Source organism: Mytilus edulis, chromosome 9 (assembly GCF_963676685.1).
Source record: "Mytilus edulis chromosome 9, xbMytEdul2.2, whole genome shotgun sequence".
Classification (NCBI taxonomy): Eukaryota; Metazoa; Mollusca; class Bivalvia; order Mytilida; family Mytilidae; genus Mytilus; species Mytilus edulis.
Genome location: NC_092352.1, coordinates 8036624 through 8155880, shown reverse-complemented (window position 1 = coordinate 8155880; position 119257 = coordinate 8036624). Strand labels below are relative to the sequence as shown.

The 119257-nt window shown below is 33.5% G+C and overlaps 2 protein-coding genes across 9 annotated transcripts; one reads left to right on the top strand and one right to left on the bottom strand.

Moving 5' to 3' along the window:
* The first annotated feature begins 5526 nt into the window (after positions 1-5526).
* LOC139487577 (scavenger receptor cysteine-rich type 1 protein M130-like) lies at positions 5527-75141 on the top strand. Of its 8 annotated transcripts, none has more exons than XM_071272469.1 (37): positions 5561-5738; positions 6528-6583; positions 18494-18634; positions 18890-19085; positions 19150-19177; positions 20282-20479; positions 21126-21281; positions 21824-22051; positions 22710-22828; positions 30966-31101; positions 31499-31559; positions 32025-32107; positions 32600-32688; positions 33191-33347; positions 34243-34353; positions 34825-34978; positions 35388-35566; positions 36191-36298; positions 36740-36878; positions 37944-38149; positions 39470-39617; positions 43374-43552; positions 44697-44835; positions 46230-46453; positions 47014-47158; positions 50303-50496; positions 51324-51465; positions 54141-54322; positions 54877-55021; positions 56190-56431; positions 57125-57275; positions 57597-57814; positions 59238-59505; positions 67326-67438; positions 70610-70777; positions 71369-71542; positions 74399-75141. In XM_071272469.1, the coding sequence occupies exons 1-37, from the start codon at positions 5646-5648 to the stop codon at positions 74527-74529; spliced, it is 5601 nt and encodes a 1866-aa protein (XP_071128570.1). In that variant the 5' UTR covers positions 5561-5645; the 3' UTR covers positions 74530-75141. The 8 variants fall into 8 exon arrangements, with proteins under 8 accessions (XP_071128571.1, XP_071128569.1, XP_071128567.1 ...); XM_071272465.1 differs by having other exon boundaries at positions 5562-5738; positions 34819-34978; XM_071272467.1 differs by having other exon boundaries at positions 5563-5738; positions 34819-34978; positions 74815-75141.
* Positions 75142-76541: 1400 nt separating this feature from the next.
* Positions 76542-104423, bottom strand: LOC139487579 (L-xylulose reductase-like). Its single transcript, XM_071272473.1, has 7 exons — positions 104334-104423; positions 102027-102124; positions 101543-101697; positions 98656-98698; positions 96055-96225; positions 94835-94961; positions 76542-76839 (listed from the first exon to the last, which is right to left on the bottom strand). Exons 1-7 carry the CDS (start codon positions 104407-104409, stop codon positions 76736-76738), a joined length of 774 nt encoding a protein of 257 aa, XP_071128574.1. The 5' UTR covers positions 104410-104423; the 3' UTR covers positions 76542-76735.
* Positions 104424-119257: the final 14834 nt, after the last annotated feature.

The window sequence follows — 119257 nt, the reverse complement described above, 5'->3', positions numbered from 1 at the left end:
TCCTACAATGAACTGTTAGCCACCTGGAATATTATTTTCTCCCAGTCAATTTATCTGTATTGACCTTGATTTGATACGGCAGTTGATGAACTGTTTTGAATATCGGGTTAAATTTTGGACTCTTGAGACTGTTGAACTACTGATAACTTGGACTGGTTCACTAAAAATAAGTAGACGACTTCTGCATTACTCTTTCTGGGTCTGTATTTAATCTTGGTGTGAAAACTGCCAACCAACAGTGCCCCGTTACATTAAGCTTTGCAATAGTCAGTACGTAGGTAACAGGGTTTTTGGGGAAAGACAGCTTCAAGCCGTCTATCCCGTCAATCCCCTATGGGGTTGACCAGAGTGACATTCCCTCACATCATTCATTTTGTTATATAGTGTGGAAACCCCCCAACAAATCTTACTGAGATTGATGAGAAGGAAACACACAAATGAATAGATTGACTTTAAACACTTTTCTACACATTTCCCTTCTGTTTCTAGCAAAAATTATCGTATTTTGCACTCTCTTTTACGCTATTTACGTTTCTTTTACAATCCGGAAAAATCAGTATGACGAGATATTCTAAATATATCCAACCTACATTATATTTTATAATGACGTCATTGTTGGAATGCCACACTATGCAGAAGCAGGGATATCCTTCACTGGTTATTTAAATTATTCTCAGAGTTCGTGCACTAATTATAAATTGTTATTTGTTAAATTTAAACATAATTATGTTTGCTATATTTGATTTAAACTTCAAAATGCAATACTTTAATTTGTAGGTCAACAACTTTCAAAGTAGACAAAGTTCGTGGAGATTCATGAGATTGGGGGATTTTTTTCATTTTTTCTGTAAAATTCTGTTTTGTGAATCTTCCTCCAAATCAGGAGCACCTCAATTGATGAGTAATTATCAAAATTTATTAAAAATAAAAACTTGAAAATGTGACATTTAGTATATGATTAGTAGTCTTCCATTAAAACTAAATGGTTTGCACCAACAAACAAATCATTGTAATGGTAAAAAATTTTTTTTTAAAAGTTGCATTTTATAGTTTAAACCTATTTATTCATAAAATTTACAATTATTTCAAAATGTAGGATCTGGAAACAAGCTTCACACAGTTTACATCAATCATATTATTTTTTTATTATTACCTGTATCCCTGTGATGAGAGTTGTAACTGGGAACTTTATCAATGGAAATTTAAAATTAAATGGATTTCTCAGTCCTAACTTTCTTAAGCTAAAAATTAAAAATCTTAAGAGTACTGTCACAAAAAATGGAAAATGGCCTAGCCTGCAGTTCAGTGGTATATAATTAAGATTTCAGAAAACATTGTAGTTGTTGTTAAATGACAGAAATCAGTTGAATTTTACATAATTAACTATCAACTTTAATCGAATGTTTAGATTTAGAAGATGCAGATCTCTTGGTCCAAATTGAATCCTAAACTAAGGAAACAGAATTAGATTAAACAACAATTGACCTCAATATTGTCAACTTTTCTACATGTTCTAGCTGTTCTTTTTTTCATTCTTTATATGAAGGCCTATCAAAAGATACCCCCCCCCCCAAAAAAAAAAAAGAAAGAGACAAATGAAGGGCCGTCTTTCACCTCAGAGCTATTCAGCTCTTTGATTGTTTAAAGTTGTCATATTTGTGTGTAAGAAAATTCTTCTTGTCTATTAGATAATTCTTCACTGATTATTTGTGACACCTTTTGGCACAGCCAATTACTCTTTTTCCCCTTGCCTAACTAAGGAATGCTTAAAAGGCATCTGTGTGGAGCTCATACGGTAAGTACTGTCGTTGGCATATGCCAATAAGTGTGCAGTGATGAAATGGTGCATCAAAGTCTCAAAAGCCTTGTCATGCTTGTCATGATGTTGAAATTAAGACAGTCAAAAGCCTTCTGACTAAAATTCTGGCTGAAACACAAAGCAAAGAAATCTATGACAGCCTCATAAGTTGATGGTTTAGGCAAAATGAATACTCGATCTACTTTTCCTTGTAAAATTTTAGTCCAGCCTCAAATACAATATGGCCCAACCACTTCACTACGCATTTGAAAAATTGCACTTCTGAGTTGTCAGTTTGCGATTGACATCTCTTATCTTTTTAGTTGTAGATTTTTCATATTTGACAATATTATCAATGCAGACACTGCAGATCTTAAAAGCTGCATTCGGCTAGTCAATTCTCCGTCAGATGCTAGTTTGTTACTGTGGAGTTCGAAGTCCAGATGGCATACAATTATTCTTGTACTTCCTCGAGGCCAATGGAGAATGCTGCTCGTTCTTTGTGCTCTTCAAATATCTCCACCTAATGTTATTTCGACCTCGTTCAAGAATTTGCTTCCTCAGTAAGAATCCAGTAGTCCTCTGCGAGGTAATGGGTAACTGTCTTTTTAATTCATCCTGTTTAGCTGACGATAGTCTACACACATTCAACTTTCGTTTGTCTTTTTTAACAATACAGCATTGAAGCATATGAGGAGTTTAATAGCAATACAGTCCAACCTGTTTTATAAGACCACTTAATGGAGAGCAAAACCCAGATATAGGACTAAAATGTAATGTTGGATCACAAGGATATAAACACAAAAAAAAAATGTCACACAATATTTGTAGATAACGTTTTTATTAGAAATGTATAGGATTTGGATATAAATAGATATCCTCGTATACAGTATAATAAAACAATGCCTCGTATAGTACTGTACATAATGATGAGTAGGAAAGATTGCATTTACATGGAGATTATTAATCCAAGAAGGATAAAAGGATAGTCGTCCGTATACTTGAACAACAAGTAGGGATCTTTGTAATCATAAGTGTCCTTGTGTCTTAAAATGAGCTTGTTAAGTATAATCATTGATTATTCAACAGATGACCTGTATCTTAAATCGAACTCTCTTTCATCTTGCAATAGTATTAAAACATTTGACTTTTCTACACTTTACACAAGTATTCCTCATTTGAAACTAAAATACAAATTGAAGGAATTGGTATTGCTTTCAGTGTTTCATATAAAAGAATGGCCAATGTAGATACAAGTATCTTGTCTTAGGGGGGAGGGGGTAAATCCTACTTTGTAAAGGATCACTTTGATTCAAACAAACAATTCTCTGAAACTGACATTATCAAGATGCTTGATTTCTTGATTGCCAACATATTTGTTATGTTCGGAGGATGTGGTTTTAACAGACTTTCGGCATTCCAATGGGAACTAATTGTGCCCCTTTTCTTGTCGATTTGTTTCTTTATTATTATGAGGCTGACTTCATACAGGAACTTCTTTGGAAGAAAGATAAGAAGTTAGGAATATTCTTTAACTCTACTTTCCGCTATATAGATGATGTTCTTTCACTAAATAATTCAAAATTTGGTGACTATGTTGAACACATCTATCCCATCCAACTAGGGATAAAGGATACAACAGATACAGTTAAGTCGGCCTCATATCTTGACTTACATCTAGAAATTGACAATGAGAGTTGGTTGAAAACAAAACTTTACAACAAAAGAGATAATTTCACCTTTCCAATTGTGAACTTACCATTTCTAAGTAGAAACATTCCAGCAGCACCTGCATACGGGGTATGTATCTCTCAATTGATACGATATTCCCGTGCTTGCATTTCCTATCATGATTTTCTTGATAGAGGGTTGCTGCTCACAAGGAAAGCTATTAAACCAAGAGTTCCAAATGGTAAAGTTGAAATTGATTTGGTTGAGCGTTATGGAATAACCTTTTCACAAATGATATCGGATATGTATAACTAAAATCCCCTTCCCTTTCATGAATGTGACCTTCCGAATTAGACTATTTACCGGATTTGTGATAACATGGGCAACACGACGGATGCCACATGTGGATCAGGATTTGCTTACCCTTCCGGAGCACCTGAGATCACCCCTAGTTTTTGGTGGGGTTCGTGTTGCTTATTCTTTAGTTTTCTATGTTGTGTCATGTGTACTATTGTTTGTCTGTTTGTGTTTTTCTTTTTTAGCCATGGCGTTGTCAGTTTATTTTCGATTTATGAGTTTGACTGTCCCTTTGGTATCTTTCGTCCCTCTTTTAAACGTTCCTTGTTTTCAGGCGCACTTGACAAGGATGCACTGAAATCTATCCTTAAACACAAAAAAGATGAGCTTGAACTTCGACTCTGCTGCGTTTTTATACGACCGCAAAAAAATAAAATAAATTTAGTCGTATATTGGTTGCACATCGGCATTGGCGGCGACGGCTGCGTATTCGTCGTCGTCAGTGTCGTCCGAAGACAGATGGTTATTGGATAATAACTTTAGTATAAGTAAATAGAAATTGATAAAATTTTAACACAATGTTATAACCACAGAAGGAAGGTTGGGATTGATTGTTTTGGGTTATGGTCCCAAAGGATTATGAATTAGGGGCCCAAAAGAGCCCAAAACAAGCATATATGTAGTTTCAGGACAATAAGTTGCTCTGAAATTGTACCACAATGTTTAATATCATAAGTAGAAGCTTGGGATTTATTTTAAGGGTTATGGGGCATACAGTCTAGGAATTGAGGGCCAAAAAGGTGCTTTTTCTTCTTTTAGGACAATAACTTGTGTGTAACTGTATGGATCTCTCTGACATTGTACAACAACGTTCCATATAACAAAGGGGATGCTCGGATTGAGTTTGGGGTTCATTTCCATGAACTTGTAGGAATAAGGGGCTAAAAAATAGCAAAAAAAGAAGCATTTTTCTAGTTTACAGACAAAGTGAAAAAAAAATGGGGGGGGGGGGGGTACAATTTTTCTCATTTCAGATTTCAGAAATTAAAAAGAAGTTTCTTCAAATATTTTGTTTTGGACGGGATTAATATTCAACAGCATAGTGAATTGCTCAAAAGCAACAACAAAAAATAAGTTCATTAGACCATATTCATTCTGTGTCAAAAACCTATGCTGTGTCAACTATTTAATCACAATCCAAATCCAGATCTGGATCAAGCTTGAACGTTGTGTCCATACTTGCCCCAACTGTTCAGGGTTCGACCTCTGCGGTCGTATAAAGCTGTGCGCTGCGGAACATCTGGTTGTCTTAGTTCCTGATACTTATTATTGCTGCTACTGTCTCTCTTACCCGACATGGAACGTTGAATGAGTTGCGGTCGGGTAGTCACAAGTGAAATTGTGGCAAAACAGACAGTTCATCCTTGTGTTTTATCTGTATAATCAGAACAAAAAATTATTTATTGTTTATTGAGTTAAAATGGGTTTGTGAAACACATTAAATCATGAATAGAGTAAACCAATTCAAGCCGATGTAATCGTCCTCATAATTCAGGAAATATTTGCCACGGGATGATAGAAAATACCAGTTAACAAATCTAATGATTGTTTGTCTAAGTCATAATATTGACCAATATTAAAGTATCATTAACTTTCGATTTTCCCTTGATCAAAAATTAAATTCCAATGGCCGTGGACTGACAAAGTGATAACAATAAGGTTGAGTGTTTTTGAATGGTCTCATCCTGTTTGCCACTTACCAAGAATGTAATTGAAGATTAATTCAAACTAGAACGTACTTATATATAACATTATATTAGTAGATTATTCACATCGGTACAAGTTCTCTGATGAAGTTATGTTTATATAAGAATCACAGATGGATGTTCAGGGTTATCTTTTGACATTGTTTGTTTTGACATTGATGGTCAGCTATGTACAATTAAAGGAAAAGAACAGGAACAAGAGAAAGGTATTCTTTAGATTTATTTTCTGTTTGTACTCTGATATATATAACTACTTGTTGAATGTGACTCTACTAGGTCTCACTTAGTGAGTGGATTGTCTCGCACGAAATATTAGTTTACTTTCAACAGTTGTAAGAATTGTTATTTTGAGTGTGTATTAAATGTGCTTGTTGAAACTTTCTCCGTTTGTTGTAAATTACTACATGTATAGGGTTTGTTTGACTATTAAACAATTGTTACACATTTCAATATGTAGTTACAATACTGAATAGGATTGATTGCATGGTCTTCATTATGAATAATATAATAAGAATAATTTCTTTGTCTCTGCCTCACATTCAAATAGATATGCTGTAAGGCAATACATAAAGTTCTTGTGATTAATAAGGCATTTGAATTTGACTGTCATATAGATATATTCGACTACTTCATATAATTACAAATTTGATTCATGATGAGGGGTGAGGTAGGATAATCATTCAAGACATTTTATATAGAGGGACGCATTAACAAAAATTTTCGAGTTCAAATTGAAGGAAAATAAGCGTTTCTCCTCATACGAATGAAGAAATTATATGTTTCTTAGAGTATTTCAAGTTAACATGTACAGATAATGTTTTGGGTTTTTAGAGTAAGACAAATTAAGTGTGTTTGTATCAGACACTGGACTTCTGGTCCGATCGAGTCGACTCATACTGAATTCGCAACTGTGAATTTATCATGATATGTTCTGATAAGCAAAAAACGACCATTAATCTATTCTACCGATGTTTTGCTTTGTTTTGTTCTTTCAGAAAGCGAAATCAAGCCACGAAGTACTGATAGAACCATTTAGTGGCCAACGAATAAGGTAATCTGCATGTGGTTTTTCTAATGTGTATCTGCATCAGTCCGAGTTGGACTTATTTGCCATTAAGTTTCAATTATCAAAATGAGTGACATATAAAACAAGTATATTCGGACAAAATGTCAAAATACTAAAGCTGAATGAATGTAGGCATGAGCAACCTTACCTTACCTCTGTATCTTTAACCTCCTATATAGGAGAACCACACCCGTGTCTTCATATGCATAAGTATGTCTAACAGTAATATCCTCCACCTGCGTGCTTTATATATATAGTGCAGTAAAAGTCCAATACCATTGAATTTTTGTTTTATATACAAGTTATTTACACATTGTTCATTTTCCACATCACAGTTGTTGGGTTATTACACCTTTATGTTTTTCTTGTCCTTTTTCCATCCTTTTGACAGGAAACTATATCTGGTGGTGTTTAACAAAAAGAGAAGTCGGCGGCTACAGTATTCGATTTTGGCCCTTAATTTTGTGTTTAGTTTAGATTTTCCCGCAGCATTGTAATGTCCAGAAGAATTTGCATCTTTACTTTTGATTTTTGCTCATGAAAGTCTACATTTATTGAACCCTTCAGAATGGCACTAACTTCATCCATAATTGAATTCCTGGTATCGGATAACCCTTCACATTCTAGGATGAAATGTTCCAGCGTTTCGTCCCCGTGGTGACATATACGACACATCGGGTCTGTTTCATTTTCATACATTTTGATTCTGTACAGAATGTATGTGCCGGTTACCATTTTTAGCTTTGGAGGAATTCTTCCTATGTCTCTAGCTGATTGACATTTGATTTTTAGTAGTGGATGTAGCTTCCCTTGGTGAAATTCCGTGTAATTTAAGTGTTGTAGGCCTTTGTAGTAAGGAACCATTCTTGTTATTGAGTCACTCCAGTGTTTTTGGATAATTCGGTTTATTAATGTAATATTTATTTCTTCATAGGTATATCAAGGTAGGTGTTGATTTTATCCATGTTATATTTTGTTAGAATCTTTTTGATTTGTATAAACCAGTTATTACTGTCCAGCGACTTAACACTGATTTGTCTCCGCGCCAGTTGTTTTTCCGTGCTGCTCTCATCTTGGTTACAGATGTTATTAAATAATCCAAGTGCTCTTTTGTCAATTTGCGCTTCGACGGGTAGTATTCCTGATAGTATGTACACCGCCGAGTCTGGTGTTGATGTAGGAAGTGAAAGCAGCTGTTCCAGGAACCTTTTCTGGATTTTTTCTAGTTGAAGTAACATGGCTGTTTTGGGTAGTAATAGTTCCATTCCGTAGAGTAGCACAGGGCTAATGTATGTTTTAAACAGGTGTACCAATGTTTCTGGATCTAGTCCATTATGTCCATGGAAACCACCACCAAATAGGCCGTATATGCTTCTTCTAGCTTTCTTGATATTTTCCTCCACATTCATAGCAACGTTTTCCTTCATTGATGTTGTTCGAATTTTTCCAAGATGTAGTGCCTGTTTGACATTTGGCATAACGTTATTTCCAATGTTGAATATGCACTCGTTGGTGTTGTTCTTTTTATGAGTTTTTGACAGCAGGTTTAAAGCCACACTTTTTTTTAGCTGTAGCTAATAGCCTTCATGCATGTACGCAAAATCGTGCGCAGAGGATTTACGTACAGTTTGTATAGGTCTGTGCTGAGTATTCCACCTTGACGGTCGAACACCCAATGAGACTGGGAAGCACTCAGAGATAATTCCTCCCCATTTGATGGTACTGGCAGCATTTTGGTTATCTTCGATACCTGCTTGGTACACTGTTCTCATCATATGGGTATTTATACTGCACTCGTTCTATTTGAGCAGTCAAAATGCGTTGACCGTATATTTCTATGTCATATACAGTCACTGACCTGATATCACTGACCTGATATCACTTTTCCTCATGAATATTTAAATAGAAATTGTCGAAATTATGTTATAGTTATTGACCAAGCAAGTCGGTATATTTATAATTTCATTCGTTTAAACGGGCAGTGCATTAGAGTGAAATTAATTTCTCCTGGGTGTTTCATCATATGTAGCATAGAGGGCGTAATGTTTTCCCGCTTCAAAATTATTTTCGCGGTATTTTATTGCCTATGTAATCATTCAGCACGACATCGTCAATCTGAGCAGTCGAATTTTCTTGGTACGCTGCCTATCTTGAATTTGACAATGGACCCAGATTCTCCATCATTACTCGAGGAATCGCCTGCATGGTGTTTCACAACAGGACATTTTCAGCACATGTAAACAACATTTTAAAATTTCAACAGCAGCCCTTTCGAGAACCTCATCCCGGTTGGTATGCCGTTTTCCCGTTAAATTGCAACATGTCCAGCACGAGCGGAAGTCAGTCTGAGTTTCAGGAGCCTGCTATGGTTGTGGATAACCAATATTGAGGAATAGATGCCTATTCAACCCGAAAGCAGTCGATAGGCAAAATACGGAATTATTTATATAAGATGAGTATTTAAATATTTCTATTGGTAGTCAATCGAGTGCACACTTACTCACACCCGACTAGTTTCATTTTGAATATGAACAAGGTCAGTCTAAAATTATCGCCAGAGATAGAGTATAGAGACATATTGATTTTTGGTATAACATTGGTTGTCATGATTTCATTACCGATACCATTTTACACGCTTATAAAAATACATTTTTATACTACACGGCTGTCCGTTTGTTTACAAAACAATTGTGCTGCCATTACATACAGTGATTTGGTTTTAGAAGCTATTGAAGATTTTTTGTTTAGAGGACTTATTATTGAATGTACTGATGCTAAACCATTGGTTTGCAAATTCACTTGCTACCTCTGTTCAAAACAATGGTAATGAAAGTTTAATTTTAGATATAGGTCAATAGGTCATAACAATTTACATCTATGGAAAACACCTTTGTGAAATTTGAAGATATCTTGGTAGCTATGCAATCTAATTAAACAGATTTGATATATATAGGCATATACGATCTGCATTCTGATGATCTTGGTTTTTACTGGACATATTACAAGGTATAATAGTTGAGACTACAAATCCTTGGATGAAAGTTCATATATATTTTTATTCTCGTTCCCCCTTTTTTGGATAAAGTTCTGCTTATTTTATATTTACTAAAGTTACTTGACCACTAATTAAATTGAGGTGGATGAAAAGAAATTTTCATGTATATAGATTATGGATTTGACACCGATTCTGATATTAGCGTGTGTACAGATATTGCCACCTGAGTTAAACAAGACCTTGTTGACCAAAGTGGTTGTGTCCATATGGTCTCCCAGTTATACATTAATATATTTGGCTATTTCATTGATACAGGCAAAGCTATCATAAGCATACCAGTTGAGACTGTCATAACTGTTTGATACCATAAAACAAGTAATACTATCTTCAGAATATTTAGGTTGATTTTATGGGAGAACTGTAGCTTCCGTTGGTCAGATTATATCCATGTCGTTTATACATGTATGTCATAGGAATGTGGCTTATATTATGATTGAATCATTAGTATTGATGTTAAGTCAGCATATTCTTCGAATGTAATATTGGACTTTCAGTTCAATGTAAAGAGCAGCTTATACTCTGCCTGGAAAATCTTAAATGTGTTAATCTTAACATTTTGTATCCAATTTTTCGTGTCACGACTATGTTTAAAGTGATACCAGTGGAACTGGATATGGTAGATGTTCAGTAGAAAATCCTAAGGATATTGCTCATGGCATGTGTCATGAATACGATGTACGCCATAGTTCTACTTGGAAAGAACTTACGGCTGTTAAATGTATATTGCTTCCTTGACAGATTTTATGAGAGATAAACGCATTAATGGTTTATGGATAAATAACCAAAACGTCGTTTACATTGTTCATATATATATATACATAAGGGCATTATGAAGCCTTATTTGCAAGATTTTGCATATATGCTATTTTTTTTGTGACTTGTTTGAAGCACACTTGTTCTAAGAGGTTGAATGGATACCTAGGGCAAAGAATGAAATTGCAGACTATACAAGTCGTATCATAAATACTGATGACTGCCGTTATGCAGTACATATTTTTGTATATTTGGATTCCCTGTTTGGGTCCTCATGAAATTAATTGGTTTGTTAGTGATTATAACCATCGTTTACCTGTATTTTACTCCAGGTATTGGAATGTACATTCAATGTGTATTGATGCGTTCACTGTCAATTGGCAAGGTTTAAATGGGTGGTATGTTCCCCCAGTTTGCCTATTATTGAAAGTCCTTATGTATACATGCAGCAATGTAAGGCATGTTTTTACTATTATTTTACATTTGTGGAGATCGGCGTATTACTAGCCGTTTTTATATATCAAAGGAGATAGATTAATTGATCAGAAGGTATAAATGGGTGGTATGTTCCCCCAGTTTGCCTATTATTGAAAGTCCTTATGTATACATGTACAAGGCATATGGTACTATTATTATAGTACCTTTTGTGGAGATCGGCGTTTTACTGGCCGTTTTATTTTATTGATCAGGTGTTGGGTTTACATTACCTACCTACTAACAAAGCTAACTTTTTACCTGGTAGAGGGAATAAATCGGCTTTTGGTATATTGATTTACTATTTAGGGTGTTGGCTATTAGAATGGAGTTTAGGGTGACATTAAATTAACTAATATTAACTTGGTGATCGTTTTCATGTATTGGGGACATTTTTATTGCATGTACTATATTGTATTTATTCATTTTATTGGTATATTATGTATTGAATTGATGAACTATGTCAAAACTTGGAAGGAACCACATATCAATTTAAAATAATGTTATTAAATATGTTTTTTCCAGATGTCCAATAACGATATTGCTTTGTCTAGTCCTGTGTGTGATGCATACTATAGTATAAAGGGGCGCACTCGATTATTGGTGAAGATTCTCCAACAGATTCCCAATTAGTGAAATATGTTTTAAGGATGTTAAAAAGAAATTAGGCTACCAAATCTGGAAGGAAGAGCCGATGAGTTATTACAGGATGCGTTTAATAAGTTATTTTGTGCATATAATCGTTTTACACAACGTACCATGTGTGCGTGTCCGGATATTTACCATGTTTACAGAGATGGAAACTGGTTTATTATAGTGAATTCGAAGAACGTCACAACTTTGCGTCTTGTCCTAATTTGGAATTATATATGCCTGGAGTGGCCTTTAATCTGATTATAATTTGTATTTATTCAGGAATTTGTCACAAGTGTAAGAAAATTTTGTTTTTCGTTCAACAAATAAGCCTTTAAGCTATACAAGCCTTTAAGCTATACAAGGATGAGGGAAATATCTTTGATGCAATTTCTCCATTTGTTCCCGATATAAAAGCATATATAGTTTACGAACTTGTGGTGCTATTACCGCTGCAAGGTTTGGTTTTTCAGATAGACTTTTTTAAACGTCATGGACGTTGGAAGTCGAACACTTAAAAGGATGGCTTTGTGAAAGACAATTTATCAGAACGTAGGATTGTTTCTCAGAATTTGGGAAATGAATATCTTTTTTGTTTTATTTACATTTTGAACTATATAATTTTCCATACATAGTAATTAATAGCTTCCCGTTCTTTGGGTTCAGCATCGGCGTTGTCGTGCGACTATCCACTTTACTAAGTCTTTGGTATTTATTATAGCCTTTTATGGGGTGCATATTCAGAGTATTTATGTATACTTGGATATTTGGAACAAGTATTGGTTATACTTGGATATTTGGTACAAGTATTGATTATACTTGGTTATTTGGTGCAAGTATTTGTTTTATGTCTACATTGATGGGTGGTTTATACCAGGAGAATTATAATTTCATTCGTTTAAACGGGCAGTGCATTAGAGTGAAATTAATTTCTCCTGGGTGTTTCATCATATGTAGCATAGAGGGCGTAATGTTTTCCCGCTTCAAAATTATTTTCGCGGTATTTTATTGCCTATGTAATCATTCAGCACGACATCGTCAATCTGAGCAGTCGAATTTTCTTGGTAAATTTTATTCTGGTTAAAGTTTATTAAGCTTTTTATTTGGAGAGTTTTTTGTTTGATACTGATGTTTGAATTATATATGATATGTGTAGATATATATGTATGAATTGTGCTTATTTCTTATTAAATATAGAGCATCGGCGTTGTCGTGCGACTATCCACTTTACTAAGTCTTTGGTATTTATTATAGCCTTTTATGGGGTGCATATTCAGAGTATTTATGTATACTTGGATATTTGGAACAAGTATTGGTTATACTTGGATATTTGGTACAAGTATTGATTATACTTGGTTATTTGGTGCAAGTATTTGTTTTATGTCTACATTGATGGGTGGTTTATACCAGGAGAAAGAATTTAATCTGCACAGCTCAGGTGACCCTTATTAACCCGAACGACGTAGGAGTTCGGGTTAAAGGGTCATCCTGAGCGCGTGCAGATTAAATTCTATATACCGATTTGATTGGCCAATAGCTGTTTTAACACATGACGTAATTAATTTACGTGAACGTTTTATATGTGGACGATATTCCGCAATCCACGGATCCTAGGAAAGTTTATTGTAGGGTAAAGAAAGGGGAAAATACGACTTTCATTGGTAAGTTTTAAATTGATAACTTTTTTTTTAGGTTTAGACTTATTGTAAAATTGCAATTTAATGGTAGATTTTTTGTTTAATGTTTCTATTAAATCTATTCCCATTTTTTTTAATAGAGAAAGATAAACAGAGGAAGAATTAGATGTTATATTTTAAATTTTAAATGTTTAATAAACAGAAAATACTTTTCTCTTTCCAATCTTTTACTCCCCCTCAGAAAATACTTTTCTCTTTCCAATCTTTTACTCCCCCTCCCCCAAATTCTTTGTATCTACTGACAAGTCCATCTAAATGAAGTCTGATTGATCTCTAGCTAATCTCCCTGTTTTAAAACAATTTTAAATATGACCCCCTTCAAATTCGATCCAAAAATATGGGGAATAGATATTCAAGAATCGTTATAAATTCCATTGAATCTAAAACTAGTCCAAATCAGATTTCTTTTATTCGGATATTCTTGGATACATTTCTTTTTTGGCGGAAGTTACCAAAAATTGTTTTAACTTTCTTTCTGACTTTAAAACACTGATTTAAGTTTTATGTTGTACGCAAAATATAATACTGAAACATTTTATGTTCAAGCTAGTAAGATGAAAAAAAGGAATGAGAAACCTTTCTTTTTTCCTATTCTGAAACTACGATGTTTGTACAAAGTTCAGTTTTGTCGTAATTTCAAGGCAGATGGTGGATTCGGGGGTGGGGACGAACATGTCGTTCACCCAAGGATTGGACAAATTATCGTGTAATGCCTTAAAATCGTCAATATTGTTTTTAGTCTCGCTACGCTCGGTGATATATATTTTTTAATTTGATAGAATAACGCCCCTTTTAAAATCTAGGAACCGCCCCTAAAGGTAAAAATCCAGATTATAGCACAGTAAGAACAAAGAAATTTTACCCATACCATGTGTTAAGTTTAATTATTCAGACGACCTCTTCAACCTGTTCTTGTTTTCAATGTTAACAACGATGCGTTTAACGACTCAAACTTGTTTCTTTTGCAATTTTCGGGAAAACATATTTCACTTTTTAATATTTTTTTGTTTGCAACCTATAAATCATTTTATCCTGCAATTGGGTGTTCTACTATACAGATACAGCCCTACAGATATCGCTATGCTGTATCTGTATACTATACAGATATCGCTTTAAAGCTCCGCCCACTGCCGGACTGAGTATTGTTTGAACCTGTGTGACCTCAGAATGTGTATTCCAGTTGCATTCCTATGACGATGACAATTGTCGATTTCAAAACTTGAATGTGTATGATTGTGTTACAAAATCAACCATGTCAATTTCAGCATGCATGTTTAGTGACTTTAGTGAATGTCAAGTCTGAAGCGTAGGACAACTCGTGCACTTCTGTTTCAAATTTGACAATGTTCTGTTATTTGTTTTTACTGTTGAAATTAGTTGTTATGTTAAAAAAGATAATTATTCACCTTGAGCGATGTATTATTGTTGACCATTCGAGATTCTTTTTTGCGAACCCGTCTTCAGCGTAATGTGTGATTTTGATATTACTACGCGGGCCTCAAGGGATTACAAATCGAAAATAAATGCTAAATATGTTAGTTTTTGTGTCTTTCAAAACACAAACAATGTACAGAATTAATTGCAGGATAAAGACAATAACTGTTTAGTGTCTTTAAATATCAGCTGTATTTGTACTCGGCTCGAAACAGGTGTAGTAGCTCGCTAAAAGCTCGCATACTACCTTGTTTCCTAGCCTCGTACAAATACAGCTGATATTTAAAGACACTAAACAGTTATTGTCTATATGTTTTATGTTTTATGTTTATTGTTGATATTTTAGTCTGCAACGAATTCGTTCACCATTGATTGCGGTAATGATGTACATTTCATCGTGTTTTATATTTCTCCCGGTCTATGTAATATGAGGCCTTTTTAAAGGGGAATTTTCCCAATATTTAAAAAAAAAATTACATTAACACAATAAACAACAATTGAAAATGTTTTTTTTAGATTGCAGTATAAAGACAATAATAGTGCGCTGATTTGGCATCTAGCAGTATTATTTGTGCTTCTGTTTCACCGTCATGAACTTCACGGTACACTTCTCCAACTGGTAGTGGCAGTGCTGAGTTCATTGGTCCTGAACCACTTGTGAATCCACGTTGATATTTATGTTGCACGGATTTTACTGATAGTTGTGTTCTATTTTTCAGCACTGTGTCTATTATTTTGCTCACTACTGGCAGCACTGTTATTCCTCTGTAATTTCCTGCATCATTCTTACTTCCTTTGTTTTTGAAAATTGGTGTGAGAAGTCCGATTTTTAGGAGATCGGGCACATATCCTTGTTGGAATATTTCATGTATGATGCTTTGGAGAAGGATGATCATGATTTCTCCCGCATTAACGATATATGTTCAATTGTGATGCCATAGTAGTCAGCAGATTTACCTTTGTTGATATTTTTGATTGCGTTTGAAATTTATTCACTTGATGCATCAGGAATGTTCTTGCCTTTGACCAATTGATTTATTAAATGAATTTCATGTTCCACATTTTGATGATAGTCGTTGTCAATGTTAATGTTTTCATCGTATGTTGCTAGTGTGCGGAAATATTGAAATATTGAAACCAGCTAGTATGTTTTCATCTCCAGTATAGCAGTGTCCATTCACATTCAAGTCCATTATACTTTCTCCGCCTTTTTTACGTGTATTTCTGACTAGCTATGGAATAGTTTCATACTATTTCTGGTACCAGAGACATATAATATATTATATGTCTCTGCTGGTACTAGTTTCCATGATCAGCTCTTTTTCGTCCTCTCTTCTTTTTGAAATTTCTACACGGACTGTTTTTCGTAATTGTTGTTTTGTACGTCGTTTCTCCAGGAAAAGGACATTATCTAGATCTTCATGTTTTCCAGAATAAACCCACGCATTGTAGCTATTTCGCATCTCATTAAGAGCGACCTGTATTGCAGGTGTTCATACTTTGTTTCGGTTTTGCATTGATTATACGAGGGTTTGATGTTAGAAGATTTAATGGCTGAGTTGGCCATTACCTCACATGTCGTCTGAACCTTTTTCAACTGATTCAAGTTTTATAGTTCTTTCTTATGTTGTACTGTTACACCACTGTCTTGCTTTGAAAGGCTTCGACATTTCGACATGACAAATGTGTAACAATTGAACTTGAAAAAAAACCGGCTAACAGGGTCTGATTAATGACAAACCAATAAACGTAAAACAAAAATTGACAGGCACGGCAACCATTAATCAGTCACCAAATGACTGCTAAATATATATAAAAAAAAATACAGGGGAAATGCATAGAAAACATTAAATCCATTTCGTGATATGCGGAAATGTTTGGTTTTAACCGTAGTTGTTCTGTAGATTAGTTTAAAGGTTTCCGGTATTCCTAAGCTGGTTCTCTACTAGTCTGTTTCCCGGCCGTTATTGAAATTCTTGTATAATATTTGTATATTCCGAAGGCATACTGAATGTTTTACGGAGGGGACCAACCTAGTTCTCTACTGACTACTACACTTTGTTTAAGTGAAGCGTAATACAAGCGGATTCCAGTTTACGGTATTCCCTAATTTCGTCTCCACTATAGTAAGTTTTGAGGTTTAATACTGTTGAGTTTGATAATTAAATATGACAAATATAGAAGAAACTTAGAGTTTTATATCACTAAACTTCACACAGAGCTGGATTCCAAAGAACTAACCAACTGTCATATATAGATATAGGAAGATGTGGTATGAGTGCCTATGAGACAACTCTCCATCAAAGTAACAATTTATAAAAGTAAACCGTTATAGGTCATTCAACACGGAGCCTATGCTCACACCGAACAGCAAGCTATAAAGAACCCCAAAAATTATTAGTGTAAAACCATTCAAACGGGAAAACCAACAGTCTAATCTACATATAAAAACGAGAAACATGTATGAACTACATAAACAGAAGACAACCACTGTACATAATTTCACATTTATATGAAATATTGCAAGGGCTGCACCAAAACCTGTTCAGACATCCTAGTCCATAAACCAATATTCAGACATTTTTCTTATGTGTCTTAACAAAGTTTTTCAAAAACTTACTAGTCTTGGGAATCAAATTAGAAGCTAACATTGCAGATTGAGGCTATTTTTTATTTTTTTTTTGCTTTGATGCCTTCCTGCGAAAGAAAAGCATCAGTGCCTAAAAATTATAGTGTAAGGTATATAGGAAATTTTGTCTTAGACAAGTGCCTGTAGTTGTGTCCAGTCTATCTGATTCCTCCCACTTGAAATGACCTCCACAATATCGCTAAAGTGCTGAAAGTTGCTGTTTAAAACCAATCAATTTCTTCCTAAGAGTTGGAGTTTTCCATTATTTTATCATGACTATGTATTAGCAATTGGATCCTTTTAGACAGAAATGAATAAATTTGGTGTATTTACTGTCTTCTGATTGGTTAAAATTATTAGTTTTATTTTCAATGTTATCAATTTTTATGACGACACGCCCACTCTGACGGTGTGTATGCATACGCCAACATGTATTGTTATTGGTAATATAAATGATATAAAAAGTTCTTTGAGCTTTATTTTTGATGGAAATTTATTTATAATGAATGGCAATAATTTATTTTGAATTTATTGAACCATAAAATGAATTTTTGACTCTTCACATTTTACATAATCCGCTTCGCGTATTATTCAATGTGAAGAGTTAAAAATTAATTTTATGGTTCAATAAATTCAAAATAAATAATAGCCATTCATTAAATAACTAAAATTACTGCACAAACTTAACTGAGGGGGGGGGGGGGGTCTTTACTTTCTCATCTTTTTTTACATGTTTTTTGGAATCGAAGAATAACTGAATTTTTGTTAATAAATATATGTATTTACTATTTTCACAAGTTCAGCTTTCAACTCAACTTTCAACTCAATACACAATTTTAGTAGATGTATAAATTGTTATTTGAACAAGTTCTACCTTCTCTTCAATAGAAGACTTTCAAATTTGTGCACTTTCTGGTAAATTTCCTACGTCACAATGCTTTTCATATAATGTCAACAGTCAGAACTGATTGTTTTTGGTGGCTTTGTTTACACAGATTGACCCTTCAAATTATCTCATTCTTGAACAGCTTGAGATTGGTGTATAGGAAATATGTATTTCCTGTGATTTACCATGTTCTATGAAATCCAGGAAAATGTTATTAATTGGTATCCCAAGAATGATAGGGAATTCATAGATTTAAAATACAATGATTATTCTTATGGATATTTTTCCTTTTAGATATTCTTGAGCTATTAAAACTCTTTCATTAAATTAACAGATTAGGTGTCAACAAGAACCTTAGAGGCTACAATGAGGGATTATTGGAAGTATATAGAGGTGGTAAATGGGGACTTGTTTGTGATGATGATTGGGATGACCAAGATGCTGATGTAGCCTGCAGACAATTAGGATTTACTTCGTAAGTATGTCAAACACTCTCACCAAATTTGTTAATTTTATTTCTTCTACATGTGGAGGATAGTTGTGTTCCTATGGTAATCACTGGTGTTAGAAAATACCTGGTATAATAAGTTGTTTTTTGGGGTATAAAGTATATAATGAAAGAAATATACAATTGATTGGAGTAACTATTGAGTGTCATGTAGAAAATCTTACTTCAATTTTTATTTGCGATATAAGATTGATATAATTTTATATTACTGTTTTTCCTCAGAGGAGCAAAAAGACCCTTGTACAGGGATACAGCTGACCAATTTCAGCAGGACAACTCATCATTTATACCGAGCAATGTACAGTGGGACAGCTCATCATTTGTACTGAACAATGTACAGTGCCTTGGTAACGAGAGATCACTTCTCAGTTGTCCATACAGTACCAGTACAGAATGTCAGATCTCAGAGGCTGTATCTGTCACCTGTGTCATGCAGAATACAACAGGTAGGTTACCTGTGTCATGCAGAACACAACAGGTAGGTTACCTGTGTCATGCAGAATACAACAGGTACATCTAATGAATACAATACTATTTCTGGATAATAACAGCTCACTGCTTAATTATCCGTACAGTACCAGTACGGACTACTATAAATCTCAGACCTCAGGATTCTACTGGTGAATTCCTGTGTCATGGAATCAGTTAATCTAGTGAGTGAATAGGTAATGAGAACTTACTGCTCCCTTGTCCATTCTGTATGGGTTATTATGTCTTTTCATGTTTGAATGGTTTTACAGTAGTAATTTTTGGGGCCCTTTATAGCTTGCTGTTCTGTGTTAGCAAAAGCTCTGTGTTGAAGGCCATACCTTGACCTATAATGGTTTACTTTTATACATGGAGAGTTGTCTCATTGGCACTCATACCACATCTTCCTATATCTATTTAGATATCTATCACAGTAAAGTTCGGGTAGAATGCAGCAGGTATGTTACCTGTGTCATGCTAGATACAGCAGGTAAGCCAGGCAAAATTAATGATCGAGTGCCTCAATAAAAAAAGACCACTGTTCACCTGGCCATACAGTTTAAAAATAAGAAGATATGGTATGATTGTTAAGAGTCAGCTATCCACCAACAAAAAGGCATAAAATCATCGAAGAGGTCACCTGAAAATGTATAGTGTCCATGACATTTTGAAACAATATACACAGTAAGAAGTTCTGACTCCTATCAACAACAAATTTAGTATCATTACATAAATAACATAAATAAACTGTTAATTTAGAAATTATTGTGTGCATTTATTATTGCAATTTTGTCATTTTAGACTAAAATGCAATTTCAATATTTGCGAAACTGAGAAAAATCCTGGTTAATTCATATAAAATATTTCAAAATGGGAGTTTAAATTATTGCAATTACAATCCTGTTGCATTTTTCGCAATAACTAAAACATCGCAATAAATTCTGCATTTACTGTAGTATCTATTAAAACCTTTATATAGCAAGACAATTAGATAGTCTCCTTTTCATGGCACCATGTCTTAAAACCTTTATATAGCAAGACAATTAGATAGTCTCCTTTTCATGGCACCATGTCTTAAAACCTTTAAATAGCAAGACAATTAGATAGTCTCCTTTTCATGGCACCATGTCTTTTTTTCCATTACAGATTGTGGTGAATCGAGTTCAGGAGAATGGATAGCTGGAGAGAATTCATGTTATATGATCAAACCAATCCACAAGGGAGATAACTTAAAGAAGATTTTAAAGGAATGTGCTGGACAGAATGGCGAGTCACATCTTGCTCTGATAGAGACTGAAGCAGAGCATTATTTTGTATCTAACATCCTGTCCAGACATCAAAAAGGTAATTGACCAGTGATCATAGTTTAAATCCAGTAAAATTGTGTTCGAATATTTTATCATGTAACCTTCAAAGCTATACTAGACCATCTTGTTTGGTTGATTTCCAGACATCAAGAAGTTAATTGACCTCGTAATTTGAATCCAGTAGAATTATGTTTTTGTTTCAACCACAACTGAAAACCCTTTGGTTTTGTATTTCATATTACCAGGGTAGGTCTGGTTCCTGCCGGACTGTATGATTGGTAAAAAAAATAAAGTTTGATTGCATCAAGAATATGCCCATTTGACAAGTTTCATTTGCCCTTTAACTTATAATCTCATTACATTGATTAATTAATTGAAATAGATTATATGTTCATAAGTTAAAAGTCCACGAGACATTTTACAACCTAACATCCTAAGTTGCCCAAATCAGACATTAAGAGGTCAACATACAACCTCCAAATATAGATACATGTACCTGTCCTCATGCCTGTTTTGTCAGAATGTTACTTTGAAGTTACAAATTCATATTTCATTGCCTAAATTGAAAATTAAATTATGATATATATTAGATATTAAAATTAAGTTGGCTGCAGTAAAAATCATAATGGTTACTACAAATATTTTGGTTGAAGTTATGTATAGCAGTATAATTTATTCTTCAGATATTGACAGAGTTATTCTGAGTTCTAAATTGAGCAAGAAGAAGGGTTCTGTATGGAAATGGCAGAAGTACACAAGGAAACAAGATGGAAAGAAAAAATGGAAAGGAAAAATGGAGAAAAAATTAGTGAAGATGAGCTACAAAAAATGGTTCCCTGGTTTGTGTATTTTAGTTCCTTAGAAAAAAAGCAAACTGTCATGGAAAGTACTGCAGTCGGTTGGTGACTCACCTATTGCTGATAAAAATCGTTTTCAAATGACAAAAAGCAAATTTTAAATACATTAAAGTTAGCTCAATTATTGGTATTGGTATTCATGTTATATGATCAAACCAATCCACAAGGGAGATAATTTAAAGAAGATTTTAAAGGAATGTGCTGGACAGAATGGCGAGTCACATCTTGCTGAATGAAAAAATAGTTTTGCCCTTAATTCTATTATACATAAGATTTTCTTTTCTTTTTTTAAATAAAAATGAAAGAGAACACTTTAATTAATATAATGTGTTTAAAAGTATAAAAGTTATGTCCACTAGAAATCAGTTTGGAGTTCTTATAAGTTAGTATTTTTTCAGTAATGATATTCTTTTAACTAAATCATTTAAAACTTTACTTCATGCTTATAAATTTTATAAATACATATAAGTGTACAAAACAAAGTTCGTGGTTTATTCTAATACAAAAAAATATTTTTCATTAAGGTTGGAATCCAACTCAGTTTGGTGCTGAGCCCTCTAAGAGTAACGGGAAGTACCAGTGTATGACTCTCAGTAACAAGTATAAACAGCCAGGACAAAGACCTTCACCTGTAGGTTTCTACTACTTTGATAGTGCTCCCTGTAAACCAGACAGGAGGGAGAAATCTTACTTTATATGTGAGACCCCACGCCAACACAAGTATAGTCAGTCCATCAGAGCAGGAGAAGAGGGTTAGTATATATACATCACTCTTGTAACTTGAAAATATGAAAATAAAAAGATGTGGTAAGATTGCCAATGACAAAACTACTGTTATCCATCAACGAACAAATGCAATGAATGTTAGCAATTATAGGCAACTGTGTAGCCGCCAACAAATTTAGCTACTGTGGATTCATTTATTTTCGTGGGTACTAATTTTCATGCATAAAGGAAAGCTTCCATGTTTGTGGATATTTCATTTCGTGGTTTTGCTGATGTCTGCATACAAGCCTTGAGAAAATTTGACATTGAACATTTAATTTCATGGTTCAACTGTACTATCAAAATCCACTAAAATTGGTTTTCAACGAATAATAATGAATCAACAGTATATAAGGCCTTGACATTGAAAAATAGGAGACAGTTCAATTAAGTACATGTCATTGTATCAAGAAGCAGTCTTACTTTATATTTGTTAATCTTCATAGCATCCAAATACATCCAGTTTAGCATGTGTCAGAGTATTAGCAAACTTTATGATTTACTTGTTTAAAAATCAAGCTTAAAAATTTTGTTTTATTCTTCTCATATGTTTTATAATACCTTTTGTACTTGTTATCTAGTTGTATAGACATATTTGCCAAAAGTTGTAAAGAAAAACTGTTAAAAGAGGTATGTTTTTTTTAGAATGTTACACCGATAATGGTGAGTCCTATAGAGGAACAACTGCAGTCACCAAAGATGGTACACCATGTACTAGATGGACTTTATCTAATTATGCCAATCCATGGACCCACCCTGAAAAGGTAAGACTATTTATATATATTGCTGAGTCTAACTTGGTTTAGCTGAGGATAGGAACTAATTGTTAAAAGTATTAGAGGAAAACACAAATTAAATTGAATATTCCATTTGAAATTTTATAAAAAATAATAAAGTTTAATTTCAAAGTGACATTTTATTGATGGTGCATCTTTGATTTAAAAAAATGGTTTTCCCAATGAATAAGATTATAATCTTTGCTATTCTTCTCCTGTCAATAAACCCTAAGACAGAAAATGGTGGAAATTAAAATAATGTATTTTTAAATTTGGACCTGAAGTTTGCATTTTCCTTTGATGTTAGAAGCTTTAGGAGATGGAAATTGGTTTGATATGTAAAGGTTTATATTTGACTTGTGAATTTCTATTTAAATGAATTATTAGCTAGATTATTTGTTTACAAAGATGGGTTTTCTGAATCTAAAGTCAACATTTTTTGTGTAAAAAATAATAATAGTACACTATACCCCTTGGTCTTTGGTGGACAGTTGTATTCATAATATTTACACAAAATTTTATTTTTATACATTTAAAGGATTATCACATAAGAAGAGAATGTTTTCATTTCAGGTTTTTATAAATATTTAATTCCAACAATATATTTTATCCTCTTTAATTATTTTTTTGATACTTTCATATCTCCATTATTTCCTCAGAGTCATTGGTTAGATTATTATAAATATTATAATAAAAACAACCAACAATTTTATATTATTTTTTAAGATCTTTTTCTAACCTATGCTTTTAGAAATAAATCATTGAAATTAATTTATTCTAATTATTGACACAAGATAATTTCATGAATAATTTGTTATTTTGAAGAACGTGATATATTGTTTTAAAATTACTTAATTTCATTTGATGTGACTTATAGGTCCATTGGACCGGGTGTATTAATATTTATAATCTGCACATATTTACACATGTCACTATAATAAATAATTTACTTACTTACTTACATAATTGTTTTCCACAATTAGCTTTACTAACCAATCAAGCAATTAACTGAATTGATAAAATACCTTGATGACCCCAAGCCAAAGACAAGCCAACAACTCAGTGGAACTGTAATTGACAGAAATGTCTCCATGTCTAAATTTTTATGCCATTTAATGCTACTTGTCAAAAATAATTTACAAACTCTATTAGATGTATTAAGTTATTGGTGTGTTACCAATTGTATGAATGTGAACTTAGATAAAACTAAAGTTGTCCATTTTAGGAACCCTTCGGTTCAACAAACATCTAAATGTTTTTTGTTAAATAATAATACAGTACAAATAGTATCTTGTTACCAATATTTGGGTCTACTGTTGACAGAATATCTCGATTATAACGAGATGGCTAAAGCTGTAGCAAGGTCTGCAAGTCGAGCTCTAAGTTTATTGATTGTTAAATGTAAAGCACATGGTGGTTTCCAGCACAGTACCTTTACAACATTATTTGATACTCTGGTCTGGCCAGTAATAAGCTACGGTGCATCCATTTGGGGCACTCGTTCTTTTTCTTGTGTCAACGCTGTCCAGAACAGAGCTATCAGGTTTTTTATGGGTGTTGGCAAGTATACGCCAAATGATGCAATTAACGGGGACATGGGCTGGAGACCTCCTAGTGTAAAACAATGGACATGTGTCTTCAGGCATTGGGCAAGGTGTAGTTCTATGACTAATGATAGAATGAATTATAAAGTTTTCAAATGGTCACATAAAAATGCTGTAAATAATAAGAAAAACTGGTGTAATAGAGTCATGAAAAAATTTAAAGATTGTAACTTTGATTTGTATACTACAATTGATTATGTGCTGCATAAGAATATTGTTCTTCAAATTGAAAATGTTTTATTTAATAAATATATTGTAGAATGGCAAACGAAAATTTTGTCACAGAGTAATGGTAACAAGCTTCGTACTTATAAGCTATATAAGTCACAATATTGTACAGAGTTATATTTAAAACAAAAAATGTCTATTAAATTTAGAAGTGCTTATGCAAAATTTAGATGTGGCGTTGCGCCACTTAAAATAGAAACAGGACGATATGAGAAAAAGCCAATAAATGAAAGATGTTGTTTTATGTGTAATAACGAAATTGAAGATGAGAAACATGTAATTACGTTATGTCCTTTATATGCAGACCTTCGAAATATATTGTATAATGAAGCAGTGAAACATAACGATCAATTTTATAACTGGTCTTTTGACGAAAAATTTATATTTTTATTCAGTAATGAAGAACTATGTCAGGTAGTTGCTAAAACCTGCTTTAATATTTTATGTAGAAGAACAAATTTTTTATTTGTATATAGCTAATGATGTATTTTAAATCTTAGATATATATAGTTTTAAAATTGTGTGAAATATTGTATATAATTAATCCTTTAATATTAGTCTCTCATAATTCTTAATAGAATGGCACTTGTATATGTTTTAGTACATGTATTTGAAGCTAATAATATTTTACTGTTAGTTTTAATATACAATATGTTTTATATATGTTATCCAATATTTCATGTTATACGCAATGTTTTATATGTATATTGGAATGTATAATGTTATTCAAGTGGTGAGACTTTAATAAACTATTGAATCTGAATCTGTCTAAATTTTAATGCCATTTTATGCTACTTGTCAAAAAGGAGCAATTCATTTCATAAAAAGTAATTTATATAAATATATAGTAATATGACTGTACAAATCATCTCAAACTATATCTCTGTCTTAACACAAATACAACAATTACAAAATGGATAGATGTACATCCACTCTGGCTTTAGTGGACTTTGAACAAGTGGAACAGGATGGCTATTCCTCTGGATATGAATCCACACCCTCAGATTCAGAGTCATCTACATCAACCCAGAAACTACAGAGTAACAGACTGATACCTATTAGCCACAACAGGGACCCAGTCAAGATAAAAGAAAAGATGAGCTACAGAAATACACAAGCTCTGACAGAACAGTTGAAGGTCATCTCATCCATACCAGAACTTTGTGATGTCACATTTGAAGTGGGTTCAGAAAAGGTCAAAGTTCATGGGGTCAAGGCCATCTTAGGAACAAGAAGCAGAGTGCTATATAATCTTATCTTAAAGAAACAGAAGGAAGCTGAATTTCAGAGAAAAGCTGACAAAAAAGACAAGAAGAACAAAGCCTCAGTTCAATCAGGCAAAGTGATCATTGTTGTGAAGAAATATGAACCAGAGGACTTCAGAAAGATCATCCAGTTCATACACAGTGGTTCTGTGGACATCAACAGTTCATGTGTAGCTGGGCTTTTATGTGGTGCATCACAATTTGGTCTGGATGACCTTGAAAGAGCATGCTGGGACTTTGTCAATCATTCTGTTAAATCAGGGACCATCTCAAAGATCATACCGTCTGCCAAGAGATACAGTCATCTTAAAACTGGGCAAAGACTACTGGAGAAGATATTTAGTGAAACACAGCAAAGTGTTGAACTGTAAATGACTGTTGAGTTGCTTGATATTGTTTTACCATTAGTGCTATATTTATGTTATTGATTTATAGATAAATAAATAAATATATATATAAAAAAAGCTGTCTTTATTTGTGATCTATAGTGTTTGCAAGCTTACTCATTAAATAGGGGTTCAAGAAGCAGAACCAGTTTGCCCTATTATGATTCCTTAGAGTGCTTGGAGTGTATTTTTAAAATGGTTATATAGTAAACAAAGGCTTGAAAGCATGCTAATCTGAACTGGGTCATAGTCTACTTCAAATTTACATTCAATATCATAATCAGAACCTGGATCAATATAATGTGCAGAAAGTCTTATGATGGTTCTTCTTATAGTTATTTCAATATATGCTTTATCTGTTAATTCTACATTAAAATAAGTGTTAGAAAAGATGTATCAATTAACATCACAAACTACCTTAAAAGTGTGATGAACTGTTTTTTGCTTTTTGGATGGGTTGATATCTCTTTGACATATTACTATGATTCTTAATTTTATTTGTGTTAATATTACCTGCATTCAAGGCACTGTGGAAATTCATGAGATATAAAATGTAGCTAATGAAGCTTTACATACTTGTTAGTCTTCAATGTTTTCCAAAATCTTGGTAAATTGAGATGTGATTTGGTGTAATTTCTCAGGTCTTGGGTAATATAACTTTCAAGTGCCAGTCTTTGTAAGAATTGGTCAATTTAGAAAAATTACAAAACATAGCTGGAAAAGACCCCACCGACTTAACCATCCTATTTTGTTGGAAAAGACCCCACCGACTTAACTATTCTATTTTGTTGGAAAAGACCCCACTGACTTAACCATCCTATTTTGTTGGAAAAGACCCCACCGACTTAACCATCATATTTTGAAGGTACCATCATTCTGAGTTAAGACTATTGGAGGTCTTTTGTTACTCTTTGTTTGGTAATTTGAGAAATCTCAAGATAACTTTTAGAACGATAGTGAATTACAGAGTTATGGAACTTATCTCCCCTTAATTGTTAATGTCAAGTACATTTCACACAAATGATATCTTGAATTACCAGAGTAGGAAAAGGAAACAAATGTTGTATTCATGAACCATTATACAATTTGATCATAAATTAGTATCAACTTATGTGGGTTTTGCTCATCATGTTTTCATCTTCTTTTTTATGTGAAGTATAAAAGAAAACCACTTTTCAAAATATTCAGCCCTTTCAAATTCAATACAAGATATTGGAATCTTATGAGCATTCTTTTCTCAAATTTTAATATCTTTTAATTATGAATAAAGAAACACAATTTGATATATATAGATAAGAAGATATCGAATGAAATTTTTTAAGGTCTGCTTAATATTTCACGTCAGAGATTAATAATTTAATTTTGAATGTGTCTTCTGATTGGCTGACATTGTTTTGTTTATCAGCTTGTAGACATTTAATTTAGTCATGTGACCGAGACATCATCAACGTTTTTTCATGGTTTACTTCGGTTTAGAATTGAATTTAGAATTAAGTTATAAGAAATAACTGTAATATTTTATCTGTTTATTCGAAATAACATAAGAAATGTGGTGCACACTTTAAGATAACCCGCTATGTGGGTTATTCAGTGTGCACCACATTTTTTATGTTATTTCTTCATAGATAGAAAAAAATATTACAGTTATTCATTAAAAAAAAAATTGTAAATCATCATTTCAACTCATATTTTTTATTTGTTTGTCAAATTTGTCATCAAAATGGTTCATCCTTGGTTTAGTTCATAATATTGACCTTTTTTTTCCTTTTAATAACCAAACATACATAGCACATGCACAACCTATCTCAAATTAAGGGTCAAAAGAGATATATAAATAAACAAGTTAAAAAACAAAAAGATATAGGCTGTGTATAGTACTTGTCCAGATTTATTTTAGCTATGGCTTGTACTGGTTATTCTAATGCAATTATTTTTTTATCAATGGTTCTGATTGGATGACAGTTAGCATAAAATTCTCTATGTCCTTGTCTGTAACTAAGGAAGGTGACATTTTGAAATGCAGAATGTATTGACATGTACAACAATAATCTACAATAATAAGCCAAAAAACTCACATATTGCACCTAAAAATCGTCTTTTTATCAAATTTTATTACATTCTGAAGTGGCACAGAAGCCAGAAAACGCCAGGTCTTTATGTTTGAAGCCAGAAGTATACCTATGACATCAAAAAGTGTAGGAACCAAAGAAGATAACATCTTTTCGCGGAATTTTCTTCAACGAAGATTTTACCCTGAAATAATGATTGAAATTTAATTATGAACTTGTTTTGCATTAGAATAGAGATAACTGTATTATATTTGAAGTTTTGTGGACGTCCATCGGTAGTTTTACTGTCGCAAATACCCCTTTACCTTTCTCCTACTATTTACTATGCGTCGCCAGGTAAACTAAATTTGCAACAGTAAAACTACCCATGGACGTCCTTAAAGCTTCAAATACAATACAGTTATCTCTTAAGTTGCATGCAGTTCTTGCTAAATAATTGTGTTTTGACAATATATATATTAAGTTTTACTGATTGATGTATATATAATATTTTTTGGGGAACAGTGTGCAGAATTATATTTTTTAAACCATGTACAGAACTAAAAATAGATATGACTTATCTTACTAATAATTTTTTAAATTAGAAAATGAGTTAATTGCTACATGTATCCCCAGTTGACTAAGTTAAGAATTTTATTTAAAAAAAAACATTTTACCTAAATTGTAAAGATAACATCATGGCATACATGATCATTTATATGATGCATAAAATATAGGATATATCCCCTTCTATCTTATCATGAAACACATACAATTTATTTATTTTTCAAATAATGTTAATGATGCATTAAAATATTCATGAACAATTTCTTTCTCTTTCCTGTTGTTTAAGATTGTTTTTGGTAAAATTAGATAATTTTGAATGTCAGCTTTTATAAATAGTTTCAAGATAATATTGCTTTGATTACAAAACAACCAATTAGGCATGATTATATTTCCCCCTTGTGATTAAGTTATAATATAATTAATCAAATTAGTTTTACTAACCAATCAACCAATCAACTGAATGAATTAAATACCTTGATGACCCCAAGCCAAAGACAAGCCAACAACTCAGTGGAACTGTAATTGACAGAAATGTCTCCATGTCTAAATTTTTATGCCATTTAATGCTACTTGTCAAAAAGGAGCAATTCATTTCATAAAATGATATGTATATAAATATAGTGATGTGAAATTAGAAATCATTTCAAATCAAATCTCTGTCTTTACACACAAATATACAACAATTAATTCCATAATGGATAGATGTGAATCCACTCTGGCTTTAGTGGACTTTGAACAAGTAGAACAGGATGGCTATTCCTCTGGATATGAATCCACACCATCAGACTCAGAGTCATCCACATCAACTCAGAAACCACATAGTAATAGACTGATACCTATCAGCCACAACAGGGATCCAGTTAAGATCAAAGAAAAGATGAGCTACAGAAATACACAAGCTCTAACAGAACAATTGAAGGTCATTTCTTCCATACCAGAACTTTGTGATGTCACATTTGAAGTGGGTTCAGACAAGGTCAAAGTTCATGGGGTCAAGGCCATCTTAGGAACAAGAAGCAGAGTGCTGTACAATCTGATCTTAAAGAAACAGAAGGAAGCTGAATTTCAGAGAAAAGCTGATAAAAAAGACAAGAAAAAGAAAACCTCCATTCAATCAGGCAAAGTGACCATTGTTGTGAAGAAGTATGAACCAGAGGACTTCAAAAAGATCATACAGTTCATACACAGTGGTTCTGTGGACATCAACAGTTCATGTGTAGCTGGACTTTTAGGTGGTGCATCACAGTTTGGTCTGGATGACCTTGAAAGAGCATGCTGGGACTTTGTCAACCATTCCGTTAAATCAGGGACCATCTCAAAGGTTATACCATCTGCCAAGAGATACAGCCATCATAAAACTGGACAAAGACTCCTGGAGAAAATATTTAGTGAAACACAGCAAAGTGTTGAATTGTAAATGAACCACCGAACACTATAAATGTGCTATTTGTCATCACTAACAGTGCTTTTTGTCAAAACTAATAGTGCTATTGTTTTTGTAATGAAATTTGAATAAATATTTGAATGATCCTGAAAATTCTTTATTCTTTAATATTATATAAAATTAAGGAGACATGGTTTTATTGCCAAAGAGACAATAATTCACTGCATTTCAAAGGAAGTAGATGTAAACAACAATAGGAAACAATACCGCCTTCATCTTTGAGAAAACCCACATCCCATAGTCAGCTATAAACAACAATAGGCAACCATACCCCCTTCAACATTGAGAAAACCAATACCCCATAGTCAGCTATGAAAGGCCTTGACATGCCAATTGTGAAACAATTCAAACATGAAAACTAACAGCTTATATATAATTGAACAGTAAAGCAAAATGATATGACAGACATGAACCAATGACAACCACCAAACTAGCATCATGGTATTAATGGGAGAAAATTAGTGTTTCAAACATTAAAACACTAGTTCCTTTGTTGTCTTACTATAATGCAAGTTTTCTTTAATATTTTATATGTTGATTTAATTAACCAGCTGTGTAAATGTAAGTATGTTTGTGTTTGTAGGGATTGGGAGACCACAAATTCTGTCGTAATCCTGACGGTGACAAAGAACCTTGGTGTTGGGTTAAAGTTGGTACAAATGACTTTGGGTTCTGTGATATAACACAATGTGATGAAGCACCTGTAACTACAACAACAGGTAGGGAATATTTTTGTCATGAGTAGAACATCATTCCTAATTAAGTGAGAGATCTGAGAGACCTGTAAGTGGGCTAGGGGCTTCACTTATGTGGAGCAGACAGTCAGACCTCTCAGTGGAATAAGTAGATTATGAATTTGATAATCTTTCCATGATTATTTGCATATCTTGTAATTTATGATATAAAGAGTGTTTCATTGGAATTTTATGGATCTGTTGTTTGGTACTATGGTATGTTAATGTCTTCCTCGTACTGGTCTCTTGAGTTAAGCCATATGCAACTGATTTTTACAGTATTCTCTTTAATAGGCATGGTTAGAAACATGTAAATACCAACGTATTAAGATATACTTCATTATAAACAGACAAGGAGACTAATTGATGTTTATATTTACAGAAGCACCAAAGGACTGCCCAGATGAGGAATTTTATTGTTACAACCATGTTAAAAGTAGAGAGTAAGTTTCTATTGTCAGTTTGTACTTTTATGTTATTCCATTATTTCAGATGTAGAAAGCGTCTAACAATAGGGCAACAGCATCCTGTATAAAAAAACCTAGCTGACCCTGTCTTTGGTAAAAAGCTGTAGTCATTTTTGGTGATTTGTAACTTGAAAAACTCTAATGTTACAATTGTCATAAATTTGTATTGCTGGATTCACTTAATTAAGATAGGATATACATGTTTTTAAATAGCTTGCAATATACCCATTACAATCAAACTTCTCTGCAGAAGATATGATAGATTGTCTTCAAATATTTATGTTTTCCATGTTTCAAATTACTTAACACCGTTTTGCATATGGTTTTTAATATGAGATTTTTCCAAGGACAAGAATTTTGTACAAATTTGTATCATGTTTTTTTTAAACCATTTGAAGCAAAAACATTTCCTACAACTCAATTTTTTATTTTATGAATCAGGTACACCACGGAATGTATATCAGAAAGTTTTAAATGTGACAATGAAATGGATTGTGATGAAGAAGAGGATGAACTGAATTGTGGTAAAGTTATCTCCCCTTCTCACACATAGCATTACATATTTTAAAATCTGCAAAAAATCAATCTTTAAAAAATATACACGTCTTTTCATAAACATTCTTTGAAAAAGGGGTAACCACTAATTATCAATTCCAATGTATGACTTATAAATCTTTATAGGTATGCATGTTATAATTGTAACAATCAATCATCACTTCATTACTGACACAATTTGCAACATTTATATTTTTGTAGAATTCTTTGTTGAGAAGTTCAAAGGTTCCATGCCCCTCAGTCAAATAGCTTTAATGAATTAGGTTATTCTTTTAGATAACCTTTTAGTCATAAAGGGTGTTTCTTTCAAATATTTTGTTGTGAGGGATTCCTGATGAAGGTGAAGGTGATATTTTCATGAGATGGATTTGAAGAACTATTGATGATTTTATACATGTATCCTGATTATAATATTTATATAAAGAAATTCTGATGTATTAAGATTGCTTTTTGTCTTACAGATTACAAACTTCCACTGTTTAAGAAGACAAAATATAGAGTTCTTAAGACTAATGTGAAAGAGAGATATGTAAAGATTGCATTAGAATATGTAAGTACTGTTGCAGTTTAAATAGATATAAAGAGACATATTAAAAAGGGGGGACAGAGGGCCTGGGTACCCCTTATGTTGGAAAAATGTGGTTGATTATTTAGGGAATCACTGAAGTTTGACTGGAGTGTGCCCTCTCTTAGGCTGTCAGTGGGCCCCCTAATGAAAGTTTCTGGATTCATCACTGATATTTAAAACAAATACAAGTTTTTTTTTATGCATGATCAATTTCAGTAATCACATAAACATTATATGTGACTTAGATTAGGATATAAACCAACAGTGGTTGAAATCTATCTAGTATATGAAAGCAGAAGAAATATATAATTCTACAAATTTCATTAGACAAATCTTCTAATTCTAATAGATCTAATGGATTGAACAATTTTTTTCTCTTGGTGGTATTTTGAATTACATCTATGTTTTACTTTATCATTTTGGAAACAGAACATAGAATACAATGTAACATAATTATATACAATGTATACATATTATGTTTCAGTGTGCCAGACTGTGTATAGAGAGTACCAGTTTTGTGTGTAGATCTATATCGTATATAGGTATACAGAGAGAATGTCTCCTCTCAGACAAGAACAGCAACACAGCTAGTCCATCATTCTCTTATACCTATGATTTCTATGACTTGAATTCTCAACTAGGTATGGATTTATAAAAAGAAATGAATTTTCTGTTCTTGGCTTAGACCTTTAGTGGTTGTATTTCAATATGTATTTGTATCATTCGATTTTGTATCATTCTTTCCACCTAAATGTGTATTAAAAAAAAATCCATTGTATGAGTTTCTTTAAATGTTTTGCATTAGAAAACAAACTTATAACAACAGAAATTGCTTGAGCATCAAATAGTTATTTCCTAGAAAATTTCATCATATTCTTAATTCAGCATGGTTAAGGGCACACGATACAGTTTTTATCCCATATTGAAATTTTGCTGACAGTTTGCATGTAGGCTTTTTTTTGACTGATTAAATCAAATATGTAATAAAAAATGTACCTTCATGTGCTACTTTTTTTTTTTAGTAAAATGAGGTCCAAATTTTATATATTCGCTTGTGGAATTTGTGGATGTATTTTTCCTTCTGACAGATTTACATAACATTTTTGTTTCTAAAGATGAACACCAGCTGTTTTTGTTAAATTATTTGTATATTCTGTTTAATTTGTTCAATTGTTTTTCAAATAACTCATATTTATCAAATGTACGTGAATGTAGTAAAAAAAAAGTCATTTTTTGCTACATATTTATCAAATTTAAAAATAATGCACTATTTACGTTTTCATAAAAATTGGCAAACTTAATCTTCTTACGTAACCAAAACAAATGGCATTTTAAAACAGAGGGGTCCATGAACTCGTTTTCAAGTTAGATAAGTTTGAATGATAAAAATCAGTCGAAAACTGAAACTTTTCCCGATAAGTCAGTATGACGTCGAGAAAATAACAATTTACTTTAGCAACATCATTACCTCCCCTGTAACTGTATCGGTTGCCCTTAAATCACTTGATGTTCTTAAGGTCTTATTTTACTTGATAGATGTTGATTGTGTTGGAGGATATAAATGTAAGAATGGTCGCTGTGTGACCTCTGATTCAGTATGTAATGGTAAAGACGAGTGCCTGGATTTATCTGATGAAGATGATTGTGGTAATGTATCTTGTTATTACAGATATGGTCTCATAAGATATCTATCAATATTTGGATATCTTTCCTACAAACTTAATTCTGAATTTAAGCACAATGATGAAATATATATAAACATATTTTCCAGTACTGTAAATTCTATATTTATGAAAGGATTGGAGGAACTAAAAGAAATTGAAAACTGTATGAGCTTCATTATTAATATTAATGCTTTTGATCTTTGAAAATCTAAGATTGACACCTGAAAGTATTGAAGAGCATTATGTTTCTTCCTGATTCAATTGCTATATTGCATCTGGTAAATAAATGTTAATGTGAGAGGGGACACCTTCCTCTGCGTTGGCTGGCAGTTAAACTGAGGATTTCTTCCCTTAAAATATATGACAAGGATTTGATTAACATATGGACCCCATATTGCTTTCATCAATGAGTTAAACTCCTTATGTTGCATGTTAATTGGCTTTGTAGATCAAGACCAAGAAGACACAATAGAAGTAAGACTGGTTGGTGGAGAAGATAAACACTCAGGCAGAGTTGAAGTAAATTACCGTGGGGAATGGGGTGTGATTTGTGATGACCAATGGGACATTAAGGATGCTATTGTTGTTTGTAGAATGCTTGGTTATGTGTAAGTTTACATATATTGAGTTGGCATATATTTTCATCAATTAAGAATGGTGGATATGATTGTCACGTACACAATTCTGAGTTTTCATAATTATAAAGCTATTTTAAAAAATCTTTCTTACAAAAAAAAAGTCATGTGAAATATTTTCTTCAAACAATTTGACAATCACAAAAGTTCCATTGCAACATAAGCAAAGAATGAACTTGTTTTTAAATTAAAAAAAGAAATATAATTAATTGGTTATCGTACACAGTGAAACTGGATTAATCACATGGTGATTGCATATTTTTTACGGTAAAAAAGTATTTCAATCATACATCAAATTTTGTAAAGTTTGCTTTAAATTATACTTAGAACTTTTGTAGAATTGTAGATATATATACAAATAAAAAAATATACCTGATTTCAGCCATGCATTGTCAGCATTTACAAGAAGCAAATTTGGAAGTGGAAATGGCAAATTTTTGTTAGATGAAGTCAATTGTTTTGGTAATGAGACATCTTTATTGTCATGTGACTCTAATCCATGGAAAGATCATGATTGTAAAGACTATGAAGTAGCAGGAGTTCAATGTCAACAATCAAAAGGTTAGTAACCATGGTTACAGTTCTAGTGTATGATATTCAGACATCTTTATTGTCATATGATGCTACTTAGCCATGAAAAAATTACGATTTTAAAGACTAATATAATGAAGTAGCAGGAACCAAACAAAATATAGGTATGCATGGTAACAGTACTAGTTGTCATGATCAACCTCAGACATCTTTATTGTCATGTAGTTATTAATTAGCAAAGGTTCAGAAACATGAGAGTTAATTTAAGAGTAGTAATTGAATCTCTTACAAGGTCAATGACATGACAGGTGTTGTTTTAACTATTCTGTTATATTTAAAAGTCTTTATAGTGTTATGACTTTAAAACTTGTGAACATTTCAGAAAATTGATACTCTGCACATGACCTGATTTAATTTGTTTACACTAGTAATCATTTTTTGTTTCTATGATGCAAACGAATGCAACCAGGCCCTTATAATTACTGACGTATCAGTTTACTATTCCTTACAAACTTGTAATTCTGATTTCACATGCAGCAAATCAGAATTGCTTATCAACCAAATAGTTTTTAATTGTTTTAGAGTGTATTCCTGGCTAATTCATATGTGATAAGTCTGAATTGGTTACTATGAAGGTGATATTTTATGTTTTAGGGTGCAATCCTGATGAATTCACATGTAGTAATGGCAACTGTGTACCACACCGACTTGTATGTGATTCAGAAGATGATTGCATTGATAACAGCGATGAAATAGATTGTGGTATGTTTATTTTTATTTCTTTGGAGTTATTTCATTTTTATTACCTCACAAGTACTTTTTTAAGACCACCTTTTTGGTTTGGTGATATCATGCTCACCTTGACTGCATCATGATTTTGATTCATGACCTTGTTGAACCAAAGACTTTGAAATTGTTGTTCTGATTTCATACATTATGTTAACAAGGGGTTCTAGAGACTTTGTAGATACAATGGTTTGAATATATGAAGTGTTTTTCTATTTACCTTAAATGATGATCTAAAAATTGAAAAAAAATTCTTTGCCGTCCAGGGAAGTTGACTTTATTAGTGTTATTTAAGAAAACAACCCATAAAACACAAAAAACATGGTTATTGATGATAAGATAAAAAGTATATGAACCTATGTGTTGCAAGGAAGTCCTTTCTTTGAAAATCAATTTAATTACTTCAATTTTGAATAGAACTGAAGATAGAGTTAGTGAATGGAAGTTCCAGTGAAGGTCGTGTAGAGATCATAAGAAATGGTGTCCGTGGTACCATATGTGATGATAAGTGGGATGATAACGCAGCGACAGTTGTGTGCCAGATGTTAGGATACAAGTAATATATTATTGTTAACATTTTATATGTGGTGGCCATTGAATGTTTAAAACAAAAGATAAAGTTTGTAACAATACCTTAGAAATATCCATATTTTCACATTATATCTGTTGAATTGACCTATATAGTAACTCTAAGTGTTATAACTTAATTTAAGACCTTCAAATCACAAATTGATGCTGTAAGAGCTTTAAATATATTATAATACAGTTATAGTGCATATCTACAGGAAAGTATGATTCAATATTTTTCTAGGAGTTGACAAATGTTTACCATCACAACTCCTCTTAAAGTCATATGAAACGAGTGACCAGTGAAAAGTAATGTTGATCCAATTCTTGAACCAATGCATACATATATCATAAACTTAGTATTCTGTGCACAATTTTATCATTTTTTTCGCATAAATTTCGTATAATCATCAATTATTTTTTCAATCAATCAGTGTAGTTGTGAAAATATGGCAGGTAATTAAAGTTCATGTTTTGAAGCTGAAGTTTAACGATTGTCACCCGTTTGTCAACAATCAACAAAGAAGCATGGATATTGAGCACATGTTTAACATGTACAATCAGATAATAGTTTATTTCAGTGACAGAACCATGCGTATTGCGATCACTGGATTTATACGAGAAAGGTCATGTTTAGTCACTTTGCATACAGAAAATATGTTGGTGAATTGCTTCCTGGAAGCAAACAATTAAAAATAAGTAAACTTCTTCTGAATGTGCACAAATTAAAGAATTTTCTTCAGAAAAAAGTATATGTAAATAAGTTTAATAATGAAAACTATCCATTTTGTTATAAAAAAACATGTTTCATTTATTTAAATTTGAGGTTTCATATGACTTTAAACCACACAACAGAATTTCATGAAAATTTGTAGATGATAAGGACATACTATATAAATGTGCATTACATTCAGAAGGTTTTATCAGTTGACATTTATAGGAATATGGGTTTTTGAACTGAGTAATCTGGTGAGATTTTGTTTGCCTAGCCTAGTGACAATGTTGGGTCCTGGGGTATGTGAGGATGTTTACAAAGGTTCTTTGATTTTAACAGTACTGGTGTAGCTAAGGTTGACAGTATTTACGGTCCAGGAACAGGTATGATCTGGTTGGATGGGATGGTTTGTGACGGAACAGAGACAAGTTTAGATGACTGCCACATTCCAGGATGGGGTAAACATGACTGTGATCATTCTGAAGATGCTGGGGTCATATGTACTAATGTTTCCATTGCCTCTACTACAACGACAGAAAAACCATGTAAGTTGTTATAAATCACTCTAACAATGTTTGATATAGGAATTTCAGAATAAGGAGACAGGGTATATAAAAAAAGAAGATGTGGTATGATGGCCAATGAGACAACTCTCCACAAGAAACTATTTTACACAGAAATACTAGTCACCAAAGACCCAAGTAAAAGTGTGTATATGTTAGCAGGTCGACACATGACTTTAAACAATGAGCAAATCTAATAAAATTATAAAAGGCAATTTCGGTAACTAATATGTTTCTAGGTGCTGAACCCTTTTGGAACTTTATCTTATGTGTTGTAACATATTAAAACAAACTTAAAATCACCCAATATGGTTCAAAACCCACTAGATGGGTCAAGGTGCACAATTGTTTCTACATAGGTGGTAATGGTAACGTCCATATCGTTAACTTGGATATGTATGATAGCTCGTTTCGAAGCTGAGACATTTTCACATATGTGGTTAAATTTTCGGGGTACAAAGTGAGATTACTTTTTCCGTAAATTAGCAAACCCGAACATCCTTTTGTGATGCTGGTCCTTGTGGTAAAAAATCCCATTTTTAATACAATATGTTCTTTGAAAATTTAATACTTTGAACACATTTAATTGCACCATAGTTTTTACATATTTATTCTATGTTCCCTTACTTTCTTAATCAACACAAATAGTTAAGCTCAGTCACTTGCTTATCATAGAAACATGTCAAATATCACTACACAGAGTTTTTTTGTTTACAAACAACTTTTGAGTTCCTAATTTCCAGGCGCATTAGGGATATTGTCCCAGATCTGCACCAATCACAAGCAATAAACAATTAACAATAAACAATGTCATCACAAGGTAGTGAAAGTTGTCTTTCCTTCCCTCGAAAATCATGTCAACATTGCCAATATGTTTAGTTCACACCTTAATTAGAGGTTTGGCCCGTAAGTAATAATGATACCTATGTTCTACCATTTGAAAATCAAAATATAGTCTATAGAATGCAACAGTAAAGATGGAAAAAATTATCAGCCACACAAGATAAATAAGAAAGTGTCAATAGTTTCAGTGGACCGTAAAATTGAGGTAAAAAGTTTTATTTCAATAGCATTTAGATTAGAAAATCATATCATAGGGAACATATGGACTAAGTTTTAAGTTGATTGGACTCCAACTTTATCAAATACTACCTTTACCAAAAACTTTAACCTGAAGTGGGACAGACAGCCAGACAGACAGAGGAATGGACACACCGGCTGAAAAAACATAATGCCCCTAGGTGGGACATAATAAAAAGAGAATTTAGTCTTTATTATATGTTGTCCCAACTCTGTTTTCAGTTTTACAGATGACATTAAACCTAACAGGAAACAGCAGTTCTGTTGGAAGGATTGTACTGTATGTTGGTGGAATAGAGGGATCCATCTGTGATGATCAATTTGATGATAAGGATGCTACTGTTATCTGCAGAATGATTGGATATCACAGGTATTTTTCATGTAACCTAGATAATGATTAGATATCACTGGTATCTTTCATGTAACCTAGATAATGATTGGATATCACTGGTATCTTTCATGTAACCTAGATAATGATTGGATATCACAGGTATCTTTCATGTAACCTAGATAATGATTGGATATCACAGGTATCTTTCATGTAACCTAGATAATGATTGGATATCACAGGTATCTTTCATGTAACCAAGATTATGATTGGATATCACTGGTATCTTTCATGTAACCTAGATAATGATTGGATATCACTGGTATCTTTCATGTAACCAAGATTATGATTGGATATCACTGGTATCTTTCATGTAACCAAGATTATGATTGGAGATCACTGGTATCTTTCATGTAACCAAGATTATGATTGGATATCACTGGTATCTTTCATGTAACCTAGATAATGATTGGATATCACTGGTATCTTTCATGTAACCTTGATAATGATTGGATATCACAGGTATCTTTCATGTAACCTAGATAATGATTGGATATCACAGGTATCTTTCATATAACCTAGATAATGATTGGATATCACTGGTATCTTTTATGTAACCTGTATAATGATTGGATATCACTGGTATTTTTCATGTAACCAAGATAATGATTGGATATCACAGGTATCTTTCATGTAAAAGAAAAGAGGGACGAAAGATACCAAAGGGACAGTCAAACTCATAAATCTAAAACAAACTGACAACGCCATGGCTAAAAATGAAAAAGACAAACAAACAACAGCACACACGACACAACATGGAAAACTAAAGAATAAACAACACGAACCCCACCAAAAAACAAGGGGTGATCTCAGGTGCTCCGGAAGGATAAGCAGATCCTGCTCCACATGCGGCACCCGTCGTGTTGCTTATGTGATAACAAATCCGGGAAATAGTCTAATTCGGTAGGTCACATTCAGGAAAGGGAAGGGGATTGTAGTTACGACGTAAGGAACATATCCGATATCATTTGTGATACGGTTATTCCATAACGGTCAACCAACTCGTGATGGCGTCCGTAAAATTTACGAAGGGATGATTTCAACTTCACCATTTGGAACTCTTGGTTTAGTAGCTTCCTTGTGAGCAGCAACCCTCTATCAAGAAAATCATGATAGGAAATGCAAGCACGGGAATATCGTATCAATTGGGAGATATATACCTCGTATGCAGGTGCTGCTGGAATGTTGCTACTTAGAAATGGAAAGTTCACAATTGGAAAGCTGAAATCATCTCTTTTGTCGTAAAGTTTTGTTTTCAAACGACCCTCATTGTCAATTTCTAGATGTAAGTCAAGATATGAGGCTGACTTAACTGTATCTGTAGTATCCTTTATCTCTAGCTCGATTGGATAGATGCGTTCCACATAGTCACCAAATTTTGAATTATTTAGTGAAAGAACATCATCTATATAGAACCTAGATAATGATTGGATATCACTGGTATCTTTCATGTAACCTAGATAATGATTGGATATCACAGGTATCTTTCATGTTATCAAGATAATGATTGAATATCACTGGTATCTTTCATGTAACCTAGATAATGATTGGATATCACTGGTATCTTTCATGTAACCTAGATAATGATTGGATATCACTGATATCTTTCATGTAACCAAGATAATGATTGGATATCACATGTATCTTTCATGTAACCTAGATAATGATTGGATATCACAGGTATCTTTCATGTAACCTAGATAATGATTGGATATCACTAGTATCTTTCATGTAACCTGTATAATGATTGGATATCACAGGTATCTTTCATGTAACCAAGATAATGATTGGATATCACAGGTATCTTTCATGTAACCTAGATAATGATTGGATATCACTGGTATCTTTCATGTAACCTAGATAATGATTGGATATCACAGGTATCTTTCATGTAACCTAGATAATGATTGGATATCACTGGTATCTTTCATGTAACCAAGATAATGATTGGATATCACAGGTATCTTTCATGTAACCTAGATAATGATTGGATATCACTGGTATCTTTCATGTAACCTAGATAATGATTGGATATCACAGGTATCTTTCATGTAACCAAGATAATGATTGGATATCACAGGTATCTTTCATGTAACCAAGATAATGATTGGATATCACAGGTATCTTTCATGTTACCTGTATAATGATTGGATATCACAGGTATCTTTCATGTAACCAAAATAATGATTGGATATCACAGGTATCTTTCATGTAACCTAGATAATGATTGGATATCACTGGTATCTTTCATGTAACCTGTATAATGATTGGATATCACAGGTATCTTTCATGTAACCAAGATAATGATTGGATATCACAGGTATCTTTCATGTAACCTTTATAATGATTGGATATCACTGGTATTTTTCATGTAACCCAGATAATGATTGGATATCACAGGTATCTTTCATGTAACCAAGATAATGATTGGATATCACAGGTATCTTTCATGTAACCTAGATATTGATTGGATATCACAGGTATCTTTCATGTAACCAAGATAATGATTGGATATCACTGGTATCTTTCATGTAACCTAGATAATGATTGGATATCACTGGTATCTTTCATGTAACCAAGATAATGATTGGATATCACTGGTATCTTTCATGTAATCAAGATAATGATTGGATATCACAGGTATCTTTCATGTAACCAAGATAATGATTGGATATCACTGGTATCTTTCATGTAACCTAGATAATGATTGGATATCACTGGTATCTTTCATGTAACCTAGATAATGATTGGAGATCACTGGTATCTTTCATGTAACCTAGATAATGATTGGATATCACTGGTATCTTTCATCTAACCAAGATAATGATTGGATATCACTGGTATTTTTCATGTAACCAAGATAATGATTGGATATCACTGGTATTTTTCATGTAACCAAGATAATGTAACCGGTTACCTTCTGATTGAATTTCACAGTAACGTTCTGCTGCACCTTAGACTTTTGGTTGGATATAAAACAATTGATCACTTGAAACGTAACTGCAAAATGAATGAATATCACTGCATAATTGAATAGCATATTCGTTATTCATGTTCATACCAAATGATTTGATATGTCATATTGTGTATTCACTATTATTCGTGGAATACCAATTTTCATGCTTTTCATTGGTACAGGTGACCCAAGAATCACATATATATGTTATTGGGTTGTATACAGTCTTTGACAAAACCAGGAAAATCAAATAATAATGAAATATCCACGAAAATGGAAGATTTCATCAATCCACTAAAATCGATACTCATGTAAATAAATGAATCCACAGTCAGTACATTTCATGTAACCAGGAGAAAAACTGGATATCAGTTGAATGACATCATAGGTAAACAGTATATGGGATATCATTGGTATCTATCATGCTATCAGCTGATTGGTTTGATATCACAGATGTCTTTAAAGTAAAATGCCAAATATTTGGATATCACACGTGTCTTTCATATTACCTGCAAAATGATTGGATATTACATATATGCCATAATACCTACATATGATTGAATATTACCATATAGATTATTGGTATCAAGCCTGCACCCTGCAGAAAGAGTGGAAAAACACTGGTATTGTGAAGGTACTGTAAAGATTTTGATAGAATAAGCATACTGTAATTTGTGTTTCAGTGGTAGTGCATTAAACAATACGTGGGTAGGTGGGGTTTGTTCGGTGAAGTTACTGGGCAGATTTTGATTGACTAAGCATTACTATAATTCGTGTTTCAGTGGTAGGGCATTAAACAATACCGTGGGAATTTTTGGTGAAGGCACAGGACAGATTTGGATTGATGAATTACAATGCTCTGGTACAGAAACATCTATACTACACTGTGGCTATACTACTATACATGACTGTATTCATTCAGAAGATGCTGGGGTTATATGTGAAGAAGCACCACCTGCAGGTATACTGTAAAAACAGAAATTTTGTGGAGGATTTAATTTTGTTTATTTCGCGGAAAGAATATATCCACAAAATTATAACCCCAACAAAACATTTAACCCCGGTATAATACCACTTACATTTAAGGAAACCACGAAATTAAATCCCCATGAAATCTTATAGAGACAAAACCATGAAATTTTAACCACACCAAAATTAATGTTTCTACAGTATTTGTTTTCTACCTTTATGTAGCCATTGGAGTTTGCTAAAATTTTATTATTTCTATGGTTGTCTTTTGAAATTGCATTTGATTCTCCTGGCCATTTGGCTCACATTGATTGTCCTTGTAGTGTTATTACACCACAGGTTACCAAGTTGTGTGGGTATATTGTTTTGATCTGTCTGTCTGTCCATGCTTCACTCATCTTGGTTTCCAAATGATAATGTTAAAAATATTTTTATTCAGATTGCAACTTTCTCAGATATGTGGTTACAAATAACAAGAAGATCCCTATTGATTTTTAAGTTACTACGTCTAAGGTCAAGGCTGATAAAATAAACAAAATAAGTACAGGATAGTTTCCTGATTTTATATTTAGAACTTTTAACAGTGGTGGATCCAAGGGGGGGGTTCTGGGGGTTGGACCCCCCCTTATTTTTGGCTGATCAATGCATTTGAATGGGAGAATATAGTTGGAAACCCCCCCCTTTTAAAATGGCTGGATCCGCCACTGCTTTATATATATGTATATGCCTTGATTTGAACCAAGCTTAAATATTTGGTTGAATAGAGTGAGTGAATACTCCCCCGTGATTCATATTTTGTTATTCCTTTGTCCAAGTTCAAGATCATATTTATTAAAAAGTGACTGTAAAAAGTGCAGAAAAAGGATAATTTTATGCATGATAGCCTCAAATCCTACATGGAATTGCAGGCAAACATGCATATATGGTCACATTATGATAAGAGGAAAGTCCATATAAATTTTCAGATTATTGCCTCCAAAGTGCAGGTCATACTAATTAATTTAAAAAAGAAGATGTATGATTGCCAATGAAAAATGACTCTCAACAAGAGACTATATGACACAGAAATTCTTAACCTAAACAGTTGATAAAGTCCAATGAATTAACAAATTTGACAGATATTTTTTTTTTAACAGATATTCAAATTGAACTTGTGGGTAGGGAACCCAATGAAGGTCGTGTAGAGGTGACAGTGAATGGAACAGTAGGAGGTATATGTAGAGATGACATAGGAACATCAGAGGCCAGAACTATATGTCTTTCCTTAGGATACAGGTGTGTTATCGTACAACCTTCGCAACATATGCATAAAAAGGATTTTGTAATTTGTCCTAAGCAGAATAATTTTCCTTTTAGTAAATGCAATTCTAATACTGGGTAATAAAATTAACACTTTAAGAAAATGAAACATCCATAGTACTTTTCTGTGACAAAAAACAGCTAGAAAGGGAACAAATTTTTGTAAAAATTTCTACCTAAATGGAATACATGAAAAAGTTATAGAACATTACAAACAATGATACATTATGTGGATGATCTTAAACAGTCCTATTTGGAAAGATGACAGTGCTAGAACTATAGAACTCATTTTTATGCCCCACCTACGATAGTAGAGGGGCATTATGTTTTCTGGTCTGTGTGTCTGTTCGTTCGTAGTAGAGGGGCATTATGTTTTCTGGTCTGTGTGTCCATTCGTTCGTTCTTCCGTCTGTCCTTCTGTCCGTTTGTCCCGCTTCAAGGTTTAAGTTTTTGGTCAAGGTAGTTTTTGATGAAGTTGAAGTCCAATCAACTTGAAACTCAGTACACATGTGCCCTATGATATGATCTTTCTAATTTTAATACCAAATTAGTGTTTTGACCCCAATTTCACAGTTCACTGAACATAGAAAATGATAGTGCAAATTTCAGGTTTAAGTTTTTGGTCAAGGTAGTTTTTGATGAAGTTGAAATCCAATCAACTTGAAACTTAGTATACATGCTCCCTGTAATATGATCTTTCTAATTTAAATGCTAAATTAGAGTTTTTACCCCAATTTCACGGTCCACTAAACACAGAAAATGATAGTGCAAGTGGGGCATCCGTGTACTATGGACACATTCTTGTTATTTGTAGGATAACAATTTTCAATGATTTGGTAGGTATAAGTTAACCACAACTTAAAACATATAATGAAGAACAGATTTCCTAAAGCTTGCATACTGGTTTTGGTAAAACCACGAAATCAAATATGCAAGAAAATACAATGTTTCCTAAATCCATAAAAATTGGTATCCACATTAATCCACAAAAATAAAAGAATCCACAGTACGTGTATAACTAACTTTCATGAGGGTTGTAATGGGGGTACCTTCATGACGAATAACGGTAAAAGTTCTTGCCAAATGACATTAACAGTAAGTTTTGGTGTATGACGATAAAATGTACACTTTCTTTTAGACAATAAAAACATTGACTGATTTTGACGAATAACGTTTATTTTTTTCCAAAATTGACAGAAGATTATTATTTGAAACCTCTGATGAATCACGATAAGGATATTTTGACGAATCACGGTAAAATTTTAACCAATTTGATGCTAACGGTAGTCAAAATAACTGTTTGACGCCTGACATTGAAGGGCATTACTACCCTCTTTCATATCTTCAAATAAAATCGTTTTATTTTTCAGTGAAGTAGACATTTTAACAACAACATATAGTAGAAACAGTAAGTGGTTAGGAGGAATTCACTGTTTACAGAACGAGACTTCATTAGCCCAGTGTTACAGCAATCTAGGACAACAGCCATACTGGCATGAGACATGTGACAAGTTTGGGGCAGCTTTACTCAGCTGTACTGTTTCAGATACTACTACCAGTACTACAGTCTCGACAACAGTTCAATCTATGCCAGGTAGGAATCATAATTATAATTTTTCAGAAGTAGGGGACATATTATTTTCCTGTCTATATGTCTGTTCAACAATAAATCAGTTCATCTGCTAGCCTTTTTGTTCATTCATCACTTGAGTATCAGGTTAAAGTTTTGGATTTAAGGTAGTCTGCACTGAAGTTATATTTACTTACAATAGTACAATACAACAACACTAAAAAAGTTTGGATAAAATTGTCAGGATTTTGTTTGAATGAAATCTCAGTTTTGTACATTAATTACGGTAAGCAATATCTATGGTGTTAATTGCTAGGGACAAAAAAGTTTACAGACTGATTTTGATAATATTTTAAAATTTTGATAAATGGGATTCGTTTGATTTTTTTATGAACTTTTTGGCCAAAGTTATACTTTTATACTTCTACAGGCTTTATGTTAATAATCATGATCAGAAGCCAAATGCTGAAATACTACACAATTATCAAACTGTAATTTCTTATTTCTAGAATATTTTATCATTAAAAGAATGACGTTACAAATGCTTCATCCTTAAACATCTCATTGGTTGGTTGTTGTTTCAGAATCTGTAACAGTGCAGCTGATTGGTGGAGATTCTGACAAGGAAGGGAATGTTTTATTGACCTATGGAGATCAGACTGGTACCATATGTGATGACTTGTGGGACAATGATGATGCTACAGTTATCTGTAGAATGATGGGATACAGGTAAATAATATTTTATAGCGCAAGGGACCATGGTGTGTTGCATTATGGGGTATACTCAGTATGTCTATTGTTTGCTTCCACATCATTGATTCTTTACTTACTTATGTATTTGTATAATATATAGTTTCATTCAGTATGAGTTTAAATGGGTCTCACTAATTAGCGACAACAAGCGTCAAGAAGCGACAACAAGCGTCAACAAGCGACAAGAAGCGACAACAAGAATTATTTTAGCGACAACAAGCGACAAGAAGACTATTTAGCGACAAGAAAACATTTTTTTTTTATTAGATATAAAGAAATTTGTATTTAATGTTTTTTTTTTAAATATACGAGCAGATATGTCTAATTAAAATGTTTTATTATATAGATAGACGAAGAAATGAAACATTTGTGAGGAAGAAAGAGATTGTGTATATTGGTATAGATGGAGAAATTTAACATTTGTGATGAAGAAAGAGATTGAGCTTCTTTTTTTTTAATTTTTAAATATGAAGAATATGTATAAGATAATGTATGTATCTGTTTTCATCAAAGTCAAAGTATGAATAAACGAATGGAGATATATATGGAGCGGGCATAATGGAATATAAAATTGAAACCCTGTACCAAAGGGTTCGTTTGATACCGCGCAGTATCAAAGACGTACAAAGTAACTGATTTATTAATCAAAGGTAAACCGAGTTGCGTTTTAGATTCTAGCATTGCACAGAGCACGTACTTTTGCGAGAATAATACTGAAATGCTGACAATTTACTTTATACTAAACATAAAAGTTGAATGGCTTCAGTCAGTTTGGTAGAGCAAAGGAAATGCACACGCTATAAAATTGAAACAAAAACAAAAAAATGTCAACTTTCCTTTGAAGGATTTATTGAAACAAAAACATGAAATATTATTTCCTTTCATACAGTATAATTCATTGTTCTTGATAGGAACAACATTAGATGTGGCTTCACCCTAAGGTAATAACAGTACACACAAATGAGATTAACGAGTCGCGTGTCCCCTGTTTTATTGCTATAATAACATCCAATTAACACCTTCAACTTTGTACACGCGTCGATCAGACTATACAATTACACGAGCCAGAATATACAATCATTGTAAATAGTGAACACCTGTTGAAAACTCAAGATTGTCATTAATTTCCTTTCATCTTCAATCCATATGCATAAACATGATAAATATCGTTTAATGAGGCAATAAACAAATAAAAAGACGAAAACATTCACATTTCAATTTTCTTTTCCTCCTGTTTGATTTCAGTTCTTTGTATTTCACAATTTGTGTCAATACTTGCAGGACAATGATGCACAAATAATTCATTTTGCGAGCTTAATATATATTGCACGAAAAGAGTTTTAAAAAACAAATTATAAGATAAATAATATGTTCTAAAACACAAGGAAAAGTAATCTCATAATACAATAATTAAACGTAATACTGGCTGTTATTCATAATAGATGATAAAATATTATGTAAATAATGTTTCATTTTTTTCTATCAATTTTAACTTTCTTGTCGCTAAAATTATTTTCTTTTGCATATTCTTTTAATATTTATTACAATAATTAATTTTAATTAAAAAATAATGTTTTCTTGTCGCTAAATAGTTTCTTGTCGCTTGTTGTCGCTAAAATAATTCTTGTTGTCGCTTCTTGTCGCTTGTTGACGCTTGTTGTCGCTAAAATTCTTGTTGTCGCTAATTAGTGAGACCGGTTTAAATGAATAACAGGTAAATAGTGTTTTATCGAAAGCAGTTTAGCATGAAGCAATACCATGCTTTTTTTTCTTCCAAAAAATTTGACACCATATGCCCTTTTGTGTTATCTGGATCAAGATCTGGTAATGGTATTAGGTTTTTGACTGATCAAAGTGTAACAACCTCAAGGAAGCATTGACTTAGTTGGTTGTATGTTATTTCAAGAACACAGTTTTTATCACTTCTGCCAGACTCACTGAGAGTGTACATCAAATCACTTCTGCCAGACTCACTGAGAGTGTACATCAAATCACTTCTGCCAGACTCACTGAGAGTGTACATCAAATCACTTCTGCCAGACTCACTGAGATTGTACATCAAATCACTTCTGCCAGACTCACTGAGAGTGTACATCAAATCACTTCTGCCAGACTCACTGAGATTGTACATCAAATCACTTCTGCCAGACTCACTGAGAGTGTACATCAAATCACTTCTGCCAGACTCACTGAGAGTGTACATCAAATCACTTCTGCCAGACTCACTGAGAGTGTACATCAAATCACTTCTGCCAGACTCACTGAGAGTGTACATCAAATCACTTCTGCCAGACTCACTGAGATTGTACATCAAATCACTTCTGCCAGACTCACTGAGAGTGTACACCAAATCACTTCTGCCAGACTCACTGAGAGTGTACACCAAATCACTTCTGCCAGACTCACTGAGAGTGTACATCAAATCACTTCTGCCAGACTCACTGAGATTGTACATCAAATCACTTCTGCCAGACTCACTGAGAGTGTACATCAAATCACTTCTGCCAGACTCACTGAGAGTGTACACCAAATCACTTCTGCCAGACTCACTGAGAGTGTACATCAAATCACTTCTGCCAGACTCACTGAGAGTGTACATCAAATCACTTCTGCCAGACTCACTGAGAGTGTACACCAAATCACTTCTGCCAGACTCACTGAGAGTGTACATCAAATCACTTCTGCCAGACTCACTGAGAGTGTACATCAAATCAATACACTGTTGGCAAAATAAGTTCATTACTTCATTAGAGCATGATGAAAGTTATGCCTGAAGTAAAAAGAAATATCCATTTTTTGCATAAAAAATGTCATATACCCTTATTTTTTGGATATCATTTTCTTTCTTTCGAAAAATTATACATTGGTGCAGAATTGACAATATTTTGAGCTTTATAATTGATTATTTATCAACAATATTTATCACAGGATGTAAAAGAATTTTTTACAAACGTTTTTTCCAAGCTTATGTTAAGGGGATTGTATGAGAGTTCCATGCATTTGTGTGTTCTTTTGTATGTCAGATTGGCAGTATTAGTTCATTATATCATATTACATATATGGTAATGCAACCATTTAGAGCTTCTGAAGTTTTGATATAGGTCATAATATATTTTTCAGCTATGGGATTGCGACCAATAAGAGCCACTTTGGTATTGGAACAGAAGAGATATTGTTAGATGATGTAGAGTGTTCAGGGGAGGAAGATTCAATCCTGAAATGTCCTAATGAAGGATGGAAGAATAATGATTGTGGAAGAGTTAGAGAAATAGCTGGTGTTAAATGTAGTGATGAGGTCACCCATGTCACTTTGAGTATGTTAATATAACGATTGTAATCTTGTAAGCTAGAAATAACAATTCAGGGGGAAATTGGAGTTGGTAATTATTTAGGCTATTAATGGTGACCAATGGGGGTACCTTAATGACAAATAATGGTAAAGTATATTGCCAAATGACATTAAAGGTAATTTTTGTTGCATGACAATAGCATGTACATTTACTTTACTTTTAAGAAGATATAAAAATTGACTGATTTTTCCAAAAATAACGGGACCGATGATTATTTGAGACCTCTGACAAATTACTGTAAAATTTTAACCAATTTGACGCTGACAGTCACTGAAAATTACTGTTTGAGGACTGCCAGTAAAGGGCATTCTGCAACTACCAAGTGTTTTGATAGTCAAAAGTTGATGCTTAAGTTCAATGATGGGCTGAAATAGTTATTTTTGCTGTAACTAGAAACTTTCTGACACAAAAAAATCATACGAGGAGAAAATTGGTATGATATGCCCTGATTTGTATTATGATTCTTCAGGTGAAATTCTAGAAAAAACAAATATATATGAAATAGGGTAATGCCTATTGCTTTAAGTAGTCTGAAAAACGCATAAATTAACAATCTTTATTGTGTCTTTCCTAAATTTTAAAACAGCTTAATCATATCATAATATGCAACTTAGTTATTAGTATTTTAACATTTTTTCATACAAAATATTTTTTAAAGGGTTGTGTTTGCTCTTTCTATCACTATAGAACAATAGAACAAGGTGACTATATTTACATCATTACATAGTAATTGATGTGTGATTGTTTAAGATAAAATTACACAAACAAGGACATCTCTTAAATTTTTGTAGACGTTACAGTGAGTTTACATGATGGCAGTTTTGAAGGTGAAGGTCGGGTAGAGGTTACCAGAGGTGATGAGACAGGATCAGTATGTGATGATTACTGGGATTATAAAGATGCCAATGTTGTGTGTAAAATGCTGGGCTACAGGTAAGCAGAGGCCAATGGAATTAAAAGGATAAACTTAAAAATCTGGTACTGTTTATTAATGAGAGCTTTTAAATTTATGTTGTATGGAAGGAAACACAACCTATTGACATTGAATCAATCTATGAATGAGAGCTTTTTAATTAAGGTGTAATACCACCAAATCATGGTACGTCACATCCGGTTGTATACGAAAGTAGGTCGAAAAAAATATTCTCTTGAATTTGACAGTTGTAGGTAATTAATCCTACGTTTTATTGCAGTAAAACCATTTCTGTGTCATGAACATATGTCTTGGGTATTTCAAAACACCATTATTTTTTATTTGGGATTTCTATAGAAAATTTTGTAATCTTGAGGTTACATGGTTACTAAACCTTGTACACAGATAAAATAAGGAGAGAAATTTGATTGGTTAACTTCCAATGATGGTTATTTTCTTATATGCAATGAAATGTTATGTGAATTTTTTTCTATAGAACTGCACAGGATAAAACTTTACTCATGCCAAGTTTTTCTTTATTTGAAACAAGGATAAATTCTGCACATTTTTTTGAAAAGTGCAAATTTAACAAAGACTAATAGGGGAAAATCAATGGTGGTATTACACCTATTATTGGAAGCTGTACATGCACCTTTGACCTTGTGAGTAATCTCATGTGTTAAAATGTCTTGCTATTTAAGTGAAATAGTTCAAAAAATGAAATATTCTGAGTGGATTGAGTCTTCAAAACAAATTTTATGAGTAAATTGTCTTGAAATAGGACTCTACCATTAATATTCAGTTGACAGAACAAGCCATACTAAAGGAGGGGGGGGGCTTTTTCTCCTTATTTCTTCTATTCTGCTATGATATAACATTTTCCTAGAAAATATTTAAATAAATATATAGTTACCAAGAGATTAAATTATTTTTAATGACGTAACGACAAATTATTTACTTAAAGAGAAGCCTTTTATGTCCCTCTTTGGAACGCAGCGTTAATTTAATTTTTACGTAAGGACTTATTGAAACCTCCTTGGAGACAGTAAACTTTTATATGGATTGTTCATTCTGCTAAAATGCTTCAATTACTCATTTCTTATAACATTTCTACCATAACTGAGTGAAAGTTACCCCATTATTTTTATTTTTTGGCCTGAAAAGTTGAAATTTTGAGGAAAGGAGAGGAATAAATTGACCAAAAGAGACCTTATAAGGAAAACAAAAAGGTCCATTAGTGGTATTTATCTTCCTTAAATCATCCTGTGTATCATATTCAACTGTTTGTAGGCAGATAAGATAGATATTTGATCATTTATTGGTCCACACTCTATTCTATCTTGATGCGGCTTGGTTTGGATTTGTCGAAGAAATTTTGCTCGAATCGCTGTAGATGTCGTCTTTCATTATACTAGATTTTTCTCAAACTATTGAACTGATTATGACAAAACTTAAGAGAAATGCTTGAAATAACCAGTATTACTATAGTATTAATGAATGGGTGTTTTTATAATGGCCCTGTTATATATGTTCAAGGTCTGTAATAATGGTCGAGGAAGTCTGTAATGGCCCGAGGCAACGCCGAGGGCTATTACAGACATCCGAGGCCATTATCACTGACTGAGGACATATAACAGGGCTATTATAAAAACACCCATTTCTTAATACCTTTATTAACCAACTGAACAAAAGTGTATGTGTTGCTGCTAACTTGATGTACTGTCTTACTCTTTTAATGACAGTTTAGTTTGAACAAAATGATTTGTACTTCACCATTATAAAGCTTTAAATATACCAAATATCCAAGGTATTAAGTTGAAAGAGATATGTGTTAAAAAACAGGATGAACAGTGATCCCTTTAATATATGGTTCTTTAATGTTGGTTGCTGGTTACTAAATTAAATAAAATACAAAAAGGTATTATACTCTTTACAACTTACTTTTATTAACTTTATTAAAAACCCTTAAAGGGCTTAATACAGACAAACTGGGCATTAATACAGGGCCATTACAGAAAAAACTGGGCCATTACAGAAAAAACAGGGCCATTACAGAAAAACAGGGCCATTACAGAAAAAAACAGGGCCATTACAGAAAAACAGGGCCATTACAGAAAATATGCAATTTTTAATAAACAGTCATTTTTGGCAATAATGCACTTAGTTGGTTAATAAAAAGGGAAAAAGTTACATTCAGTTTATTGAACAAAAATGTCTTCTTTTAATGTTGTATGGAAGGAAACACAACCTATTGACATTAAATCAATCTAATGATGTAAGTCTGCACAACAGAATAGAGAATCAACACCCAGGTTAAGGAGAGGTTTGGACACATATTAACATTTAATAAACCCTATCACATATTGTATGTGCATGTCTCAAGACTGTGCTTGTTGTCAGGTGCTGTATATTATATTTGTTTGTTGCTTGTTGTTTTGTACATAAATCAAGCATTTGGATTTTCTCATTCAAATTGTTTTCCTTTTTTTGATATGTCAGGGTCTTTTACGGCATATTATATGGAATATGTTTTGTTAATTATTTAAGGCTGTACAGCGACCTATAGTTGATAACATGTACCGTACATTATTTTGTCTCTGGTGTAAAGTTGTCTCATTGGCTATCTCTTTGTTTTACAAAATAATAGAGCCATAAATATAAGTACTTTGTAATGTGCTAACATTTTATATTTTAGTGTTGGAATATCAGTTAAGAATGCAGGCTATGGTTCCAGTACTGGTCCTATATTATTAGATAATGTGCAGTGCCAAGGCTCGGAGAGTAACATTTATGACTGTGTTCATGAGGGATGGGGTAATAGTAACTGTGGCCATGCAGAAGATGCTGGTGTTATCTGTGGAACAGAAAGGGTTACAAGTTAGTACAATTATTATCTAAATCGTTTTTCATTTCCTCATCACTGTTTAAAATCCAGTAGCCTCTTTTTCAAAATTCTTATGTGAAAAAGATGCTTTTTAAATGATAGCCACGAACAGTTTGAGTTTGTGGTTGTGTGGGTTGTTGTATTGTCCAATATATTTTGATAATTCTGCCATTCCCTTTATGTACTATTTGAATTTAAAATCAATGTTTGTGATAAGAAGTCTTTGAAAAGTATTATATTTTGACCTGGATACATGACAAAAGATTTGACCTGACAGTAATATGTTGAAATTGAGTTATTAATGATATATTATAACAGGTTTAAAGTTGGCTGTAATCAACACAATGATTCTAGAAAAACATTTTGTTTGTTGCAGTCATAGGATTTTGTCAAGTACATGAAGTAGACACCTTCATATTGTGAAAAAAAACCCACTGTTATATTGAAAAGGAAAGCATTATTATAAATAGAAAAATTGGTAAAATTATTCAAGCCATTCAAAATTATGTATTTCTAAATTATAGAAAATAACGTTGTTTATTTTAAGGACAGGCAAAAATTGAACTTGTAGGAGGGAAGTCTCAAAAAGAGGGTCGAGTTGAAATGATTTATGGTGGCGTCAGAGGAACTCTCTGTAGTCAACAGTTTGATGATACCAAGGCAACCATTATCTGTAAAATGTTGAAATTTAGGTAGGTATTGATATTTAGACAGGAATATCTTTGGAAAAAGACTTGGAAAACTCAGGAATCTTATTTACAGTCTTCATTTACATATACGTCTTTATTGAATTTGTTTCTAGTTTTAGGTTTATATCATATACTTTGTTTTTTAAAAATGAGAACATTAGAAGGAAACTGAATTAACAAATCAAAGATAATTACCCTTGCTTAAAACATTTTATAGTATTATCCAATTAATATTTGAGAAATTTACTCTAGATTTTTACTTATTCTTGTGTCAAATAAGAAGAGGTGATAACTATATAACTGTTCAACCCAGAGATAGATAAATTACATAGCTGTAACAGGTTTGTTGTAATATTTCTCCACTAGAGACAGTTAAATTTTGATTTTTTTTTTTAAAATGAATGAAATTTTAGTGTTGAAAGTGAAGAAATATCATAATAAACAAGTTGTAGTGGTGAAATCTGTGTCTTTAAAGATTTTTATCCTTCCCTTTCAAATCTTTGCAGAAAGTTGTGTACTTTATATGTGAAGTCATCAGGCATAGTCGCCTTTTTTATAAGACATCACAAGAGGAAATTCAGAAGATTTAATCATGAAAATTAAAGAGTGGAGAAATACCGCAATACACGAGTTATAGTGTTGGAATCTGTTTCAAAGATTTTCAGAAATTTGTGTTCTTTATATTTGATGTCATCAGGCATGGTTGCCTTTTTTCATGAAGTCACTATAAGAAAATTCAGAAGAAAATAAAACATTTTGACGTCATAATCAAATCTTGACTGATCATTTGCCGAGAACAGATATTTCACTAGTGAGGAGAAATATTTTTCTCACACCGATCAAGAAATGGGAAAATAGCACAAAAATTAGAGAAATAGTTTTCTCACACTGCTCAGAAAATGTGAAAATAGCATAAAACTTAGAGAAAGATTGATAATCAATCAGTATATTACAACAAATCAATCAATTCCAGAAAGATATATCAAAGAATGTTTACCAAAATTTTAAATTTTATTTTCTCAAAGCATGTCATTGAAATAATTCCTCCATAATTGTAATTAATTCCTACAGAAAAGATAAATCTAAAAGATATTTATCCTAATGTTTTTTTTAAACATGATAGTGTCAAAACAGATCCCTTTTATTAATTTCAACTTATTGAACATTACAGTGCTGGGAAAGTTTTGCCTACTGGTAAATTCAGTGCTGGAAAAGGAATGATTTGGGCTGCCGAGAATTGGGAGTGTCTAGGTACTGAGGATAGAGTAGATGAGTGTAGTAATTTCCCCGGTATACAATCCAGCTGTGACCATACACAAGATGTTGGTGTGTACTGTGATAATGAACCTGTGACCACAACCACAACCACTACTACCACAGAGAAACCAACTACTACAGAGGATACTAAACCAGGTTTGGTGGGATTACTTTAATACTTTTAAAGTATCTAAAATATTTTATAGGACTGATTTTAAAGGGAGATAATTTTACAGCAAAATGAATGATTTAATTATCATAACTCTAATACTTCATTGTAATGAAATGCTAAACAAATTAGTGACTTTTGACTTAATTTTAGACATAATTAAATGCATTCATATCTGGAATAGGGATATTGAATATGTTTTCTTTATTGATAACTGTTCTTTGTGCTTATTTCAAAGGGAGATAATTTCACAACAAACACTGCTGACACATGCTTTCTTCCATACTATGTTTTCAGAAGAAAAAAAATTATCTTACAAATTAATTTTAGTTTTTCTTTTGAGAACTCATACCAATAGCTAAACAACCATGTTTAAAACAAAATATTTATAAACTGTTTTTAAGATAGACATTTTAATATCCAAGTCATACATTTTTAATAAAATCAAACTTTTCACAAGTTGATCAGTTTGAAAGGATGATTTCATCTGCAACTTGAAGATACATTTTTAAATATGAACAACAAAAGTGGTCACTTAATACTTAAAAGAAATTTTCCTGTTGGATTTGATTGAACATATTGTTGTTGTCATCGCCATCCTTGAGTCTCTTTTGGTTAGTTGAATAAGAATCAAATTGTAAATCATGTCACATCTCCTTATTCTTAAATAAACCATTCAGTTTCAGGCATAAGGGTAGAGTTAGTAAATGGAAATGCACCAAACAGAGGCAGAGTAGAAATTATTCGTAATGGTGTAAGGGGCACTGTTTGTGATGATAGATGGGATGACAATGATGCTACTGTTATCTGCCGAATGCTTGGATATAAAAGGTAAATCCTGCCTTTGATATATTATGAATGGTTTTATTTGTTTACCTTCACCTCTTCAGTTAACTTTAAAACAGAATCTTAATCAAACTTGCACAGACTTGACAGCAGTAATTTGTCATATTAATCTTCATTCACTTATGGATTACTTAACGATCATATCAGCAGCAATTCTTAATTCTGATTGTATCTTTGAAAAATATAACAATGAAAACATTTAAAATTATATTGCAAACAATCTTGATATAGGTTCTTTAGTTAATTTCTCTAGAGGGAGATCCACGACTTTGGAAGTTTATAAAAGTTATAATTAATGATTTACAGAGGAGGTACAGCTGTATCAGAGGCTATATATGGAGAAGGATCTGGTAAAATTATACTGGATGATGTCGAGTGTGATGGAGAAGAGACCTCTATAGAGGACTGTACTCATTCAGGCTGGGGTGTCAGTAATTGTCATCACACAGAAGATGCTGGTGTCAGGTGTATAGCTGATAAAGAAACAACTGGAGCTGATGACTGGCAGGATACATTCGCCCCTGGTGAGTATAAATAATATAGAAAGAGGTGATGACTGGCAGGTTACATTTGCTCCTGGTGAGTATAAATAATATAGAAAGAGCTGATGACTGGCAGGATACATTCGCCCCTGGTGAGTATAAATAATATAGAAAGAGCTGATGACTGGCAGGATACATTTGACCCTGGTGAGTATAAATAATATAGAAAGAGGTGATGACTGGCAGGTTACATTTGCTCCTGGTGAGTATAAATAATATAGAAAGAGGTGATGACTGGCAGGATACATTCCCTCCTGGTGAGTATGAATAATATAGAAAGAGGTGATGACTGGCAGGATACATTCCCTCTTGGTGAGTATAAATAATATATAGATGGAATTGATGACTGGCAGGATACATTCCCTCCTGGTGAGTATGAATAATATAGAAAGAGGTGATGACTGGCAGGATACATTCCCTCTTGGTGAGTAAAAATAATATATAGATGGAATTGATGACTGGCAGGATACATTCCCTCTTGGTGAGTATAAATAATATATAGATGGAATTGATGACTGGCAGGATACATTCCCTCCTGGTGAGTATAAATAATATAGAAAGAGGTGATGACTGGCAGGATACATTCCCTCCTGGTGAGTATAAATAATATAGAAAGAGGTGATGACTGGCAGGTTACATTTACTCCTGGTGAGTATAAATAATATAGAAAGAGGTGATGACTGGCAGGATATATTCCCTCCTGGTGAGTATAAATAATATAGAAAGAGGTGATGACCGGCAGGCTACATTCCCTCCTGGTGAGTATAAATATAGAAAGAAGTGATGACTGGTAGAATACATTCCCTCCTGGTGAGTATAAATAATATAGAAAGAGGTGATGACTGGCAGGATACTTTCCCTCCCGGTGAGTATAAATAATATATAGATGAAATTGATGACTGGCAGGCTACATTCCCTCATGGTGAGTATAAATATATATAGGAAGAGCTGATGACTGGCAGGCTACAGTCTCACATGGTGTGTATAGATGATTCACACACACCTGGAGGTGATGACTGGCAGGATACTTTTGCTCCTCGTGAATATAAATGACATAAAAACATCAGCAATAAATTCCTGTCATACAAGATTCTCTGATGGTGAGTATAGATAATAGACAGAAGGAACTAATAAGTGTTAGCTACATGTTGTTCTGGTGAGTAATGATGATACTCAGACATCTTGGAGAGAATACTGGCAGGCTACAGTCTCTCACGGTGAGGACAGATGACTCAGAGACAACAGGAATTGATAAATGGCCCATTTTCAAGTACCCGTAGATGTGATGCAATAGATACAAGTCTGCATTTTGTATCTATTGCATCACATCTACAGTTATTTGAAAATGTTTTGTCTACTTATATACTATACAATTTATATATAATATTTGATGATTATTTTACAGGTTGTGGGAAACGTTCAAGAGAAGACAAACACATCAGGAAGAAAAGACAGACACCACGTCTTGGAGAAGCTACTGTACGTGAGCGCCCACAACCAGCTAAAATAGTCTATGGAACAGTAGCCGAATATGGAATGTATCCTTGGCAGGTTGGAGTCAGGAAGATTTATTATTATGATTATTTTTCCAGAAAGAAAATCTCAAGTGTTTGGTGTGGAGGGACTATAATCAATAAACACTGGATTCTCAGTGCTGCTCATTGCTTTGATGGGTAAGTATTGTATTCAGAAAAGGTACCATGACAGATTGGTGATCTAGTGGTAAATGTGGTAACTGGTTATCTATGTATTTATATATTTCATATTTAATCTTCCTTTTCATGTCATTATCATGTATTATCAAGCTTTAAATGGCTTTTATCCAAGCTGGTCATCCATAACACTCATTCCAAAGTAAGTGTCTAACCCCTCCAAGGTCTCTATTTAAATAAAAGTTTGTTTTTTTCTCTCTAGAAATCAGTTTTGCTATTGTGGTGTTTATAGTCCGGCGGCTACAAGCATATTTCAGACGAATTGTGCACATCCTGCTACAAGCATGAAATTTGGCATAGATCTTCCTCAACTATTACTCTTTCATTTCAGATAGGGAGGCATTTGAAAAAAATGTCTCACTTCCGGTAAAATCCAAAATGGCGGACATCATACTTATATCAGCCCTATATCGAAGGCTATTAAGTGAAAAGGTGTTATTATCATGCTATTTACATAATATTTGGTATCAACCTTTGTTTTGTACTACTTTTGGATATATGATATAGGTAAGATGTCTTCAACAACCCTACTTCTGGTAAAATCCAACATGGCGGATATAGTAATAGAATAAGTTTTTTTTAGGGAGGGTAATTGAAATGTGTTTTAATGTATTGCTACTATCATTACACTGGGCAGGAACCTTTCTTTTGTGCCTCTCGTGGATACAATGTATAAGACATATCTTTTTAAAAACCTTACTTCCGGTAAAATTTAGAATGGCGAACATAGAAATATCAATTTTCTATTTTAATATTCAACTTTTTTCAAAATGTAAAGAAAATGTTTTTTGTTGGTTTTTTTTGATTGTCATTAAACTATTAGCTTCTAGTTATCCTCAAAACCACTAAATATTTTCTAATGGTAATTTTTAAATCACACTTCCGGTATAAAAAAAACCCAATATGGTGGAAATTTCAAAAATGAGTCCTCAATACATATCTTTGATTTAGAGTTTTAGATAACAAAATAAAATTACTGAAGTACTAAAACATTTTTCAAATTATTACTATTTGGCTGAAAATACATGTTTATTCACAGTCACCACCACATGTAAACAAAACGGTGCACGGGAGACCCGATTTTCCACATTAACAACGACCGCGACATCCTCTGTATCTGTATCTGTATGAATGCGTTGTCAATACCAATTCTGGCTTTAATATAACGGTTTGAGAGAGCGCCGACGATTTATTGACGAGGAGTAAGAGCAGATTTGAAGCTCTATACGCTTGATTTGCGCACTACAGTGTCGTCTTGCTGATTCGATGCGATCACTGTCTTTACAAAGAATGAGTTTGAGTATTGTGGTGTTTTGCTTAGTGGAATGTCAAAACACTTAGAGTGATTCTTAACTTGCTTTTCCACAATATTTGTTGCGTGGTATTCTTTGAACTTCTTTGCAGTTATGTTTCTCTAAGGACATGCTTTTTGGAGAAATTCGTCTGTTCAATAGCGGGAATCAGACCTTAAACCACTTTGTACATAAATATCAACTTCTAGCTTGTTCGTCTTGCAATTTTCTGGAGGTCTTGTAGTTCCAGTTTGGCAAGCATATTGGAGACACACACATGTCCTCTCTTGACTTGTAACCTATGGTGATAAATCTTGCCGCTTGATGTTGTATCCTTTCTAGCTTATTTATGTTTGTTACCATGTTGGGTCCCATACTATGGCTCCACATTCCATCTTTGATCAACGAGCGAGATGTAAGCTGTTTTTTGCAATCTTGTGGGCAGTATTTCAAGTTTCTTCTTTGAAAGCCTAGTGTTGAATTTACTTTCTTTGCCACGTTTCATATGTGGGTGGTCCATTTGAGGTCTTCAGAAATTTGTAGGCATAGGTACGGGTTATGCTTGACTTGTTGTAGTATGTGTCCATTTGAACTGTAGATTTTATGGCTTTTGTTTCTGATGCTTAGGATGTAGAATGTTTTGGCATTGAACTGCATTCCCAAGTACATCCACAATGTACAAGCTTCTGACAAAATGATGAGGCCTTAGAAAGAGTTATTTAAAAGTTATCCTCTCTGTCCCTTCACCATTCATAAGCACTTGAACTGGGTATCATAAGAGTCAATTCCAATCTCGTCCCCCTAAACACCTGCCTAAGTATATTGCATGTTTTACCCTCAATTAGTCTTCCCTTTTGCGCAAATAGTTATTTTCTTGATTTGTTAACCATGTTAACCCCATCTAATAAGTTTGTGTGATCTTACAGTTAAGCTTCGGTGATTTAGGCTGATAAATCATCATTCTTTATGTCAAAATCACATCTTTCAATGCCATCAATGTCTCCCACACAGTCTTATTTTTCTTTTCAAGCAATCAGAGAACCATATCACAACTGGTAAAGACATGGAGCACAATAAGTGTGTGTAATCACTCATTGCCAGGTGCATTTGTAAATATATTTATCCAAAGCTTTTTGCCCTCCCAAACACAATCCATAGTTCGTCTACCCCTGTCACGGAATAGCGAAACAATAACGACTATTCGAATCATGACTCGTGCAAGTTCGTGGTTCATTGCATCAAACACATGCACCATGATTATATTGTCAGCCTCTAAATGTGAACATGGTGATAAACTTGAAATACATCTCGAGGTAGATAAGATAGAATATCCTGAGCATTTGTTATAAGAAGCAAGAGCTACTTTTAGGGGAAAGGGAATACACTGACGAATCAAGAGTCAAAACAAGATTACGACAATAAGAAAGAACTTTTAAGTTTTCATTCGCAACAGCTTGCTCAATAGATTTTGAGGGAAAGGTAGTTGTAGCAACAATTACTCAGGATGTTCTGTGCTATCCATCACATGATGATGTTTCAAGCTTAGCATCATGTTCACGTAAAGATGCTGACACTCGAATCAAGATGCATGTGTCTGATGCAGTGAAACACAGGCTTAACTGAGTCATGACTCTAACATTCGATATTGATGTTGCTGTCATTGCGGTTTCGGTTTTCAGTGACCTAGGGGCAGACAAACTTTGGCTTGCATTTGGAAGTGGGAAAAGCTTCAGATATATATATCTATCCATGACCTTTCAAATACACTAGGCATTGAGATATTACACGTTTGCTGGAAAAGGAACTGCTTCGGTGACATGGATGGTGTTTAAAGATGTGACTCTATCATTTAGAATGATGATTGATCAGCCAACATCACCAGATATGGATTTGACAATGTCATTGATAGAATGATACGTGGTTTTGTTGTACGATCGAACAAACTTATCAGATGGGGTTAACAAAGCAAGAAAAAATGTGTTTTTGGAAGAGGAAATACTTATTGAGGCTATTCCCACGACTCGGTCTAGTCTTTTTCAGCAAGTAAAACGTGCAATATACAATGGCGGATGTGAATGAGTAACAGGGTTGGTATTGGTTCCTTTTCTAACTAGTCCATCCCTTCTGAATGGCGAAGGGGAAAATATTATCAATGGCACCCTTTTCAACAACTATTTTCTGAGGCCTCTTAATCTTATCACTTAAAATTATAACTTACGTTCAGCTGATGAAAAACTATTAAATCTTCCAAAACCAAAAACAAATTTTTTAAAGAAACATTTACATATTCAGGTTCTCAAATATGGAACAGTTTACCAAATGAAATAAAAATGAGTAATACACTTGTATCTTTTAAAACAAAATGTTACAAATTTTTCATCAATTGTGCAAATTAATATGCTTTTTCATTATTATTTAAATACAATTGTATATTGTGTATAATATAACTTTATAATACTCTATGTACTATACATTCATATATCCTTGGCTTAGTAGAAACATGGCTGGAAGATGTCAATGCCTGTACTAATTTACCGGGGTTTGATCTAATTGTTGCCAAAACAAGAAAAAAGTATAAAAAAGCCAGAAGAAACTCAGGGGGAGTAAGCATTTATGCCAAAACATCTGTCTCTAAAGGTATATCAAAATTGGCAACCAAACATCCAGATATAGTTTGGACAAAATTAGAACACAAATTTTTCAACCTCCCTAAAGACATTTACGTAGCTTTTGTTTATATATCTCCTGAAAGTGCTGCCCATAGTGCAGATGATATTCAATCTATGTATACTCACTTATTAGAAGGAATTGTAAAATATAGTAAACTTGGTGATATCCTTATCCAAGGGGACTTTAATGCTTACACCAACACTATGCCTGACTTTATTGTAAATGATGAAAAATGTCATTCTAGTAATGATGATGTTTTTTATAAGTTTGATATTAGTTTGGCAAGAAATAATCTTGACAATAAAAGAATAAATAATAGTGGTAAACATTTACTTAATATGTGTAAAGAATCAGGACTTAGGATCCTGAATGGTCGAACCACATGTGATTTATTTGGCAGACCAACCTGTATTACTTATAATGGATGTAGTCTTGTAGACTACTCAATTGTATCAAATGAACTTTTTAATTCTGTGGATTTTTTCCAAGTACATGAATTTACTGCTTTATCAAACCATTGTCCTATTGTATGTGGTATTTTGTCTAACATTGTCAACAACTGTAATTTTTCTTCAAAACTTGAGGATTTACCTGGTAAATTCATTTGGTCAGATGAAGCTATAGAGCTCTACAAAACAAATATTCAAAGTAAAAACATTAAGGATAAATTTAACAACTTCATACAAAAAGATTTTGGTGAAGTCGACGAAATGGTTGACGAATTCAATTCAATTTTAATAGAAACAGCTAATATGTCCACAAAATTCATTAAAAGGGGGTAAACCTAAAAGAAACAAATCTAATAAAACACAGAAAAAACCATGGTTTTCTGAATCGTGTAAAGACCTAAGTATCTCTGTTAAAAACTACGAAAAATTGGTCAACAAATTTCCGTTCAATGCTGAATATAGAAAATCTTTTTATACTTGTCGCTCTCGGTTCAGGCGTAGATGTAAATACGAAGAGAAACAGTACAAAGAAAAGATTTGTAATGAGTTGGATAATTGTGTAGAATCAAACCCTAAAGTTTTCTGGAAATTGATTAACAAACTAGATCAGTCATCAACTTGTAAAACAAACGAATCATTACCTTATAATTCTTTTAAGGAACATTTTGAAAAACTAACTCTTGAACACCCCGAAATGAATCGTTTTCAGGAAAATGTCACAAAAATCTTTGAAAGTCTAAAGGCTAAATTACCTTTTAATAATGATATAAATGAGCTTAATGGTGTAATCACACCAAGTGAAGTAGTAAAGGCCATCAACTCACTAAAAAATGGTAAAAGTCCATCCATTGATTTTATATCTAATGAGATGATAAAAAATGATACCACTTCTACCATGGAATCTCTTGTTAAACTTTTCAATATTGTCTTTAATGAAGGTATCTTCCCAAAAATATGGAATGAGAGTCTTCTTGTTCCACTTCACAAAAAGGGTAGTAAGGCCGACCCTGGAAATTACCGAGGGATTTCTATCAGTTCGAACCTTGGAAAAGTGTTTAACAAGATTATACATGCCAGATTATTAAAATTTACACAATGCAACAATTTGATAAGCAAAAACCAAATTGGTTTTATGGAACATAATAGAACAGCTAATCATATTTTTTCATTGAAATCAATTATTGAACAATACAAGACTAAACATAAGAAAGTTTATGCTGCATTTATTGATTTAAAAAAAGCCTTTGATACGGTATGGAGAATTGGATTATTCCATATAATATTAACGCATGGAATTCCAAAGAAAATTTTTAACATAGTTTTTTCAATGTATACCAAAACAAAGAATAGAATAAAATTTAATGATGGTTTAAGTACATCTTTCATATCTGAAAGAGGTGTCAAACAAGGTGATGTTCTAATAAAATTGAGAAAGGAAATGGTGAATATGTCAAAGCGACAACCACCCGACCATAGAGCAAACAACAGCCGAAGGCAACCAATGGGTCTTCAATGTAGCGAGAATTCCCGCACCCGTAGGTGTCCTTCAGCTGGCCCCTAAAATATGCATAATATTACAGTGATAATGGACGTCATACTAAACTCCGAATTATACACAAGAAACTAAAATTTAAAATCATACAAGACTAACAAAGGCCAGAGGCTCCTGACTTGGGACAGGCGCAAAATTGCGGCGGGGTTAAACATGTTTATGAGATCTCAACCCTCCCCCTATACCTCTAGCCAATGTAGAAAAGTAAAAGAATAACAATAAGCCCTTTACTATTTAATATTTTTATTAATAATATTGTTACAAATTAAAACCTATATATATTGATATTTATAACTGCACATTTCATTGTTCGAAATGTGCCCAATGATATGCTATGTAGTATTTATTGTTTAATTGCTGCATCATTACTATTAGTATACTAGTTGTATGGGCCGTTGCCAATTATTGTAATTGAGTTTGTGCCAATAAAATATTTGTATTTGTATTTGTACTTATAAATATGTTATTATTATTTTGAGGACTCTCAGGAAGATTAGTTTTAACTAATGGGATCATCCTCTTAAAATAAAGATTATTTATCAGGAGCTTGTACATTATAGATGTAGGAAACAATATCACGATCTTTGTAAATTTGGAAAATAAGCTCTCCGATTGTGAGTAAACATGTATATGCGGCCATAAATAAGTCATTCTAAAGATGTTTAACAACTTTAGTGATTTTATTTTGTTTTAATCAATCTATCAAAAACTCTACATCGAATATATGGATTGAGGACTCATCTTTGTAATTTTCGCCATATTGTTTTTTACCGGAAGTGTTAATTTTGTATTGAAACATATTCAGCTGAATAGAATTAGTGGTTTTGAGGATGACTTAAAGCCAAAAGTTTAATGACAACCCCAAAAAAATCATTTTATTTACAGTTTGAAAAAAAGTTGAATATAAAAATGGAAAATTATCAATATTTCTATGTCCGCCATATTGGATATTACCGGAAGTAAGGATTTTAAAGACATATGTCTTATACATTGTATCTTTAGAAGCACCAAAGAAATGTTCCTGTACCATATAATGATAGTAGCAATACTTTAAAACACATTTCAATTATCCTCCCTAAAAATAAGCTTATTGTAGTACTATATCCGCCATGTTTGATTTTACTGGAAGTAGGGTTTTCGAAGACATCTTATCTATATCATATATCCAAAAGTAGTACAAAACAAAGGTTTGTACCAAATATTATGTTAGTAGCATGTTAATAGCACCTTTGCACATACTAGCCTTCAATATTGGGCTAATTTAAGTATGATGTCCGCCATTTTAGGTTTTACCGGAAGTGAAGCAATTTTTTCAAATGCCTCCCTATCTGAAATGAAAAAGAAATAGTTGAGGAAAGTCTATGCCAAATTTCATGCTTGTAGCAGGATGTGCACAATTTTTCACAAAGCCGCCGTACTATTAAAGTTGATTTTCAGTCCAGTCCTCTATGAGAAAGATACAATATCAAGTTAACAAGATTGGTAGCAGACCAATAGCTTAAATATAACCCATGGTTTCAAGTATGACCTGGTTCTATCTATATAATCTCATGTTATGATTGTGAAAATTGCTGGGTTATATCTCTTTTTTAATGAATTTATTACTAAATCAGTTTTTCTTGCCAAAATTTAAAGTAGATTAAAGATTAAATTTTTTTATGCATGAATACTGGTAAAAATTTATTGCAAGAACTTGTATGATCCTTATATTAAAGAAAAACCTGAACAATTGAGGACTTTAAAAACTTTTATATAGCCAGTAATATCTGAAGTTTGAGATTGAGATAACAGAGTTACTTTTTCAACTTTTATTTACAGTGTACTTAAATCCAAAATAACCATAAGAACAGGGGATCACAACCACAAGAGACCGGATGATTATGAACAAGAATTTGACGTAGAAGCCATTCTGACTCATGATCAGTATGATTGTAAGTAAATGACAGAGTCATGAAATAGAAGGTCCTTTCTAAAATAAGTTCCAAAGGGAAGAACTATTCTATGATTTTTTTTCAACTGAACTAATTGAATGAAGATTTTACAATATTGGTAAAAATTCCATCAGGAACAAATATTATGGCATTGTTTATAATAAATATTAACAAAGTCTTTATTGAAATTCTATCGTTATAATATTTCATACATATGGTTCAATTATATCAACCAAGTTCTCATAGAAGCATTTTTCAATTTGTACCACTTACCATTACTTTTTATTAAAATGATGTACTGTGTAAATAATTTGTACATGTGCCCTCTTATTTTGCTATCCCTGCAGCCTATCTCTTTTGCTTTGGTTATATAATTTAATTCCACCTGCATGCTGTAGCATAACAGGTAGCTTAAAAATTTATTAAGTAAGTAAGTAAGTAAATTTTCAAACTGGATGTGTTAAAAAGTATTTACTCTTTATTAAGAAATCGTCTTTATCCGTATAGATAAAAAATTACCATTGCAAATATTACAGAAATATTCATAATTTACATGAGTTGATGTTTTAAAACAGTTTATTTTGATCCACTTAAGTTTAAATTTCTATTTGGTGAATATTTTAACGAAAAAGAATATGTCTGAAGGAAATAACTATAAATTATGATATAAGGGGGAAGTAACTCTATAAATATTTGATTTTTATTATTCATGGATAAAAATACCTAACAAAATTGGTTTGTTTAATTTTTTTGTTTCAGCCAAGTCTGTGTTAAGTGACAGACTTATATTTTTTACAAGGCTGGTTAATATTTTCTTACATGCCAGCTTTGAAAAATTAAACATATTTAGATTTTTTTGCCATTCTAAACAAGCACCTAGCCAGCTGCTCTGGAAATAGTATAGATCAGTATATAGTTTGTTATCTTACAGCTTCAGTCTAACAAACTGATTAGAATTTACCCCACGTGTTAGGAGATCTGAACTGGTTCAATCATGTTATCCAGTAGTTTTAAGGTTACCTTGGGTTACAATCAGAATTTGAGAAAACATCTCCCCTTCTGAGAGCCACTGATATATTAAGGCTCAAAATCTTTACATGATATTTACCTACATTGGGACTTGGAATGTGAATTTTATTGACCTGATCATAAATTTCGAATTCATATATGCTCAAAATGCAAAATGTAACCTATTCTAGAGGCATGTCTATTAACTTATATGAATGAAGTGCCCCCCCCTTTTTTTCCCCCAAAATCAAATTTTAAAGCATTCAGAGCAAATCTGTCATAGAATAAATATGTTCATTCATTTGGTTAGATTTTATAAACTGTAATCATAAAAAATGTTCAGCAAAGTAAGATCTTCCAAAAAATTAATGTGACCAAAATTTTCAATTGACCCCTGAAGAAGTAATTGCCCTTTAAAGATAATTTACACAATTAGTTCATGTTTGCTGATATTTTAAAATCTTCTTGGCCTTTTACTTCTGAACTTTAAAGGAATGTTTCTTAGGGTATCTATTTTATAAATTTTATCTGAAATCTTCGATCCATCAATAAACATGGAAGCCATGGGTAAAAATAGGACATAGAGGTCAAAGTCAGTTTTCGCCTTATATCTCAAAAAACTGCAGCAGTTAGATCAAAAGTGAAAAGTGATAAATGGGTCATGATCTATCTGTAATGAGCAAAAAAGATTCTTTAGAAAGAAAACAAAATCATCAAGAACTTCATATATACAAAAAGTAAAACAGAACTCCCAGGAAAATTCGAAAAAGAAAGTTGATCCCTAATCAACTGGCAAAATCAAAAGCTCAAACACATCCAAAGAATGGATAACAACTGTCATATTTCTGACTTGGTACAGGCATTTTCTTATGTAGAAATTGGTGGATTAAACCTTTTTTTTTAGCTAGCTAAAAGAGAGAAGAAAGATACCAAAGGGATAGTCAAACTCATAAATCTAAAACAAACTGACAACGCAATCTCCAATGGCTAAAACTGAAAAAGACAAACAGACAAACAATAGTACACATGACACAACATAGTAAACTGAGGAATAAACAACACGAACTCCACAAAAAATAGGGGTGATCTCTGGTGCTCCAGAAGGGTAAGCAGATCCTGCTCCACATGTGGCACCCGTTGTGTTGCTTATATGGTAACAAATCCAGTAAATAGTCTAATTTGGTAGGTCACATTCATGAAAGGGAAGCGGATTGTAGTTACGACGTAAGGAACATATCAGATATCATTTGTGAAACGGTTATTCCATAACGGTCAACCAGCTTGTGATGGCGTCTGTAAAGTTTACAAAGGGATGATTTCAACTTCACCATTTGGAACTCTTGATTTAATAGCTTTCTTGTGAGCAGCAACCCTCTATCAAGAAAATCATGATATGAAATGCAAGCACGGGAATACCGTATCAATTGGGAAATATATACCCCTTGTGCAGGTGCTGCTGTAATATTGCTACTTAGAAATAGCTAAACCTCTCATTTGTATGACAGTCACATAAAATTCAATAATATTGACCATAATGTGATAAATAAATAGACATGATAGGTAAAATGACAATAATAGGGGTACAGAAGTCAACATTATGTTACTTCATCTTAATTACTTTACAACCAAACAAATATATTAACAAACATTTACCATTGCAGAATAACACAAAAAGGTGATGTATAAATACAGAGCCATATCATATGTTAGAAAGAAACATTAAAAGAAATATAGACAAAAGCATATTAGCTAAAATGAAAAACAATTTAGAATACAGAATTATAAAATAGAACAATAATACAATGATGGGATGTATAAGTACAGAGCCACATCATATAACTAAGAATGAAAAAAGGCATATAGACAATACCTTAGCAAAAATAAAAGACCAAATATGAAAAATATCACAGAACAATAACTCAACTAGAAATATTAAGGAAACACATATATATTGAAATAGGATTTTTTTAACCAGGTGAGCAATTCTGGCTCTTATGATTCACTTGTTGATTAATTAATTATCATGTCTCAGAGATGTTTTTTGCTCTCCATTTAAAATTGCGTGGCATTAAAGAGTTTTCCAAACTTTTAATCTTATTGTCTATATTTTATTCTTCAGAAATCATAAAATTTAAAACAAACCTAAACTTTTTTTGTTTTAAGCTGATACATATGATAATGATATTGCTCTGGTGAAAATAAGTTCTGATGATGGTCAAGGGATCACATTCAATGATTATGTTCAACCAGCTTGTTTACCTGACCTTGACACCTTGTATAGAGTAGGTACTTTGTGTCATATATCTGGATGGGGAAAGACCGAGCATGGAGGTAAGTTTGTCATCCTTACAAATTTGATTATTACTGAAAACTTATTTTCCTGTGTTGTTTTATTGGTTTTTTGTTCCAAATAAAACCAATAACCCTGTGTTTATTTAATATGACTGTTGATATACTTACCTTTCAGGTGAAAAGCATGAGTGTTCACAAAATCAATTGTCACTTCTTCTAATTAACATAAAAAACTTTTAACAATAAATGGCCTTAAATTACAAATTTATCATACAATATAAAAAAAAACATATTGCATATTCAGCTTTAAAAGACCCAGAAATGACATATGTAAAACAATTCAGACAAAAAAACTAACAAATGTACAAAAAATGAACAAATGACAACTACTGAATTACAGGCTCTTGACTTACAGGCACATACATTCGGAATGTCCACCTAACCTGGGACAGTGGTCTAACAGTTAAACACAAGAACTAATTATCAAAAGACAAATATGCACATCTTAGAACTGTCACAAAACTATTTATGACTTAAATGACTTTAAGGATGACAGCCTTGTTTTGTTAATTAATGATTGAGTGAATATAAATGTGAGTCTATGATATATCTTTTTATTCACAATTTCAGTCAGTCCAAATGTTTTGAGGAAAGAAAAAATTCCAATAATGAATACCAGTAAATGTAGAAGTTTGTATAAACATGATTCGATTACAACACACATGTTATGTGCTGGTTATGAGGAGGGAGGTGTAGATACTTGTCAGGGAGACAGTGGTGGACCTCTTGTTTGTCAGGTTAACGGTATGTATTTCAACATAAACTTGTGATGTCAGACAGGTTTAGGTTCTTATGTGCTGGTTATGAGAAGGGAGGTGTAGATACTTGTCAGGGAGACAGTGGTAAACCTCTTGTTTGTCAGGTTAACGGTATGTATTTCAACATAAACTTGTGATGTCAGACAGGTTTAGGTTCTTATGTGCTGGTTATGAGAAGGGAGGTGTAGATACTTGTCAGGGAGACAGTGGTAAACCTCTTGTTTGTCAGGTTAACGGTATGTATGTCAACATAAACTTGTGATGTCAGACAGGTTACATACCCGTAGCCAGGGGGAATTCGAGGGGTTTGGACAAACCCCACTTGAAAGCAAATAAGCACTGTTAAAGTCTATGTGACTGTTAAAGTAGAGTTTGTGAGCCCCCCTTAGAAATTCCTGGCTACAGGCCTGGGTTAAGGTTATTTTTAAGAGTTTATAATGCAGTTGAGATCCACGGAGGTGGGCAGGGTGTACACTCCCTGTTGATAGCCAAATATATTAAACCTCTCATATTTTTTAGGATGTATATTTGAAATTTTCTATGGGTACAGTATGGATTTCATAAGGGCATGACCGTGGACCATCAACACATTAGACAAATGAGGGCCCTCATGGGGTTTTTGATTATGTGATTACTTGGCCGTTTTTTTAATGATTATTTGATTATTAAGCCAAATATTTCATGATTATTTGATTACCTAGGACTGTATTTTTAGTTTATGATTATTTGATTACTAAAGATAAGCAAATATTTAATGATTATGTGATTATATTGGCAAAAAAATGGTGATTATGTGATTACTAGGAAATGAGGGGCCTCACAAATATATGTAACAATATTTTTCAAAATTTTCACTCTTTTTTTGAATGACAATCCATTGTCTGATCAAATATTAAGGAACAAAGCTATTTATTAGAGACTTCTATTCTTATCCCCTGTTCTTTATAAAAAGGGTCACCGCAATGTACCTAGGTATGATAAAATCATAATTTGAAGGACACATCATGTGGAAACTAGACACACCACTGACCAGTCAAGGTTTTGTCAACGGAATTTCACTTTTTAGTTTATTTTGTGCTGTTACATCACTTGGCAATGTTAGGTGAGGGTTGAACGCTCTCAAACATAGTTTTATAATTTTTGTTCATAAGTAGGTTTCAATGTTTAGTTGTAGATGGAATATGTTTGTTGTACTATGGTTTACATGTGGTGTTGACTATTATTTATTTGTGCTTTTCTCGTTTTGATTGTTCTTGCGTGTGAATTTCTGTCATGTAGTGTTTAAGCATTTATTTTTATGCCCCACCTACGATAGTAGAGGAGCATTATGTTTTCTGGTCTGTGGCTCAGTTGGTCCTTCCGTTCGTTTGTCTGTCCGTTCATCCGTTCTTCCCATTTCAGGTTAAAGTTTTTGGTCAAGGTAGTTTTTGATGAAGCGGAAGTCCAATCAACTTGAAACTTAGTACACTTGTTGCTTATGATATGATCTTTTTAATTTGAAAGACCCAATTTTACGATCCATGGAACATGGAAAATGATAGTGCAAGTGGGGCATCCCTGTACTTTGGACACATTCTTGTTTAACATTGTCATAAAGCAGGAGGTTTGGCATGCCATTACACCAGGTTCAATCCAATATTTATTCTTTAAATGTCCTGTTCCAAGTGAGGAATTTTGGGCAGTTGCTATCAAACAGTTAGTTTCTATGTGTGTTGGCATTTGTTTTTGTTGCACTTTGGTGTTACTATTGTTTGTTGCCTGACGCATGCCCCATTTCCATTCTCAATTTTATCCATATCAACTATTGCAGATACTAGGTCTAAAGACAGGAAATTGTAGCTCAGAGATTGGCATTGGTCTCTGACTATCATGTTTGTTTTTCTTTTATTGTTTTTCTTTTACATAAATCAGGCAGGTTTTTTTTAATCTTGTTTTTATTTTCCATGTCAAGACCTTTATTTGGTTACTTCACAGTATATATCTGTTGTTTCATCGGTATCAATAATTATAAAAGATGAACCAGGACTGTCCAGAAGACCCTAAAATTGACAATATATATATATATCCTATAGTTGCTCTTGTTTTATATGTAGCAACATAGCAACAGTTTTAGTTTTAATTAGATTGTAGTTGATATCGGAGTAAACAAATTTAAAGAAAAAAATTTAGAAGGAAACTTAACATTTTGATTAGGATATATCAAAGACATAGTTAGTCATAGTATCAGCAATATATATTGAATCTGTATCTGTATCGAAAGCCATCTTATAATTATTTTGATACTTCTATGGGTTAAATTGAGGACAATAAACTATGGATAAAGAGAAGATGTTGTTGATATCATGACTATATTGTGTGGTGCACATACCTCTATTAACATTAGGTTTTCTTGTTTAAGAGCAAAAACCACCTGAAAGACAAGTGAGGTTTTAATCAATGAGACAGGTCTGACACTCAATGAAACCAAAAATAAATACAGCTTTTGTCTCTCTTCTGCAACTTAAATAGAGCAAAATGTCACAAAATGTTAACTCTCTTGTTAACTGATCTTCTATAACTAAAAAAATGAAATCACAAAAATACTGAACTCCAAGGAAAATTCAAGAAGGAAAGTCCCCAATCAAATGGCAAAATCAAAAGTTCCTACACATCAAACGAATGGACAAGAACTGTCATATTCCTAACTTAGTACAGGCATTTTCTTATGTAGATTATGGTGGATTGAACTGGTAAATGATATTATAATATCACACACGATTCAATATTTGCTTTAGATGTAGAAAAAGACAAATAAAAAAGTCCTCCCATACATATGACAACTCCCTACTTCCTTGTTTTGTAGGTAGATACACAGTACTTGGAGTTACCTCCTGGGGTAATGGGTGCGGTGATGCAGGTGCTCCTGGTGTCTATGCCCACACTAGAAGTCTTCTTCCATGGATAACAGACCAACTTGAAAAATACAACCGATAAATACCCCAAATATCTACCAAATATTTTATCCTTATCCTTACCCATGCCTTTACACTGTACCAAAAGTATCACTTTGTTATGCTTAGAAATTGTTGATGCTGAGAATATCGAAATGAGCACTGGGTTTACCTGATAGTCATGAAAGCATGTATACCAATTCCCTAGTATAATGCTTTTATACCTTTGTTTTATACTTATTATCATTAGTAACAATGTATTAGAATTGCCTGAAGACATATTTCTTATTATTTTCAAGCAACATGTGTGTTATGTACTATGTTGTAGGTAGTTACACAGTTTTAGGAGTTGTATCATGGGGAAATGGTTGTGGAGTGGTTGATATGCCTGGAGTTTATACAAATGTTCAAAAATTATATCCATGGATTGTAAAACAGTTAAAGGAAAATACTTAGTTTACAACATTAAAATTTATAATGTTTATGTATGTCTTCTTTGCCTGATGTGTGACAATTAATATAAGGTTTCTAGGTATAATATGTGTTATACACCAATACTTAAATTGCTAAGGTTCCCTTTTGATGTACCGCTGTGATGTTGATATATACCTCTTCCTCTTTTGCTCTGTTGTGAATAAACTCATCACAGATACCAGGGTTGAAATTTTGTATTTGCGCCAAACACGTTCATCTTCAAAAGACTCATTAGTTACGCTGGAATAAAAAAGGAGAAAAAGGACAAATAAAGTCTTGATCATCGGTTTTGACCAAAAGCAATGCAACAGGTGTCATTTGTGAAATAACATCTGATCAGCCTCGCAAATCCAGCACCTGACATACTACCTGATTTTTATAGGGGTTCGTGTTGATCAATTACTTGATTTCTATGCAGTGTTTTGCATTAGCCCAATAGTCAGCACTTCTGTGTTGACATGACATATTATTAATGTTGTCTTATTTATAAATTAAATGTATTCAAAACTCTGAATTGTTTAAAATACTAACGATTATTTACCTAAGCTATTTTTGACAATTTTTTTCAAATTTTTTGGTCTTCAATGTCGTACTTGATTTGGTCTTTAAACTCTTTTGATTCAAGAGCCACTGCTGACCTTTAGAGCCAGAACCCATTCCGAAAAAGTATCATGTTTTTTTACACTTTCATACTTTGTTGACATATTTGTTTGTTTTTATAGTGATTTAGATTATAACATTATGTTGACTGCTGTATCCCTATTTTTTGACATTTTTATGCCCCAGCTAACATGACTAAGATAGTAGAGGGACATTTTTATGCCCCAGCTAACATGACTAAGATAGTAGAAGGACATTTTTATGCCCCAGCCAACATGACTAAGATAGTAGAGGGGCATTCTTTCTAGTCTGTCTAGTCGTCTATCCCGCTTCAGGTTAAAGTTTTTGGTCAAGGTAGTTCGAAACTTGAAACTTAGTACACATGTTCCCTTTGATATGATCTTTCTAATGTTAATGCCAAATTAGAGGTTTTACCCCAATTTCTGTTAACCTATGATTTCTGTTTGTTTTCCTCACACCTTGTTGTCAATATAATAGAATTTTATGCAATTGTCATACAATTGACAGGTTACACTACCTATAAAACTAGCTTTAATCCACCATTTTCTACAGAAAACTGTACAAAGTTAGCATGACATTTGTTATCCATTTGTTTGATGTGTTTGAGCTTATGAATTTGCCATTTGATTGGGGACTTTTCATTAGTAACTTCCTCGAAGATCATTTTGTTACTTTGATTTTAAGCCAATTACCTGTTATAATCCCCAAATGAATCAATCAATTGATGGATTTTGGTTTATATTATTTCAAATCAGCTTTAATAAGCTGACGGAATATACAATAATAATTGGTCGCTGAGAATAAAAGTTGATGTTAAAACAAGGCACAAATAAGGTAGGACATAATGTGCAACTATGTGTATGCTCTCGCTATCTTATTTCCTTTTACAATGCACTTTGATAACAGGGCCAAACTTTCAACTTGACATGTAAACTTGTATGTTAAATTACAAATACAATCTAATTTCTTCCATGGTTTATTTCAAACTAACTCATTGTTGATAAAATTATGTTTGCAGCCGGCCTTAGTAAAACAGCATGATAAATTACGCTTTGATTATTCCTTATTTTCTAATGTCCTAGCTTAAAAGTCATTTCTAATGTTGACTATCTCTCTGGTATCTTTCGACCCTCTTAACACACTGTATGGATGAGCTAGTGCACGCCATAACCTGCATCAATCCTAAGATTAATTCCGTGTGTAGAGGAACACTTGTCACTCAGCAAGAACACAACTGTATTCACAACATCTTCCATCTCTGTAAAATAAAAAAATAAAAATTCTGAAAATGATTGTGCTTATATTGAAGATGAAACAAGACATATAATATCTATACGCCCCGAGCACTTTTCTTGGTTGTCCTTCATCAGGAACGCACAAAGCAGAATATTTGAAAGCCAATGATGTTTAAGAACATAAACAATTAAAGACACCAAAGACCTGAAATAAATAGCCAAATCTATCTAAGGCCAACTGTGACTGAGAGACTTGAAACCTTAGGGTTTATATTATTTCAGAATTTAAAAACGGACAATTAAAAAAATGGTATATTTCATAAGCCATGTCAGTACCGAAGAACTAACTTCTGAGCTGGTTATACCATCGACTGATAATATAACAACTGTGGTATCAATCCAGTTTTGTAAAAAAACGAAAATAGTTATCAAAAGTACCAGGATTATGATTAAATACGCCAGACGCGTGTTTCATCTACATAAGACTCATCATTGACGCTCAGATCAAAATAGTAATAAAGCCAAAGTTCAAAGTTGAAGAGCATTGAGGACCCAAAATTCCAAAAAAGTTAATCTATTCCTGGGATAAGCAAATCCTTAGTTTTTCGAAAATTCAAAGTTTGGTCACAGGAAATTTATAAAAATGACCATACAATTGATATTCATGTCAACACCGAAGTGCTGACTACTGGGCTGGTGATACCCTCGGAGACGAAACGTCCCCAAGCAGTAACTTCGACCCGACAATGTTAAACGTTTTCAAAGGTACCAGGATAATAATTTATTACACCAGACGCGCGTTTTGTCTACATTAGTGGCTCTCAGATCAAAATAGTAATAAAGCCAAACAATTTCAAGTTGAAGAGCATTGATGACCCAAAATTTCAAACAGCTGTGACAAATAGGGTTATTTTCATGCGTCCAAAGTGTTCAGGATTTACCTTTTTATCTAAAGTTTACAATTGGTCAATGCATATAACATTTTCTTTGTTGATTTTATTCCACAGCAGTTTACTGATGAACAAATCTCATTAAATAATTGCAAAAGACAGATAAAGGCAAAATAAAAACAAAAGTAATCTCTTGAACTCCAAAAAGGAGCATTGAAAATGGACGTCAAGTTGGTTACCTATTCCCTATTCCCTATTCGTTACCTATTCCCTATTCCCTATTCGTTACCTATTCGTTACCTATTACCTATTCCCTATTCGTTACCTATTCGTTACCTATTCCCTATTCGTTACCTATTCGTTACCTATTCCCTATTCCCTATTCGTTACCTATTCGTTACCTATTCCCTATTCCCTATTCGTTACCTATTCCCTATTCCCTATTCGTTACCTATTCGTTACTTATTCCCTATTCCCTATCGTTACCTATTCGTTACTTATTCGATTTTTAATATCCTTCCCCCTTTTTAATTAATTATTATTCTTCTTCTTCCTCTTCTTCCTCTTCTTCTTCCGCCACTTTAAAAATGAACTTGTCCGCAGCATTTCTCCAAAACTACTTGTCAGATTTACTTAGGGTTTCATAAAATGTTAGACTAATATGTCTAGGTGAGCCATCAATCGCTCATTTGTGCATTGGGGTCTATTAAGGGGTATTTTGGGGGCAGAAAGAAGGGAGGGGTTTACTATAGAACCCTATGGGATTTTATTTTCTAAAATTTTCAAATGAATATAACTTGAAAACTGTAAGTGATAGATACATGCAGTCTTCAGAAATGATTAAAGGACAATAACACAAATCACATGAAATATAGGGGAGTCCCTGGGGGGGGGGGGTCATCCCTACCCCTTTCAATTCGAGAATATGCTTTTAACTTGTAAACGGTCCAAATCCCCACCCCTAAACCATATATATTCTTGTAGGGGACAATAAACCTAATCAAATGAAATTAAATGGAAGTTCCTGGGGGTCACCCCCACCCCGTTCAATTTGATAATGTACTATTATCTTGTAAATGGTCCAGATCCCCACCCCTAAACCATATATTTTCTTGTAGGGGACAATAAAACAAATGAAATGAAATAAAAGGAAAGTCCCTAGGGGGTCACCCCACCCCCTCTTGTTTGAAAACTTACGGTCAACATCCCCACCCCTTAACTATATATATTCTTGTAAGGGACAATAAAACTAATCAAATGAAATTAAATGGAAGTTCCTGGGGGTCACCCCACCCCGTTCAATTTGAGAATGTACTATTATCTTGTAAATGGTCAACATCCCCACCCCTAAACTATATATATTCTTGTAAGAGACAATAAAACTAACCAAATGAAATTAAATGGAAGTTCCTTGGGGTCACCCCCACCCCGTTCAATTTGAGAATGTACTATTATCTTGTAAATGGGGTCATCCCACCCCCTCTTGTTTGAAAACTTGTAAACGGTCAACATCCCCACCCCTAAACCATATATATTCTTGTAGGGGACAATAAAACATATAAAATGAAATGTAGGTAAAGTCCCTGGGGGTCACCACCACCCCCTCCTGTTTGAATACTTGTAAATGGTGGAGATCCCCACCAGTAAGCCATATATATTCTTGTATGGGACAAAACAATCAAATCAAATGAACATGGGACCATATGAATTGCGAGTTATGGGAGCTTTGTTTGGGAGACTTCGTAACAGCATCCTGTTACAATTACTTCTTGTTGTTTATACTCTTATATCTGGTACTAGTTCTAAATTTGTTGAGGTAAAATGATCTTTTTATGACCTATTTATATGTGTTTGTGCTCAACCGATCCTTTTACTTTATGTTCGATACTCATTTGTTCCTTATTTGATTTTTATACGTTCTACCTTTTAACTGCTTTATGTCCGTATGTTTGAAGATGGATCTTGGTTCGAAGGGATGAAATCACCGTGTTAGCGCTTGCATAAAATGTACGGCCTTCAACAATGAGCATAGCCCAAACCGTGTAGTCACCTATAAAAGGCCTAGATATGACAATTTCAAACTATTCAAACAACAAAACTGACGGCCATATTTCATATACAAAAAAAATAACTGAAAACAAATATGTAACACAAAAACAAACGATAACTACTTAATTTCAGGCTCTTGTCTAAGGAGAGGCACATACTAACATAATAAGGTGGGGTTAAACATGTTAGCAGGGTGTACATCGTTTCGGAGCATGCTATTACCTTGTTTAATTCGTTCCATCACTCGCTTATAATTCGCTTATAATACGTGTATCATACGTTGCACCTTTTAAAACATGATTTTCAATTGTTTTGTTGTCTCTGGTGGTAGATTTGGGTTCTTAGAGGTGATATAAGCGCATATGTACCCGTTCCAGCGCTCGGATAATACCCTGTTACTTATTCGTTCCTTATTCGCTTTTAATGCGCGGGGTAAGTATACGTTGCACCTTGAAATAAATCGTTTTTTAATTGTGTTCATGTCTCTGGTGGTAACAATGTGTTCTTAGAGAAGAAATGACCCTATTAGAGCGCATGTACCCGTTCCAGCGCTCGGTTATTACCCTGTTACCTATTCGTTACCTTTTCACTTCTAATACGTTTGTTGTACGTTGCACCTTTCAGAAAAGGATTTTCAATGGTGTCCGTGTCTCTGGTGGTAACAATGTGTTCTTAGAGATGAAATGACCCTATTAGCGCGCATGTACCCGTTCCAGCGCTCGATAAATACCCTGTTACCTATTCGTTACCTATTCACTTATAATACGTTTGTTGTACGTTGCACCTTTTAGAAAAGGATTTTTAATTCAGTTCATATCTCTGGTGGTAATAATGTGTTCTTTTAGATGAAATACCCCTATTAGCGCGTATGTACTCGTTCCAGCGCTCAGTTAATACCCTGCTACTTATTCGTTCCTTATTTGCTTTTAATGCACGAGGTATACGTTGCACCTTGAAATAAATCGTTTTTTTAATTGTGTTCATGTCTCTGGTGGTAACAATGTGTTCTTAGAGATGAAATGACCCTATTAGAGCGCATGAACCCGTTCCAGCGCTCGCTTAATACCCTGTTACCTATTCGTTACCTATTCACTTATTATACGTTTGTTGTATGTTGCACCTTTTAGAAAAGGATTTTTAATTGTCTCCATGTCTTTTGTGGTAACAATGTGTTCTTAGATATGAAATTACCCTATTAGCGCGCATGTACCCGTTCCAGCGCTCGGTAAATACCCTGTTACCTATTCGTTACTTATTCGTTATCTATTCACTTATAATACGTTTGTTGTACGTTGCACCTTTCAGAAAAGGATTTTCAATGGTGTCCGTGTCTCTGGTGGTAACAATGTGTTCTTAGATATGAAATGATCCTATTAGCGCGCATGTACCCGTTCCAGCGCTCGATAAATACCCTGTTACCTATTCGTTACCTATTCACTTACAATACGTTTGTTGTACGTTGCACCTTTTAGAAAAGGATTTTTAATTCAGTTCATATCTCTGGTGGTAATAATGTGTTCTTTTAGATGAAATACCCCTATTAGGGCGTATGTACTCGTTCCAGCGCTCAGTTAATACCCTGTTACTTATTCGTTCCTTATTTGCTTTTAATGCACGAGGTATACGTTGCACCTTGAAATAAATCGTTTTTTAATTGTGTTCATGTCTCTGGTGGTAACAATGTGTTCTTAGAGAAGAAATGACCCTATTAGAGCGCATGTTCCCGTCCCAGCGCTCGGTTATTACCCTGTTACCTATTCGTTACCTATTCACTTATAATACGTTTGTTGTACGTTGCACCTTTCAGAAAAGGATTTTCAATGGTGTCCGTGTCTCTGGTGGTAACAATGTGTTCTTAGAGATGAAATGACCCTATTAGCGCGCATGTACCCGTTCCAGCGCTCGATAAATACCCTGTTACCTATTCGTTACCTATTCACTTATAATACGTTTGTTGTACGTTGCACCTTTTAGAAAAGGATTTTTAATTCAGTTCATATCTCTGGTGGTATTAATGTGTTCTTTTAGATGAAATACCCCTATTAGCGCGTATGTACTCGTTCCAGCGCTCAGTTAATACCCTGCTACTTATTCGTTCCTTATTTGCTTTTAATGCACGAGGTATACGGTGCACCTTGAAATAAATCGTTTTTTTTAATTGTGTTCATGTCTCTGGTGGTAACAATGTGTTCTTAGAGATGAAATGACCCTATTAGAGCGCATGAACCCGTTCCGTAAATACCCTGTTACCTATTCGTTACCTATTCGTTACCTATTCACTTATAACACGTTTGTTGTACGTTGCACCTTTCAGAAAAGGATTTTCAATGGTGTCCGTGTCTCTGGTGGTAACAATGTGTTCTTAGAGATGAAATGACTCTGGTGGTAACAATGTGTTCTTAGAGATGAAATGACCCTATTAGCGCGCATGTACCCGTTCCAGCGCTCGATAAATACCCTGTTACCTATTCGTTACCTATTCACTTATTGTCACGTACTCGGTGTAGTGACTTCTGGGTATCGTACAAGAGTTTACCCCTGGATATTGGAAGATGCACCGTTTCTTAGCTTTCTATCTTTAAACTTGTATTTTGGCCTCTATCACACACTTACAATGTGTGGGACGTGTTGCTGTCTCTGAATAGACCTTGTGTGTCGTCCAGTAACAACCAGTGCTAACCTGTGCACTATTACTATGCTTTATACTTCCTATGCGCTGCTATTCCTGTGCACCACTATCCTGTGCACTATCTGGCTTATTCAGCCTGTGCACTGCCTAACCAGTGCACGTATTTCCGCACAGTCGCCTATGCACCTATTACCCGGTGCGTAAATACAACTTTAATACTCCTGCAACCTTATTCAGGTACGCAGATAGATTCTTATTCAGATTCTATTAATTCTTTTATAAAGTGTAAATAATTACCTTTTCCCTTCTTTAAGACGTCTGGATTATCCATCAAGCGACCCTTGTTCTGACAGCACATCAGCTTTATACTAAGGTTTTGGACCATACCATTTAATTTGGAAGATACCATATGTCTTATTCATATGAGTGTTTATATATTCCTAAACCCTTATTGCTAAACGTTTGAATGACGGCCCTTATGTTTACAACTACCTATCGGAATATTTCCGGGTTTGCTAATCACAACCTGTCCGTTCCTGATTCTAAATATTAGAAATTTCCATAGTAATGTAAACAAAAGAAAATCGAAAATAGACAACCGTTCAATTTTCAAACTTAACGAATTCGTACAACAATGTTTCAGCTTGATAAAAGAAATAAGATGAACCCTAGTAAAATAAAACAGGTGATCCATGTTCATCACATTACCTACGCCTCCAGGAAATGCGTCCCCGCATTTATCGAAATCAATTGAGCACATCTACATCAAGTGGACATTTTTCAGTCCCAAACTCTATCCGGGTATTGCCTCGAGCCATGCCATTTAAAAACCACAATTATAACCGTTACTTCTTCAGTAGCTAACCACTAGAACAACTCGTATATGTATGATCTACCCGACATGACAAGATTCCCACTCAACTGTATACTATTGTCTTTACACTGGAGGAAACGTTAAACATGGACATCAACTCAAACACATCAACTTTATCCTAAGAACCCTTACTTCTTGATTGAAACATGCATGCTGACCGATTTTTGAGCAACCAATCTTTAACTATGAAAACTAACACGCCAATTCATACATTTGAAAACCACTGAAAACATCAAAAAGCCAAAACCGGTATGAACTAATTTTGCCTAACAACCGGCCACTTATGGACCACTCAAAGAGCTTGTTGAGAGGGATCTTTAACGTGCACAAAGCGTGGTACTCCTTGAACACGGGACCTCGGATTTAACGTCCCCATCCGACGGACATAATATTAAAATATACAACAAAATAACATTTAGATAGTGATTCCTTCACTTTTCCATTACTATTTTTTTTTATATTTATATACATGATAGGAATATATATACAACAATGAGATCCAAATTATCGAACAAAATCATGAAGCCATGCCGGCTGCTTGGTAACCCTGCGTGGACGCCCTGCGTAGCCTGACTCATCCCTTGAATCACTTTGATCAACAATGTTGTCAGCACTATCAAGCTCCTCATTGAAAATTTCGGGCAACACACTTTCCGGCTCAAAAGTATCATCATTATTTTCGTTCCTCTCTGTTTCTCCTCTCAGTAGTTGGCCCTTGCACAACCTCATTCTATCTACATGTATGACCTGTGGTCGGCCACGCCTACCACAGTTAATGTGATAGTTAACACCCGAGTATTCTTTAAGAACTCGAAAAGGACCACGCCAGTAAGATGTGAATTTTGGAGAATGACCAGCTTTTCGAATGGGAAAGAATACATATACTTGGTCGTCTTTCCTAAATTTGCCCCAGTTTAACTGTTTGTCATAATACTTTTTCTGACGCACCATTTCCTGTCCTACGTGTTTTCTAACAAAGTGGTGAGATTCTTCCATTCGTTCTTGAAGTTCCCATGCCCATCTGTTTTGTGGAATTTTCTTTAAATAATCAGGTACATCGTACATGAGGTCCACAGGTGTAGCAACTTCGCGACCTAACATCATGCGATTAGGCGTACATCCTGTGGTCTCATGTTGAGCTGATCTATATGCCATCATAACTTAGGGCAATAAACAATCCCAATTCGAATGGTGTTCGTCAACATAAGCCGTCAACATTTTGGCCAATGTTCCATTAAACCTCTCTACCATTCCGTCACACTGCGGATGGTAGGGTGTGGTTCTAGTCTTGTCTATCTGTAATAAGTGACACATTTCCTGAAATAATTCGCTCTCAAACTGCGAGCCTTGGTCAGAGTGAACTACAGTAGGCACGCCGAAACGCGTAATAACCTCTGCTACTAATATATTGGCTACAGTTGATGCAAGCATGTTAGGCATTGGAAATCTTTCCGTCCATTTGCTGTAATAATCACTAATGACTAGGATATACTTGTGCCCTCTCTCGGTTTCGGGTAGTTCTCCCAATATATCCATAGCAATTCTTTCCATTGGGTAACCCGATTTTTGCAACTGCATAGGAGCCCTTTGCCGTTTATTCGGACCTTTTCTCTTGGCACAAATTTCACAACCGGCTATATAGGCTACTATGTCATGTCGTACACCAGGCCAGTAGAACCTATCTTTGATTCTAGATTGCGTAGTAAACGAATCCATCATTTCTGTAAACTTATCGTCCTTAGATAATTCTTCTGTAATATTATCTGCATGCGTAGCCCGCATCTGAGGTTTTACAAAATCTTGTCTTTTCTCTGCTTTGTAGAACGCCTCAAGTTCGACAGCTAAACAGATTGCTTGGTTTAAGTTTTGCGGTCTGGATTGTTTAATTTTTATCCTCATCTCACTATCGTGCAATGCATCTAAGAAATAATCCTTTGATAATGTTTCTTTTACTTCAGTGGGTGCTAGTGGGTATGCTCTGTTTACTAATCGTCGTATAGTTTGTCCTAGTTCTGGCAAGGTTTCACTTGCGTGCTGGCGTCTCTCCTTTAATTGAACTCTGTATAGTTCGTTCTGATTTGGCGGAGCAAAACGCTCTTCTAATGATTTCACTAAGGTCTCATAATTCATTTTCTTATCAGTTGGTAAATCACTGAAGACACTCTGTGCGTGCCCGCGAAGGGCAGCGGCAAGGTAAAGCCCCTGTTCATATTCGTCCCAATTATTGATGATAGCACATGCTTCAAAGTGTGATTTAAAATCAACCCACTCGCCAGACCCATCATAATTGGCCAGTTTGATTTCTCTTCTCGTATTCTTTCCAGGCGTGCGTACTTTTTCCTGGTTATTGACAGCCTGTTTTGCATTCCTTTGGCTAGGTCTTAAGATAGGAGAAATCTCCACTGAACCTCCGCTACTGGTACCGGGCGTTGCGCTAGTTGTTTTGTAATGCCCTTGCTTAGAGCGGGCTCCCTGTTCGTGCTCACTTACGTAAGGTCCAAACAATGTTGGTGCATCATCAGCTCGTTGAAGCTGTGTTTGGACTGTGCGCTCTGTGACATCGCCGAAATCCGTGCGCCTCGTCTGAGCAATACCAGAACCTGTCAGGTTTCTTGGTTGCTCTTTTGGGGTAGAGTGTTGTGGTGTCAAAAACCTAGGATTTTGAGTTTGTCTCAACTTTTCTATCTTTTGCTTTACATCTTCCTCTAACGTACTTATATGCTGTTGTAAATCGTCCATGTTTAATCAAGTATAGGTGTACTTGCCAATATCCCACCGCTGCCACCAAAATTATGTCACGTACTCGGTGTAGTGACTTCTGGGTATCGTACCAGAGTTTACCCCTGGATATTGGAAGATGCACCGTTTCTTAGCTTTCTATCTTTAAACTTGTCTCCATGTCTTTTGTGGTAACAATGTGTTCTTAGAGATGAAATTACCCTATTAGCGCGCATGTACCCGTTCCAGCGCTCGGTAAATACCCTGTTACCTATTCGTTACCTATTCGTTACCTATTCACTTATAACACGTTTGTTGTACGTTGCACCTTTCAGAAAAGGATTTTCAATGGTGTCCGTGTCTCTGGTGGTAACAATGTGTTCTTAGAGATGAAATGACCCTATTAGCGCGCATGTACCCGTTCCAGCGCTCGATAAATACCCTGTTACCTATTCGTTACCTATTCACTTATTGTCACGTACTCGGTGTAGTGACTTCTGGGTATCGTACAAGAGTTTACCCCTGGATATTGGAAGATGCACCGTTTCTTAGCTTTCTATCTTTAAACTTGTATTTTGGCCTCTATCACACACCTACAATGTGTGGGACGTGTTGCTGTCTCTGAATAGACCTTGTGTGTCGTCCAGTAACAACCAGTGCTAACCTGTGCACTATTACTATGCTTTATACTTCCTATGCGCTGCTATTCCTGTGCACCACTATCCTGTGCACTATCTGGCTTATTCAGCCTGTGCACTGCCTAACCAGTGCACGTATTTCCGCACAGTCGCCTATGCACCTATTACCCGGTGCGTAAATACAACTTTAATACTCCTGCAACCTTATTCAGGTACGCAGATAGATTCTTATTCAGATTCTATTAATTCTGTTATAAAGTGTAAATAATTACCTTTTCCCTTCTTTAAGACGTCTGGATTATCCATCAAGCGACCCTTGTTCTGACAGCACATCAGCTTATATACTAAGGTTTTGGACCATACCATTTAGTTTGGAAGATACCATATGTCTTATTCATATGAGTGTTTATATATTCCTAAACCCTTATTGCTAAACGTTTGAATGACGGCCCTTATGTTTACAACTACCTATCGGAATATTTCCGGGTTTGCTAATCACAACCTGTCCGTTCCTGATTCTAAATATTAGAAATTTCCATAGTAATGTAGACAAAAGAAAATCGAAAGTAGACAACCGTTCAATTTTCAAACTTAACGAATTCGTACAACAATGTTTCAGCTTGATAAAAGAAATAAGATGAACCCTAGTAAAATAAAACAGGTGATCCATGTTCATCACATTATAATACGTTTGTTGTACGTTGCACCTTTTAGAAAAGGATTTTTAATTCAGTTCATATCTCTGGTGGTAATAATGTGTTCTTTAGATGAAATACCCCTATTAGCGCGTATGTACTCGTTCCAGCGCTCAGTTAATACCCTGCTTCTTATTCGTTCCTTATTTGCTTTTAATGCACGAGGTATACGTTGCACCTTGAAATAAATCGTTGTTTAATTGTGTTCATGTCTCTGGTGGTAACAATGTGTTCTTAGAGATGAAATGACCCTATTAGAGCGCATGAACCCGTTTCAGTGCTCGTTTAATACCCTGTTACCTATTCGTTACCTATTCGTTACCTATTCACTTATAATACGTTTGTTGTATGTTGCACCTTTTAGAAAAGGATTTTTAATTGTCTCCATGTCTCTTGTGGTAACAATGTGTTCTTAGAGATGAAATTACCCTATTAGCGCGCATGTACCCGTTCCAGCGCTCGGTAAATACCATGTTACCTATTCGTTACCTATTCACTTATAATACTTTTGTTGTATGTTGCACCTTTTAGAAAAGGATTTTTAATTGTCTCCATGTGTCTGGTGGTAACAATGTGTTCTTAGAGATGAAATGACCCTATTAGCGTGCATGTACCCGTTCCAGCGCTCGATAAATACCCTGTTACCTATTCGTTACCTATTCACTTATAATACGTTTGTTGTACGTTGCACCTTTTAGAAAAGGATTTTCAATTGTGTCCATGTCTCTGGTGGTAACAATGTGTTCTTAGAGATGAAATGACCCTATTAGCGCATATGTACCCGTTCCAGCGCTCGGTTAATACCCTGTTACCTATTCGTTACCTATTCGTTACTTGGTCGCTTTATATACGTTTGTTGTACGTTGCACTTTTTAGAAAAGGATTTTTACTTGTGTTCATGTCTCTGGTGGTAACAATGTGTAATTAGAGATGAAATGACCCTATTAGCGTCCATGTACCCGTTCCAGCGCTCGGATAATACCCTGTTACTTATTCGTTCCTTATTCGTTACTTATTCGCTTTATATACGTTTGTCGTACGTTGCACTTTTTAGAAAAGGTTTTTTACTTGTGTTCATGTCTCTGGTGGTAACAATGTGTAATTAGGGATGAAATGACCCTATTAGCGTGCATGTACCCGTTCCAGCGCTCGGTTATTACCCTGTGACCTATTCGTTACCTATTCACTTATAATACGTTTGTTGTACGTTGCACCTTTTAGAAAAGGATTTTCAATTGTGTCCATGTCTCTGGTGGTAACAATGTGTTCTTAGAGATGAAATGACCCTATTAGTGCATATGTACCCGTTCCAGCGCTAGGTTAATACCCTGTTACCTATTCGTTACCTATTCGTTACCTATTCACTTATAATACGTTTGTTGTACGTTGCACCTTTTAGAAAAGGATTTTCAATTGTGTTCATGTCTCTGGTGGTAACAATGTGTTCTTAGAGATGAAATGACCCTATTAGCGAATATCTACACGTTCCAGCGCTCGGTTAATATCCTGTTACCTATTCGTTACCTATTCGTTACTTATTCGTTACCTATTCACTTATAATACGTTTGTTGTACGTTGCACTTTTTAGAAAACACATTGTTACCACCAGAGACATGAACACAAGTGAAAATCCTTTTCTAAAAGGTGAAACGTACAACAAACGTATTATAAGTGAATAGGTAACGAATAGGTAACAGGGTAATAACCCAGCACTGGAACGGGTACAGGCACGCTAATAGGGTCATTTCATCTCTAATTACACATTGTTACCACCAGAGACATGAACACAAGTGAAAATCCTTTTCTAAAAGGTGTAACGTACAACAAACGTATTTAAAGCGAATAAGTAACGAATAGGTAACGAATAGGTAACAGGGTATTAACCGAGCGCTGGAACGGGTACATGCACTCTAATAGGGTCATTTCGTCTCTTAGAACACATTGTTACCACCAGAGACATGAACACAATTAAAAAACGATTTATTTCAAGGTGCAGCGTATACTTACCCCGTGCATTAAAAGCGAATAAGGAACGAATAAGTAACAGGGTATTATCCGAGCGCTGGAACAGGTACATGTGCGCTAATAGGGTCATTTCATCTCTAAGAACACATTGTTACCACCAGAGACATGGACACAATTGAAAATTATTTTCTAAAAGGTGCAACGTACATCAAACGTATTATAAGTGAAAAGGTAACGAATAGGTAACGAATAGGTAACAGGGTATTAACCGGGCGCTGGAACGGGTACATGCACGCTAATAGGGTCATTTCATCTCTAATTACACATTGTTACCACCAGAGACATGAACACAAGTAAAAATCCTTTTCTAAAAAGTGCAACGTACAACAAACGTATATAAAGCAAATAAGTAACGAATAGGTAACGAATAGGTAACAGGGTATTAACCGAGCGCTGGAACGGGTACATATGCGCTAATAGGGTCATTTCATCTCTAATTACACATTGTTACCACCAGAGACATGAACACAATTAAAAAAAGATTTATTTCAAGGTGCAACGTATACTTACCCCGCGCATTAAAAGCGAATAAGGAACGAATAAGTAACAGGGTATTATCCGAGCGCTGGAACGGGTACAGGCACGCTAATAGGGTCATTTCATCTCTAATTACACATTGTTACCACCAGAGACATGAACACAAGTAAAAATCCTTTTCTAAAATGTGCAACGTACAACAAACGTATATAAAGCGAATAAGTAACGAATAGGTAACGAATAGGTAACAGGGTATTAACCGGGCGCTGGAACGGGTACATGCACGCTAATAGGGTCATTTCATCTCTAATTACACATTGTTACCACCAGAGACATGAACACAAGTGAAAATCCTTGTCTAAAAGGTGCAACGTACAACAAACGTATTATAAGTGAATAGGTAACGAATAGGTAACGAATAGGTAACAGGGTATTAACCGAGCGCTGGAACAGGTACATGCATGCTAATAGGGTCATTTCTTCTCTAAGAACACATTGTTACCACCAGAGACATGAACACAATTAAAAAACGATATATTTCAAGGTGCAACGTATACTTACCCCGCGCATTAAAAGCGAATAAGGAACGAATAAGTAACAGGGTATTATCCGAGCGCTGGAACGGGTACAGGCACGCTAATAGGGTCATTTCATCTCTAATTACACATTGTTACCACCAGAGACATGAACACAAGTAAAAATCCTTTTCTAAAATGTGCAACGTACAACAAACGTATATAAAGCGAATAAGTAACGAATAGGTAACGAATAGGTAACAGGGTATTAACCGAGCGCTGGAACGGGTACATATGCGCTAATAGGGTCATTTCATCTCTAAGAACACATTGTTACCACCAGAGACATGAACACAATTGAAAATCCTTTTCTAAAAGGTGCAACGTACAACAAACGTATTCTAAGTGAATAGGTAACGAATAGGTAACGAATAGGTAACAGGGTATTAACCGAGCGCTGGAACGGGTACATGCGCGCTAATAGTGTCATTTCATCTCTAAGAACACATTGTTACCACCAGAGACATGGACACAATTGAAAATCCTTTTCTAAAAGGTGCAACGTACAACAAACGTATTATAAGTGAATAGGTAACGAATAGGTAACAGGGTAATAACCGAGCGCTGGAACGGGTACATGCACGCTAATAGGGTCATTTCATCTCTAATTACACATTGTTACCACCAGAGACATGAACACAAGTGAAAATCCTTGTCTAAAAGGTGCAACGTACAACAAACGTATTATAAGTGAATAGGTAACGAATAGGTAACGAATAGGTAACAGGGTATTAACCGAGCGCTGGAACGGGTACATGCATGCTAATAGGGTCATTTCTTCTCTAAGAACACATTGTTACCACCAGAGACATGAACAAAATTAAAAAACGATATATTTCAAGGTGCAACGTATACTTACCCCGCGCATTAAAAGCGAATAAGGAACGAATAAGTAACAGGGTATTATCCGAGCGCTGGAACGGGTACATATGCGCTTATAGAGTTATATCACCTCTAAGAACCCAAATCTACCACCAGAGACAACAAAACAATTGAAAATCATGTTTTAAAAGGTGCAACGTATGATACACGTATTATAAGCGAATTATAAGCGAATGATGGAACGAATTAAACAAGGTAATAGCATGCTCCGAAACGATGTACACCCTGCTAACATGTTTAACCCCACCACATTAAGTTAGTATGTGCCTCTCCCTAGACAAGAGCCTGAAATCAAGTAGTTATCGTTTGTTTTTGTGTTACATATTTGTTTTCCGTTATTTTTTTTGTATATGAAATACGGCCGTTAGTTTTGTTGTTTGAATTGTTTGAAATTGTCATATCTGGGCCTTTTATAGGTGACTACACGGTTTGGGCTATGCTCATTGTTGAAGGCCGTACATATACCTATAGTTGATAGTTTCTGTGTCATTTTGGTCTATTGTGGGTTGTTGTCTCATTGGCAATTATTTTTTTATGCAAGCGCTAACACGGTGATTTCATCCCTTCAAACCAAGATCCATCTTCAAACATACGGACATAAAGCAGTTAAAAGGTAGAACGTATAAAAATCAAATAAGGAACAAATGAGTATCGAACATAAAGTAAAAGGATCGGTTGAGCACAAACACATATAAATAAGTCATAAAAAGATCATTTTACCTCAACAAATTTAGAACTAGTACCAGATATAAGAGTATAAACAACAAGAAGTAATTGTAACAGGATGCTGTTACGAAGTCTCCCAAACAAAGCTCCCATAACTCGCAATTCATATGGTCCCATGTTCATTTGATTTGATTTTTTTTGTCCCATACAAGAATATATATGGCTTACTGGTGGGGATCTCCACCATTTACAAGTATTCAAACAGGAGGGGGTGGTGGTGACCCCCAGGGACTTTACCTACATTTCATTTTATTTGTTTTATTGTCCCCTACAAGAATATATATGGTTTAGGGGTGGGGATGTTGACCGTTTACAAGTTTTCAAACAAGAGGGGGTGGGCTGACCCCCTAGGGACTTTCCTTTTATTTCATTTCATTTGTTTTATTGTCCCCTACAAGAATATATATGGTTTAGGGGTGGGGATCTGGACCATTTACAAGATAATAGTACATTCTCAAATTGAACGGGGTGGGGGTGACCCCTAGGAACTTCCATTTAATTTCATTTGATTAGTTTTATTGTCCCTTACAAGAATATATATAGTTAAGGGGTGGGGATGTTGACCGTTTATAAGTTTTCAAACAAGAGGGGGTGGGCTGACCCCCTAGGGACTTTCCTTTTATTTCATTTCATTTGTTTTATTGTCACCTACAAGAAAATATATGGTTTAGGGGTGGGGATCTGGACCATTTACAAGATAATAGTACATTATCAAATTGAACGGGGTGGGGGTAACCCCAGGAACTTCCATTTAATTTCATTTGATTAGTTTTATTGTCCCCTACAAGAATATATATGGTTTAGGGGTGGGGATCTGGACCGTTTACAAGATAATAGCACATTCTAAAATTGAACTGGGTGGGGATGACCCCCGGGGACTTCCATTTAATTTCATTTGATTTGTTTTATCGTCCTATTCAAGAACATATATGGTTTAGGGGTGGGGATCTGGACCGTTTACAAGATAATAGTACATTCTCAAATTAAACGGGGTGGGGTGACCCCCAGGAACTTTTATTTAATTTCATTTGATTAGTTTTATTGTCCCATACAAGAATATATATGGTTTAGGGATGGGGATCTGGACCGTTTACAAGTTAAAAGCATATTCTCGAATTGAAGGGGGTAGGGATGACCCCCCCCCCAGGGACTCCCCTATATTTCATGTGATTTGTGTTATTGTCCTTTAATCATTTCTGAAGACTGCATGTATCTATCACTTACAGTTTTCAAGTTATATTCATTTGAAAATTTTAGAAAATAAAATCCCATAGGGTTCTATAGTAAACCCCTCCCTTCTTTCTGCCCCCCAAAATACCCCTTAATAGACCCCAATGCACAAATGAGCGATTGATGGCTCACCTAGACATATTAGTCTAACATTTTATGAAACCCTAAGTAAATCTGACAAGTAGTTTTGGAGAAATGCTGCGGACAAGTTCATTTTTAAAGAAGCGGAAGAAGAAGAGGAAGAAGAGGAAGAAGAACTAGATTTGTAATTGCTAGCAATAACGGATGGCACCCTCGTCCCCCCATTGCCAGGCGAGCGGCAGCCATTTTGAAAATTTCAAAGTCAAAGAGTGCATCTACACATGCAAGTCATTATTTTTGTAAAATTTCATTAAGTTTGGAGCATTTTAAAATTTTGGACAATTTTGCTGTTTCCATGGTTACGGCAGCCATTTTGGAAATTCCCACTTCAAAATGCAACTCAGCACCTGTCAGTCACTATTCCTGTAAAGTTTCATCCAGTTTGCAGCATTTCAATTTTTTTTGAAATTTTGAACATTTGTCCTGCAACCATGGTTACAGTAGATAATTCCAAAATTCTAAAAGCAGACATCTTATTGCCACATGTCATGTTATATATCAATGCAGTTTCATTTACTTTGTTCCAATACTCTCTGAGAAAATGCAGATTTTATGCATTTTTCCATAGGGTCAATGCAAAACTTGGCCCCAGTTTCCATGACAACGGCGGCCATTTTGGATTATCAAAATATTGTTTTGACATCTTAGCGTACCGGGTAACATTTTTATAAAGTTTCATCCAGCTGAGTGTTATAACGAAAGAGTTAGAATTTTTGATATTTTAGCTGTTTCCATGGTAACGGCAGCCATTTTCAAAATTCCAAAGTCAAATTGGAAATCAGCACGTGTCAGTTACCATTCCTGTGGAGTTTCTTCCAGTTTGGAACACTTTGATTTTTTTTGCATTTTTGCTGTTTCCATGGAAACGGCGGCCATCTTTTACCATTCCATACCAAGGTGCACAACTTTACATGGGGGTCCTCATTATAGTAAAGTTCCATCAACATTAGTCCATAGGATTCCGAGAAACACGACGGACAAAATGTGTGGAAGAAGAAAAAGAAAAATAAGAAAAAAAAGAAACGTAGAATAACAATATGTCACCCCAACTCCGTTGAGGATGCCATAATAATAATAATTAATTAAAAAGGGGGAAGGATATTAAAAATCGAATAAGTAACGAATAGGTAACGATAGGGAATAGGGAATAAGTAACGAATAGGTAACGAATAGGGAATAGGGAATAGGTAACGAATAGGTAACGAATAGGGAATAGGTAACGAATAGGTAACGAATAGGGAATAGGGAATAGGTAACGAATAGGTAACGAATAGGGAATAGGCAATAGGTAACGAATAGGTAACGAATAGGGAATAGGGAATAGGTAACGAATAGGTAACGAATAGGGAATAGGGAATAGGTAACGAATAGGGAATAGGGAATAGGTAACCAACTTGACGTCCATGCATTGAAATAATAATGATTTGTCAGAATTACGGAAAATACATAATTAAGTACATTTCTTATACCTATAAATTTTCCAAGTGGATGTAACTGTTTGAATGCTTGAAGTTGATCTGCTCTTTCTGGTTTGCCCCAAGCCTCTCTTGTTAGGTCTGTCCAAACAAGACTAGGATTTACGCTGTTCACACGGATCTGAAAAATTATGAATGTATGTCAAACTTGAAAGGTATTGAGTAAAAATACTATTGACCTCATTGGTCTTTTACATTCTTACATATCTAACTGTTCGGTAAGAGGGTGTAATATTGAATCTTTATTATTCTTAAGAAACTAAAAACAGTAGGGATAACACACTATATTAATTCCTCACGTAAAATGCCCGTTTTCTGTTATTTATTTGTCAAGATACAGTCGAAACCCAAAGTTTGGATTGTAGGATGCACAAGACATTTGGAATAGGAAAATATTATTTGCCAAGTTTATCAAGTACAGATCAATGTCTGACAATTCAAACTTTTACATGTCATATATAATCTTCATTACTTTGTGAGACTTGTTCGCAACTTATTAACCGCCTATGATAGAATTGGACAGTATCTTTATAATCAAGTTGTGATGTCATTGACCTAGAACTTAGTTCCTGTATGCATTAAGATTTGAATTTAAATTACAAATTACAAATAGCAGTATTCGTTCGATGTCAGAACTCGGTGAATCGGGAATATGATTGTGTGAAATCAGTACATTTTTAGGTTTAAAATTTTCATGCGAACTAGTCGCCTATAAAGTATTGTTATATTTACTTTAAATCTTGGTACATAAATAAAGGCAACAGTAGTATACCGCTGTTCGGAACTCATACATCGATAGAGAAAAAAAATAAAAAAATCCGGGTTACAAACTAAAACAAATGAGAACAACGACACAACAGAAACACAACATTGAAATGTAACACACACAGAAACAAACCATATTGTAACAATGGCCATTTTGCTGACTTGGTACAGGACATTTTAAGAAAAACAGGGGGGTTGAACCTGGTTTTGTGGCATGCCAAACCTCTCGCTTTAATGAACTTAAGATCATGGGTTTAACCCAAATTTGATAGTTCAATAATAACAAAATAATGTAATGCGAGCTATGGAACATGTTGGTCAGAGTTTATCCTGATCTTTTTCCACGAAGTTTTAGTTTTCATTCCATATGATATCCCCTCATTCCCTCAACATTTACAAAATTATTACGAGACCAAAATACATATGATCAATATTTGGTTAGAACTTACATTATGATGTCCAAGTTCTAATGCCATACATCTAGTAAGCATATCGACAGCAGCTTTACTAGGACAATACGCCGAATGTAATTTGTCGTCTATAACACCTTTGGAGGATATGCTGGAGATGTTTACTATAGATCCTCCCTGACCCCTTTTTACCATTCCTTTAGCTACGACCTGTCAAAACAATTCAAACCATTAGATCACAATTGCCGAATTGATTTCATTTTAGTGTTGTGTCGTTGTTCTCTTATGTTTAATGCGTTTCCCTCGGTTTTAGTTTGATACCCCGATTTTGTTTTTTGTCCATGGATTTATGAGTTTTGAACAGCGGTATACTACTGTTGCCTTTATTTACCTCGAGCATAACCAAAGATATATTCATTGTTGAAATAGTGCAGTAAAAATGATACCGTTTATGTTATGAAACTATATTTTTACTTGTAATCACATGGACTATTTTAACGCTTATTTTTTTTGTGTAGAAATGAAATTTAGTTTGTGTGGGAAAAACATGATTAAAACTAATACACTGTCTTGTAAACCGCGACACTCATTTTCTTTCCATACTATTTATTTAAATATGGAGATAAAATAAAACGGATTCCATTACTTTTTTTCGATTTTAAACAAACATTATCCTATGCAAAAAAAGAGGGACTACAGATACCAGAGGGACAGTCAAACTCATAAATCGAAAATAAACTTACAACGCCATGGCTAAAAATGAAAAAAGACAAACAGACAAACAATAGTACAATTGACACAACATAGAAAACTAAAGAATAAGCAACACGAACCCCACCAAAAACTAGGGGTGATCTCAGGTGCTCCGGAAGGGTAAGCAGATCCTGCTCCACATGTGGCACCCGTCGTGTTGCTCATGTTATAACAAATACAGTAAATAGTCTAATTCGGTGGGTCACATTCATGAAAGGGAAGGGGATTGTAGTTACGACGAAAGGAACATATCCGATATAATCTTTGAAACGGTTATTCCATAACGGTCAACCAACTCGTGATTGCGTCCGTAAAATTTACAAAGGGAAGATTTCAACTTCACCATTTAGAACTCTTGGTTTAGAGGCTTCCTTGTGAGAAGCAACCCTGGCCTCTATCAAGAAAATCATGATAGAAAATACAAGCACGGGGATATCGTATCAATTGGGAGATATATACCCCGTATGCAGGTGCTGCTGGAATGTTGCTACTTAAAAATGGAAAGTTCACAATTGGAAAGCTGAAATCATCTCTTTTGTCGTAAAGTTTTGTTTTCAACCGACCCTCATTATTAAAATGATTAATTCGTTATTGACAAAGGTTGCATTTGATTTACTCTTATAAGCAATGTTTGCTTATTATATTCTCCTTCTTGGCAATGGTTGCTTATTATTTACTCTTTATTGCCAATGGTTGCTTATTATTTACTCTTTGTTGACAATGGTTGCTTATTATTTACTCTTTATTGGCAAGTTGCTAATATATTTTTTTTGTTACTGGTTGCTTATTATTTACTCTTTATTGGAAAATTGCTAATAATTTTTTTTTTGGCAATGGTTGCATATAATTTACCCTTTATTGGCAATGGTTGCTTATACTTTACTCTTTATTGGCAATGGTTGCCAATAATTTTCATTTTTTGGCATTAGTTGCTTATGATTTTCTATTTATTTGCAATGGTTGCTTGTGATTTACTATTTATTTCTAATGGTTGTTTATGATTGCGTAGCTTTAATTGATTACGCATATGATGAATTTAAATGACATCCTATGATGAAATGCATTTAAGTACGGTACGATAACTGTACACTGATTTGGTATATGATCATATGTACAGGGTTGGGTTGTTGTCTCGTTATATTTGACACATTCCCCATTTCCATTTCCAATTTTATATCCTATTGGTCATCTTTAATTAGTAATGGTCAGTTATTATAGTAATTTAAAGCAATTTATTTGAAAGTTCAACAACCGCGCGAATATATATAACGATAAAATAAATGTGCACAAAACGATATCATCTTAGGGTAGCTGTATATTTATGAATTATGTGTGATGATATTGATTAAGTGCTAGTATTTAAGCATGGGTCATATTTAAAATATTGTATATTATTACAGGTCATTCCATATAATATATAGCTATAGGTGCTGATTTTCAGTTACAGTTATGTTAAAATGGGTTCCTTTTTTGGCAAAATTGCCACTACCCTACCAAAAATATCGAAGTAACGATTCACGCTCTTGATAATAAACACTTGAGAATGACATAAATGTAAGCCACTATTACCCTTCCCTTTTCACGAATGTGACCTACCGAATCAGACTATTTACCGGATTTGTAATAACAAGCAACACGACAGGTGCCACATGTGGAGCAGGATCTGCTTACCCTTCCGGAGCACCCGAGACCAACCCCAGTTGTTGGTGGGGTTCGTGTTGCTTAGTCTTCAGTTTTTTATGTTGTGTCTTCTGTACTATTATTTGTCTGTTTGTATTTTTTTCATTTTTAATCATGCCGTTATCAGTATATTTTCTATCTATGAGTTTGACTCTCCCGCTGGTATCTTTCGTTCCCCTTTTACAGAAAATGTAAATGATTGACTACCTGTGAAACGTTGAACGTCGCATTGAAATTAGTATTCATTACACTGAAATAGAAACATAGTTATACACATTAATACTCATAATTTTTTTACAATTTACAATACAATACTTATATAGCGCATTATCTAATTAAAATTACTCTAAGCGCTTAACATAAAACAATCAATGCAGTTAAAAACACAGAGCCTTGGCTCAAACCGTCATGAAGGTTCATAAAATTACTAGTTTAAAACCATATAAACAGAAAAACATATACCTCCTAAAACAACATACTGTAACAAAATCGGCGTTCCTCAATTAAAGTATTTATTATTGTGTTATTCTTCATGTAGGCTTCACCAAGTGGATATATGTAACACCTATTATGAATTTATAAGTCAACTGTAATTGTCAAAAGTAAAACAATCAATGCAATAAGAATGAAATAAAATTTTGAACACATAAAAAGGAACAGAATAGTTCAAACTACAACGAAAAAAACAAAGTTAAAAAGTCATTGTCAGTATAAAAAGGTAAATGTAATCACTGAAAGCGAGTCTAAAATAATGGGTTTTCAAATTTTTCTTAAAAAGTTCGATTGAGTGTTCATATCTAAGATGACTAGGAAGACTGTTCCAGAGGCTCGCAATAGCCTTGTCGAAACGTCTTCTCCATAGATTTTGGGGTGTACACGAGATAGTATTAGCTGCATTGCATTTTCCGATCTAAGAGATCGTGATGGTTGATAGGCGCTAATGAGTTCCTCATCATAGACGGGCGCTAGGCCATGCAGGATTTTGAAAGTATACAAGAGAATTTTATAATGTATCCGGTACTGCACCGGGATCCAATGAAGAGACACAAGAACTGGTGTTATATGATCATGTTTCTTGGTACGCATAACGAGCCTGGCTGCCGTATTCTGTACTCACTGTAACCTGTAATATAGCAGAGCGTTTCCGTAGTAAAAACGTGACGTGACAAGCGAGCAGACCAATGTTTTACAGGCATCCTCAGTGATATAGTGCCGAATTCGACCAAGGTTCCTAATTTGGAAGTAGCACGACTTCGTGATGCAATTGACCTGCTTTTCCATGCTTAATGTTCTATCAAAATAAACACCAAGATTTTTTTTACCACAGATGCATTGCTTATTATTGATCCATTAAATAACAGATGACAATTCGAAAATTCCTTTACACGAGTTTTGTATTGGTTCAGTTTTAGCATGTTTAAGAACATCCATTTACTAATGCCAGCTTTACAAGTCTCTGGACGTGAAGATACGTTGTCCCAATTATCGAGTGGTTTGATAACTAGGTAGACTTGCGTGTCATCAGCATACCCATGATAGCTAAAGTTGTGTCGCCGACATATTTCACTGATCGATGTTGCAAAAATACAATACAATCGGGGTCCCAAGATCGAACCTTGCGGAACGCCATATTAAATATTTATTATTTCTGACAATACGGAGCCAATTGCTACACGTTGAGTTCGACTTTCAAGATGGGATCTCATCCATGACAGCGCTGAGCCAGTTATGCCGTAAGAGTATTCTAACCGATTGATCAGGATGGGATGGTCGATAGTGTCGAATGCAGCGGATAGCTCGAGCATAAAAAGTACCGCACAACAGTTACTATCATGTGCCAATGTTATATCATGGTGAACCCGTAGTAGAGCCGTTTCTGTTGAATGACAAGCACGATATGCTGACTGCATGTTGTCGAAAAGTGAGTGTACTTCAAGATGCTGTTCGAACCGAGTTTCACTCACCTTTTCGAAGATCTTTGAGGTAAAAGGCAAGTTCGAAACGGGACGATAGTTTTTTTTAACTCATCAGCTTCAAGACCGGGCTTTTTCAACAAATGTCTTATAACCGCTTCTTTGTTAAATGCAGGAACTTGCGATTCTGCCATTGAAGTGTTTACTATCTTGGTTATGATAGGAAGTAAGCTTTCGAGGCATGATTTTAAGAGGTATTAAGTAGGAATTCATAAGATCAAAAAAAGAGCAAACACGGGTTAGTGTATACTAAATATCTATATTACATTATCAATAACGAGTTCTTCGTAAAAAGATAATGCTTACAACTCTTTGAGTGTTTTAGCAGCCCGTTTTATTATTTTATTCTACTTCTTTCCATCATATTTAACATGCTCTTCAACTTTATACTTGTTTGCCCTTTTGAACTATTTTGTTCTGAGCGTGGTCACTGTTGAGTCTTATATAGACGAAACGCACGTATGGCGTATTAAATTATAAGCCTGTGACCTATGAAAACCACTGTGTCGATGCCACTGCCGTTGGACGTTTTTCTCTCAGAGGATATAACCAGCCAAGTAGTCCGAACTTTGGTGTTAACACGAATATCAATAATATAGTCATTTGTATGAATAAACTTTTTGCAAAAGTATAATTTTTAATTTTTCTTAGTTAATACTAAGGATTTTCTTATCCCAGGCATATATATTAACTTAGCCATATTTGGAGCAACTTTTGGATTTTTTTTTGTCCTCAACGCTCATCAACTTTATACTTTATACTTGTTTGCTTTCTATTTATTTTGATCCGAGCGTCACCTATGAGTCTTATGTAGAGGAACCACGCGTCTGGCGTATTAAATTATAAGCATGGTACCATAGATAACTATAACAGTTAAAATTACCAACCCTTTGTAACAATACACACATTTTACAAAATCTAAAGTAACTGTTATGATTATTTTTTTGTGTTACTAGTAAATATTATGTAAATATACTTGATTTTTAACTAGAAATACATATAACAAATTTTACAAAAGAAAGTGTGAATTAGCAATCGCTTGCTATGTATAACTTCAATATAAAAACAATCATTAAGCATATTTTGAATCACAACATGTCAAGAAAATTTCATAGGCTTACGCATTCAAGTTTTCTTTACTCATTTCCAGAAAGGTTTGCCATCTTCCAATACCTGCATTGTTTACAAGGAAATCTACTGGTCCTATCTGCGTGCATCTTTCTCGTGTTTTCTCCCAGTTTTCCAGGTCTATTTGATAAGTGGTAATATTTGGAATCTAGGCAAATAAATGAATAGCTGAATGTATTTATGGTTAATACAATTGTGTTGGTATAACAGGATATATGTTTTCCAAAAGAACTTTTAGATCTGTTACAGTAGAAAACTTCATCTGTAACAGTAGAAAAATTCAAAAGGTGGTTTAATTTATGTCATGATACAAATTTCAACAACACATGGTTGAGGTTAAATGCATATTGTTCTTGACATTGCTCATTAAAAGACATAGAACGTTTACCTAAAATATTAAGTTCAATGACCATATTTGACAACTTAGAAATAAAATGATATAAACTAGCATTTAAAATCTTTGAAGTAATAATCTACCTCGTCTTTTAAACTATCTAGGTCTGCTTGTGTTCTACTAAGAGCAAATACTTCTGCTCCTAGAGTCGCTAACTGGACTGTTATTGCTCGGCCAATGCCTACAAAAGACAAAGGAAAATATTTCGTTTCTAAACAATAATGTTAAAGTTTAGTAGACTTGCTTTTAATATCTCAAAAAACATAAAATGATTGAAACCATCTTTTAAAAACTTAACAATACACTATGCTTAAATGACCGAATTGACCTTCTATAAAAAAGGAAATAAAAAAACTTTAATCATTCAACATGCACTAACAAAAACCTTAAACATATTGCTTTCAAGGTATTATATATTTTTTTTATTTCATACTACATATAGTATACTTTGTCATGTAAGCACGCTGATGTACCTTTAAAATATTCTACTTAATACAAGAACAAGGCTTTTACACAGGACTTTGCCAGAAAGTGGGTTCAGAAGTTATACCAAAACTACCAAACACGATGGTTAATGCAAAGTCTGAAAGTCCATAGAAATAACAATAAAAATAACTTGATCATCTATCAAAACGAATGGGAAACAACTGTCATAATTTTGACTTGGTAAATGCATTTATTTCTAAGAACATTATGAATTACACTTGGTTGCATAGCTAACTAAACCTCCAATGTGTATAACATTTATTAAAAATTCCGTTATATAGTCGAACAACATAAACCCATATAGAAATAATAGGATAATGTGACGAAGTTGTGATCCAGCATCAGAAGCGAGACAGGAACCTAAACTGTACATTGTATCTAGATGGACTTTTTATGGACTTTTGATCTAGTAAGGCAATTTCAATTGATATTGTATAGTGTGTCTTTCTATTTTGCGAATTTACACTATTGTTTCCTATAAGGGTGAAGGTTTGGTACCATTAAAACGATTAAACCCGCTGCAATTGTTTGCACCTTTCATAGGTCAGGAATCTGATGTTCAGAAGTTGTCCTTTGTTGATGTAGTTCATGAGTGTATCTTGTTTCCAGTTTTTTATATAGATTACACCGTTGGTTTTTTCGTTTAAATGGTTTCACACAAGTATTTTTTTAGGCCGTTATAGCTTTATGTTCGATATGAGACAAAGATCCGCGTTAAAGACCGTAATTTGACTTATAATGGTTTAATTTCATAAATTGTGGCACTCATACTACATCTTCTTATATCTATATCAGTCAACTTTATATCGTCTTTTCCATGAATATCTCCGGTTAAAAACACTTTGCAAAAACAAGTTAATATTTTATTTTCATGCCCCATTTATGGGCAATTTGTTTTCTGGTATGTGCGTCCGTCTGTCCGTCCGTCCGTCCGTCCGTCCGTCGTTCCGTTCGTCATCTTTTTCACGGTCCACTGTACATAGAAAATGATAGTGCGGATGGGGCATCTGTGTACTAGGGACACATTCTTGTTTTTATATTTTAGCTTAAGTTTTTATATTGAGATTACTGATAGTTGATGTGTTTCCCTCAGTTTTAGTTTGTACCCTGGATATATTTTATCTCAATCGATTTATGACTTTTGAACACTGGTAATATACTGTTGCCTTTATTTACAATTCCCTTTAACCATAAGACACATATCACTATAGTAGGCCTTCACATTTTGTTGTTGTAAATATTTTGTTTAATGTAAGAGCATGATGATTCATATAAGTAATAAATTTCACTATTTCTTTGTCTACGATTTTAATTTTCATTTAATCTGGCACGTGAAATTAAACATTGAAAAATTTATAAAAACCGCATGTACTGAACAGGAAGTTAAACATAAATTTAAACATAACACATAATCAATTTCCCATTTAGATATGTTATTTGAAAATACAAAAGGCAACCAGAACGCGCGTTTCGTCTACAAAAGTCTCATCACTGACGCTCAAATCAATTAAAAAGGCCAAATAAAGTACGAAGTTGAAGAGCATTGAGGACCTACAATTTCTAAATGTTTTGCCAAATAAACCTTAGTTCCTGAGGTAGAAAGGCGTTGATATTTCAAAAATTCAAAGTTAAAAAAATAAGCAACTGTAATGCAACTTTTCCATTACGATCAAAATTAAAATCATTGTTATAACTTGTCTTTCATTCATTGAAGAAAGACGTTCTCAAAAGTTTTTGTTCCTTAGTCATGTTTGTCTTCCATACTCCATATTTTGTGATTTTCAGTCATTTACAATACAGTTATATTTTTAATATATAAAATGTCTATAACGAAATGAAAGATATGAAAATACCGGAAGATTTTTATATATAGAATTTGTCCTAATCTCAGAGCTTGTCCATACCTTTGCCAGCTCCTGTTACGATAGCTTTTTTTCCATTAAATTTTACCTCCATTTTTACATGTAAATTCAAGGTCATCTACATGTTATAAGTGTTGTATTTTTAGTTACATTTATCCAAGCAACCGTGTCATTTTTATATAAATGACTTCTTTACATTAAGATAGTGTATCATCGAAGAGTTGAATATGATTCATATCTATCGTTTCTTTTAAATGATAGCTTTATGTATAAAACATAGGCGCATAGGGAGAGAAACCTTACTTGATCTCGGAGGAGAAGTCTTGTTTTCAGAGATATATACTCCAACCTTTGTGTTTAATCTACCAAAGAGGGAATGGTTTGCCCTATAATTTTCCCTTCCAGTTTAAATACTAACGAAAAAGGAGATACGGGGTATGTATTTGTCAAAAATATTGTATTTTTAAAAAGTTATGAAACATATTCAATCCCACACGGATTTACGATATTTTAATATTTGTAATCTACTGTTGCCTCTAACTCATAATACATTAAATGATGTTGCCTCTAACTCATAATTAAATAAATGATATAGATTTTTCTTGAACACGATGCATATGTTAACTGAACATCACGATCTTTTATTGTCCCTCAAATTGAGTTTTGTAGGTACAAGTAATCAATTACATACAAACAATATAATACATTATATCATGACTTAGCTTGAAATAATAATTTATTAATTTAGACTAATAAAGCAATTATCAAAGTCTAAAAAAATAAAATAATATTCCTGTGAATATAAACACTTATTATTTGGCTTAACATTAAATGAAATCATATATGTGACGTCCATCAAACTACAAAATAATTATAAATAGTTCGAAGGTACCAGGGTTATAATTTAGTACGCCAGACGCGCGTTTCGTCTACATAAGACTCATCAGTGACGCTCATATCAAAATATTTATAAAGCCAAACAAGTACAAAGTTGAAGAGCATTGGGGATCCAAAATTCCAAAAAGTTGTGCCAAATACGGCTATGGTTGGTTATCTATGCCTGGAATAAGAAAATACTTAGTTTTTTCGAAAAATTCAAAGTTTAGTAAGCAGTTATCAAAAGTATCAGGATTAATAATTTAGTAAACAGGAAATTTATAAAAATGACCACATAATTGATATTCATGTCAACACTGAAGTGTTGACAACTGGGCTGGTGATACCATCGGAGACTAAACGTCCACCAGCAGTGGCATCGACCCAGTGGTGTTAATAGTAATCAAAGGTACCAGGATTATAATTTAGTACGCCAGACGCGCGTTTCGTCTACATAAGACTCATTAGGGACGCTCAAATCAAAATATTTATAAAGCCAAACAAGTACAAAGTTGAAGAGCATTGGGATCCAAAATTCCAAAAAGTTGTGCCAAATACGGCAACTGAAGGTTACCTATGCCTGGGATAAAAAAAAATTCTTAGTTTTTCGAACAATTCAAAGTTAAGTGAACAGGAAATTTATAAAAATGACCACATTATTGATATTCATGTCAACACCGAAGTGTTGACTACTGGGCTGTTGATACCCTCGGGGACAAAACGTCCACCAGCAGTGGCATCGACCCAGTGGTGTAAATAGTTATCAAAGGTACCAGGATTATAATTTAGTACGCCAGACGCGCGTTTCGTCTATATAAGACTCATCAGTGACGCTCATATCAAAATATTTATAAAGCCAAACAAATACAAAGTTGAAGAGCCTAGGGGATTCAAAATTCCAAAAAGTTGTGCCAAATACGTCTAAGGTTATCTACGCATGGGATAAGAAAATCCTTAGTTTTTCGAAAAATTCAAAGTTTAGTAAACAGGAAATTTATAAAAATGACCACATTATTGATATTCATGTCAACACCGAAGTGTTGACTACTGGGCTGGTGATACCCTCAGGGACGAAACGTCCACCAGCAGTGGCATCGACCCAGTGGTGTAAATAGTTATCAAAGGTACCAGGATTATAATTTAGTATAAAAAAACTGTAACATGATTTGGTATTGCATTTTCAATGTTTCCTTATTCCTTTTGTTGAAAAATAAACAGTTGTATAAAAATATGAAAATAAAGACGATATAAGTGACTTTTTTAAAAATCTATTTGATTAAATTTTTACTAAATTTGTTCCTTATCGGGAAAGTGTATACTAGTACGACACTATGCTTAAAAATCAGTATGTTCTATTAACTATACATGTTTGTTTGAATTTGTAATCAGTTGTGTTGTATGTATGTGATTTATGTGTTTGAATTTTGGCTACTGGATCCCAATTACTGTCACATTAACAAATTGTGTCTGTTTGGGTTGCCCAATCAATTATGTCAATACAACGGAAAGGAAACAACAACTGTTATACAAATAGAGGTAAAGCTAGCTATGAAACTGTCTTCAACCTACGATTTTCCTCGGAAAATGTCTGCACCAAGTCAGGAACATGACATCTTTCCCTTCGTCTCGTTGTTGGCCTATTCTAATGTTTGATTTGGTTAGGTTCAGATACTGATTTTAGTCACAGACTATATAGTATATTTATATCTTACTATTGAAAGTAAATGATAGAAATGAAAAAGAGTTATATCTCGTTAATAAATCAATTGTTCGGAAATGTCTACGAGTTACAAAGAGGCATTAGCTTTGAGATACAGAAAAATAAATCAGATTTCTTTGAGTTCAATCATTAATGAAAGTTAAATAGTGAAATAATGAAAGTAAAATAGTGACATAATAATTCGCTTCTAGGATTAGCTTGGTTCAATTTTGTCAATCTAATAAGTTAAGATACATAGCTGGTAATTTATTAACTTACAAGTGAATAATTCGACCTCATTGAATCCATGCGTCCTTCAATGTAAACCATAAGTCATGTTAGCTGGAGATGGGTTACTCCTGTATGTCAAAATTGAAAGTTTAACAATGAGAAATCATTCGGTTGACTAGTTTGATTCACAAAATCATCATTCTTATACAATTACAATGTAAAACCAATGATAAACATAATGTTAAACTAACAAGATGTAACCAAACAGACCTAGAAAAGTAAATTCAATATATTTATATTTATGTCGGGTTGACAGTATCGATGGTTAATTTGATTGCGCTTATAGTGCCTAACAAGATTTTTTTAAGTTTGACGAAAATCGACCTTTAATGCGGCGTTCACACATTGACGATTATTACTCCCGTTTGGGATCAGACAGCGATAATACCCGAAAAGTGAAAAAGTCGGATTACTATCCTCAATTATCTGGAATGTTCTATCATTATCTGAACGCAGTCGTTTAAGTTCTTAACAGATTCCTACGGGTCGGGAATGGTCCGGATAGTTCGGCGAAGTACCCCGACAGTTATGTGCGTCCCGTAACATTCGGTGAAACTCAGCCGATGTTGTCTAGTCGGATTACAAGCGTGACAATGTCGTGACATATTCTGCTATATCGAATTAAAATCCTAACAATGTTTGTTTTCTGGACGGTGTCCTGTGGAACGGGAATGATCTGGAAAATTTTTATTGCTGTTTTTTTGCCGATTGAGTCCAGATTGCATCCATATCTTGTTGATTGCGAACTGTCTTTGCCGAAACCGTTCCGGAACAGTTCCGTTATTAATACGAAATAAGTCAATGATACCCACGTCAGAGTCCCGACAATTACAGAATACAATACGACTGAGACCACACAAAGCCGTTTGCAATGCGGTAGAGCGGACCGTGACAGGATTACTTTCCGACAGTACCGGATCTTCCCAAATATGCCGACAGTTTTCTAACGGATAACTTCTGTCAGCGTCTGTTCACTGTGTGGTCACTGTATGATCTCTGTCGGATTACATTCGGTAGAATTGGGACGCAGTCGTGGCAGACTCGGTTGAATTTTACCATGCGAAAGATACATATCGGATTAGAATTTGATTGAGAACGGGATTGTCGGGACAAATTCGCTTGGAAACGGTTGAATATCGACGCTTCCTGAACAATATCTGATTGTTGTCGAGATTAAATTTTTTTTTCTTCAAATTTTAATTAAAGTTTGAGTTTCCATTCACGATTCACAGGATCTTGATCAGACTCTTGACAAATTTTAATCGGGAATGGTACTGTCATGGACGGCAGTAAAAATCGTGAATGTGTGACCCCAGCTTAGACGATCATATTAAATATTGATGTCCACAAATAGGCAGACCGGACATGTGCTGACTTTATTTACTGACTTCTTTTGTTTGTGATTAATTGAAATGATTAAATTAAAATGAGACTGAAAAAGTTTTTTTTTGTTAAGATGAGCAATAATTAGACCTTCGAAACGGTGTATAAAATGTATTTCGACATTTCTCTTAAAAAATTACTTATTTAATGGCAAAAACGGCTGATTTGTATATTTCTCTTTTTTCTTCCATAATAGGCTTTTGAAAAATAATTTCTCTACTCTATACATGTAATACATATGATGAAAATATAACACGTGACAATTCCAACCTTTTATACCTTTCGCTTATTGTTAAAAATAATATTTACCCATCCAGTGTCCAGATTGAAGGTCATTTTAGTTACTGAACACATTCTTGCATTTTCTGATTTAATCAATATACATGTATGAAAAAATTAAACATTTTGCATAACGAATACAATTTTCTTTACCAAAAGTTTTGCTAAAATTTCAAAAACATTTCGTTTAGTTTAAGTATAGTTTTCTGATCTTTCATTTGCGTATTTAAGGCAAAAGCAAGTTAAAAAATGTACGTAATTATTGGCTTTCTACAGAAAATTCACCCTTTTCAATCATTTACAGTTTTCAAAAATAATATGATACATGGATACAAAATAAAATGATTTTTTTTAAACACAGTAAAAACTTTTATTCTGTTTGTTATTGGTGATTTGTAATGAAGTGTGTTGAAAACAACCGTTGTATAGCAAACAACGAAATACCGATACATATTATGGCTACATACATTGTTAATTATTAATTTAAGAGGTTTTTTTTTCTCATTTGAATGTAATTTTTATAGTTTGTTTTAAATCAAACATGTGAATTTGAATGAAATCGATGAACTTGAATTTCACAGATAATGGCCCTTTAAGTAAAGGCAACAGTAGTATACCGCTGTTCGAAACTCAGAAATCGATAGAAAAAAAAACCAAATCCGGGTTACAAACTAAAACTGAGGGAAACGCATTAAATATAAGAGGAGAATAACGACACACACAGAAACGAACTAAGCATTTGACATTTTTTTTTTAATAAGTTTCTTAGAAATAGTATCCAAACAAAAAGTGATATAGTACCATTTTAGATTAAGGTTTCCTGGTGATTATTTTGTACGGTAAATTAATTTTAGTGAAATTGATTTTTCTCCGACAGTAGCTAACAAAAGTAACATTTAAAGAACCTTTTGTCTGGTCGTCCTTCAATTGGATCGATTTATAGACATTAAAACTGATTAAAAAACTTTGTTGAATCATTTCACAATACCGTAAATGATTAATTGAATATCGAATATTGAACAGTGTATAGGATATTCTTGTTAATGATTGATTGCTTGAAAATACGACGTGTCTGTGTCTCATCTCACAGCCATCATATTTCGTAGTCTTACATTATAAGACCAATAAGAGTATTAAATTTCAGGTTGTGTCCTATTCTCATACTGTGTGATACATTGACTGAATGTGGAGTCGATGGCAGCTTGCCGTTGCTCTCTCATCGTTTATGTGTATTTCTAATCAGCTAAGGGGGTTTAACATTGGTAAGTAACCGTTGTATTAATTTTCTATATAAAAGCCTAAAAGAACATGACAATGAAATCTATTTTCGAAATTAAAGATGTTCGCGTGTCATTTTGGAATTTTTGTCCTATTTTCGGAATCTACTGGTTTTATCCATTTGAATGCCTTAAAACATTTTGCCCATTGACCCCCATTTATCTTTTTATATAAATCTTTTACATGTATAATAATAAGCCATCGGTAAAAGTCTTATAAAATTTTAATCATTTTTGGATAGTTTTTGAGGACTTAAACTGGTCAATGATAAAGCTATGACGAGTTAAGAGAGAACATTTTCCCGCAACAATTAAAATGGCTAATATCTCGGAAACGAGCACATTGACCTATATATTTTGTTTTGCTCTTTTGATTCCTTTATTAATCACCTATCAATATAGAGTCAATATATAATAGTGTTTTGAAAAGCTTATTATCTTGAAACTGAAAAGCGAACTCCCTTAAAACAATGAACTATTTTTTCAACCTAAAACTAAGTCTTATTCATTACAATTCAGAAAAATTTACGAAACAATTTTCAAAGAACATCCCTATGTGTTTTCCGAATCAAACGACACCACAGTCAATCAGGTAATATAGAAAAATAGTTCTTCCAAGTATTTAAAAGTTTTATAAAACTCTATTAAACATTGTACTTCTATTCATACCCTTTAATACTACGTTTCCTTATATATTCTATATATTTTTAAGTCTGATGTAAGATATTGTATAAGTAAATGAGCTCATTATAGATATCGGTTACACACAAGGTTACCAGTTTTTATATATACTGTACACAGTGTGTTTCGTTTTACTTTATTTAAATATTTCATAAAGGTAAGTAATTCAGTTTGGTTTGTTCAGAATTCGTATTATGTCTTTTATGGGTTTTATTTGATATGGTCGGTAAATGCAATTGCATTTTGTCCTTTATTTAGGAATATTTCAATTCACTTTATCCAATTTAATTGAAACGCAAAATATACTCGGTAACTTTTCAGAAAGATACCCTTTACTTTCCCTACTAAAGCATGTCATCAATGGCAGTGCTCTCATAAAAATCTTATTTAATTAAAAGTTTATACCTAGAACCCAAAACTATTTTTACACGATCCATAATAAAGCATTGTTCCTACTTAACTATAAATATCGCTGAGTTACGTAATACGATTCTGGTGATATCATTTTTACTTTCAGTACACTAACATTCCGAAATATGCGAGTTAAAAAATCCAATATCCACAGGACTCTATTCTGACCAATTAAGTTTGTGTTATTTTTTTGTGTGTAATTCACTGATTGGATGACAAATTAAATAATGCTTCTTCTGAATGAGCTTGTAACAGTTTATGGCAATACTTTTATAGCGTTTATATTTTCTTAATTGGTTTAGAGTTGCAGTTAAATTTAAGTCGAGTTCACACTTTACTTTAGTCGTATTTTTCGCATACGTTTGACAGAATGCTTTACGAAAACCATGTTCTGAAAAGGATTTCGAAATAAGTCGATATGATATAAATTCCGATATTACACAACTATCAATTTAAAACAGAAGAACACACGATTAGCAGTTTTTATTCGTTGTTAATCAGAAATACTTTTCAAAATTACAACCATCTGTAAGCATTTTTAAAGCCTTTTATTGATATTGGACATACCATACTGTAAAAGACAGACTTTTTCCATGCATTGTGAAAATCATCTTCGATACTGATTTTTTACTTAATTTTTTGTTAGAGAGGCTCGAGAGTAAATAAAATTCAGCAAAAGTTGAAACATTGTTTTTTTTTCTTCATTAGAAATTTTATCTATCACAATATTAGTATTTACTTTATGATATGGTTCAAAAATCAACCCAAAAAAAAATCAATTTGTGTCGGCCTCAGATGACTTTTAAATTGTTTATATCATTGAAAAAGCTCAAAATTATCTCCCTTTATTAAAAAAAAATGCGATTTTTTTTGTCATTAAAATTAAATACTTTTTTTAAACTCATCAGTGACCTATATTTTTTCATTTTTTTCTTCAAATAAACTGTACTTAACCAAAGTATTGTTAAATTTAGGGGATTTCGGTAATTTAGTTTTTTTTTATATCGATATTACTTTTTTTTCTCATATTTATTCAACAGAAAAAAAAGTACCTGAACAAAAATGCATGCTTCTTTCGACGGTTGATTATGAGCTTAAATGAACGATGACCATATTTTTTTATTTTATTTTTCAATTAAGTAAAGGATAAAGTTTATTTATAGAAAAACATAGCAAAATCCTATATTAAAAAAAAAAAAAGATTTATACCACAGAGCATGTTATTTGTGGTACATGGAAAACAAATGGTGAAGACGATTATGGAACATCTGTTTTTTTGTTTTTTTGTTTTTTTGTTTTTGTTCAAATGAACAAGAAATTTAAACAGAGAGAACTTATGCATCTAAATGTAAAGAAAAACTAAGGATTGACAATTAGAACAAAAGTTAAGAGGAAACTGGCATTTGGTGTAATATTCTCTTAGCATGATTCCACAGGGTGAAAAAGGAAAGGGATACCAAAAAACTTAATGATAATTGTTCACCAAAAGTCTGAAAAAGGATATCGCCTGGCCAAAAAGCATGGTTTCTTGCTCGAACCAGTTCGGTGTTGCTAATTCCCTTTTTGGGTACTTACAGATGTTTTTAATGAACACTTCATTTCTCTTAAGCGGGTCTTATAATCTGATTCGATATGTGAATGAAAATGGTTTCTAAAATGTGCATATTGTCGTAATAACAGATGTGAGGCATTTATTTTAATATATTATGTTTAACATTTTAATATATTGTGCCTAACATTTAAAAAAAAATAGGGTTATCATTTTGATATTTTGTGCTTAAGGATTATGTACCCTTGTGTTGATTCAATGCTAAACATATGGAAATTTTATAGAAAATCCACAGCCTTTATCCTTGTACTCTCATATTTGGCAATTTGATGACTGATAGATATAGGTTTATTGCATGCAGTGCTAGAATTGTTTTCCTTAAAACAAGTTTATTAATGTAAATATTGATTAAAACAAATAAAAATATGGACCAAATCAAGTACACCTTTTAGAGTGCGCTCGACTTTAGTGACTCACCACTAGGTATTTTGGAATTTACAGGTTAGCTAGAACTTTTTGCACGAGCACATCATAGAAAACATGTGAATAATCTATGTTTCAAATTTTATAACAAAAATCTCTATATTAAAGGCTGTGGATTTTCTATTATAATATTGGTTTATTTGCCACATAGTACTCTTTTTCTATCAAATGCTATGAAACGGTAAATAATAATTTTTTGCATTAAGTTTCCCCTTGGTATATGTACAAAATGGCCTATCTCTATTATTTATTTTATCTGTAGTTTTGATACAATTGAAGTTTGAAAAGTTCGTACAAAAATGGCTACAGAAGGGGTCATAAACCTTAACATTTTACAGTTTATTTTTAAATACAGTATAATGATCATTTATAGCATAAATTATTTGACTTTTATTCATTTTCTTTATAAATTAAAACTATGTCTTCATTTCAGTTATTTAGCGTAAAATTTTAGTGATTATATATAATCCCTAAACTGGCCAGTGAGTCTACATAATCCCTGAAAATTTCAGGGATTCTACATAATCACTGATTATACAAATTCACTGTAACATATATATGTTCAAATTGAGTAAATAAATCGGTTGTTGGCCTTAAACTGTCTATCATAAATGATTTTCGTTTATTGCTTTGTCACACAACAGGTCGTTGGTTTGTCATGTTAGAAAATTATCATATTTGATGATTATCATAATCGACTTCATGATATTGAATGTGCTAATTTTTGATAGTCTTCGTTCACATACAGATTCTGACATCGTGGTCATTTGACTCAGATGAATATTAGTCTCTTGGCAATCATCCTACATCTCGTAAGGTTTATATACTGCCTCTCCTTTTGCTTCCTGTATTTTCATTGTCAAATTTTGATTCAAAAACTATGTTAAATGGGAACTAGCTGTCAAACTCATGTTCACCGATTTGCCTAAAATTTTCATGTTTTATTTATAACAATTTAAAACATTTATTTGAACTATCAAAAGTCTAAAATTAACAATTTACAGGGCATTGGCTAGATTATATGTAGCTTCGTTTCGTGTGTATTTTAGTCTAGACGCAATCTAATTAACTATCGACTTGACCTAAGATGACCTTATAAGCGAAATAAACATAAATATAGATAAAATAGATTCAGCTAACTCGTGCAATTGGATTTATATGTCTGTTGAATTTTATATTATATATTAAAAATATATGTTTATCATCGTTTTTACCTGTATAAGATTTTTTTTGTGGATCGAATCTATCAGTCAAATTATTTACCTTTGTTTAACTCAATGGTTAGTTTTCATTATAAAACTTATGTACATATCCATATTTAGAAGAAGTCTACTTGATGTTTATTGCTTCCTTCCAGGAAGCAATTCCCCCGACATATTTTTCGTATGCAAAGTGACCTCAGAGTGACCCAACTCGTAAAAATCCCTGCAATACGCATGGATGTCCTTAAAATAAACTATTATCTGAATTTACATGTTAAGCACGTGCTCAATTTCCAACAAACAGGTGACAATCGTTAAACTTCGGCTTCAAAACACGAACTTTAATTACCTGCCATATTTTCACAACAACACTGACCGATTGAAAAAAAATTATACGAAATTTATGCGAAAAAAAAGAAAAATTCTTGAACAGAAGAATTAGGTTATGATGTTTGCATGCATTGGTTCAAGAATTGGAAGAACATTATTTTTCAGCGGTCACTCGTTTCTTATGACTTTATAGAACCGTACACGAACAATGAATGCGTTATTCTATCTCTTTCTATGGGGTTAAATTGGAGGTAACATGAATACAGATTTAATGAGGTCGATTATTATCTTACAAGTGAATAATTCATTATAAAAGTTTATTAGCTTAATCTAACAAATTTGATCCATTTTAGCTGATAAAAGCAAATTATTATTTTACTATTCCACTTTCATTTATCATTGAATAAAAAAAATCACACTTAAGATTTTTTATATATCTCATAGCTAGTGCTCCTTTAAGAAAATGAATTTATTGCGATAATTTATTTGTTTAGGAGTACTCATCATTAAAACACGAAACATTGACCATTCTTCAAAGATTGCAGAAAGTGATGATCAGTTAGGTTATTGTAGCTTTATCGTTGGTTTTATGTGTATTGCTTTTGGACGATCGTTCACGTTTTTCTTTTGACCTTGGTGTTGTCTATTTGTCGACGAATAAAATTCTTTTATTTTTTATTTGAGATGCATCGGTTGGCACAGTTCGCTGTAAAATACCTTATTAATTTTATACGTTACATGTCAAAATGAGAGCACTTGATGATACAAATAATAAAATTAATAACATTTCTCCTTATTGAGTTTATATTTTCCAGCTTTGAACGTGTTACAACGAAATTAATTGTTTAATTTGCTAAAAACTCAAACAGCAGTTTACAAAACACACCATTGAAAATTTTAGACTGTGCAACATGTAACGACAACAGTTGTGTTTAACATATTAGCACACATATTTTCTTGACATGATATCCAAAATCTATAAACTTACTATACTTGAAATCATGAAATTTTAAATGGATCAAATATTGCAAACTCTAATAATCCCATAAAGAAAGATTTGTATGAATTGCATAGACAAGTATGTTATTATGTATTTTAGTGAAATATGGGATAACATATAAGAATAAACAATTAAAAAATCAATCGATTGAAAACTTAATCATAAAAAATTATTATTAAGCATAATCCATCAATTGGAAACACAATTTCAAAGTACTGATAGATTCAGTTGGTATTATGTCAGGAAATTGGCTTAACTCGAGACAGAAAACGACGTTGATAATCTTTTTGAATGGATTAAGACTGTGAGGTCGTAAATGCAAATCAAAATTAAGAAACTGATTCTGTCTATAAATATCCATGTTACATAAGTCTTTAAAAACCAAATGTTGCAAAACACTTCATATAAGACAAGTATTCTTGTCCTCGAAGAAAAAGCCCCAACTAACATCGTTTTTGTGTGTAAATTACATTACATTAAGGTGGTACCCAACACTTGGACTAAAATTAATTTTGCTCGTATAATTTCATAAAATTTTGAATAAATATTTACTCCGACGCTTTGAAAAAAATATAAAAATTTCAAAACAAATGAAATCACTTTTTCAGAAAAAAATATGGTTGGATACATAGCAGTATGACAAACAATAATTTTGATCATTAAGAAGCTTAGTATTTCCTTAACAATACAACGTAATTAAAACGTTTAGCTGATTTTACAGAGTGATCTCCCTGTAGTGTTAGGTACCACCTTAAGGTATTGACAATTCACTTGGAACTCAAGATATACAACCACGATTCTAACTAAAGAGAAAAGGCTGGAAATTCATAGGTCTGTTCTATTTCCATTTAAAATTTCGACCAAAGATGAACTCTATTGGATATCTGTTTTCTTACAAAATAAACGGTATACTGCTATGTTTTCCAAGTGCTATATGAAACCTCTTTCAATATTATCAACATCAAATTTTATCAACATTCAAAACCGGGCTTCAAAGTTTTTCTAGAGGTAGCGTCAGATGTGGATACTAAAAGAATCAAAAGATCTTTTTGAGTACATACAATTAAAACCTTTTTCATCTTGGAATAGTATTTAAACATTTGCCATTTCTATAATTTACCCGTCGTCCTGAATATGCATGAAATATTTGCCACTGGACGTTAAGCAACCAACAATCAATCAATATAATTTACCCAAGTATTCACTATTCCAAACTAAAAGACAAATTTAAAGAGTTGGCCCAGCTTTGTGTCATATAAAAGAATGACCAACATATATACAAGGATCTTGTCTTTGGGATATTCAAACAACACATTTTCTGAAACTTACATTATAACGATACTTCATTTCTTGTTTGACAAAATATCTTTTACATTTGGAGGACAGGTTTTTTATCAACCAACTGTCATTCTCATGGGATCAAACTGTGCAATCTTCTTGCCGACTTGTCCCTTAATTCATATGAGGCTGACTCCATAGGAGGACAGAAACAACAAACTTACGACAAAAGATATAATTTTCGCAACCCAATAGTTATATTTCAATTTCTATGTAACAACATTGAAGCAGCTCCTGAATACGGATTATCTATATCCTAGTTGATACAATATTCCAGTAATCGTTTTTCCTATTATGCTTGTCTTGCTAGAGGGTTGCTGCTCACAAGAAAGCAATGAAACCTAGAGTAGTGAAGTTGAAATCGTTCCTTCATAATTTTTACGGACGCCATCATGAATTGGTTGACCAATTTGGAATATGCGTTTCACAGATGATAACGGTTATGTTCCTAATTAACACATGCTAGACATAGTATCGAGCTAATGACTATTTTGATCTGAGCGTCACCGATGAGTCTTATATAGACGAAACGCGCGTCTGGCTTATTAAATTTATTTTCTATGTTGTGTCTTCTGTACTTTCATTTTTCCGTTTGTCTTCTTATTTTAGCCGTGGCGTTGTCAGTTCATTTTCGATCTATGAGTTTGACTGTCCCTCTGGTACCTTTCGTCCCTCTTTTTTGATAACTATTATGAACTTTTTTTAATTAATTTTTGTCGTTTTATAATTCGTATATACCTTTTACATTGTAGTATGTAATAAACTATATATTAGAATTTGAATCAAATCGGTTAACACGAATCTGACATCAATTCCCTATTATTTCATAAGACAAACACACTCAAAGTAACAGACGGAAGATTCCAAGGGACATTAATAGTCAAAGAAAAACTTATAACAAAGAAACACATTCCGCCCGATTTAAGAATTTATGGATATAATTTTCTGAGTTTTTGAAATGCTTAAAAGTTGTTTCTACACACAGGTGTTGCATTCCCCATTTAAATTGTGATATAATCGATATTTATATCTTCTAGTAATTTATATCAAAATAGGATTTTATCTTTTTGAAACATTTTATTGTGTTCTTAATCTAGGAAGGCTATTAAATTTTATTTGATATTTTTCAACTGTTTATTGAATGTTTGTTTTCAAATTGTATTAAAAAAAAGGTTACCATAAATACTATCAAATGCGTCTCATACTTTGGCCTTCATCTAGAAATCATTTAGAAAATAGAAAATTTGTTCTTCCAAGTATCTATAGTTTTGTAAAAATATTTAACCTATAAGACTTCTATTTTTACTCTTTTAGATACCAATGGTGTATACCTATATTTATATTTGGAATTTTTGTTATTACTATTATATATATAAATACTATATGCAGTAAGTTATTTTTGATAACTTTTCAACTTTGCTACCAAATCCAAATCAACTTGAGGTAAGGTATATACTGTTGTTTTTCATTTAACATTTTTGATATTATTTTTATATACATGTGTCTTTTTCTGTTGTGGCGGATGTATAAATTCCCTCCCATATCCTTACTGCGTATTAGCTATTTTCTGCTTTGATTCTATTACGTGATTTAAGCCCTTTCAACTGAATTTTCAGTGTGTTCGTTTGTTGTATCAATGTCCCATGCAGGTTATAAACAGGGTAAGCGTCTTCAAAAGACGAGAGTTTTCTTATTGGCACTCATACCATATGTAATTTATATTAACCCTGCCACATTCTGATGTGTCTGTCCCATATCAGGAGCCTGAAGTTATTCTGTTGTTTATTCTTTAGTTTTCTATGTTGTGTCATGTGTACTATTGTTTTTCTGTTTGTCTTTTTCATTTTTAGCCATGGCGTTGTCAGTTTGTTTTAGATTTATGAGTTTGACTGTCCCTTTGGTATCTTTCGTCCCTCTTTTAAGTGGTTGTTATAGGTTTACGTGTTTTTTGTATATTTATCTGCTAGAAATTAGGCAGATTTTTCATATTTGTCATATGGCCGACCAAGCAGTATGCGATTTCTCATTGTTAAATAATTACGGTTAACTATAATTGCTAACATACACTTCAATGAAACTAAGATGGGTAATTGACAATTATGCCATATCTTCTTATTTTCATATGAGTAAGATCAACGGGTTCTTTATCCATTTATGAATATTTCAA

Bases quoted from the DNA above. Each gene is read 5' to 3' on its own strand.
- LOC139487577 (XM_071272466.1), top strand. From the start codon at position 5,646: ATGGATGTTCAGGGTTATCTTTTGACATTGTTTGTTTTGACATTGATG. The intron at 39,618-43,373 runs GTATTTTTCATG...TTCGTGTTTCAG, and splicing joins AGAATGATTGGATATCACAG to TGGTAGGGCATTAAACAATA. The intron at 67,439-70,609 runs GTAAGTAAATGA...TTTTGTTTTAAG, and splicing joins GACTCATGATCAGTATGATT to CTGATACATATGATAATGAT.
- LOC139487579 (XM_071272473.1), bottom strand. From the start codon at position 104,409: ATGACCTTGAATTTACATGTAAAAATGGAGGTAAAATTTAATGGAAAA. The intron at 98,699-101,542 runs GTAAGCCTATGA...TTTCTATTTCAG, and splicing joins AGTAAAGAAAACTTGAATGC to TGTAATGAATACTAATTTCA. The intron at 96,226-98,655 runs GTAGTCAATCAT...TTGTTTTGACAG, and splicing joins CGACGTTCAACGTTTCACAG to GTCGTAGCTAAAGGAATGGT.